This window comes from Thermobia domestica, chromosome 10 (assembly GCF_964235325.1).
Source record: "Thermobia domestica chromosome 10, izTheDome1.hap1.1, whole genome shotgun sequence".
NCBI lineage: Eukaryota > Metazoa > Arthropoda > Insecta > Zygentoma > Lepismatidae > Thermobia > Thermobia domestica.
This window is the reverse complement of record NC_137463.1, coordinates 228,364,021-228,508,095: the sequence shown is the minus strand read 5'-3', so window position 1 is coordinate 228,508,095 and position 144,075 is coordinate 228,364,021. Positions and strand designations below refer to the sequence as shown.

At 35.9% G+C, this 144,075-nt stretch overlaps 1 protein-coding gene across 3 annotated transcripts; it reads left to right on the top strand.

Annotated features, from left to right (window-relative positions):
• Positions 1 to 22,482: 22,482 nt before the first annotated feature.
• Positions 22,483 to 89,662, top strand: LOC145663032 (transmembrane protein 135-like). 3 transcript variants are annotated; one of them, XR_014127140.1, is made up of 10 exons: positions 22,485 to 22,917; positions 25,629 to 25,759; positions 29,802 to 29,928; positions 34,314 to 34,468; positions 39,571 to 39,820; positions 40,293 to 40,460; positions 43,707 to 43,847; positions 58,266 to 58,432; positions 76,207 to 76,358; positions 76,701 to 89,662. XR_014127140.1 is itself a non-coding variant. In XM_081729170.1 (9 exons), the coding sequence occupies exons 1-9, from the start codon at positions 22,771 to 22,773 to the stop codon at positions 76,783 to 76,785; spliced, it is 1,371 nt and encodes a 456-aa protein (XP_081585296.1). In that variant the 5' UTR covers positions 22,483 to 22,770; the 3' UTR covers positions 76,786 to 89,662. The 3 variants fall into 3 exon arrangements, 2 of the variants coding, with proteins under 2 accessions (XP_081585296.1, XP_081585297.1); XM_081729170.1 differs by lacking the exon at positions 76,207 to 76,358 and having other exon boundaries at positions 22,483 to 22,917; XM_081729171.1 differs by having other exon boundaries at positions 22,486 to 22,917; positions 76,207 to 89,662.
• The last annotated feature ends 54,413 nt before the right edge of the window (positions 89,663 to 144,075 follow it).

Sequence of the window (144,075 nt, the reverse complement as noted above, 5' to 3'; positions counted from 1 at the left end):
AAAATACGAAATCCGTATTCCCTTATTTTATGTCTACAATATCTGTATACAATTTCATTCACTTCGGTTCACTTCCTATGGCCTTTCGAGCCTCAAATTTCAAAATTTTGAGTATGAACTTTTGCCCAGTAAAACCGTTTTTCCGCAGAAAATGAAAATTCCGTATAGTTTATTTTTTGCGCATTGTTCATATACAAAGTTTCGTTGCAATTCTTCATGTCCTTTACACACATCTGACATATTGTTAGTAGCACTTTTGATATTTCGTGATCAAAAGTTTGGGGGGGGGGGGTCCGTGCCCAACCTAACCGTTTTTTCCAGGAAAATACGAAACCCGTTTTCTCTCATCTTATGAATATCTGCGCATAATTTCATTCACTTCGGCCCACTTGGTTTTGCCTTTCGGGCGTCAAATTTCAAAATTTTGGAGGAGGACTTTTGCCCCTTAAGACCGTTCTTCCGCAGTTAGTATTCAATGGGACACTGCTGGTATTATTCTATAGACATGTTATTTTTGTCTCCTCCGGGGAGGCACTCTCAGAGCTCTGGGGGGCAGTGTGCCCTAAAAATAACATGTCTGGAAGAAACACTGCTACTCTATCATCTGTAACTTTATATCTGCTTAGCTTACAGAGATGTTGAACAAAGAGAAGGAAAGTTTATTTACAAAATATTTTGCTATAAGTTTCAAGACCATATAATTGACGTTATCAAAGCTTAATGTCAAGCGCATGCTATCTATTTCTATACCATAATTTTGTTTATACTATTTTAATATGTACATTATATATATATATATATATATATATATATATATATATATATATATATATATATATATATAATATATATATACAAACTACAATTTTTTTGCAATTTCTTGTTAGTGCTACCAACATAACTTCTCATTAGACAAATCTTGAATAGGCGAAAGTTGAAGTCACCATTCTCAACAGTGTTTTCAGATATGCCCTGATTACAAGGTGGGTCCAAGGTAGGCAAGATGTATGCCTTGACAAAAAAAAGAAAAAAAAAATGGACACCCAATGCTTCTGAGGGAAGCCGTAAGTTTTAGGAATCGGCAGCTCTACGGTCTTTTGTGTTCGGTTTAACGTGTGATGTGATGTAATTCGTCAGGGTATATTCCACGTTTTTTGCACTTATAAGCGTGTAAGAAAACGTAACAGCACGCGTTTTCCCGAATACTAGAGACCGTGCTGCTGACGGTCCTTAACGCTACCGATATCCTGCCAAAGGATTCCGTGTTCACTGTTGTCAAAGCTTATCGTTTGGCTATTTTGGACCAAGCATAAAGTTCGAGCACATCTGAAAATTCGGTTGGCGGCGTGTCTGGGAATTACATCCTGCAGGGAATATTCTGTACACCCATTAAACATTGATGAAATAAGCATTTTTGGATTGCATATGCGTGACTCCTTTTACTCTGACAACTACCACTATCCATAGTTTCTCGAATTCGAAACAGGGTCTGTTGAATGCGATTTTGGACAGTCCTAGCTCTGAAACAATGCACTTTTCCCCATAGATCCATATGAACTTTTTCTCTTATTTTGATGTAAGGAATCACCTCTTTCAGTTTGTCGGTATAGTTCATTAACACCCTATATATATCTTAAGGCTTTAAGTTTTGTCAAATATTGTCTCTTCAATTTATCTTGTGAAACATGGAATAAACCTCCATACCATTAGAAAGGAACTGAAAATAATTTAAAGTGCTTCCGCTACCCAATCTTCTGAACAAAATATATTTCCCTAAGGTGAAGCCAAGGGCGCCCATGTTGTGGTTTCCAGAGGGGAGCAGGTATAAGCGACATTTCAAATATAGTTTCAAATTTTGCGGTAACTATTCAAAAAATTCTATTGGGTTTTCGATCTTTCGAAGTACAATTTCCTCCTGGAGGGCAAGCTTCCCACCTTGCCTCCCTGATGGGCGCCCTTGGGTGAAGCATAAATGTAATCTGGGCCCTACTTGAAGAAAACGCCACTTAGAATTCCTAAAAGTAATAACATTTTTTATTAACATTTTAAATTCTAAAGTATCCATCTCTAGGGGCTCAACTTCATTTTTTTTTGGAGCTCAAATATTAATGCTTACCCCCCGGGCCGGCCCTAGGCAATTTGCCGCCCCGTGTAATGACATTATTTGGCACCCCCTTTCTCCAGAAGGAACAATCCTTAAAAGCCACGAGTTTAAGTATGCTACCCCATCATGAATAACAAAGATGAAGGAAAGGGCACTCGCATTCAGGAAACTCTAAACACTACAAATACAATCTCGTTGTATCTGTTTTTTCTCTAAATAATATTATATTATGTTAGTGAAAGATAAAGCAAACACACTTACAGAGAACAGATGGTAGTCCTTTTTATAGAATGAAGTATCAAGCTCCAGTCTTAATATATCAGTTTGCAATTTCAGTACAGCTAGCTCTTTTATCTTTATTTCTTGACTTTCCTTCTACACCTGTTAATTTTTTGTAAAAAAAAAAAAAAAAAATCTTATTACGATCTCCACTGATGAGGAACTTATTTGTGACAAAGACAAGACTAGTTTTCAAATTAAAACTGTGCTAACTAACTAAATGGAACAGGTGTCCCCTACTGTTCCAGAATTGAGTTCTTTTATTTGACAGCAATCAAGCAATTCATGCTGAGATATGTTGGACCATTTGCTTCAGCACTGTCCATGTGACCTTAAACTAATACGACCAAAACCTGATTTATGAATGTAGTATTCAAATAAAAGGCGAATTTAGTAAATTTAACATAACATCATGAAGTTCGTTTCCAGCAAGAAATATTTATTTTAAATAATTTATGGTTATGACATATTTTGCCGCTCCTCGAAACTTTCGCCCTGTGCAAATGCATATGTTGCACATATGGTGGAGCCGGCCTGTTACCCCCTCGACTTCCAACGAAAGTTCCAACTTACGGTGCTGATATGCACACCCGCAACAATTACTTTTCATTACCTTAAGGCAGTGATTAACAGCTTGCTTATCTGGCTCCCCCTTCATAAACTCTGCAAACTTCACACGTCGCCCCTTCCTGTCGAACTCGTAGCATCTGTGAAGTTTGCTAAGTTGGAGGTATGTAAAGTTGAAGTAAATCAAACCAGTACCCAGGGAGGTCTAGGGGGACGCCCCACTAAATTTTTCTGGCCCCCTAAAATGTTCACGGTAGGCTTGCAAATGAACTATAATATGGTTGGATCGGGGCCTCCCAACTTCTACCGGGCCCCGCTTTATTTTTGGACTGGCTACCGGTCTGAAGTAAATTATATATGGTCATTGGAAGTCATGCTTTATTCATAATTTCACAGCTGATTTCTGTCAGTAGCTTTCGTTCCGTTGCTCACTGATCAAACCCCCACGTTGAGAACCACTGATTTAAAGTGTGGTAATACAAAAGGGTGTTAACGCTATTGTTGAAAACAGTATTGTATTTTATAATGCGACTATGTGCAGTTTATATGACAACTACTTTATACTTACACAATACTCTCCTTCTCTGACGCACGCACATAATAGAACATAATGTCTTTCTACAGTTTCGGATTGAACTATGATCTTAATTCATTGTTTATTCCACGAAATTCTCAAGGATTTTGTGTAATGATGTAATGACATAACACAATTAGCATTTTTTCCCATCAGCATAGACAGAGATTGTATCATACGATTTGAAAGCAAGGTTTTCACATTTCTACCGTCTACTACAATATATATATATATATATAGGATAAATCTCGTTACGTACGATGCACACGCGTTACCACTTGACACTCTTCACCGATGGCTCAGTGATAGAGCGCTTACCTTTGGTTTGCAGGGTTCGTGGTTCGATCCCTGACCAAGAAAGTTTGTGTCCGTGGGTTTTCTTGGGGGTACTCCCGTTTCCTCCCACTTTCTCATTCCACCATTTTTTCCATCATTATTCAGTTCCGTTATCAGTCTTTCTCCCTTAAAATAACTGGCATAATCGTGGGACTTTAAACTGAAGGAAGGAAGAAGGCTTTCAACTGGTGGGTATAATATACTCTGCACCAATGGAGGACTAAGTTAGGATAAGATAATCCCTTGATTTTTTGATCTTTGTATAAGAATCTTACATCATTTCACCAACAGCTTGTGAGAAAGGATTAACTTATCCACGAAATATCGGAAGTTGCATAAAAGTATGACGTTTACGTCGTGACACAATGTAATATCGTACGTTTGATTGGCTAAAAAACATAAGTGAATATCACTTTGATTCGAGCCGAGCCGACCCTATTCCTGGCCGAACTCGGCTACCAAATATAACGATCTTTATTCCTTATACAATGGGCTACGTGGCCACCAAATTTGATTTAGATCCGGTCAGTAATTACCGAGAAATAAAATGCAACATAAAATACGTCATGAGCTGTGCTTGTCACTGTCCGAGCTGGGCCATCAAGTATAACAATCTTTATACCGTTGACGATGTGTTACTTATCCATTAAATTTGGTTTAGATCTGGCTAGTAGTTATCGAGGAATAAATTACCATATAAACTATAAGCTCACGTGTCTTACACCGGAAACTAAAAAAGAAATAAATAAAAATAAGAAGCTGTAACATCGGGTCCACTTTCAATATTACTTCACTAGGGGGGGGGGGGTATGCCAAGTCAGTCCCCTTGGCTACGCCATTGATTACACACAGCCGCACACAAAAAATGAAAGTTCTATGCACCGGACTCCAGAGTTTGAATTCGATGTATTTTGTTATACAGAATCCAAATTTTGAAACTCTAGGACGATTGACTTTGTCAAATCCTTTTTATGGACGAAGATTTTGTGCGATTTTGTAGAGACTGTATGAAGTTGATAACCATAGGCTTAGCCTACACATGGGGAAAAGAATGCATTATTATTAACTCATGATCTACCGTGTCAATATTTTGTTATGGATGAAAAATTTGAGCGATTTTGGATAGAGAGGATACACGTAACACAGCTAGACCTACACAAAGAAACAAAAGTTCTGTGCAGCGAACCCAACCCATGGGTTGAGTCGATTTTAAGTTTAACGGCCCGTTCAGCGGCGAGGCTATAGGAAACCTGGACCTACTGATTAACGTGGAATCCGAACCACATGAGCTTCCGCAGAGAATCGAACCAGGATCTCCCACGCCAGAGGCGCATACGCTAACCGCTTAACCACGAAGGAGCTCTTCAGTGTATGGATTCGATGTATTTTGTTATACAAAATCCAAATTTAAAAACCCCAGGACGATTGAATTTGTCAAATCCTTTTTATGGACAAAGATTTTGTGCGATTTTGTAGAGACTGTATGAAGTTGATAACCATAGGCTTAGCCTACACATGGGGAAAAGAATGCATCATTATTAACTCACAATGTCAGGTGCACATAGAACCCAAAATACTTCAAAAAGTGAGTGCTAAGCTACCAGTACAGCTGATTAGCAATTCAGTTGCCTTTGGTTTAAGGCTCCAAGACGTCCCGGTCTAACCGGCAGTTCCACCCCCGTCCCCCAATTTGAAAGACGATAATGATTTTTTTTTTTTTTTTTTTACAGTTTCAGAGTTATGTCTTTTAGGCTAAAAGAGACGGATGATTAATGAAAGTAAATAATAGCGAAATTATTTTTTTGTGCTCTCCCTCCGGAAATTGAACCCGAGACCACGTACAAAAAAGGCACACACGCCAGATTTTTTTTTATCAAATGAAAAAATTACATTCCTCAGTAAGTTTATTTCCCTAATTACTATTATCGACTTAATTTTTAATTTCTTCATTAACCTTTAAAGATAGGGACAAGAACACAAAATCACTGGGGGCAGTTACAATTTCAAATATCCTCCCACTCGAGTTCGAATCTGGGACCACGTACAGTGGGCCACATAAATTCTTGAGGTAAGTTAGGCAACCCAACTTACGCCCGTTCCAAGATAAATACGCCTGGTAGAGTAGATAGAACAAGAACATGAAGTTGACTCCACCTGTTAAAAAAACAAATCGTGAAGTATTTTTGTGCAGGAGTGAGGCGACACCAGAGGCATTTTTATATACGGACACCAGAGGATATATATACGGACACCAGAGGCATTTTTAAATATTGATATTTGTAATTGCAATAATAGATATAGGACTTATACTACTACTTGACTTTCAAGACACACAGCCTGAGAGTTTTTAGAGGAGCTAACTACTGGAAAAATACATTTTTGAATCACTGTACTGTAATATATAAATTATTATATACAGGGGTGCCCACAAGGGGGGGCTATGACGCAAACTGCGTCATTGAAATATTTGGGGGGTTAAAATCTATATAAATATGTTTGATGAGGGGGAGTAAAATTAATCGAAAAGAAGATTTTTTCATGGAAGAACACCTACGGATAGACAATTGGGGGGGGGTGCGTCATAGACATAAAGGGGGGTGGGCACCACTGTTATATAAAAATGGATGTAACTATGTGTGCCTGATCATCACGGCCAAATTGCAGTCTAATGAAATGACTTTTGGTATATAGTTAGGCCTTAATCCAAACTGGGAAGTTATCATATTACTTTCACTACATACACAGTGTTTTTGACTCTTCGTTAGCAGAGTAGTCTTAGCGTAGTGGCGTGAACATTCTTTTCTTAATTCAGGGGTCCCAGGTTCGATTCCCTCTTCGGTAAGTTGTTTATATCAACTACAATATTCATACTTCTGATGTGTAATAAAGTGAAAAATACTAAACTTCTTTCGGTCTTATAAGTTAGAGTGGAAACGGCTTTCTTCACAGAGGAAATACTGTACTAACAATACGACGTCCCATGTCTGTCTACAACCTTGATTCGTACTGCATGAGAACGTAACGTGGTTACCAAACAAATCATGAACACATAAGGGTCATGCATAGGGATTAGCATGAGTCATAAATGTGTCGGAAAGGATATTGTTTCCTAGCAATTATTCCGAAGTCTTCCAGTATTTTCCCTACTGCTAGAAATAATAATATTTTCGTTCGCCATTTCGAACAGGTTTCGAACAGGTTGGTATGCTTATTTAAATTGCGGTAGGATATAATATTGAGGTCTTAAATCTTTAGTAATAATAATAATAATAATAATAATAATAATAATAATAATAATAATAATAATAATAATAATAATAATAATAATAATAATAATAATAATAATAATAATAATGGTACTAAGCTTTTTAAAGCTACACTAAAATCATTCAAAACTTTCAGATAAATCGGGTTTCCCTTAGAGTGTTCTGACCTCCAGACACACCTTTGCAACTACCAAAATTTTATACGAAAACTTTCCACTAAAGTTTCATGTAGAAAGTATTCTACTGTACGTTTTAAGGAAAATAAATTGCAATAAAAATAACTGATTAGCACTGAACAGTAAGACATATAATAAACTAACTTTTAGGGTATACAGAAGTAATGATAAAAGCTTTGCTACAAAAATACCAACACAGATCATAATAGGTTCAATGTGCTCCGAAACTGAAAGTAACAAAATAGCGTATAAAATTCAGTCTAAAAAACAATTGTTACTTAAAGAATGGACATACACTATTTCGAGAATCGAGATAAAACGAGAAATGTTTACAATAGTTTTCGTGTCGTCTCGATACTCACCTATAAATCGAGACTAACCTTGTCCCGTCTCGAATGTAAAATGTTAATTATCGTCCCAATTTTGTTTGTTTTGTTTTAGAAACAAGATGATAAATTCTTCTCGTGGGCAACACTACACAAAACCGAAATATTCTTGCCAAATATCACGTTTCTGGTTGTAATGTTATGCCCTGAGCGATAATAAGTTCCTAACTTTTAATCTTCTTTGACATTACTATTATTATTATTAGTTTTATTTTTATTATTACTAAATATTTGATAGTTCAGGTATTGAGAGTATTCAAATATCTGAAGATAATAAAACGTATGTCATCGCCGATCACTCGATACCAAAAATACTAAAGTAAAAAAAAGTAGTGGTGATTCCTGGATCCGATTCGATTACTTTCAGATTACCGGTCGAGCGCCTTGACCACTAAACCACGATTAATACGCAGTAATTGATTCGTCTTTAGTTTGTTTACGAGTATCTATAATATACATGTCGTATTTGATTCAAAATAAAAAGAGTTTTGTATTTTGTTTTTAAAAATCTGAAATGTTAATAATTTAGTGAATACAGTGATATAATGCCCGCCGAGTTCTCAATTACATATTCATGTGTTTTGCCAATCAATTTGACTATTAACAAGCTACTGATTTGAGCGAACAGAAAAGGCTCTTTATATAGGCGAGCCGGAATAAGTAACGCTTTAGATGAGGGATTAGCGTTGTGGTTTTCTAATCTGGTGATCGGGTTTCAATTCTCCCCCTCGCGCTTTACACTTTTAAAGTGTTTCATTTACAAGGTTGAGCTAGAGTTGGATGCTGCTAAATGAAAGATAATCTTCAGTGGAGAAATTGAGTGATGATATTGATGTAATCCTGAAAATAAAGGAAGACGAAGGAATTTAGAAAACGAGTTACAGAGTTAATTCTGTTAATCGGTCTATATTTGATATTAACCGTTAATTTCGTGCATTTTTAATTTGTTGTTTATTGACACTATATTCTCCTCTTTTCTCATTTTGTCTCAATGTATAAATTTTGACAAATATAATACAAATCAGGAACCCTCAGTTATATTTCCTACCTACGGTGAAATACGCTTAGTATGGATAAGTTCTCCAAGTCCTTTGAGGTGATCGAATTTTGCATTTTTAATATTTACAAATAAATTACTGCATACCAATATTTAGCATTTTCAAAAGTCATTTAAGGAATAATGAAATCGGACAAGTTCTTCTTTCGAAGTAACATTATGTATCAATCAGTGACGCCGGAACGTAGGAGCTCATGCCCTGTTAGATCCCCATAATTTTCATTAGGGGCTGGGTTCTTGCCCTGAATGATCCATCCATACTTTAATTGATTTGCAGGTAGACTACTGTTAATACTTTCAAAACTCGGCCCAAGAATTTGTGTTTATTTAAAAAATAACCTTCTACATATGCCGCATAATTTATCAGTAAGTCATTTGAAGTAAGTTAACTTGTTTATATAATCCCTCATTTGAGTTAACTATAAGATTATTTAAGTCCCCCGGCTGTTATCTTCTCATCGGCGCCTCTGGTGCCTCTGGTATATATACCTTGAAACTGTGCTGTGTACTGTGAGTACAAGTATCCAATAACTCCCTTTTGTGATTTCGTCAGCCAGTGTTTCGCCTCACTCCTGCACAAAAATACTTTACGATTTGTTTTTTTTTAACAGGTGGGGTCAACTTCATGCTGCTGTTCTATCTACTCTACCAGGCGTGATTTATCTTGGAACGAGCGTAAGTTGGGTTGCCTAACTCACGGATTTTTTACCTCAAGAATTTATATGGCTCACTTTACACCCAATTGGATCAGCACGGAGCTCCCTTCCCCAAAGTGTTTAAAACGTCAAATGTGGTAATTTTTTTTTCAGAATGTAAGGTAAAGTCATTAATGCGATATTTTTTAAAAATCTCTAATTTATTACTCATCGTCATCGGTTTTCAATTATCAACTATTAAGAACAATCTAGTCTCTGTTACTCACTTTTGGTGAGTGTTGATGTATTATTTACGGGTAATTAATTCTGATATTTCAGCAAAAATTAAGGTTACAACTATCAGTGCACTGTAAATTTCATAGGATGTTCTGATATTTTAGTCAGAAAATCTGGTATCCTTACATTGGTTTAAAGTTGTATCGCCAGGTTTGTATAAGTGGACTCGAAACCAAGGATCGAACTGAAAATCTTTTACCGGAATTTGAATAGTGTGTTTTATTAAATGGGCCTTCAAAGGGGAAGTAAATGAAATAATATTTTGAAAAACTTGAATGGCGTTCTTTAACATCAAGAGAATATATCTGCGTTAGAAAATACTTTAAAATTTTTGCGGGTGATAACAAGAAGCGCGTTGGACTTATTTCATTTCAAGCTTCCATTTACATGCACGCTCTAATTGCGAAATTTAATCAGGGTCCCGCTTTTAAAGACACACCAGTTTGATTCGCTTTATACATTGTAACGATTTTCCTTCAGCAGTCGACTTCTTGCAATTACATTTTTGAAAATACCTCTTCTTGGTGTTTTACGATAAAATCAAATATGTTGACTCCGTAATAAACAACAACAACAAAAAAAAAAACTAATATCAATTAAGTATTTTAGGTAGATTGAGTCTAGACAATATGTGAAGTTTCACTCCTTCAAAGTTGAATTGCTTTGAGAAACACTTGTTAAGATATTTACTGATGTTAATGTTTCATCACATCAAGTGTTGCTTTATTTTACGAGTCCAGCAAATTACCAGGGAAATAATTATAGAAAATTATACACGAAAATGATCAAAAACTGAGTTTTTATCTTAACAATTTCCTGTGGGAAACTCCCGTATCATCCACTCGAATAAGGGGTACTTCAAACCCCCGTAAGATCCACTCCAATAGCAAACAACCCCTAAAATCACCCATGCTCAAAACACGACATTTATATGAATTAAGTAAAAAAAAAAAAAAAAAAACATACATACGAAAGAAACAATTTAATATGGAACATCAAAATATAAACTAGATGAACTTCCTTGAAGACGCCTCAATTTGAAAACAAAAGTTACAAAAAAGATATAAATGTCAGTGTTGTCAACTTAGAAATTATTTCTACATAAGAAATAAAATCTTTTTGCGTGCAAAGCTATTCGTCAATTACTGTGTATAAAAATAGATTTATTAAAGGTATTTCGAATCTACTCTTCCGTGACGGTATGTCTTGGTCACTGAAAATCAGAGGCGGTATGCTTTCATCACTGAAAAACCAGAGATGGTATGGAAAAATGAAATCAAATCTTAGAATTTTACGTCCGGTTAGGTTAAAGGAGACGGTGATGATGAGTAATGAATGAAATAAGGGAATTAAGAAAGTGGGAGGAAATGAGAGAACCCTGAGGAATCACACGCACACGGTGTTTGCCCACCACAAAGTTCACTTGGCGGGGGCTAGGATCGAACCCGAGACCCCAAGCACCAGAGGGGAACACTCTACCACTGAGCCACCGCTGCTCCTAGAGGTTGTATTGCATACCACTGAATACCATCTTACTTCGACCACTGGTTATGGAAAATATTACGTGCGTTATATTGACCAAATGGTTTTCTTGTATCAAGAATTAGATATATTTCGACGATACTTTGTAGCTACCTCGCATCTCAAAAACAAACCACAGTTTTTCAGAAAAAAAAGTTTGAAAAAGTTGGAGATTAGTTGAAAGTCAGCGATTTTACAGAGAAGTTAATTTGTAATCCTAATTGACTTCTCCCTTAAAAAAAAAAAAAAAAAAAAATCGCTGACCTTTAACTAATCTCCAACTTGTCAAACTTTTTTCTTCTGTAAAGCTGTATCTTTTTTGAGATACGAGGTAGCTGCAAAGACCGTCGATTTGTAAACACAGTGAATATCTAAATAATGTTAACACAAACTTCGTTGCTACATAGAAGAAAACAGAACAATCACCCCTTAAGGCGCAATTACATATAGAAATCTTAGTTTGAAGCACAGTACTTAGACCCGTTGAAAGTGACATTAAAGTTCACTGACTTTATCTAGCCATGTTAAGATTTCCTTTTGATTATTTGTATCACAAAAGTGCAGAATTACACAAGTTTAAAAAGAATAACAAAATGTGAATCTACAAAAAGTATTATCGCCGTTGGTATACATGTGAGCACGCTCACGTTTACGACATGCGATTTTAACAATGCTTGATCTTCAACTGACCTGGTTGCGTAGCCACAGTGGCTACATCCTTTGACTACAGAAAGTACAAAAGTCAGCTAGAAATAATTTCACAGTGCCGCTGTTAGTACGTATATGAGAAATGAACGAAGTGAGCTCCGCGCTCATACGTAGCCTATACCAATCCAGGGTTAACCAGAAATTAAAATTTTAGAATTAATGATTATTTTAAGCAATAATATCTCACTACAGTAAAGAGTAAATGTATTTTCCACTATTTATAATAATGGTGCCAAATTTCACAATAGTAAATCCCCACGTTAAGCGGGTTTGCATATCCAGGCTCCTAACTATGAAAACATTTACGATCACTCCAACCCCAATCATTTCACAGATTCAACCTGTTGCATATAAGTTATTAGGACGTAAAATTGAATGTAGTTTATACGAAAAAGACCTTTATGCATTACAAGACATGTAACGCCCAAATATTCAACACAAACTTATAGTGGTATCGACATAAACAAAAAAAGTGTGGAGCAGGAAACTACTTTACACAAAAGTCTAAAGAAGTTCAGTGAAGACGTACGAACTGGACACAGTTCAGCGCTCGCAACGAGGCGAGTAACATCGTCTCTGCCGTCGCTCTAGTTTCGAGTGTTTGTTTACATCGCTATTTTTTTTTTTTTTTTTTTTTTTGTGAGAACTTGAAGTTTCAGTGTGACTTATTTTCAGTTTAACCGTTCTAACTTTATAAGCATTTTCAGTGCATATTTATTTTGTTCATAGTTTGGTGACGTTTATCGTCGAATTACTGCCATGAGTTGCATACGAGCTAATACATTGCGTATCAACTTTGTTACAGTGAGTCAAAAGCCCACGTCTATTGCTGTTCATGAATGGATACGTAAGGTATTTAAGTTAACCATTGATCAGGTGTTGTCCATTGAAATGGACTTTCTACGTAAGAACTTATATCTGAAATTAATTAACAAAGTGTTATGTGAACAAATCCTAGCTAGTACTAATGGAGTAGTGACCTACTCAGATAATAATGGGGAACATGTGTTGCCTATTGATTTGGCGGATAACTCTGTGGTGATAGTCAAGGTGTCCTTATGCCCCATGGAACTTAGTGACATGCAATTAACGCGTGTGCTCTCCCAATATGGCGATGTTACTAGTATTGTCGACGAACAATATTCAAAGGAACATGTTTATGCTACCCGAACGGGTCGTAAGCTTGTTAAAATGACTATTAAACGAAACATTCCTTCGTTTATCACGGTCTGTGGTTTACGTTTGTTTACCAGCTTTCCTGGTCAAATTCAAACTTGCGCCATCTGCAACTCCCCCGACCATTTTGTTCAGGGATGTCCTAAGAAGAGGAATTCACGTCTTACTGTGCCATCTTCATCAACCAGTTCCGTTTCTCCCATTGTGCGAGTACCTCATAATTTACCAGTGGATCCATCAGCTCCTGATACAGGTAGTTACAGTGTTTTTCCCGTGCTTCGTAAGAATGTTCTGGAATCACCTTCTTCAAATCCACCGAACGAATCAGACAACCAGCCTGCAGATCCCCCCATTCACTCCGAATCGGCTCCTGCAGAACCTGTACCATCTAATACCATGGAAGTAGAAGAAACTCAGGATACTAAAATTATTCCAGCACCCATAACACCCAGCACCGCACCAGCTGTTTCAACAGTCGTCACATCAGTTTCTACGGTAAGTGATACTGGTTTAGTCGAAGAGACTTGTTCCGTCTCTCAGACCGTACCTTTAGCTGTTCCACCAGAATTCACTCTCAATTTAACATCACGCTCTCGCGGTAGTGACTCCACAAGTGACTCAGATACAGAAATTACTCATAGTGATAAACGCAAACTCAGTAAAGAAAAAGTACTCAGTAGTGTATGTAGTAAGGACTTGCGTCCTATACACGATCTTTCTGTCATTCATGCACGCCAAACGCGAGCTTCCACAAAAAAGTTGAAATCAGTGGTTAATTCCGAAAAAGGGTGTACCTAAAATTGTAGTGGCATCATAATACTGCATTGTGGTACTTTTCTTTATTCTTTCTGCAGTGATATTACCTACTATTTATCATGTGTTGTAACGCTCGCTTATATTTCTTGTCTCTCCTCGTTTTTATGTTTACGTTCCGTTTAGCGACTGTTAATCTCAATAAGTTCACTTCTTTAGTTAAGCACCATGCCCTAAGTGACTTTATACACCAAGAAGAAATCGATGTTTTGTTCGCTCAGGAAGTCGCAGTCACGGAATTCCATTACCTACCGAATCATTCTCATGTTACCAGTGTTAGTGAAACAGCTTCAGGAACCGCCATTATTTACCGCAGTGATCTCAATTTTTTGGCACCTTTACAACATCCCAGTGAGCGTATTACCACCGGAGATTTACAAAATATTCGTTTGTGCAGTGTCTATGCTAAATCTGGTTCTTCGTATAAAAGAGAACGAAATAATTTCTTTGCTACTGAACTCCCCCCGGCTTTGTATAATGGTCAGTCCCCATGCATTCTTGCCGGGGATTATAACTGCACACTTTCTCCCCTAGATGCTTATCCTCATTTCAGTGATTCGTCTGCTCTCCGTCAACTAATAACAACTTATGACTTAGTGGATGTGTGGCGCCATTTTCATCCTAATGAACCAGGACATACATTCTTCACGTCTGGATCGTCTTCCTCTCGATTGGACAGATTCTATATCAGTAAATCTCTTCTTCATGGGGTTCGAGATGTACAAATTACACCCATCTGCTTTAGTGACCACCTGGCAGTTATAATGACCATTGATCTACCCGTCTCAAAATTTTTAAAACGAAGCGGCTTGTGGTATTTTAATACCTCCATCCTACAGGAGCCTGACCACATCCATCTTATTCACCAAGAATGGGCAGATCTTTTACACCGTCATCAATATTACAAAGGATCCCTTATGCATTTCTGGGAACAGAGAGTCAAACCGAAGTTTCGAGTGATTACTCAACAATATTGTCGGAATCGGAATGCTTCATATTGTACTCAGTATCAATATTACACCACTCTCTTAAGAGACTACATGAAAGAACAACTTCAAGGTAGCAATTTTCGACCTCAAATTCAAGAAATTAAAGCCCACCTATTAGCCATGCACAAACGCCGCATCCAAGGTTTCACAACTCGCAGTAAAATACATCAATATGACGACTTAGAAACTCCTGGAATTATACAAATCAACTAAGAACTCATGCGTGGAAAGCAGAAATTTGTATCTCAGCTTAAAGATGCCACCGGTCACGTGTATGTAGGTGAGCAAGTAATACATTGTGTCACAAATCATTATAAACAGCTGTATGCTAAGCCTACTTCCTTCTGTGACAGTCCCGAACTTCTCAACTATCTTCCTACAGTCTTACAGAAACAGGATCAAGAATATCTATCTAGTCCATTTACAGTAGAAGAGGTTAAATCAGCCATTGCTTCCGGCCGTCGAGGAAAATCTACGGGGATTGATTCCCTACCTCTAGAATTCTATATAACCTTTATCGATATTTTAGCACCCTTTCTTACGAACCTTTTCAATGAATATAGGCAGACTCTAGTTCTAGGTGAATCTCTTCGCACAGGTGTTACAGTTTTAGTACCTAAACATTCTCGCACTTCCAGTGTTAATGATTTAAGACCTATTTCCCTTCTGTGTACGGATTTAAAAATTTTAACACGCTGTCTTACTGCACGAATAAAAGTGTTTAGTGACAAACTGCTAAGTGCACATCAATATGGAATAGGCCAACAGAACCCGATCTATAAGGCTTTATCAAATCTTAGAGATTTCATTTCCTACCACGAATCAACTGCTCCTTCACCCGTTGCTGTTTTAGCCACGGATTATTCTCAAGCTTTTGATAGGATTAACCATGACTACTTATTCAAAGTCCTTGAGAATAATGGTTTTGGGTCCTCCTTTATTTCTCTTGTACGAGGAATTTATACGCATAGATTGTCAAAAATTAAAGTTAATGGTGGCTTAAGTAACCCAATAAACATTAATAATGGTATTTTGCAAGGTGACCCAATGTCAAGTTTATTATTCAGTTTGTCCCTTGCACCACTTATATACGCGACTGAACGTTTACTCCCTGGTGTGTCTGTCTACAATACCAAACTAACTGTACAAAGTTATATAGATGATTCCCACTATTGTTTACAAAATCCGGCCGACATGAATTGCCTACAACGGTTATTAACCTTATATCAACAGGCTTCTGGAGCGCAACTCAATCACAGAAAAACAAAAATATTATGTATTCATCCAGAATACAATGCTTCATATAGCAACTACTATGATACGGTTCAAAGTGTCAAAATACTTGGTGTATGGTGGTACAATAATATCAATCAAACAGTGGAACAGTCATATAATCTTACAGCAAATAAAATCCGAAGTCTTCTTATAACTCATAGACAGCGAAACATGAACATTTTTAGTAGAAACTTATTTCTCAAAACGTCTGTTTTTAGTATTTTCAGCCACATTGCACAGATTTTACCAATGCCAGTTAAAATATCTAACCAGTTAACCAGTCACGCTTTGTTTTTCTTATGGCATTCCAAAATCTTACGCGTGGCTAAGAATCAACTCTACCTCCCCTCACGTGAAGGAGGCATAGGCTTTTTGCACATAGAAGCACAGGCACGTGCCCTTCTTATGCACAGAAGTTGTAAGCTGGTCTGTGAACACGAGACTTCGATTACGGCTGCTGTTATCAATGTCTGCTTCCACTGTTTAGACCTTCAGGCGCCAGTACACGTGTTTCCTTGGAGCTACAAATTTCCTCATTTACGTGATGTCATACTTGATATGATATACGCCTTGCTAGCAAAAGATCCAATTGAAACTGGTTCGGTCAACAACCTTTACTGGCGCTATGTTCGCTTGTGGGTTACTAGTATACCGACTGTTGTCTTAAAGCACCCACATAAAAATTGGAATGCTATATGGAAAACATCAACGCTTCCTTTCTCACCCACCACCAACGTACAACCTGGTATTTCATAGTCAATAATGTATACGAAACATTGGAAAAACTTCACAATATAGGTATTGTCAATAGTAATATATGCCCATACTGCAACAATCTTGATACACTAGCACATAAGTTTCATGCCTGTTCCAACGTACCAATCATTTGGACGTATTTTTGTATTTTAATTAGCAAAATTTGTCGTCTTTCACCTCATAGCTTTACTGTAACAGAACTTATTTTGTGGCCTGCTTTTAATTATTTCCCGACATTTAAAAACAATGCTGTAATCTGGATAACTATACAGACAATTATGTTTCTTGTGCATACTAATCGGCCTTATCATATAGAATTATACAAGCAATATTTGCAATATCAGGCCAGCCTTCTCTCACCTACACGAAAAAGGAAATTTTTTGCTAACTATATAACTGTTATTACAGAGTCTTTGTCCATGTATGTAATGTTATAAAAAAAAAAAAAAAAACAGAAAGATGACAAATCTGTAATACACTTTTATCACATCAGCTCATGATAATGTAGGAATAACTCGTGGTAAATTTACTAATAATAATGTAACCTGCCTGCCCCGTGCAGACACCTATGTATATTTGCATTGTCTTTGTTCATTATGTCAGTTTTTTTCTTTCTTCTTCTTTTCGTTTTTTTTTATTTTACCATAATTTTTTTTACAAATGTATTAATTCACTTTTTTTTAATTTTTAATATGTTCATGTACTTTGTTTGTTCTTCTCAATAAAGAAGGTTTATATATAAAAAAAAACTGGTCGAACGGTTTAGGTCAATAGTCTATCAATCATAACCCATGTGTGTTCAAACCCTGTAGGAAGTAATGGTTTCGGTTTTTTTTCCTTAAAAGTGTGTTCCTATTTTTATCAGAGGACTGAAAACATTTCTTTAAATGAATCTTTGGCAAATACTTTTCACTTAAATTCGATTAGAAGGGAACATTATATGAATTGCAAATCTAAAATCCAAAACTGAAAACAAAATATTAAGTATGCTCAATATTTCATTATTATCCTTTGATTTGTAATGAAAAACTAATTTCAAGCATTGATGATTTCAGAAGATTCTCCCCGGGTAATGGTCAATATATGAATGAGAGGAAATTGATAGAACATTATTAGTCCACTTTGAGCATGATCGAAGATATGGCCACGAATTTATGTCGACAGGGCCTCAAATTCTCCCACATGCCATGTCCTGAAATCAGAAGTGAATGTTTCTGTTTCTACTGTGCATCATTATATCAGAAGTATTCCGCCATTACCAGCGGGTCACTTACCGCGACTGAGAAACTGCCATGCTCCACGATCTTCTATTAACCTTTCCATTTTCACATACGATTTTTCTGTTTTGATATCGCCAATAGCCTAATTCTGTTTCTATATAGTCTAATTAATCCCCTCCCTCTCTTTCCTGCCATCATACCCTCTAGCACATCCCTCATGATACAGTTCCTTCTTAACCAATATCCCAACCAGTTTTTCTCCCTCTTCTTAATAATATTTTTCTCCTTCCATTTCTAACACCCTCTCATTCGTTTTCCTCTCCACCCAACTATTTCTCTCCATTCTTCTCCACGCACATATTTCGAAAGCCTTCAATTGTTTCTCATCATCTTTGCATAATGTCCATGATTCTGCCTTATAAATACAGTAAAATACAGTACACGAAGCATTTTATGAGTCTTTTTTCAACTCTATTGATGGTCCCACAAAATAGTATTTTCTTCATCCTACAGGCTTCTTTCGCCATTTCTATCCTTGCTTTTATTTCACGTTCGCATATCATATCATCACTAATAATACTACTCAGATATCGAAAACGTCATTTTTTCTTTTCTCCCGCTCCTACTTCTATACTTGACCGATCCCTTCGTTTCAATCACCATGGATTTTGTCTTTCTAACATTTATTTTCATCCCATATTCTTCAGAAGCCTTTCTCAAGTTTTCTACATCTTATTAATTTTCTTTTTAGATTCTGCAACAACAACTACATAAACCCCAAACCGTATACACCTCATCATTTCATCTCCTACCGAAATTCCATCTTCATTAGGTAGACTCGTTTTCGCTATCTCTTCTATATAGCTATTAAATAATGTCGGCGAAATACATAATCTCTGCTGAACTCACCTTCCAATTACACTGTCCGTCTACTATGCATGCATCAGCGAATTTCCATGAACGATCATGAATAATTCTGATAATTTATATAGTATTTATGGACGAATCCGTAATAGAACCTATATGAATAACATATATCGTTCCTCAAAGTAACGAATACGGTAAACATAAAAACATCAATAGACATATTACATCAGGGCGAAATAGGCATAAATTTCAGACACTTCAAAATAGATTTCTTTCGTTCTTACCGCTGATCTAGTGGCTACCACGTGTGCTTTTGGTGTACGGGGTCCCCGGTTCGATTCCCAGTGGGAGAATTTTAATTGACCTAAATAAATGTTTTTGCATTCGTGTTTCTGTCGTTCAAGCTTAAAAGAAATGATTGTAAAACGTGTATAACCGAGCAGAAAATAAAGACAACTTACTCAGATACGTTCAGGGAATCAGTTAACTTAAAGGCAAGAAACAAAGTGTCTAAGGCATTTGTAACTTGAAAGGAACTCTTAAAGGTTAGTTCCAGTCCCACCAAAGTAAAATTTTTCTTTTACCTGTTCTCGAAGTTTCTCTTTGTATTTCTATCGGATTCGAATAAATAGAACTTCGAATAGAGACCACGTTGAATTCATTTATTGAGTAAGCCTGAAATTCTTATAAGATATGGCTATGATTTTATTATTATTATTATTATTATTATTATTATTATTATTATTATTATTATTATTATTATTATTATTAGTTAAAATACGAAGTTTCAAATCAGGCGATGGAGTATTTACGTAAACTAAATGATAATTTATTTGATAATATTCACTAGCCCACCATACATTTGCGAGGTTTAGCTTTGGGAAATGAAGTGTATGCGACATTGAATAGTAAAGATATTACAATAAAATATATTATTAAAAATATTGATTAGGTAATTGGAGTTAAACATGCTTTCCAGTAAGAATTATATAGAGAGAGGATTTACTTTAAAGTGCGATGCAAAAGAATATTCTAGTTTTAATCCGATTAGAAACAGATTACTTACACAATACTATTTACTTCATTAGTTCTATAAACCGTTATGCTTATCGTATTATAATTATCTTTAAAATTATGATTTTGTCATTTCAAAACGTAGAACGAGAAATAAATGTAATATTCTACCTAGGTATTTGTTAGGGAAACCTTTGAAAGAGTGATGATTTCAGGGCATGACATGTGGGAGAATTTGAGGCCCTGTCGACATAAATTCGTGGCCATATCTTCGATCATGCTCAAAGAGGACTAATAGTGTCCTATCAATTTCCTCTCATTCATATATTGACCATTACCCGGGGAGAATCTTCTGAAATCATCAATGCTTATAATTAGTTTTTCATTACAAATCAAAGGATAATAATGAAATATTGAGCATACTTAATATTTTGTTTTCAGTTTTGGATTTTAGATTTGCAATTCATATAATGTTCCCTTCTAATCGAATTTGAGTGAAAAGTAGTTGCCAAAGATTTATGTAAAGAAATGTTTTCAGTCCTCTGATAAAAATAGGAACACACTTTTAAGGAAAAAAAAAGAAACCAATACTTCCTACAGGGTTTGAACACACATGGGTTATGATTGATAGACTATTGACCCAAACCGTTCGACCAGTTTTTTTTTTAAGTTAACTGAGCCACCGAACGTGCCTCAGCAACTTACTTGACCTAACTACACTTGACTTGCTTTACGTGGTTTACTGGCTTTTACCTTAGGAATGACAGGGACACGAACACAGAAACATCGAGGACAATTAAAATCACAAAGGTTCTCCCACCGGGAATCGAACCCAGAACCCCGTACACCAAAGGCGCACGTGCTAGCCACTAGACCAGCAGGGAGGGCCAAGTTCGTACGTCTTCACTGAACTTCTTTAGATTTTGTGTAAAGTAGTTTCCTGCTCCACACTTTTTTTTGTTTATGTCGATACCACTATAAGTTTGTGGTGAATATTTGGGCGTTACATGTCTTGCAATGCATAAAGGTCTTTTTCGAATAAACTACATTCAATTTTACGTCCTAATAACTTATATGCAACAGGTTGAATCTGTGAAATGATTGGGGTTGGAGTGATCGTAAATGTTTTCATAGTTAGGAGCCTGGATATGCAAACCCGCTTAACGTGGGGATTTACTATTGTGAAATTTGGTACATAATTATTTAACAAATAACATCAACCACTACGTAAAATTAATTTCCTACTTTCATTAATCAATCAAGTGTGTATATGTATCCATAAGCGAGGAAGTTGACCTACCCAACGTTAAAATCCTAAAGCCGCTCCTGTACTGTCGTCTTGCTAGTATCAAATGAAGAGCTCAAGGAAGTTATACAGTATTTCACGTAAATTGAATGCTTCTCGAAAACTTGAATTTTTAGGTTTACGCAGGGGTAAAAGTACATTTGAAAAGGTAGGGGTACATATGTCGTCACGCCGTTCCTCGTGCAGGGCCGTGACTTTTGAGGGCAGGGGGAAACTGTCCCCCCAGGGAAGCTCCTCGCCGTTCGAGGGGGGCACATTTTCAGACAAAATTTTCTTACTCCATATACGATACGAACATGAAATTATAAATGAAGCATAAAACAGGTTTACTACATTACATGAGTTGTAGACTCATTTTGTAAAAATGTCTATTAGGGACAAAAGAAATAATATTTTTTCGTATAGCTATGAGATTTGTCATGTCCCCTTAATTAATTTGTCATGTATGGAGCGGACCCAGAGGCGTAACTAACGGTCTCACAACAGAACTTGCCGTGCAGGAGGGCCCACAGGCTCCGGGGGGCATAAAGAGTAAGAGAAAGATAGAAAGAGGGGGCCAAGAATTAGAAAAACAACTGTTTCTAGAGGGCCCAAATACGCGTATTAATGCTTGCCTCCCCCCGCCTATTGTAATTTTTTAGGAAATGGAGTGACGAAACAGACATTTTTTGGAAGTGGGGGAACGAAGTCCTGCCGCATTCCCCCTCACCTTTACCCATGGGCTTACAAATTGATTTTTCTCCATTTTATTGAAAACTACGTGTAAACTTTTATACTCATTTTTTTTCCAGCTCAATAACAACTATAGATTGGTCTTTGGACATTTTCTCATTAAATGCTAACAATATTGTAGAAGAAGGAGATAGAAAGGAGAGCGGGATGATAAACTGAATGATAAAAAGCATAAAGAGTTTCGGCTGTATCTGTAGTTTAAAAGTATCAGAAGTACCGTTTCTCATTGCGCGTTTTGTTTTCCTTTCTTTTAAAGCGGTGATACCTAATCTGTTTAATTACACTTGCAGTTGTTACTTCTTTCGCCTCCGAGAACTGCAGTACAACTCAAAGTAGAAATCGCTAGAACTTGGGGCCTTCAAGCAAGACAAACAGGAAGGGACATTTCGATCAACTTTCTCTTTGTGCCGGTTCCGATACTCGTAATATGAGAATGCTCTACTGCGGAGAACAATCTTGCGTGATTTCATAGAACAGAAGCTAATTGAATTGTTATATGTATATGTTCTGAAGTTATTATAAATGTAGTTATTTACATTTATTCTTAGGATTTATGTAATACCGTTGTGTTACATAACGATTACTAACCCATGAGAATAGTTGAGATTCTTATCTCACTTCCTTACTATAGGGTTAATGATTTGCAGAAGTTATAAGTGGTTGCCTCCGAGTTGTAAACAAGTGAATGTGAAAATCCGAAACTAGCAGAAAGGAATATGGCGGCACACAGTAAACTGCAATGTGTGTCGGTTTCGTGTTTCGAATATGCTCATCCTTGGACGAAATCATGTACTGACGCCGCAACTGGAATAGGTGTTAGTGCTTTTCTTGAAAGTTTCAGGATTTATCTTACAGTATATATGGTGAGCTATTGTATTTAAATATTTTTTTGAAAATTGAAAGTACTCCAGTCTTAAGTGTACTATGTAACTATATTACCTAATCATTGCATACGAAGGTCAAAGCCTTTTATGAATTAAAATCATGCGATTGTCCATTTTTGAAAATGGAAAAAAAAAAAATGATATTGGTATTAATGAATTAATCTCTGTACTGGTGCAGAATAGTCTATCATAAAAATTGTAATTTTAAAATGAGAGTTCATATAAAAGAGGATGGTCTAGGATATTAATTTTAATTGTCGGATCATTTCTGCACAATGTAGAAAGCTAGTATTTTATTTGTAAAAGGTAATCTCACAAATGTCAAACCATTACAGGGGCTATACTAGGATTAAAGTGAGTGCATATCAAAGACTACTATATAATATTAGCTGGATAGTCCTCACGATGTAGATGTTTACATGTGTCGAGTTACTAGCGTGAAAGCGTATAAAACTACCACAAGTGCTTTAACCTATGTAATTTTATGAAATGGTGTGTTGTGCACTATCCTCGTTATGTTCATACCCTCCATTACTGACAAGTCTAGTCTCTGCAGACTGCTGCACTCCTGCCCTGACTCAATCAGATAGCATTCTCGCTTGTAGTGGCCACCTAGCGCAAGTTGATGTATAGTTTTGCACAGTCGGTTTTAGGGCTTACGTCATGACGTGTTTTTATACTCGTAAGGGAAAATACATCAGTTTGTACGCATATTATCAATCTGTAATCAGTTATTTTGCAATGTGGCAGGGTAATAACAGTCCACAACGGCTCAGGGATTCATTCGAGGTAAGAAAAGTGAGTTTTTTCTTTCTTCTCAAATACATTATAGATTTTTCTGACCTGCACCATCTCGAGTGAAAGTGTTCAGATGGATTTTTTTTTTTTCTACATGGACGTATGTCTGTCAGATATAACTATCGAGATAACAGAGGTAACAAGTAGGGTTGCTCTATCTACTATGAATTCTGTTTTTCAACGCTAGTGTTTCATCATGTACATTGTGACTTGTTTTTTTGGGACAACTTTACAGTGCCCGGTCCAATTAGTCAGGCACGAGAAGTTACACTCGATTAATTTTAACTAAATGAGTCGAAATTTTCGTAATCTTAAGTTAACCCGACCCTACTCTACTAAACTATACTCGTCTAAAATAGTCCTACTTATCAATACGCAGCTGGAGCATGTATTGTCAAGTTTACCCTTTGTTTTCTCTTTCTTGCTGATATGCACAGTATGTTTTGTCTTATTATTAATATTAAGAAGTTCGAGAGTGTAGCCCTTGAAAAAAAAGATAAAGTGTTATTCCAGTTTACGGAAATAAGAGTTTTAAAATTTACAGAAATAGGACCTATCTAATATCTCAAATGGGGAGAGCATAAGTAATGAAAATATATGGGGATTTTACCGCTGACATCCCTAATCATGTTAAAAATCGTATAAGTAAGGCTAGTTTTAGACGGAAGCAATTTTCGTAGCAAAAATGGTCCCTACCGTGTAAAGTACCAAATGCTATAGCATATCCCATACCATGGCATTTCTTGTCGATAGAACCTACTCTATTTCGTAGCATTTTCCCCAGCATTTCTGGTCCAATTGCAGCTCCGTGGTGTGTTAGAAGGAAGCAAAAGATTTTGTGCCAAATATCCATGCTTTTTGTTTTGTGTGGGAAAATTGAATTGTAGTGAAGAAAAATGAGTTGGAGTAGGGATACTATTATTATCCCACACAAATATGAGGAGCATCCTTGTTTCTACAAAGTTAAAAGTCCTTTGTATCATAATAAGCATATGCGACAAAGGGCTTTAGAAGAAATAGCGACTGAAATCTGTTTTTAGTTTCGGAGCCATAATTGCGCTCTTCTCCAATGATCAAAATCCTACCGTGTAAAGAAACCATATACTCTTTATGCCATAGAATATTTTACGAGATTTTTGGCTGCACATCTGTTACGATAAATGCTTCCATCTAAAACTAGCTCAATAGTCTATAAGAATACCAGAAGAACTGAATTATCATGTTAATGTAGTGTGTTTAGTCATGATCCGAGCGATTAAGCTCTCTGACACGTAAGGCATGTAAAAAGATAAGAAATACAGTGTTTCCACTTTAGTCCATTTCCTAAAGAAAGAAGTCCATAATTTATGAAGTCAAGTATGAATATCTAAAATAGGATAGCAAGTATCCTTGTAGTTAATGTATGATATTTAGTAATAAAAGCGAAGACGCAATAATTTTACAATGGCTGAATGACTGATATATTAATGTAAGGTGTCTAAATTTCAAATGATACAGCTATCTAGCATAACGCTAGAATGTGGAATCTTGCTTTATTGTGAAGTAATATGCTTACTTTCCATGTTCAGCAGAATGACACCCATTTTATTTTTTAGCATTTAATTTCAACGTAAGGCGATATTTGTATAGCAGAATACTCATACTTTTCGTGTTTTATTGTTAATGTGCATTTCATTCCCTTGTTTTGTTTCAGTGTGAAATGAATTCTTAATTTAATTTTGTACTTTTTCCCTCTAAATTTAAATTTACCATTTAAGTGTGTTTATAAAAAAGTCCAATAAAAACTTGTTGGGATAAAATATTCAAAAAGTTTTAGAAATATAAGTTTGCTAAAATAGAACGGTGAATAACACCTTAAATGAAGAGATTGACTTTTTTCTTTTCTTTTTTAGCTTGCATTGCTTATGCGTGGGCGTTATCCTACAAAGAAGCATATCAAGACGACCATATCGGGAATTATTCAATCTACATTGTTTTTAACATGCAATGGATTTAGTTTTATGCTACTTGTATGCTTCATCAGGTAAGTACTTTGATTCTGTTGTTGTATAGTTAGTTTAAGCCGTAATATAGTTAATGGCGTCGGAAAAAAGAAATAGCAGTATGTTGTATGTAAAGAGAGTATTTTAACATAGATGCCTAAGAGAAAAATAGAATGAAATGAAATCTTTCCATCCAAGTTTTACGTCCCATGGTTATGCCGGCTAGACTACAGGGGCGTTGATGATGAGAAATGAATAAGATAATGGAATGAAGAAAGTGGAAGAAACGGGAGAAACCCCACGAACACGGTGTTTGTCCACCACAAAGGTCACTTGGCGTGAGCTGGAATCGAACCAAGGACCCCATGCACCAGAGGTGAACGCTCTACCACTGAGTCTGAGGCCCTTGCCTAAGAGAAATTTGATGGGTCTACAGAAGGGGTCTGACAATATGACAGGTAAAATCATACTAATTACTGTAGATAATTAACGTACATATAATCTTTTTATCCAGTTTCTGACGGGGATCTGAAGATTATCTTAGGAAGTGGATAGAAATGCTCGTAGTTACTTGCAAAAAATAAAAAAATTGCAAAGAGTAAAAACTGTTTGTGTTAAGGGTGTTAAGTGCACTTACACTAAGCTTATTTCTTACAAAAAAAAGGGGGGAGAGGGACGCATTTGTAGAGTAGCCCCCAGATACAAAGAGCTACTAAAATAGGTCACATTTTTTACAATTTGAAAATTTCCACAGAAGTCGAAGCTTTTAAGCATTTGAAAATCTTACGAGGGTCAGTCGAAAAGTTCCCCGAATTCTGTTGTAGCTCTTTATTACCAGAATATAAGGCAATAAAGATATAATAACCACAATATAATTCATGTACATAATCTCCTTCAAAGTTTGCATCTTCGGAACACACACACACACACTTGTACTACATCGACGAAAGTCCTCTTTTGGTATCTTCCCGACGTTCAGGCGTTGTGTTGGTTTTGATGTCTTCTGCGTTGGCGTAACGGAAAAGGACCATTTTTTGCTTTGAGAAAGCCGAACATCCAATGGTGCCAAACTGTTTTTAAGGATGTCAAAGTCTTTGAAACATATTTTCCAAAATTTGCACATGATGAACTTGATGTGTGCGCGTTTTTCAATCTGTGAAATTGCACCAGCTGATTACCACACATTCCTTCGTTCAGGTACGTTACTCATACACTGCCTGTTATGGCATGTTAATACTTGTCAAATTCATAAGCAGGTAACCTAAGGACTGTATTGTACAAGATTCATTGTGACTATATCACAAATGCCAAAACGTGCAAGATTCCGGGAACTTTTTGACTGTTTCTTGTATTGCTGAATATGTTCTACGGTTCTTGATAATGAATACTCGATAAAGTATTCGCAATATTGAACATTATTTCTTTAGGAATACAAAAACATGTTAGTACTAATTTTATTTAGTAATATGTATTCCATTCGCTCTATTAGTCTTTATTCCTTAAATCCGATTACTCGAATATATTTGAAAGAGGATTGAATGGAGATATTTTGTATTTCATCCGTTCATTTCCGAATAACCTTGTAGTGTTCTTCATCAGAGTACCTCGGAAATATAGTTTCGTGTTTTAGGATAAAACTAAGTTAATTGTAATAGAAGAAATTTCTCTTTTACTTAATGTAAGAACATAGCCAAAAGAGCAATTTCTTGTATTTGTATTTACCTTGTTTTATCCCAAAGCACAAACCTTGTTCTTCCTAATTAGTCTAATGGAGATGTTATTAATGGCTAAAAATATAAAAGTAAAGAAAAGAAAATAACATTGTAGAAAAGACAACTAGTTTATTAATATACTTATCTACGAGGGGGAGTCCGAAAATAAGTTTCCTCAGGCGACTGAGGACAGGTAGGGATGCAAGACAAAAAGTAGCATGTAACATTAAAGATCAGACGTACCTTTATTTTTCTACATGAAGTACCGCATACATTGAGACATTTGTCATACCGCTCTATAAGCTTCAAAATCCCTTCCAGGAAAAATTCAGGACTCTTCATTCGGAAGAAGCGTCGAACAGCTTCTGTGACTTTAGCATTGCTTCCAAAGCGCCTGCTGCCGAGAGTATTCTTTAAAGCCGGAAACAAATGGATGTCATTGGTTGCGAGATCAGGACTTTATGGCGGATGGGCAAGCCGCTCCCACCCAAGAGTTGCAATCCGGTTTTGCGTTGCCCTCAGTGAATTGGCGACACCATTTCTGCACCATTTGTTTTGACATCACATCAGGCCTTAGACTTTCACGAAGCGGTTATGGATTTCTGCTCCCGATACAAGACGTGCCCACTCATAGCGGACAACTGCTTGCACTTCCTCCTTTGACCACGACGTCAAAACGCGCCTTCTTTCCATAGGCTGAGAGACTCGTCTCCGCTTTGCGCAGGCGCCCTCTGCAGGATCGTGGGCGAACGGTACCCACATGTATCTGGTTGTGTTGCACGTGCAACCGCTGTCTTGTTTCTCCCATGCTCTTCGCTTTCCTAGGGGAAACTTATTTTCGGACTCCGCCTCAAATACCTCATAGAAAATGTTCAGGACGAATACTAAAGGATGATAAAAAAATTACAGTACTTTACCTTAGCATATTGGACTTTTAGTATTAGCCTACCATCGCGATGTCGTAATTATCTGCTGCAGTGGCTTGGAGTTACTACGGGAACGAGTTGACTGATTTTTATATATTAAGCTTCTAGTTCTTTCATTAAATTAATAAACTTTACTTTTCAAAAAACAGAAAACTTAATAATAGAAAAGACACTGAGAAAAGCACACAACTAATGTGCAAACTTATAAAAGCATACTACTTTCGAAACATAGTTTCATGATAATTTAGAATTGCCAACCACTATATCTGTCGGACTCTTAAAAAATATTTTTTATAACTCCATTATAAATATATATATATATATATATATATATATATATATATATATATATATATATATATACGAGTGCTTCTGGACCCAGATTGATGATTAGTAAATTGTCGTAATATTACTAAACTTCGTTATATAATCCTAATTTTTATCAAGTGAACCACTATCCTAATTAAGTTTAGGCTTTTTAGTTCTCATAAAGTAGAATTCGTAAATATATCATCATCATCTGGGACAGTTGCACCTTTTTATGTCGCGCTTTAGTATGGATAAATGTTTAAATAGGCCTGATACCGCGATATCATAGTGTTTTGAATCCCTCTCGTTATTATTCGTTATTATACAAGCATGAAGACTTTAACATCCTATCAATAGTGAACACTTCTGGAGGTGATAGTATGGACTATTTTGGGTGAAAAGAATCTGTATAAAAATATTCAAAAACTCTTAGTTTGAGCGTAAAACAATTTCGGATGAACTTTGATTTGCCTCTATGAGTAGATACAAGAAAAAGGCTCTACTCACCCATGGGACAATGGGAGAGGTGACGTGATTCCAGAAAAGTATTCAATGATTCCATCACTAGCGTCAAGACATTGTTCCATATACCACAGTAACGACCTAGCAGGGCCGAATTTAGGGGAGTGCAAAGGTGCACGTGCACCCCTCTTCGTTGTAAATGTAAACTACCTAATGTGAGAAGTTAACAATGAGTTTAGCAAAATCAATGGTTTAAATAAATTTTCTGAAGGTTGAAGGAAAAGAATTTATCGAGAGCAGACACGTAGCATTTCCAAAGGAATTCCTCATTCACATCACAGATGCCTAAAGGCATTTAAAAAATTCAAATTTAATTCAAATGTACAAGTAGTTATTGGTGTACCTCCCCTACAGAGAATCCTGGATCCGGCCCTGCGACCAAGTATACCTTTGGAGCTTGTTCCTGTTTTCTTGGATAAGTGCGAATTTTCTTAATCGTCTGAATGATTCCCTAGTAGGCGTTAGACTTCACTCGGGATACCAGATCCTTCATTCAGCCCCAGATACGGTGTTCGAGTTGGGTTAGATGGTGAACGTGGTGGCCGATAATTACGTGTTATATGTCATTTGTTACTTTAACTTGTCTATCACAGTAATGTCCTTTTTTTTCTCAGGAGGTTGTATGGAAAATTCAATTTCCTTAGTGTATCATATTTGCCGGCATTCGTGGCAAGTTACTTCTCCATATTATTAGAAAGGCCGTCACGAAGAGGACTGCTTTCCTTGTATGTTACAAATGTGGTAAGTGTTAAAAGCAATTCATAAAGTTTCCTGTTAAATTCAGATTTTATCATAATCATTTGTTTATTCAATTTCAGTTCTATTCTTACGGATAGTGTTCCTAGGGTTGAAAACATAAAAGTGGGACACACAGAGTTATGTAGTGAGTAATACGAAGTGTGTCTAGAAGAAAACGAACTTTAAAAAAATACGATCAACAAAACTGTTCTTGACTTTCTGCTTGCTAGCACTGCGTAGTGAAATTCTTCTCAGGCATTTTAACGGAAACTGCATCATCCTGCCTTATGACATTGTGAGACTGTGAGTTTTGGAATGAAGTTTTTTTTTTTTTTTTTTTTTTTCGTACTTGGGGCGATTTTGTGATATGGTATTACGAAGATGAAGATTTTGGAAGAGCAGCATGTATTAGTTAAATTTTATTTCAAATTAAACAGGAGATTTACAGAAACTTTGAAAATGTTGCAGGAAGTATACGAGGAAGAGTATATAAGCTGAACCCAGTGTTAAATGGTTTCAGTGATTCAAAGCAAGAAAATCTATCGAAGGTGAGGCAAAACCTACACGTCCATTAACGTCACGTAATGCCGGTAATGTTCAGAAAATGCTCGATATTGTATAGAAAAATCATCAATTGACGAAATAGCTGAGAAAATAGAAGTTAGTAAATCGTCCTGTTATGATCGTAGTTCAACATAGAAATTGAAATAGATCTTGTCGCTGCAAATTTCGTTCTACAGTTGCTAACAAATGAACAAAGAAACACGTGTAGAAATTCGTGAGGAGGAGGAATTATATATATATATATATATATATATATATATATATATATATATATATATATATATATATATAAATAAATAAATAAAACTTAACTCTTGAACCAAACGACCAATCTTGATCAAATTTTCAACATGGATGAGGTTCATGACTGAGATGGTTTTTTCATTTCACTTTAACGGAGCAACGTAGGGAAGCGGGAGGAGGGGAAGATATACAAGCATAAATATATATAAAAATAAAAGTAACCATGTTCGTGAGTTAATAATTCTTGAACCACCTGATCGATTTCACAAGGGGAAAGCAGACTTCGGTAAATGAACTTCGGGGCCAATTTTCGCGTGGTTATAGTGCACATTTAAAGTCTTAATATTGCAAACTAGGAGAGCGCAATAGCCAAAAATAGCGGAGAAAAAGCGTCGTAAAGTTTTCGACTCACCGCATATATCGTACGACGCATAAAACTCGCAGGTGGCGGCCTGACACAGCAAGGAGCATCTGCGGCTAATGAGCAATGGGTCTCGGGTTCGATTCTCGCTTGAGTCAACTTTTTTTGTTTTTTGCTTCAACAAATAAACTAGGCATTTCTTACTACAAGTAAAATATTAATTTACCATATGTTTATAATGAATAAAACAACTTATTCAATAAACAACAAACAGTTTCAAATACTCTCCTTTTAAGTTAGTGCCCCTGTTCCCAATACCAGCTTCCTTGTTCTTACATTGCCTGACATCGGTTTCATATTAGCCGTACTATTGGGACGAAAGAACAGACAGACGTTGAAACCCCGCTAATGTGGTCAAAAGAGGGATGGAGGAAGTAAGGGATGCTGTTGTGAAAATCAGCATGGGAACTTGAGAGAAATTTGTTGAACTGCACTCCTATTGAATGAACAACTTTACTCTGAGATTTGGAACACTAACGCAGCCTCGTGCGCAAAAGGCTCAACAGTTTTTTAAGACTGCCTGATATAATTTAGGGAGTACCGACCAGTACGTACATACAATACGTGTATTATTACACAGTACGTGTATTTATAACAGAGCTCTGCAAACCCAGGCCCGCCCCGAATGAATCTGTATTCTGTGCCCAGCTCGAGTCGGGCAGGGAACGGGCCGGGCACAAACGATCCGGACCCTAAACTGGCCGGGTGTAACCGGCCTGAGAACAACCAAGTTGATAAGTCAAGTCAATCCTTCAGTATGCAATGGAAAATGAGAAATGTGTCGTCATAATATTGCAATGTCTATTTGTTCTCGGATGGGAAAATCGTCTGAAAAGTTACCCAAGGCTTGTTTTCAATATCCCTATTCTGTCTGTCTCTTTGTTATCTGTGCTTGCTCTGTCCGGCCATGTTTATTATACAATAATACAGCTCATGGACGTAAAAGTCTTATACTACACTCATTACGAGTAACAGAGAAGATATGTAAAACTGCTACACCGTACGTGATACTAATACTACAACTACTACTGCTAATACTACTATTACTATTACGATTACGAATGCTAGTGCTAATTCCACTATTGCTGCCACTGCTACTACTATTACTATTACTACTACTGCTACCACTCATTACTATACTAATACGACAGCGAATACCACTACTGCTATAACTAGTAATACGAAAACAAAACAATGCAGATGAAATCTTTGAGTTTTACGTCCCACAGTTATGCCGGCTAGGCTAAAGGAGACTGTGATGATGAAAAATAAATGAAATGGTGGAATGAATAAAGTGGGAGGAAACGGGAGAACGCCGAGAACCCCCACACGGTGTTTGTCCACCACAAAGTTCATTTGGCGAGAGCTGGGATCGAACCAGGGACCCCATCCACCAGAGGTGAACGCTCAATCGCTGAGCCACCGTTCCAGGAACACCTAATGAACCCTGGCGTCTTGGTGATTTATTTCATCATTATATTTTGTTATATTTGTAGTATCATACTATAAACAATACAGGAACATGTAACACGATTTGGTATTTGCCTTGCTAATTGAACATTAGTACAGAGCTCCTTCGTGGCTAAGCGGTTAGCATACGCTCCTTTGGCGTTGGAGACCCGGGTTCGATTCCCGGCGGGAGCTCATGTGGTTCGGATTCCACGTTAATCAGTAGGTCCACGTCTCATATAGCCTCGCTGCTGAAAGGAACGCTAAACTAAAATCAACTGAACTGAACATTACTACAAATTGCACTGATCTTATGAGCACGCCAGTTCACGGTTTTTTCCTCCATGGTCTTATGGTAGCGTACCAAATTCTACTTAGTAGGTCAAGTACTTGACTTTATCATACATTCTTTAGGTATGGATGATGATGGGATGAATTGGTGGAATGAAAACAGTGGGAGGAAGCGGGACCATCCCGGAAACTCCCACGCACACGGTGCTTGTCCACCACAAAGCTCACATAGCACAAACAGGGATTGATCCGACAACTTCTAGCACCAGATGTGAGTGCTTTTCCTACTGAGCCACCGTTGTCCCTCTAGATCAAGCATCGGTTCACATTCAACGCAGACCGGCCATAATAGCTAGCATTTCTCCGTTTTCTTCTTTACTTAGAAGGTAAATTCGGTACCACCAGACATGTCAACTCTGACGCGAAGTCGTAGCAGTTGTAGTAGTATTAGCAGTGGTCGTACTAGTAATAGTAGAAGTAGTAGTAGTACTAGTAGAAGTAGTAATAGTAGTAGTATTACAGTACTTTTCAGTGTTGAATAAAGAGTCAGTTTCCAAACACATTACGATTAACATAGGGTGACAGTAAGACCGTACGAACACGGCAAAGGCAGGGGAAGTGGAGGGGGTAGTGGAGGACATTTAAAGAAAAAAGGATGACAATATTAGTTTCCGATCCGTCTTTCAGTGTGTCCGGGCCGGCCTGGAAATACATTTGCCCGGTTCGGCCCTATAGCATTTGTGTCCGGCCCGGTTAGGGCCTGGTCCAGTTTGATATTACTTGAAACGGGCAGGGCCGGCCGAACCGGGCGCGCCCGCCCGTGCAGGGCTCTGATTTATAAATGAAACACCATGCAGCAGTATTTAACTCAGCTTAAACTATAGAAATATGAGAGAGATGCAATTTTATTAAAATATTATAAGACATAGAGCTATATTATACTTTTTGAGATGTATTACGAAACTGTTAATTGATATAAGTGGGATTATTGTACTGAGAAAAAATAGTGCAGACAGCCGAAAGATTCAAATTTGTTATAATTATTTACTAGTAATAAGACAGTATCTTGTCCCGAATTTGAAAAAAAGAATTTCAAATTTATTTTGCTTTGATTGGTGGAAGTTTAAAGTCATTTTTCACCACAGTGAATGTATGAAATGAACCTGCTACTAAGTGGAATGCGATCCACTACTCAGATTTTTAACCAAGGTAAGTCCCCGCACTAGACATCATCGAACCCGATACCACTTTGAAGTTATTTGACGATCTACAAGCTAACTGTGAAATTTTAATCAAAATAATTAGTCATTATTAATTATACTTGTTTATTTTCTTAGTTGTTTTGCAGCAAAATACTGTTAGTAGCAAGTTACCTTTTAATTAAAAAAAAATCTTACGGAAACTTTACTTCCTTTCCTAGGCTTCCGAAACGTTATTTCGAATGGCAGTGTACCGAGGATGGGTGAAACCAGTTGCGTATGGAGATGTGATAATATTTACGTTGTCAATGACCGTGCTTCTCTTTCTCTACAGAAGCCAGCCGTATAACAAGGATTCAGTATATGCTTTGTTGAGGTAAGGGCAGTATTTTGATTATTGTTTGTGCAGTTTTTTTCTTTATTTTTTTAATTAATTAATTAATTTCTCTATGTTGCTTTCTGGACGAACCCAAATATGTCCTAGTTTAGCCAAAACGTTAGTGTGCGTTTGTTCGGTACGCACTGTTTCGGGTCCAGTTTTCGATGAAAGAAAGGTAATTTTTGGTGTTAACGCAGCTTCAATCAACTTATAGTTGCTTCAAGTAAGAGGTATGTAACTATAGCTTACGGAGTTGCAGATAATGTTGAGATCCAATACACTTATCACATGTAACCTAGTTGAAGGAGATATTATGGGCTACTTGTTCATAATACTTTGTGAGTTGCAGCCCCGGGGAATTTAATAGGAACCCAGAATTTTCAAATGTGGTAGCCTGAATAACACAAAAAGAGTGAAATAGTGAATGACTGGACTGGGACTCGAACCCGGGATCTCGGGCATATCGTGCCAGTGCGTTAACTACTACACCACCCAGTTCGCTTCCAAAACAGTCTCACTTTCACTCACTCCTGAAGTCGGTGCTCTCCAGTCAGACCACATGGCTTGTACCACAGCCTAGTGCTGTACTTGGACAGTCCTGTATCCATATATTGACAACAATTTTTGGTGAACCGGTATTCGAACCCAGGATCTCCGGTATACTGAGCCGATGCGCTAACCAGTACGCCACTCAGTCTGCTTCCCACTCTTTGTGTGTTATTGATTTCGCACCTACAGAGGATCTGGTGTATCAATTGTATCAATTGACTGAGAAAAAAATATTTCGCTAAATAATGGGTAGAAATCGTAATATTTGGCAGGTTTAATAATACGTAATCTTTATCGTGGTTTCCTTTGTTCCACGTATTTTTGCCATAAATGATCGTTTATGGATTCGTAGAGTATCATGGGCATCTACTTGTGTGTTTATTTTTTTCTTGGGCTTCATTAGTTATTTTCTATGGCACACTTACATTTTATGTCGAACGACACTGTATAACAGAATAGAAAGTAAGACATGCAATACGTTAAGGTTTTCATATTAACACTTTTATATGCGATTAATAAAAATGTTATTTTCTTTTGATGCTTTTATTGATTTACGTATTTGTAATCCTCTGCAATATTTCGTTTTCTCCCCTTTTGAGAGCATCATCTGGCAGGTTTTCTTCTCACAAGGGACCATTCCGATTTGGTGAATTCAGTTGTGAAAATGATTGCTAGCACTGGATTCAGCACCAAAAGAAACAGAGAAAAAGAGGGTGTTTAGTGGCAGACAGTGTGCAGGCGGGGGGGGGGAGGGGGGAGATAAATGAGGGCAAAGTGCGAAGATAGAACATAAAAAGTCTAGAAATGCCATGGTAATGTTGAAACGAACAGAGGGATTGAGGTCAAATGTATATGAGGAATGCAAGTCGAGTTCTATTGAGTAGGCGTAATGTGAACAGTGTTTTATCTGCCAATTGTATGTAACTGGTTGTGAGAGAAGTTACCAGTGTTACAACCGGCACGTTTTATTGGGAAGGGTCATTAATATATCAGAACCTTGAATGGGACTGTCTTTGTGCAAGGCCCCACGTCAGCAGTCATCTAGTGAAACTACTACTCATTTCGTTCCACGTTGCGAACAATCTTTTTTGATGTTCCTTTCGTTCTTTTTGATGTTCGATTCTATCTTTTCTACTCCTCGTGCATACAACGTGCTCATGGACGTACTACAGGGTCTCTAGTTCCTCATTCACGTCACCTTTACGACAGTATTGATGCATTGCCATAGCTTGGAACGCCTCCTGTTACAAAGGTCTCAAACTGTATTGGTCTCTGTTGCTTTCAATAGACGGTGTGTGTGTCAAGAGCCATATGTCATATGATCCCTTTCCAACATGGCGGCTTTTAAGATGTTTCTCATGATTCACATTACGCTTATTCAGTGCAGCTGCAGATGCATTCCTCAAATCCAACATTTGACTTCAATCCTTCTACTCGTTTCAAAATTAACATGACATTTCTAGACATTTTCTGCGTTCTATCTTCACACTTTGCCCTCATTTATCTCCCACGGTCTGCCACTAAACACACTCTTTTTCTCTGTTTCTTTTGGTGCTGAATCCAGTGATAGCAATCTTTTAAGCGATTGAATTCACCAAGTCGGAATGGTCCCTTATCAGAATAACAGTGATCCACCACTTTTCACCCTTCTTTGTACTTATTGGTATATAGGAAATCAAATCTAGTAATGAGCACAATTATAAAGATAAAACTGTGAAATGTGGAAAACTTGAAAACTAGAACTTCTAAAACATTGAAAATCAGCCAATGATGATTGCCATTTGCAAGTTTTGGAATTTCAACGTTGGCATATCTAGAACTATTGGTTACTTTTATTGGTAGGACGCATTCGAAACTTTGGTGTCAATTTATATTGGAAAAATTTTGAACGTATACTAATAATTATTAAAAAAAAAAAAAAAAAAAAAATGATGGAAAATAATGAACAGAACGTTATATTAATGGAGAAACTACTCCACATGCCCGCCACCATTCTCACTACATCTACTTCATAAAACGTTAACAATGTTTCTTTGAATTTTCTTAGAGATGTGAGAATCCGGAGCAACCATTGCAATGGTTGTTCTGTTCCTGATGTAACCCAGGTGTAGGATTTTTTTACAGTAGACATCAATATTTCAAAGCTTTTCCAGGTTAACTATGCGGTTAAGGTCATGTGATCATCGTGGCCACTGTGCGACATTCTTTTCTTAAATCAGCTCCTGAGAGACATCCAACTTTCATGTCACCAGTAAACAGTATCATCATTAGTCCCAGACTTATTCAGATATTCCCTATTTATACCCGACCGTAAACACTAGTTTTTATTTAAAATTTCCACTTTTATTCTTAACTTAACCATAAAAATTTCAAGTAATATTGGTGGTGCCATACAGAGTAGGAACAAGGGAATTTACTCTCTTGCTCTTGATCAGTGTCTCCTCGAACAATAGAAGTGTAATTCTTAAACTTCAAATTTTAATGGTAGTTACACTTGTATATTGAAAGTTGGGCTGAATTTGCCGATTCCAACCCCAAGCAACAGCCCGCAGTGGATAGCCTGAAAGGAAACACAAGATATGCTTCATAAAATCAGATTCATCTTACAAAAGAGAGACTGGCAGATACATATACAAATGTAAAATTTCATTTCACTTCATTAACGATGCGGACTTTTTTAAAAATATGTTACAATTCGCAGAAGAACAATGGTGGGTGTATTTAGTCATTCATAGATTTCAGTAATCTATATGTAAAAAATACACTGAATTAGAGATAGACCGCGTATTTCACATGTTGTAATGCTACTAACTCATATTTGTGCACGTACAGAAACTAACATACAACTTCAAAGTAAATCTCTCGAAACAATTGATAAAAGTGACAGAATGGGTAAAACGTGCGATATAGACGCCTTTGATAGAGAACAAATAATAAGCGCTCGTCGCAGAGGACATTCATTATCAGAAATCTGACGAGAAATGGTATTCATTCATTCCACAGTGTCAGGAGTATGGTGAAAGTACACAGTCAGCGTTGAAAAGAAGATTAATCGAATAAATGTCGAGTGCAAAGCGGTGCCACCAAACCGTAGCCAAGGTAATCACTCAACTGAATGAGGGTCCAGTCGGATAGTCAGTAGACGAACTGTGCAACCCTACTCTATGTGCAGTGATCGCTTCATAGTATGGGCTTCAGAAGCTGACAACCCCCATAGTACAACTTCCCACTGTACGCCACCGCGCCCAACGCATTCCATGAGCCACAGAACGTAGTAACTGGACCATGAACAGTTAAAAGAGAGTAGCATGGAGTGATAACCCTCGATTCCAGCAGCATTATGCTATTGGCTATGAATATGGCTCAATTTCTGATCCAGCGTGCCAGATTGAAACTACAAAGCCATGGGGGTTCCGCGATAACTAAGGTGTTACCTTGTAGCAGTGTTTGGAATCTTTGGTGCATGTACCAGGCAACCCACTGCATTGAAGTACCTAGAAATGCTGAGCGATCCTTACATCCCTTCATTCTTTTTTTGACATCCGGGTAAAAGTGAAGTGGTAGTAGGACAGCTTCTCGTGTCACATCCCGGTTGGCTACCATCTGCTTTGAGGAGCATTACACTTCTGAAATGGCCACCTTGAAGCCTGGTCTTTAATCGAATTGAACCACTTTGGGATAGTCTGAAAAAGGGGCGCAGGCATATCCATCACCGGTGGTTTTAACTGATTTATGGTAGGTTATCGAAGACGTTTAGCAGCCTATACCTGCGAACCAGTTATTGAGCCTGTGTCTCGTAGTATGACAGTCGTTAGCAAGTCCAAAAATGCAACCATACTTTACTACTAAGGAATCCTTAATTCAGTGGCACTTCGTGTATAATGTACATTATACGTAGATTACGTAGGTAATAAATATAAAATTATTGGTTAAGGGATATCACTGAATCTCTCTGAGAGAGCCTGTTGATAATACTGATAAAGTAAAAAAAAAAAAAATTCGAAATATATACGTCAGAACTCTCTTAAATTGTCTTCTTCACATTTTGTTTGTTTGTTTATATCAATCCTTCAATAACAAGTTATTTCGTCTCATGTACTAGGCTTCTTTAAGTAAAACGTAAGAGGCCGCAGTAGCTCAGCGGTAGAGCGTTCACCTTTCGTGCATGGGGTCCTTGGTTCGATTCCAGCTCGTGCCAAGTGAGCTTTGTGGTGGACAAAGACCGTTTGCGTGGGTTTTCCTGTTTCTTCCCACTTTCTTCATTCCACCATTTTCATTTATTTCTCATGATCACAGTCTCCTTTAGCCTAGCCGGCATAACCACGGGACGTAAAACTTAAAGATTCCATTTCATTTCATTTCATTAAAACGTTGCATTGAACTAACTTGTTCGAAACTGAACCTTGGAAGAAGAATCTGGTTTTATGAAATTACATAGGTATTAAATTCAAGCTTCAAATATTCCAGTATGAAGGTGTTTCTGGTGCCATTTATCTTTAAAGAGAATTGTCGTAAGGCAATTTCAGTATCTTCCGTTTTGTTATAATCAGATTCATCGTTGGGCCATTTGAAGAAAAGGAGTATGCTGAGAATCGAGAGGATCTTCCATCCCAGAATGTTCAACAATCTAGTAGTGAACGTAGAGAAAGAGAGCGGCGAGTAAGACAGTCAACTGGAAGTATGTTTGGGATTCTTTCAGTAGCATTGAGAAAGTATCAGAAAATTATAATGGCTGTTAAAAGTCAAGGACGACATATTACTTGCCCACATCCATTTAGCTGTCTATATTATGTATCACAGGTAAGGAATATTTCACATTTGATTAATACGTATACGTAAGCGTTACAGAAAGGAAATAAGTCATATTGCATTGTTATTAGTAAATTAATAATTTCCGTAAAATATCTAGAATTTTTTGTATTTGTTAGTGTAACCTAAAAAGTTAGTCTCTTTTTTAAAGATGTAGCTAGAGGATTTTAATTCGTTTTGTACACAATCAAGGGGAATTTTGCAAAGAAATTAGAATTATTTCAGGCTGCTGCAAGTCATACTTACCTCTGAATCATCCAAGTTCGATCTCAGGTTGTGTCATAAGGACTTAATTATTTATATTACCTTGCTTTGGGTGTCTTCCTTTTCGCCACACGTAGCATGAAAGTCTAAAATGTACAACAATTTTGAGGTGAATAAATCGGGAAAATCATTTTTGCCAGAATATTACTTTGAGAATGTGGTTACAGAGAATGATAAATGCAATGTCTTGATTTTACAGGGTACGTTAAAACTCTTCTCCATTGGTTATGGGCTTCAGGTGTGCCTTAAGCTCCTTCTAGGAATGAAGAAGTTTGTCAGAAATCCAAGACTAATACCAAAGACATTATTGCATCGGGATGCGTTTCGGCTTGGTGCATTTTTAGGGGGATTCTCAGGGTCATTTCGGGTAAGTCTACAGATTACTTACTGTCTCTTTATTATGTTCTTTGGTATTATGTTATTTAATTGAAGTATTCAGCTGTTATTGGGGAAACTACTATTCATATATAAATTAACAATTAATGATCTTAAATACATTTTATTTTATTAACTGAAATCACCATAACGTATCCATATATCGAATTTCAGACACTATTAATGGTATTATTATTTAAGAAGAAATCTTAGAGAACTTACGAAAAATGTTGGTTATTTTATGTATATATTTTTCCCTTCGATGGGAACGTCGTTAGCAGCAGTTTTATTACTGCGTCAACGGATCCATACTTTACATTTCGTATTCTAATTTTATTTTTCTTACAAAGAACACTAAAACAAATTAAAAGATATATTGTGGAATTTCACACAAGTTATTAATTAGAACATTAGTTTTTTCATAAAAACGGCCAGTGGATTGTTAAATACAGGACAGTAATCAGGTATTTACAAGCCGAAATTAAGCTCACGGATAACTCGATGCAAATTGTTGTTTAAAGAAAGCTAAAACTACAATAAGAGGTATAAAAGTAAGGATCTGGTGGTGCAGCAATAAAACTGGTGCTGAGGATGTTCCCTGCGAGGAAAGAAATATATAAATAAGGTAACAAACATGGATGCACAAAGTAAGTCACTTTTTCTATGAATATGTGCACTATAGTTTTCATTAGTAGATACTTGAACTTAGTTAACATTTTAACAAATTAACAAAACATCTATTGTATTGTTTTCAACTGAACAAGGTGTTGAAATTTAATAGTTACGAATGGTTTTCGTCATTATTTTATGCTATATTAATTCATATTTTATCTATTTTTTATTGCGTATTGTTTTCCTGTGTATGCTAATCATTTCATTATTTCGAATTTTTAGTACAACAAATGAAAATTTCGTCTTTTAGCGTATATGTGATATTCAAAATATGCCAATGTGGGCTCTGATGTAGTAATGGTAAAAGAAATCGCTGAAGATGAAATTATGATAAACATATGAGTGATATAAATCCTTGTGATGATAAGGTGGAAGAGACCTGGAGCCTCAAAGTGATCGGTAGAGTTTGACTCTTGAGTAAGCAACAAACATGATATGTTGTCTTCAGGATTTTCTTCTTTCACGAAGTGATGTGCCTAAATCTGTCTGAAGTTTATGTTCGGTGGTTGAAGACTATCTTGAATGTGTGTATTATTGGTACTCAAAGATTGCTTTTGGACTTCATTATTCCACCAAATGTTTCAAAATAATTTAGTTTATCTGGCTGAAAGACACATTTAGGAGGCATGATTCTTCAAAAGATATTATTGTGTCGTTCATCTGGCTGGACTAAGAAGAACCCTATAATACATCAATTAAACTATGCTGTATTACTCTAACGACACGCAACATAACAACCATAGTAATGCATCCGATAATGAGCAGATACTAAGTACCTCACTAACAGAAAATAATCCTTTAAAGTTGTAGGTTTTTGTATAATCATCTCATATGGTCTATGGAGCTGTCATTTTCTTTAGCGAGTCGAGTCTAGGCCCTATGACTTGGTCGGAAGAAATTAAAATGTTGTAAAATACTAAAATATATAAGCATACTTAAAAATAACAAAGATATCTTACCTTCACATCCTTGTATTAATCATAACACAAACAATTTTAAAACATCAAAAATTCCTTCGTATGTGTGTAGCTGCTAAGCTTATGACATGATGAAGGGATTTTTCAATCTGGAAAGCCCGTAACTCGGATTTATATTACTCCATACTTCTAAATAATGTAGGACGAGGAAGTTCAAATGTTCCTTGAAAAACCGTTACTAGACCGAAGAATGTTTAATTACAGTTTACGAGGGGGGATCCAAAAGAAACCGGATTGAAAGAGCGCTGCCATTCCTAGGCGTAGTAGAGAGTTCTGCTAGGTGGGTCTAGTAGAGACTTTCCCAGATCAGTTGGCCAAGCGGCGTCTGCGTAGGAGGTTAACGTTTGATCGTATTATTGTTTTTCTCAACTGTTCTCGTTTGCCGCCTTCGAAATCGTTATGGCAGATTCAAAGGAACAAGGAGTGTGTTTGGTTCCTACTTGGAAAATCGGAAACGAAAACTTACCAAGTGCTTCAACAGGCTTTCAAGAAGGATACTATGAACCGCACACAATTTTTTGAGTTGTTTGGGCGCTTTAAGTGTGGTGAGATGAGTGTTGAAGATCATGCTCGTTCTGGGTGCTCTTCATCATTTCGAAATGACGAAAACATCGAACAAATCTGCCTCAAAATCAGCGAGGATCATCGTTTCATGATCGATGATATTTCAAAACAGGCAAGAGTGAGTTAGAGCTCGTGCCAGCGTGAGGTTTTGCAAATAAGACATGTTGCCACTAAGTTTGTTTCTTGCCTGCTCACACAGGATCAAATCATTCGTCTGAATTTGAGCCAGGACTTGAAAAGTCAGATTGAAAGTGATCCAAACTTATTGACCAACATGATGACATTTTCCGAGAATTAAACAAAATCTAAAAGGAAAATGTTTTGATGGTGTAGAGGCTGTAAAAAGAACTTCGCAGAGCGCATTGGACGATATAAATGTTCCAGAGGTGCTTCAAACAGTGGGAAAGAAGATGGGAGAAATGAATCGCATTTAATGGGGAGTACTTTGAAGGAGACTGAAAGAATTTTGTAAAAAATGTAATAAATTATTTTTTAAGAACGAAAGTCCGGTTTCTTTTGGGTCCTCCTTCGTAGTATTCTGGAAATATGCTCCAGTTTTACTTGTGATTACTAAATATGTAAAATGTAAAATATTCAGACATCTTGAATATTTAACTGATATAGATATGAAAATCTTAACCCTAACACTAACAATCAGTAGTTTTAAGCGCCATAGTACAGACTGAAGAAGAGGGCAATGATGCCACGAAAATATTTGCATTATAATTAACACAAGAATATCTTTGTCTTTTCAAATATTAAAAATGCATCTTGTAGCATCCATCAATAAATATAAGAATGAGCTTACACACTCGATCTTTTAAAAGGAATATTCTTCACTTCCTTCATACATTCTGTTTTCCTTCTTTTCTTCTTTTAGTTAATTAATTTGTTAGGTGCATGGTTTTAAGTTCTCACCCACATTAACAATTCACGATGCTTCAACATGAGTGAGCGGAGCCTAGCCGACTGGATGTAAATCCCCAATTATTTTGGGGAATTAACTATTGTTTTTCTCATTGTAGTTGGTATGCTGTATGCTAAGAAGAGCATTTGGTATTGATTCCCAATACTACGCGATTCCTGCTGGTCTTCTAGCGGGTGTTACTTTTGCCTTTCATCCAAACACAACCATTGCCTTATACATGATGTGGAAAACGCTACAGGTAAGTTAGTTTCAGATTCATAAAAGGAAAATGGTTACACTTGTACACAATATATTTAATTTGTTAATTAATTTCGATATTATAAATGCATAATTGAGGCGGTATATGGAAAAAGGGCATATACGCAAAAATACCATTTCGAGAAAATCGCTACCAAAGTTTTCATTGTTGAATACGTAAATGCATGGTGCTTATTTCACTGGGTACCTATGATAAAAATAAACTTTGGAATTTAATGTATGGAATTATAGACATTTATACTTGCTGTGTTGAAAAAATATTTCAGAATGATGTAATCAAAAAATACCTTATATGCCCTTTTTCCATAGATACAAATGTAATAACCAAATTACTTACATTATACAATGTTTATTATCAAATTTGCATACAATAAACATGGCATCAAATTGCAAATGCTTCCAGAAGGTGAAGTCTAACGATCAAATAATTTTTCCAGCCACTCTTTGTCTTCGTGCTTCAGAAATCTGTATAGAGCTCTTACATCTTCGGTTTTTATCCGGTTGAGCTCTGGATACGGTATGCTTTCAAGCTCAAGATGTATACGGTCTCGCAGTGTCCTCTGATTCCAAAAAATGGATGGCTTATACACAGGGAGGTAATTTTCGGAACAAAGCAGAGAGCCAGATTGGTTCACCTTTATCATGACATATTTCATAATCGTAAATGTGTGGCGGTTGGAGACAGGTTTGGATAGGAACAAATGGTTTAATCCGTTCTCCCATTCTTTCAATAGATCTCTATCCATTAGAACTTGAAACGGACTGGGGTTGCGTCTGCAGCAGACCATCGCAGTAAGATATGGTTTTGCTGTTCCTATGACTTCCTTTTTGCTGATGTGCTTCCTAACAAGTCCAAAATTGCGATCGCATTGTGAAAATGAGTGTCCACGTACTGGAAATACTTGTACTATTTCAAGATCATAGGTCTTGGCAAACCACGCTAAGAATTTGAGAATGGTGAGGTTCCGATTTTGGCCTCCAGCTGCATCACAAAACAATACAATCGTCTTGACATTGGAGTATTCTTGAAGTTTCTTCACTAAACAATCATACAAAAAAGAAGCCACTGAATTAGCATTCTTCTTACCATCAGTTTCCATGAAAACAATAACAGTACGATGTATCATCATTGAAAACATGCACATTGAAACAATAGAGCCACAGTAGTCGTTTGTAAAACTGTGTGTTTACGTTTAGGCGTGGAACAGGAAAATTTTGAGCATAATCAAATTCCATCACTAAATAAGACATATCCTGTTTTGCCTTCTGCACATAATGATTCCTTATTTCTTTTCGTCTTGCTGCCTTGCGTTTATGAAGTGCATATCATAATGCACATTCAGCACGGGGATTGTCTTTCAACGTCAGTTCACATGCAGCACTGTAATCACAAGTGTCGGTTTTGGGTCTAACAAAGGCATATGAAAATTCAGTGGAAAAGTAGCGGAAATATGTTTTGTAATTCATACGCAGATTAGTGCCAGTTTTCTCTTTGTAATACTCGCGGAAAAGCTCATGAAGTTTCTTTATCGATAGATTAGGATTCTCAAAGTATTTTAGATTAGTCTTATGCGAGCAATAATGACTGCAGTCACTGGGTATAGTATTTAAATGTTCTGCCATTAGCTCCAACACATTGTTTTGAAGTTTGTGAGGCCTATTCGCGTGAGACCCCTTTACTTCCCTGAAGTCTGCATTTGCCAGTAGTTTACTTTGAATAACACGCAGCCGCTTCACGGACATTAGTAACAACTTTAGTATGAACTGCTGACATACCGGCATTTTTCTTCCGTTAACACACAACGAATACGACCAAGTGTGCAAACGTTCCTTCTTGGGATTCACAATTCTCTTTCCAGGCGACGTTTTGTTTCATTCCATACAGATAGCTAAAAGTGAATCGTGGCATAATTTCTCCTGTTGATTGTAAAATCCTGCAAATATTTCGCTTTGTGTATCCACAGAAAACTGTTCCCAACATGATTTAAGACAACAGTTAGAACAGTACCTGAAATTTTTGCTGCTGATACGTTTCCCTCCGCCATTGACATACTCTTTGCCTCGAAGATGCTTACGCTTAATATCTTCTTTCTTCTTGTTTCTTCGCTAAATATATATTTTCTTATCCTTCTTTTTGCTTTCCGCAATACTAGAATCATTGCTGTTACTGGCGTTCATGTTTAGGTTTAAGATATATCCACCACGAAACACAATGGGCTGAAGTACGAATCTACTACCGCCAAAATACAGCTCTGCACACAACACAAAAACAGGAGTACCAACCTCAATTTTTTAAATATCTTGATGAAAATTTCACCACATATTCTTGAAAGACTGGAGAATTCGATAAAATGATCTCCGGAAAAAGGGCATATAGCAATATATGCCCTTTTTCCATATACCGCCTCAATTGTACTCAAAAAACAGACCTGTCAGTTGTTTTTAATAGTTGTGTATTTACTTACATTATGAAGCTTTATGTGAAATTTTTAAAAGTGATATATAAAATCCTCTGTTAATAAAAATAATTCCACATATTGACACAGAGCTCCCTCGTGGCTATATGATGAGTGAATGCTCCTTCTTAGACCCGGGTTCGATTTCCTGTGGGAATTCATGTGAGCTGGATTGTATGTTGAGTTGTAAGTTCACGACTTATTCAGTCATGGATTTGAAAATGGGCAAACTCTAAACCTACCAACCATACAATGAAATACTTAACTATTTGCTTTGTATAGAATAATATCCTATTTGAACAACTTTGTACACAAGGATTAGAATTCGGTCGTACTTCATGCTATCTTAAGGTAACCAGATTCCAATTTTAGCCGGGACAGCCTTTTTTCCAACCGTTATTCCGTTTTTTTTTTTTTCTTTTTTCTGATTCTCAAACGGGATCCATAAATAGTCATTTTTCAGCAATATGAACAAAGTGTCTCATAATTGTTATTCAAAATATAAGTCATAAGAGCAAATTCTACACTCGTTAAAATGACTGTATATAAAGCTAATTTTGCTAGCAACGCTTATTGGTAACGTCTTGGGCCGTGCCTGAAACCGGCAATTGTTGGGTATTACTTAAGCAATGCTATGTTATCATATTTACTTGTGTATTTTGTAAATTGAAAACACTACTGGTGCTCAAAATGCAATTCACTCCCCAGTCAAGATTCATATACATCCCGTTTTTGCAGGTTAAAATTCTGTGTCACCTTATGCTATCTTGATCAAACTTTATTTATTAAACTACCAAACATTTATCAAATGCTAGGGTAATATTATCTCACGTTACCTAGAACATAATTGAGAGAGAAAGGTTTTATGTATTGTAAATTATATAAGTTTACGAAAACTCTGTTGCAAATAATAGTCTGCAAACCTGTATATCGTAATCACTTTGTGTGTAGGGGGTAAACGAATACATAACGAAGACATAGTTTCTAGAACAGAAGTCCTGAAAATTATTTGTAGGTGTGCACTTTATGCACAGCCTAAGATCTAATAAAGAAATACTGTGTTGAAAATTGAAAATTTGTGATACGTCGCAAAATATAAGATAGGTACAGGTAAATGAGAAACAGAAAAATTATATTACTAATATGGTCTGAAAGGATACTGGAAGCATTGTATATCGTCGAAAGATCAAAAGAGATCATGACTAAACATAAGGAACACGCTTCCTATATTATACTACATTTTGCTTCCACTTCGTTTTATAATTTTGTTTTTATTTCTTTATTTCATCATCCGTCAAGTACTAGTGTTTGAGATCTTATGTACGATATAAACCTCACGTTCCAAATACTATAATAATACATACAAACATTTTTATATATCTGATAACTTTCTGATTTACATACCTCTTAACACTAGAAGGACCAAGCCGTCATTTTGACGGCATCACGTGAAACAATTTTCTATATCTTATATATTTCTTTTAGTTATGCAACCATACTTTAGGACTTTTATTATTTTAAAGAGAGGTTTGATGTAACATATAAACATTGTGTGTCTATTTTAAATAAATGCGTATTTTTGTTGTATAACCCTAGAAGGACCAAACCGTCAATTTGACGGCCTCATTTAAAAATCTAAATTTTGTTGTTGATGTGGACTGTTTTATAGGTTGCACGCTATATGGTAATAATAAATGTAATATTTCTGTTAGAATCAATAAATTTTGAAATATTTTACCTTATTTTTCCAACGAGTTTGCTATTTGATATATGTTTTATTTCTGCTTTTCATTGCTGAAAAGGTAAAATATTTGGTTTTTCTTTGATTGATTTCTTCTTGAATTATGTTCGTATCTTGTTGGTAACATTGTTCTCTGTAGAAATAAAGGTTTTCTTGAAGGTACATATGAATAATTACAAAAGCAACATGATAAGTGCTTTCTAAGATTTGAGTGAAAATGAATTTCGCTTTGAAGAACAACAGGGAGACTGCTTCGATGAAGACAACAGTATTAGCGAGAATGCAGTGTCTGAAGCTACTTTTTCGAATAAGAGGAAGGAAACAGATACAGAAGTTTCCAAAAGTAATCAATCAAATGTCTTTATAGCAGGCCATGGGACACGTTGGAGTAAAATGGACAGACAGAACAATGCTGGGTGTACTGCCTTACACGACGTCCTTCGCGAGAAACCTGTTCGTTATATTATGCGTTCCATCATATTGAAGATGGTGATTTTAGTAGTGCTTTTCGTTTGTTCATAGACGAGACAATGTTGAGAAACATTCTGAAATGCACCGTTATTGAAGCTCAGACAGCGTCAAGATTCTCTTTGGCCACTGTCAATTGCAGAACACTTTCATTTTTAGCAATATTGATATTTCGTGTAGCTTCAGATATACCTGTAAAGGAACTATAGAACGTAAGCTGTGGACCAGTGTTTTACAGAAAGATATTTCTTGAAATAATGAAGTATCTTCGATTTGATAAAAAGTGCCCTAGCTCTTCATGGCTGAAAGCAAACAAGCTTGCCTTCTATCATCTGTGTAGAACTTATTCATTGAGAATTGTATCAGGCACTATAAAACCCACGACAATGTTCGTGTGGATGAACAGTTATTCTCTAGTAAGATGACATGCAAATACATATAATATATGACAAACAAGCCTGACAAATTTGGATTCAAATGTGGCTGCTTGCAGTTGTAAAGTCACGGTATCAACTAAAAGGTATTCTCTACCTGGGAAACGACTAAGAACGACGTCTGGACTTACAGTTAGGCGAATATATTGTTCTGAAGACGATGGATTCCTTTCTCAACAGAGGACTGAATGTTACATGCAATAAATTTCTTACAAGTTAAAAATTAGCCGAATCTTTGAAAAAGAAACAGTTGACCTTGATTGGTGCGTCCAAATAGAAAAGAACTTCCCAAAATGTGCTTGAATCAGAAAGAAAAGAATATGTTTACTACGAACGTTTATGGATATCAATCAGAAAATCCACTCACAGTACACAAGTGTAAACGCGAGAAAAGTGTTTCCGTCTTGAGTTCAGTGCATACAAGTTGAAACAAAAATGTATTGAAAATGTAAATTTTCCTTCATGTAATAAAAAGTTTGAAATAAATATAATGATTTTGGTATATTATACACTGGGTCTCTGCTAAAGAAAAATAGCCCAGCCAATGTCTACAGGGCAGGTAATGTGATCACGTGATTAGTAAAAAAAAGATTTCATACGTAGGAATGTACGTATTATTCCTTTATTTTAATTTTTCATGTCACTGTCCTGTGAAAAAACTTCCGATATTAATATTATATTTAATGTATTGACGGGATTTAGTGGATCACCCTGTATGATATCATGAGAAAAACTTACATAAAACACAAGCTAGTCGATTAAACTTATGAAATTAAAGCCAAAATAAGAGAAATTTAAAGAAAAATGATATATATCTCGTGCAATTAAATAGCCGTCAAAATGACGGCTCGGTACTTCTAGGGAGGTAAAAATTTTGGTCCTTCTAGTGTTAAATACCCCTAACTCCTCACTAATAAACACAACTCCAGCAATATATTGTAGTCATGCTTAAGGTTTATACTATAAATTTTAATTGAGGTGCATTGTAAGAGGTTTTTAATGACGTAAATATTGTTTTTTATAAATAACGCAAGTAAAAGGCTAATAGTCACTAGTCACTGCAAGAAATAAACCACATCACTAGGAAGTACTTTCGAAGAACATCGTCTTCATCTTCAGCCTAGGCACACTTCGAAAAGGATTTAAACCATAGGAAAGAAATTATAGATAGTTGAAAATGCTTAAAAAGAATTTTAAAAATATGCGAAGCAAAAATCTTCTTGTCACTAGAAATAAACATATGTTAATAGTAATTCACTTGTTACTCTTCACTGTTGTTTACTGTTTTTCTTTTTTCATTACTTTCCAGATGGCGCAAATGAATAGTAAAATTACTGCTCCAAATGGTATTTATGTCACCTTTATCTGAATTGAGTGCTGGTTTCTCCTTATGAATGTAATAAGCTTATTTAGTTTTCCGTTCAGTTGCTTTTTTTGCCTTTTTCGATCAAACATAAATTAGCAATGTTGTGGTTATTTTCTTTGAGATGTGATGCCAATCCAGATAACTGTTGTAAGCTACTAGATTTGGATATGCGAATGTGCTCAACGATTCTGGTACAAATATTTCTTTTTGTTTGGCCTATTTATATTTGGCCACATTAAAATTAAATTGATACTTTGTTGGGAATCAGTAAAAAATGATTTAAAATTTGTAATACATTTTTCTATAGATTTAGGAAGAACTTCGGAGTCCTTGATGTTATATTTATGCATTACCTTCTTAATTTTTGCTGAAATCATGGGACCAGAGGAACACCAATCCATTTGTCCTCTTCGGCGTTTGTTGTTGGCCGATGGTGGGTGCCGTCGATCTTCCGTTGTACCTGTTTGCACCACTTCAGTAATATCGGGTTAAGTGCCAATGTAACCAAGGCCAAACAAAAAGAAATATTTGTACAAGAATGGCTAAGCACATTCGCACATCCAAATCTCGTAGCTTACAACAGTTATCTGGATTGGCATCACATCTCAAAGAAAATAACCACAACATTGCTAATTTATGTTTGATAAAAAAAAAAAAAAAAAAAAAAAAAACACTGAATGGAAAATTAAAGAAGCTTATTACATTCATAAGGAGAAACCGGCACTTGATTCAGATAAAGGTGACATAAATACCATACAATTTGGAGCAGTGTTTTTACTACTCATTTCCGCCGTTTGGAAAGAAATGAAAAAAAGAAAAGCAGTAAACAACAGTGAACATGACAAGTGAATTACTATTAACATATGTCTATTTCTAGTGACAAGAAGATTTTTGCTTCGCATATTTTTAAAATTATTTTAAAGCATTTTTACCTATTCATAATTTCTTTACTATGGTTTAAATCCTTTCCAAAGTGTGCCTAGGCTGAAGATGAAGACGATGTTCTTCGAAAGTACTTCCTAGTGATGTGGTTCGTCTTTTGCGGTGACTATTAGCCTTTTACTTACGTTATTTCTAATATTATCACCGCTCGCAATACAGTGATAATTGTTTTCTATACTTTCGATAGAAGAGTTACATGATATTAATTAGATTTTTTTTAAGCACATACGTATGTTTTTTTTTTTTTTTTTTTTTGTTTTTTTTTTTCAAGTTATTGTCCTACAACACAGTTACGTGGAGCGCAATTTTAGTACAAGTATTTAATTTTGTGAAGATTTATAGAGAGGTTTGTTGTTTGATGAAATGGTTACTTTTTTGAACTTTAATAGATATTGATTATGATGTTTGGAGTTCGAAGACAAGATGTGATTTTAGTTTTAGAATTACATTGAGACAGTTAACGATATAATATTTGGTAACACACCATTTTATTTTGGAAGTAATTGAGGTTTTATATTATTACTTTTGTTGAGGTTGTTCCCGTACTTATGATATAGAACTACACCATTGAAAGAGTGACTTAGAAAATTGAGTTTATGTACACGATGGAATTTGGTTTAGATGATGAAATCTGTCAACGTAAGATTTACATAATGAGGAAGTTCATTGTGTAAGTCAAACTGTCTTCAGCACATAAAACGAATTCGCAGACAAAATTACATAATTTTTTTTTTAACATTTTATAGTAGATTTTTGACCTGAAATTATGTAAAGGAATTTTTTCTTGTTTTGTTTATCTTCTTTGACAATTAATATTAAATTTAAAATTAAAGTACAACAAAAATAAAAAGTTTATAATTTGTCAATTACTATATGATTTGAATTTATAGTTCATTTCTGTAAAAATAATAAGTTAGGTAATTATGAGTGTTCCGCTTTGCATTACAGTGTTTTGGGCAGATCCGTGAGAACTTGTTTGTTTCTTGCTCGCACAATTACTGATACCTTTCAGAAACCAAAACGAACTTGTGAATGCATTTTTGTACCTACATAAGCAGCAACACAACAATAAACCAAGATCTAAATTGAACTACTTTCGGCAGATAACAGGGCGCAAAATTTCAGTAAGGCGCACTCGCCAATCCGAAAATGATGGTTGCCAGTATCTCTCAAGGACAAATTATGAGAGCCCCCCCCCCCTCCCCGCCACGGCCTTTGGTTTGACAAAGAAAGAAATTAAATTATTGACATCGTGACGTGATTGGTTGATATATTCTAAGCACTGGGCTGTCTCCCCAGCTGTTCTAGCTTTAAACAGCGGGGGAAACGATCACTTGCGTTGATGCACCAGAAGGCAAACCATTTCGATTAAGGGTGGGAAATAGTTCAGTGCAATTAGACGAAAAAAGGGCAAAACCCGGACATACAAAAAAACAAGCCGAAACTTTTTCTAAAATGATCATGATACTCTATTCAGTAACTCAGAGAAAGTCCCAAAAAATCCCGCGTCGGGTTTGATCACTATGGCCGCCATATTGGATAGCCTATTTCAATGCCAAAAGTTTTTGTGGAGACCTAGCATTCACCTTAACCGACTATAATACAGGTTATAAACACAGCAGAGATATAAACCATACCTCGTTGAAAAGATATTTAATTAGTTGTTCTTATTGTGTAAAAATTGAAGAAATTTACATTTTCCTCAAAGAGAAATTCTACAAAATTTCTCAGAACAGAAGTAAAAAAATAATTTTTTTAAAATTTTTTATTACAACTTTAAAGGGAGAAGAAACAAAAATACAATCCGAAACCTTTTCTAAAACGATCATGGTACTCTATTCAGTAACTCAGAGAAAATCCAAAAAATCCCGCGTCAGGTTTAGTCACTACGGCCGCCATGTCGGGTAACCTATTTCCAATGCAAAAAGTTTTCATGGAAATCATAGCAATCACTTTAACTGACTATAATACAGGTTGTAGATATAACAGAGAACCATACCTCGTTGAAAAGATATTTAATTAGTTATTCTTATTGTGTGAAAATTGAAAAAAATCTACATTTTCCCGAAAGGTAAAAAAGGGAAATTCTACAAAATTTCTCAGAACAGAAGTGAAAAATTGAGTTTTAAAGTTTTATTACAACATTAGAGGGAGAAGAAACAAAAATACAATCCGAAACCTTTTCTAAAATTATCATGGTACTCTATTCAGTAACACAAAGAAAATCCCAAAAAATCCTGCGTCGGGTTTAGTCACTATGTCCGCCATATTGGGTAGCCTATTTCCAATGCCAAATATTTTCGTGGAAACCATAGCATTCACTTTAACTGACTATACTACAGGTTGTAAACGCAACAAAGACATAAACCATACCTCGTTAAAAAGACAATTAATTAGATTTTCTTATTGTGTGGAAATTGAGGAAATTTACATTTTCCCGAAAGGAAAAAAGGGAAATTCTACTTGGATCTTTATTACAACATTGTAGGGAGAAGAAACAAAAACACAAGCCGAAACCTTTTCTAAGATGATCATGATACTCTATCCAGTATCTCAGAGAAAGTTCAAAAAATCCCGCGTCAGGTTTAGTCACTACGGCCGCCATATTGAGTAGCCTATTTCCAATGCAAAAAGTTTTTGTGGAAACCATAGCAATCACTTTAACTGACAATAATACAGGTTGCAGACTTAGCAGAGAACCATACCTCGTTGAAAAGATAATTAGTTGTTCTTATTGTGTATAAATTGAAGAAATTTACATTTTCCCGAAATGTAAAAAGGGAAATTCTACAAAATTTCTCAGAATAGAAGTGCAAAATTGAGTTTTTGGATTTTTATTACAATATTGTAGGGAGAAGAAACATAAAATATGTGCAAAATTATTTGCTACACCCTTCTTAGTAAAACATTAAAAATACATAATATTAATATCTTCTAAAAGCTGAGATTTTGAAGATTGATATAATGCATTAAATTCCCCCTTGATCCATATTGTAAGATTTTCACTTTTGCATCCACAAGTATTGAGTGAAGTTATCAGTGGGTAGGTATTTGCTAAGGCTTCAATAACCTCTGCAAACCTGATTATTGGCTTCTTTGCAGAAAGGAAGAACGGAAAATTTCCGATAAACTGAGGGAAATTTTAATATATGTTCATCCACTTAGTCATTATCATCCTATGGAAGGCAGTGGCAAACCACGATGGGTTTACTTTGCCGTAAGACCTTCGGGTCAAAGACCTGCATTCAAGCAGAACACTACATTATCATCATCATCAATTCAGCTAATTATCCTCTAAAACTAGAATCTATTTTACTAAAACAAGAATTCCCGAAGTTTATAAAACAAAGCTACTTCACAATTAGACAAAGTGAGAAGTTTTGGTGCGGAATTTGGAGTGACCTGACAATTGAACAGGCTTTGATGAGAGCTGTGAAAAGCAGTGGTAGCCTCACTCGGGGACCAGGAATTTTGCTTCGACTATTGCTACATGGATTCATTCGAAGCCTGCATATTCAAGAATAGTGGAAGTTGTGGAGAAATCCACGGATGTTATCTCCGCCTCTTCCGAACAACACATTGACTTGCGCGAGTCTCGTCAAACTCGTGACGCCGGAGATATCTCTGTTTCATCAACTGGCTCCGAGAACATAAACCATTCAAGAGATCATCCCAACTTACATTAAAATTTACTGATTTGCTAGCTGATGAAAATGTAAATTGTGATTAAGCATTAGAAATTAGACTTGCTGTGATGAAGGTTGAGGGAAGGCAATTCAGTGAAATTCATCTGAAACGCAAGTCAAGTGTGAAGTCTTTGGGCAGCTTAACAAGATCAGTAACTGTGCGTAATGAAGCAATCTGTGTAAACCCAAACTAGCTTTAGCACTGCATGATATGCACAGTTAACTCTGAAAAAGTAGTCTGAGATATTCAAATATGAACTAACTGCGATCCTCCCTCCTTACTTGATGAAGGAGGTCTAATGAGGAGATACCTAAAATAATCGACAATATCCGTTTTGTCCTTAACTTCGACCCAGAAAACAACAAATAGTGCCTTAAAACAGGTTGTAGCCTACATAGTTGATGGTGGGCATCTCTTGCATCGTGTTGTATGGCACTGTCCAGCCACTTTCAAAGAAATATGTCAGCAATATACTTCATACGTTGTTACACATTACGGAAAAACTCGTCGTTTTTGATGGAAATAACGAAGGTATAAGGACAAAAGATGAGGAGCATCTGCGACGTGCAGGAAAGACTTGCCACGTAGACATAGAATTAGGAGATAATATTACTGTTATTGTAGGGCAGACTGAATTTCTCGTAAATCACAGCAACAAAATGAGATTCAGTCATCTTTTGAGTAAGCATCTCCAGGAAGAATAAAAGGTACTCCAGGCTAAGGCAGATGTTGATATGCTGATTGAAACCACAGAGGCCAAGATAGACAAGATTCAACATATTGAAACTATTCAAGATGATATAGGTAATATGAAGGACTTTCTTCTAATTGTATACGGCTTCACAGGATGCGATTCAGTTTCGTCAATTTATCGAAAAGGCAAAATCTCTGCTTACAAAAAGTTAGAGTAAGAAGGAATCGAGAGAGAAATTAAGTATTTTCAGTAATTCTTGAGTGTTAGCTGAAGCTGTGGCTTAAGCTGGTGAATCTTTCTTTCGTCAGTGTATGCGTCAAAAGATATTGGGAACTTGGACATTTTATGTTACCAACTATATAAGACAATTGCCAAACAGCCTATAAATTTGCAGTTTAACTTAGCTGTATTTCCTCCTGCAAATGGAGTCACTCGTGAGCATTCACTCCGAGTCTTTTATCAAGTGCAGCAATGGCGTGGTGTTAACATGGATACTTTACGCTAGGGTTTGAAGATAGTCAGTAGCTATCTACGTGCTATACCAGCTTCGAAGTCGGCTGCTCCTGAAGACCTACTACATCTTATCTTTTGTTCCTGCACCGACGACTGTGAAGGAAGTTCTGTGTGTCGGAGAGGCATGTTAAAATGCTCAACCATGTGTATGTACTGCGTGTGGCATGGATGTACCAACATGAACATAGAAGATGAATGGAAGTGGATGAAGATTTGCTAGTTCCCGAAAAGGATATCGAAGAAGAGACATTCCAAGATGCCAAACATTCTCGTCTGGAATAGATTCAAGTAAAAGTAAGTTACTTTCAAATCAAAATTTGAAATCTTTACATAATAAAGAAATTAGTTTTATCGCTTTTTCCTAGCTCAAACATTACGAATTTTTATACGTTACTAAACATGATTTTTTTAAACAATTTTGTATACATGTCAAATTCCTCCGACTAATCTGGATTGCTAAGAATAGAGCATTTTTTTTTTTAATCCCTCAAATTTTGGTATTTTCCCCTTTTTTCCTTCCCAAAAAACAGTCAACATCGGGGTTTGTAAGAGATATTGAAGCCTTTTCAAATGCCTATTCAGTGATAAATTAACTCAAAACTTGTGGATGCACAGGTAAGTTTTACAATATTTGGACGAGATAGAATTTAACGCATTACTTAATCTAAGTTTAAAATCCCAGCTTTAGAAGGTGTTAATATTGCGTATTTTTAACGTTTTACTGAGAATGGTTTAGCCAACAATTTGCACATATTTTATATTTCTTTTCCTTACAATATTGTAATAAGGATCAGAAAACAAAATTTTTAACTTCTGTTCTGTGTAAGTTTGTAGAATTTCCCTTTTTCCCTCTCGGGAAAGTATAAATTTCCTCACTTTTCACACAATAACAACAACTAGTTTAATTTCTCTTCATTGAGGTATAGTTTATATCTCTGCTGTGTGTACAACCTGTACTTTAGTCAGTTAAAGTGAATGCTATGGTTTCCACGAAAACTTTTGGCGTTGGAAATGGGCTACCCAACATGGCGGACATAATGACTAAACCCGACGCGGGATTTTTCGGGACTTTCTCTGAGTTACTGAGTAGAGAATCATGATCATTTTAGAAAAGTTTTCGGCTTGTGTTTTTTGTTTCTTCTCAATACAATGTTGTAATAAAAATTCAAAAACTCAATTTTTCACTTCTGTTCTGAGAAATTTTGTAGAATTTCCCTTTTTTAATTTAGGGAAAAAATGTAAATTTTCTTAATTTTCACACAATAAGAACAACTAATTAAATATCTTTTTAGTGAGGTATGGTTCATATCTGTGCTGTGTTTACAACCTGTATTATAATCAGTTAAAGTGAATGCTATGGTTTCCACGAAAACTTTTGGCGTTGGAAATAGACTATCCAATATAGCGGCCGTAGTGACCAAACCCGACGCGGGATTTTTGGGACTTTCTCTGAGTTATTGAATAGAGTATCGTGATCATTTTAGACAAGGTTTCGATGGAATGTCCGGGTTCAATCCTAATTGCACTGCACTAAAAGGATGGGCAAAGTACAACGTTGTGGAGGCTTCGCTTTTCATGTCCGTTGTGAAAACTTCATATTCCGTGTTTTCTCTCACTCAGTGACAATTATTTTCGAGCGAAACAAAAGCTGGGCAGCTCTGTGAGTTTAGACAGAAACCATTTCTACTGAACACTGGCCGCCAGCTCTAAATTTCTAGTCGCCAATGGCGACAGGAAATTTTGCGCCCTGAGATACTATACAAAACTTGTCAGATTAGATAAGATTGTCGGTTAACGCATAATTTTAAAAGTGAGAACTTTCCGGAGAGACTTGTACGTTTTTCGTATTCTGATACTTATTTTCTTTTTGTACGATAAAATGAAAAACGGGGGGGAAAATTCTCCCATTAGCAACGGCAGTTACAGCTCCCATTTCCTTAGTTCGGCATCCCGTGTATGGATAGCCCTCGCACCATCCCACATTTTGACCTGAGTTTTTGTTATTTGCTGTTAGAGATATGTATGATTATACAAGTTAAAACTGCTTTCTAAATAATTCTGTTCATTTTTTTTTTTTTTTTTTTTTAATTCTTCTAGCTTCTGTACAATAAAGGTGTAGAAAAAGGATATTTACCCAAAGTGCCTGGTACAACAATTCTTTTATATTGCACATCTACAGCTCTCTTGTTTCATGCAGCTGTTTTAGAGCCTCAAAATCTTCGCCCATCCTATTGGACTTTCTTATTAAGACTATCCGGAGGACGGTAAGTAAATCTGACATAATGACTTTGATGTCATTTATTTCTAATGCAGACTTTATTTCTTTTTCTAAGCAGTTTTACTTGCAGTTCAAGACAAAATAATAATAATAATAATTATTATTATTAATAATAATAATAATAATAATAATAATAATAATAATTATTATTATTATTATTATTATTATTATTATTATTATTATTATTATTATTATTATTATTATTATTATTATAAAAAGACATAATGAGGCCGGTCGTCAGAATGTGAAGTCAATGAGATTATCAGGTGTGAGTTTAAAGGAAATTTCTTTAAACTCATACCTTTAAAAAAAGTCCTTTGCAACTAGAAGTTCTTTCTCTTGGCAGTTATAATAATAATGATAAAAAAATATGTGGTAGGAAACTTCAGTGAAATAGAATTTTTAGGATGAAATATCACGTATTTGTGATGAGAAATATGATTATGCTCATAATCTCAAAAGTAGTACATAATTGTGGATTTGGCCTTCCCACGTTTTTGCGTGTGACGAATGAAAGGTCGAGTAAATTCGATAGCCAAATTAGACCGTTGTCCAGCCCGCGTCTCGACAACCGACATTTGCTGGCTGCGATACTCTGAAATGAATCATTTCGGAGTACAGAAATGGACAGTGAGACACTGAACTGCATACTGCAGTTAAACAGTTATTTAATTGAATTAAAATTATTATCCACGACTACATGCATTTTATGTAAATGTTACAGTATCCTAAAGGAAAAGTCAGATGGAGAAATGTGGCCCGCAGACCTTTTCGCATACCTTAAGGCAACTGCTAACAACAAAAATGTTGACTACCTCTGCACTAAGCAAGTACCGAATTACCGCCCATTCGGGCAAATGGATCCTTCACCACGAAAACGGGCCGTACCACCGTACGACACCTTGCTTTTGATCCGCGAGTTTTGGCCGGAAAAAATATTCCTGTCTGTCCACATTCGCTTTACAAATAGAACACCATGTGACTTACGCCCCTTCCCCCCCCAAAAAATAAAAAATAAATAAATAAAAATAAAACCATGCTTAAAGGAAAACGTTTTGACATCATTCCTGACATTGAAAGGGCCACGACAGAGCAGCTGAACGCCCTTCCAAAAGAAGTTTTCCAGAAATGCTTCCAGTCATGGATTCAACGTTGGAATAAGTGCATTGCTAGCCAAGAACAGTATTTTGAAGGAGATTAAATCAAATTCCATGTAAACTTATTACTTTGTTTCTAATAAAATTATTCGCCGTATTTTTTGGTCACACCTTGTATGCGCTCTATCTAAATATCCATGTCCTACAATCCTCCAGTACAGGAGAAAAGAATGCTCAATCAGTACATAAAAATGAATCCCTGTAGCCCTTCCTTCATGCATTCGTTTCGCCGGTACAAGAGGATTGTAAAACATGGATGTTTAGAGAGAGCGCATACTAGTTGCTATGTAATTCCTTGAACCCCTTGCAATAGGTGTCATAGTTTTAAAGCTAGGGCGTTTTAAAAGTGATACTTCTCATTTTCGTCGGTTCGTAACTCTGGAAGTGGCGTTTCTCAACCTATGTTTAATAGAACTTCTTTCTTTCATTTGATATAAAGAATCACCTGCTGGAGTTCGGTCATCAAGTTTCTAAACGTAGTGTGTGTGTGTGCGTATTTATATGGAAAGAAAAAACACACTGGCATGTGTATTATTTATTTATATTTATCGTTTTTGCTTGGATAGAATAACAAAGAAATACTTTGCTTAATGTCTCTTATGTTTCATTAGAATGTATTAGTTCTTTTTAGTAGTTCTAGTGTAATTAAAAAGTTGACATCTTGCGTAAACATCCTCATGTTATTTATTTTATTTTATTTTTAACACGAACGGTTTCAGGACTTCTCTGCCACTTCCTCAGTGTGTAGTATACCACTGCGCTGCTAAACTAATGACATGATGAAAGGATTTTTTACTCTTCAGAATCCTGTAACTCGAATAAAATAATAGTAATAAAAATAGAAACTATACCATTGCATTCGCACTTCTAACTTGTAGGATAAGGATAAAATAGATCAAATGATCCTCTAGAAAAGTGTTTAACTAATGTTTGATGTTCTGGAAAGATACAGTAAGTATAACTATGATTACTGTTTGTAATTTTATTCGAGTTAGGGATTTTCAAGTGTGAGAAATCCCTTCATCATAACTTATTTCAGCAACCAGAGAAACAAAAGAGCCTGACAAGCCTTGAAACTGTTTGTGTTAAAATTAACACGAGGATGTTTAGGTGAGATACATTTTATCTGTCTAAATATTGAACATGCATCCTATAGCATTGATCAGCTAAAAGTTTTAAAGTATTTCAAAATACATAAATATTAAAATGAAATATAGGAACCGACTGGCACATTTTTCTTAATGATACGATTAACTTTATAATGTCGATGTGTTTATCCCATTCGAGATCATTTTAAGAACCGCTGCTGCTCTTATCCTTAGTTGCAACAAGTGTGAAGATCATGAATAAGTTGTTTTCATGTTTTTTAGTTCTTAACTAACATTTAATGAAATTTGAATGATGATATCACTCTAAAAACTCTATCCTTGGGACTTACATCTTAAAACAGACTTACAGATGGAGATTGACCATTTAATGAAACTAGATAGTTTGAATGGGTAACCAGTCCCATTATTAATTAATTGATTTTACCAGGTAAAAAGAGATTTACGATTCAATAGACCTGAAACCGACACAAAAGACAAAAAATGGGTAGGATTGCCTATTTTTTCTAGATTGACAACTACATTGAATAAGATCTATACGCAATATGGTTTCCGTACAACATTAACCCCCTTCCCCCCCCAAAAAAAAAACTTAGAACATGGCCCAATTTAAGAGTTATTACATGGATCCCAATGAAAACTCGGGTATTTATGAAATAAAATGCAGTTGCTATGAGAGTTACCTAGGCAAAACCAAAAGAAATCGAAAGGTTCGTATCAAGGAGCATATTAGGGATTCAGAAGCGGAAAGCCCGGTATCAGGTATGTTGAAACATCTAAGAGAAACATAACACAAGGTAGAAGATTCAAAAATGTTATTGTGAGCTAAAAATGAAGTAGGAGACTCGTATTTGAAAATTTATTTATTCATTTAAAAAAGAAAGAAATAAATTCGGACAAGGAGTAGTTATATTATGAATGGGAAGCGGTAACTACAAAATTCTTACAACATTGGCATAACAACGAGAATAATAACATGAACGTGCAACGTTTCACCAAAGAACAAAGAAGCGTACAAATCGATTCCGCCATATTGCAGCTTACATCATCACCATTTTATGTTTACCGGTGTACTTGACAACATGTTTTCCAGCACAGCTCGTCTCTTGGTAAGTCCATTCTATGTTATTCCTTGATGTTTTTAATTTTCTTCTTCCTGTTTTTATTCTCCGTGACCAAGACTTCAGGAGAGAGTCGAAAACTCGGAGGTACAAGTAACATTCAGGAATAACAGAAGTCTGTAGCTAGAATGATAGAATTCCTAAACTTGGTTTTACTTTGCCAATAAAATCCATCTTACTCAGAAAGACAAAAAGAAGAGTCTCGAAGTGATCTCACTGGGATAAACACATTGGTGCTTGATAAATTGATGAAATAACTTATTTTGTATTCCACCAATTCCTCTACAAATGCTAATGTAATCATATACGAAGAGTAAAAGAATGCAGACTAAATCGATATTCGATCCTGGGTCTCTGACTTATTGCGTCAATGCGTTAACCACTACGCTTCCCAATCCGCTTCCTGAACAGCCATACATTTTTCCGTTCTTGATGTCGATGTTCACCACTCAAAATGTAGACACTGGGTTTGTCCAAGTACAAAAGGAATTGTGATTCAGTCCATGTAGTAGGAGTGGCTGAGCACCGACATCAAGACTGAAAGAATGTAGTGGCGTAGTTGTTAACGCATTGGCATGGTAAGCCGGAGATCTGGATTCGAATCTCAGTCTAGTTGTACCTTTTTCGCTCTTTATATATATAACTTCTAGTTGCTTACATGCAATGAAAGCAATATGTGAAATACACATGATTTTACTGAGTACAATTAGATTTAATCGTAATTTATAAATGTCGATGAGCATGTCTTTTCTAAATCACTATTTGTTGTGGTTTAATGCATGGTGCCCAGTCTCTCCTTTTCACAGCAGTTAATCACTTATGCTGATTTTAAAGGGAAACTTTGCGTGTACAGTGTGGCCAAATCGTGTCCTCAGTGTGAGTAATGGCTTTAATTGAAAAATGGGGGAAATAATGCTTTAATTTTGCTTGAGTGGCTTTAGTTTTTTCACCTGTGTGTGATATATAAAACTTTATATTTATTACTGTTATTTATTTATTACTGAATGTGTTCGTTTTATTAACAGCTGAAGAAACATTTGAAATTTTCTTTTTATTATTGTATTTCTTCCTGTTTTTTGTTTTTTTCTCTTAATAGCGGCATTAGTTTTCAGAATAACCTGGAGGTAAACTATTTTAGTAAAGACGGAATTAATGAAATAGGAAACAGCCGATTTTTTTTTAACACACACCAAATCCTCTATAGATATGAATTCTATAAAACACAAAGAGTGAAAAAATGACTGACTCGACCGAGAGGGACCGAGACTCGAAACCGGAACTTTCGGCATATCGTGCCGATGCGTTAACCACCCAGAACAGCCGCTCACTCACTCACTGTCTCGACGTCTGTGCTCTCCACTCGGGCCACGTGGGTTGTACCACAGACCACTGCTGTGCGTGGACAATCCTGTGTCCATATATCGAAGTACCTTATGACGGTTTATGCAGTGGTCTTTGGTACAACCCACGTGGTCCGAGTGGAGAGTGAGAGGGTGAGTGGCTGTTCTGGGAAGCGTACTGGGTGGTTAACGCATCGGCACGGTATGCGGGAGGTCCCGGGTTCGAGTCCTGGTCCAGTCAGTCACTTTTTCACTCTTTGCATGTTATTTTCATCACGTTACAAACGATCAGATATTTGGAAACATTCTATTTACTTCCCTGCAGCAGTATGTGTAAAAATGAATTATGTTAAATGGGTATATGGTATAGAGTCATTATTATACTTTTATTTTCAATTACTTGTTTCAATCTTACATTTTGGTTTTATAATTCATTATCTTCCCATTTTACACATTGATTTCTCTTGTATAAAACGGAATTTATTTATATTTTAAACTACATAAAAACAATAAATAGCTTGTGTATCAACGTATATCGAAGATGTACCATTTTGTATGTGATTTTTTTCCCACTAGACTGTAGACTGATAAGTTTTCTAAGTCCTCAGTATAAGGATGACACGCGTACAGTATTGTATGTATAACACTATTTGGCCTCTTGTAGTGTGTATGTATAAACGATTTTAGTTATACTGCCGATGTGGTCCGTTAAACTTGTAAAGAAATAACTAGAACACGGGTAAGGTTTGGCACATTTTGTTAAGATGAATTAACACTTACCTATTCTTGGAACGAGCAAATAAAAGATGAAGTTAGAAGAAGATGAGATCTTGAGATATAAGAATTCAAACTAGAGTTTTTCCCGATACATACGTTATACAGTCGTACTTAAAAAATACCATTAGTATTTCGTTCTTCAAAACTTCTGCTATCGTTTGTAGAGAGGGCTGAACAAAACTGGCTTTTTTTTTTTTTAAGCGAGCATTTTAATTCCCTTGAAAAGCATACAGAAACTTGTATGAGTTATTGTTTTAAATAATAGGTATTTAAAAAAAGAAAAGAAAAAAAAAGATTGGCTCGCCATCCTCAGGAAATACAATTTCTTTTCCTTAGCTACCTCATAAGTCAAACTTGTTTCAGAAATATACAAAAGTGGGTCTATTTGTAACGGAAATAATCATTACTAAAAATAAATAAAGATTTCATTTTCATGCTGTTCATATGCCATTCATTTATTGCTTATTTAAATATGTATTGGCTTTCATTAAAATAAACGTAACTCTTATAAATGTGATGCATAACAAGTACTTCGTTCATATATTGTGACAGCTGACTTCAGTGTTGTTGCTTGTGTCTTTTCCTCACTCTGTTCTTCTAGAATTACAATTCTAGCAGTGGCTTTGAGCACTATGAATTGTAAATGTTAATAGGTATTAACATTACCATGTTTTTGTGTATTTTTGCAAACTGAAGTTTAGGCACTCGTTTATTAAAAAAAAAAGTCACGGTGGCTCAGTGGTAGAGCGTTCACCTCTGGTGCATGGGGACCTGAGTTCAATCCAATCTCGCGCCAAGTGAACTTGGTGGACAAACACCGTGTGCGTGAGTTTTCTCGGGATTTTCCCGTTTCCTCCCAACTTTCTTCATTCCACCATTTCATTCATTTCTTATCATCACCATCTTCTTTAGCCCAGCCGGCATAACCGTGGGACGTAGAACTTAGATTTCATTAAAAAAAAAAAAAAAAAAGTGAACATTAAATACTGGTTATATGTACTTTGCAGATCGCTTACTGTTCCTCATTGAAAGTTGTAACAAAATTATTTTAAGGGATGTTTTAACAGGAATGATCTGAGATTTTCTGATAATTAAAACCAATAACATAACTAGACTTGCTAAATTCATTTTATACTCATGCATATAATTACCATTGAATTACAGAATATGATAGGACAAATCAAAATTCCATTTTTTTTTTCTTGTAGCAAGCATCATTTCTGGAAGTTTTTTTTCTCCTTTAGTAAAAGAAAGTAAGGTTAAAGTAATGATTTTTTTTAAAAAAAACTATTTATGGAAATATATGTATTTTACTTACATTATAAATGAGTATTTTCTGTACACTTACTGTGCTTTTCATTATGCCTATCAACTTCTATATCTTTCGCCAATGCGAAACAGATGCATGATGTATAAGCTTTCATTAATATTAATGTAACGCTTATAAATGTTTCTACATTGTCTGTATTAGATCATGTCCTGTTCATAAATGCTATGCTGTCATTCCGTTAGAGAAGAATGTAAAGGCTTTCAGTTGAATATCTCCAGCGATTCAGAATACGTTATTTTTTAATGTATTGTGGGTCAGTTGTTGACTTTGAGCAACTCATTTTTACATGAACCTTCGCAAAACTGAGAATTTCGATAATTACATCGCATTTTCTGTATTGTTTGTTAGTAGTTATTCAGTCGGTTCACACCAATTTGACCGAACCGGTTACTAAAATTTCTCAGATTCCCAGAACGATTGTACAGTCTGTCTTTTCTTAGAAATCAAATTAATTCTCTAGAACTATAATTGAGAATCTAGTAAGACATTTTCTTTGCAAGTTGAGCTCCTTCGTGGCTAAGCGGTTAGCATACGCGCCTTTGGCGCGGAAGACCCGGGTTCGATTCCCGGCGGGAGCTCAAGTGGTTCGGAGTCCACGTTAATTAGTAGGTCCACGTCTCATATAGCCTCCGTGCTGAACGGGACGAAAATCAACTCAATTTTCTTGCAAGTTTTTAAAATGATATTTGTATGTCTCGATTCTATGGTGTACGGTTTTTCAAATGTACTTTAAGAAAAAACGAATTAGACTGTGTAAATGTAGCATCACTGTAAAAGGGAAGAAAACACTTCTTTGATACATATTTAAATGCGCACATAAACGTGGTAAGCTTCAAATTTGTTACATGCAAGTCAAGTTTGTTAAGTAAAGTAAAACTGCAAGAGTTTAAAGAAAAATCGATGAATAGATAGTCAATACAATTAAATTTTATATTCCTTATGTAAGCAGTCTTTCCAATCTTCTGCGCAAGTGACATATTTCCATAAATAATTTAAGGGGAGAATAACGTACACCTATGTTCTTGCAAAGCTTCTCGGGATAAGATGTAAAGTTGCTGTAAAGTAGTACCTTTTTTAAATCATGACCGTGAATATTCTCCCTATAGACACGTAGATGGTTTAAACCGTAGCATTTCCTTCGTGGAGAGATATATCCCTTTCAGATACAAAGATACTTCAATTCATAAGGATTACCATATATTTCTGAATCGAAGACGAAACCCTCTTCCCAATATTTCCCATATTTTTTTAACAAAGGATTACAATATACATCACATACTGGGTATATTTTCAGAACTTATTATAAAATTACACTAAAATCAAATCAAATACATATCTCCCGTAGCCTTCTTCACTTGAAGAATTCACTGATTTGCGAACGTTCAAGGTTAAAGTGGTAGGCGAAAATGAGGATGAAGTTATGGGTTAATGGAAGCTCGTGATTCTGTTCATCAAAGAAATATTCCATATTATATATCGTGAAAGCAAAACGACCCGAGGGGCAGCGGTGGCTCAGTGGTAGAGCTTTCACCTATGGTGTATGGGGTCCTTAGTTCGATCCCAGATTGCGCCAAGTGAGTTTTGTGGTGGACGAACACCGTGAGCATGAGTTTTCTCGGGTTTCTTTCGTTTCCTCTCACTTTCTTCATTCCACCATTTCATTCATTTCTTATCATCACCGTCTCCTTTAGCTAACCGGCATAACCGTGGGACGTAAAACTTAAAGATTTTATTTTGCTTCATTTCAAGACAACCTTATATTTTTGGGCACGAAATTGCGGTAGATCATCTCGTGTTGGATTCATAAATACACGGTGTATGTGTTTTTTTTTTTTTTCTTCTTTTGGAACTTCATAATTGACAGATAACAACGTTTGCATATTTATAGAAGACAAGAGATTGCATGTTGAGTAGGTGAACGTATTAGACAGATCTGTAGGAAATGCCTATTTGGTATAGATAAATATGGAAAAGTTAAGGAAAACAGATATGCACGAATCATGAAAAATACAGCTTGATAAAATTGTACCTTGTCTTTTTTAAATGACATTTTTTTATTTCTTTTCCATATTTTATATTTATGATAGCAAATTATAAAGCCGTTAATTGACTTCTCTAGCATTTTTTAGATGTAGAGAGAATTGAAATAATTCGTTGTCGTGTTATCCTAGAATAATATGGTTTCATGTAGATCAAAAATAGAGTAAATTGCGTTCAGTTTGTAAAGTTTCAATGTATTTCCTTTTCTGTTTTTACTTCTTGATACCCGTTTTAGATGTTTTTTTTTTTTTTCAGTCTCTCAATGTATTGTGGATGTATTATGGAAAAGAATAAGATTTTAAAAGTAAAAGTAGAAAGAAATTTCGCACGGCTACGACAGTGTATTAGAATGTCTGTCTAACTTGTTTTATGTACGAGGAATGATCAAAAAGTAAGGTTACAAAGCCCGCAGTGAAACGTGTATATATTATTTCATACAGCCAACTTATACATATACATTAGGTTATTTTTCAGCGTAGTCCCCATATCGGTTTATCCACTTGGTGCATTGTGGGATGAGTTTGAAAATTCCCACCTGGTAAATATCCTGTCTTTGTATGTTCAGCCAGGTTGTCACGAAGTGTTTCACCTCCTCGTCTGAAGCGAAGCAACAGGCTTCTAGGCGCTCCTTTAAGTGCGGGAACAGGCGAAAGACGCTTGGAGCGAGGTCCGGACTGTAATGAGAGTGGTTCATGATGCTCCAGCAAAACTGCTTCAGTAGCGTGGTGGTCGTCTGGGCTGTATGAGGGCGCGGGTTGTCGTGACGTTTTCTCTACTAGCTACAAACTTTCGACACCATTCTGCGACGTGCTGATGAGACTTTACAGTCTCTCCGTAAACTTCTACCAGCTGTCGGCGACATGTTTTGCCCACAGAAATCGAATAACTGAGCGTACTTTTTCGCGAGACAAATTTCCAAAAGAGTCACCATTTGTGTTTACCTACAACTAGCACCGTAGATGGCGGGTGGCTGAAACTCTGCACAGTTGCCAGCTCCTCGTATTAAAATTACCGCACACTGCTCATTTCCCTATAACAGACGAAACTCCAGAAATATCGGCGTTGTAACCGTAGTTCTCATTCTCCTTCGTACGATTAGAACAGTATCGTAATTTAATGTAGAATTTGTATTGTTTAGCATAAATTGGGCTTAGCATTGGCTAGCGGGTTTACCGACTTCCAGCTCTGTGTATCGCACGTGTAAGGTAATGTAGGTAGTTCGAATACTTGATCTAGTTTCCTTATAATATTTATGCACTCGTTTTTATAAGCAAGATTCTCTCTAAAGATTCACAGTTTTCCATTATCATGATGCATTGTTAGGAGTTCAAGTTGACACGAAAAATTTGTATTTCTTGTATCATCTTAACAAAATATTTATAAATTTTCTAGGCTTGCTATTAGTTCTTCAGTGGTGACAAGTAGTGGTAAGTCACTCTACAAATTGTTCAAAAAAACATTCGCCAGTTACTGCTACTAGAATTTGGCTGAAATCGCACTGCATTAAAAAGGATCGATGATCTTGCCTACGAATAAAGAAACATTACACCTGCCATTAATGTTGATAGTTGATTTTTGTTAGTGCTAAACAGAATGATATTTTCGTTCTTTTCATTCATTATAAATTATATATATGTGACTTAATAATTTTCAGAATTCAGACGTTAAGAACGATATCTTTAATGTTCATCTTTTTTACTTGAGGATTTTATTTTCATTGGAGAGAATAACTTTAAGAGCCCGACTTAAAAAAAAAAAAAAAAGAAAACAATTTTTCTTTTCCTTGTTTTTCTTAAGTGAAAGGAGATACTGAAATGCAACTTACCACAATCATAGATAATGTTATTCTACAACAGAAAAAATGAACCTAAAGAATTTTCATTGTTGTCATCCATAGAAATTACAGCATTGTCAGAATAACATTCCCTCCAAAATCTAAGTTATAAGGCAGTGACTAGAAAAACGAATTTAACTGCATTTAATTACGTGTCATGTTGTCTTGGAATCCTGTGAACTATTTTTTAAAAATAATAGTTGTATTTAGTTTGTAATAAACAAAATAATTTTAACATACAGTTATTAAAATTAAATAATAATGTTATTTAAAAACTAGTTCATAGGATACCAAAACAACATGATACGTAATCAAATGCAGTTGAGTTCGTTCCTCTAGTCACTGCCGTAACTTAGATTTTTGGGGAAATGTTATTCTGGAAACACTGTAATTTCTATGGATGGCGACACTGAATATTCTTCAGGTTTCTTTTTTTCTGTTGTAGAATAACGCTGTCTAGGATTGTGGTAAGTTGCATTTCATTATCTCCTTTCACTTAAGAGAAACAAGCAAAAGAAAAATAGTAAATTTTGTATTATTTTTAGCATGTCAGGCTCTCAAGCTTTATGGTGAGAATTAAGTGTTTGCTTGTTAAAATAACACGCAAGTGTAAGCAGCATTGAAAATTGACACTTACTTTTACAAAATATCAGCCAGTTTAGGGACCAACAATGCAATGGCAATTAAGCATGTAGCTTCTAACAATGCATAAAAGTAGAACATTAAGCTGATTCTTTTATTAAGTAAAATTATTTTTGTCTGGATTACATGATTTATTTATTTCAAGCATGTAACAAATGGGAAATTTATTATTTTTGTATTGTTATTTTGTAAATTGGTTTATAAAACTAGTTTTTTGTTGTATTTTGTTTTTTGCATGAACTAAGCATTGTTTGGATGAAAATTGGCATAATTTAAGTGCAGATTAGTGTAACGTGTATATAAAGAAAATGTAGAATAAAATTGTGTTGGCATAAACATGGAAAAAAGAAGACAAATAGTAACCTTGTATTATAACTGTGTTTGCGAGCTATTAATTAGTAATACTTTCATCCAAACATTTGAATATAATTCATATTCTTTTGTAGATAAAAAATTATCGATATTATTATTATTTTCATCCCTTACTTTAAGCGATTAGTCTTTGTAGTGGGGTGCCGCGGTGGCTCAGTGGTAGATCGTTCACCTCTGGTGCTTGGGGTCCTTGATTCGATTTCAGCTCGCACGAAGTGAGCTGTGTGGTAGACAAATACCGTGTGCGTGGGTTTTCTTGGCATTGTCCTGTTTCCTCCACTTTCTTCATTCCACTATTGCATACATTTCCCATCACCACCGTCTTCTTTAGCTTATCCGGCATAATCATTGGACGTAAAACTTAAAGATTTAATTTCATTTCTTTGTAGTGGGAAAATTTCATACATTATCAGGGTTTACTTTTAGATCAACGTTTACACTTTTACGAATCAGATTGCGCTAAGCGCTATAAATGATAAGAAGTAGTTTGGGTTCATGTTATATATTAGTTTACGTGGGTATGTTTTTGCTACTTGGATAAGAAGGAAAATGATCGCGTGCTTTTCGACTTGATCCCCGTGGAGGGTTATTAAGCCCCGAATAAACCGGAATACTGGTTTTGGTGGCTCAGTGGTAGAGCGTTCACCTCTGGTGCATGAAGGTCCCTAGTTCGATCCCAGATTGCGCCATGTGAGCTTTGTAGTGGACAAACATCGTGTGCGGGTTTTTTTCTCGGGGTTCTCCCGTTTCCTTGCACTTTCTTCATTCTACCATTTCATTCATTTCTCATCATCACCGTCTTCTTATTCTCGGTGCATAAACGTGGGACATTAAACTAAACATTTCATTTTTCATTTCAATTCCAAATAGTGGTTCGGACTCACTTCAAACAGTAGATAGTGTTACTACAATCAGCCAACCAGGTAAGAAAGTAAAAAATGTTCAGTTTGTAGTGAATATTTAGTTTACAATTGTTTAGTTTACAATGTCAACTATTTAGTCCAGTGTGCACTGAATTCCTTGATAAAACATAGCAAAAAAAAAAAAAAGATTTTTTTATCGTGAATACACCTAGGAATCTAGTACGAAATAAAGCAAAATAAAAAATACACAAAAATTAGTTTTGGTTGGTGGTTGGTTGAACTGGAGTTCAACATCATTTTTAAGCACCGAGGTTATATGAGATGTGGACTTTCAGTTTAAGGTTGAATCTGACCCATCGTAATGCGTTCAAATTTCAATAATGTCTCATTGGAAATCGAACCCTGGACCCCGTAAACTAAAGACACGTTAGTGTGGCACTAGACCAGCGTGAAGAGCTAAGTTTTAATTTTGTGACAAGGAAAATAATAATAATAAGTTCGCAGATGTTAACTAACAAAGGGTTGTTGCGAGTCACATGGCTCTTGATTAGATAATATATGATGAGCATATAGGTTCCTATCGTCAGCTTGTTATACCTGAGTTTGCTAATTCTTTATTGAAATAGTTTACCAGTTGCTTTATGATGTTAGGTCAACATCAAAATATTTGTACTTGCTTCGAGACTTCAACCCAGACCACACATGCAAATTATTCGGCTAAGTACATCAATAATAATAATAATAATAATAATAATAATAATAATAATAATAATAATAATAATAATAATAATATCAAGAAGATCTCACCTTTGAAGCTTATATTTTCTTTATGTCCTGTGTGTACTGTGTCAGCATATATCCTTCTAGAAATTAGGAAGAAAACTCAAGAGGAACAAGTACAAAGTATACAGTTTCAGTTGTATAATATGATGGAAGTTATACAGAGTGGTTTGCGACTTATCCAGCGAACTTTCTACAGCCTTTATTCGCGCTATAAGAAAATGTTAATTTAAGAGTTAGTTAGGTTGGGAACCTATGAACTGAGAATTCAGTAAATGTGGCTTTATTGTTCCATTTTTGATACAGAGAAATTTATAAAAAACGTGGTAAATAGAGAGGAAGCACCGTAGTCTAGTGATTAGAGCGTTGGACTCATGTCCGTGTGGTCCTAGGTTCGATTCCCGGTTGATGCTTCCCAATTTTTTTGCCTCCAGCCAGCGTCGTGAGGCGGATTGGGGAGTCATATGAATAAAAGACGACGGCCACTAGGTCTGGTGGGTTAGGTTAGAGACCATGCGTTCGTTGCTAGGCTGGGCGTAGTTCGGCCAGTCGCTAACAGATAGCGTTGGAGTGGCTCAGACCCACAAAGCGACTGTTGCATCAAGTTGTTTGGTGATATAAATATAGTCAAACTCGAGTAGAATCTAAAAGAAAAAAGAAAAAATCTGAGATAGTTGAGTGACTCGGGGAAATACAATGTTGTTATATTTTCTACCTTTCGATTCAACTGGAAAAGAAAATTCAACTTTCCCATGCAATACAATGCAATGACATGATATAAAATATCTTCTGCTATCTGCAGGTACATACCCGGAATCAGACTACCTGCATACTGTACTGTGGTTCGATCCCAGCCCATTCCACCTAAGAACTCCGTTTCACCGGAAGTGGTGCCTACCACTGTCTTCCTTCGAGCTGCGCAGTTGAAGGGTAAACAATTACTAGAACAGGCTAGTAGAATAAAAAAAAAAATATTATAAATCCATAATTCCACCTAATCCTGACTTATAGAAGATTTACGTTGTGAAGATGTGCCATGTGTCTGTCTTATAAAAAAAACATAGGTAATGTATTTTTCATTTTATATAGTGAAGTAGATGATGCCATTTAAATGTAACTTGCCGGAGCTTCTTACTTGTTGTGTAATATACTTATCGTGGAGGCGAGTTGGTATGCTTGGGAAGAGTCTGCTCTGTGCGATAAAATCTGGCATGGTTGTGATTACATCCGCCAACTGCACTGATTCTGGCCGTGGTATTGACTCTACGTAAAGAGTAGATTCCACGCTTCCGTTATCTTAAAAAAGTAAAGTGTATTTAAATGTTATTTTGAAGTGGAAAAAATGCCTGGGGGCACGGTGGCTCGGTATTAGAGCGCTTACCTCTGGTGCGCGGAGTTCCTTGGCCAGATAAGCTTGTGATGGACAACATCTAATACTTTTAAGATTGTAATATTTACATCCGTCCGTCCATTGTAATATTTACATTCGTCCGTCCATTGTAATATTTACATTCGTCCGTCCATTGTAATATTTACATTCTCCGTCCATTGTAATATTTACATTCTCCGTCCATTGTAATATTTACATTCGTCCGTCCATTGTAATGTTTACATTCGTCCGTCCATTGTAATATTTACATTTGTCCGTCCATTGTAATATTTACATTTGTCCGTCCATTGTAATATTTACATCCGTCCGTCCATTGTAATATTTACATTCGTCCATCCATTGTAATATTTACATTCGTCCGTCCACTGGAATATTTACATTCGTCCGTCCATTGTAATATTTACATTCGTCCGTCCATTGTAATATTTACATTCTCCGTCCATTGTAATATGTACATTCGTCCTTCCATTGCAATATTTACATTCGTCCGTCCATTGTAATATTTACATTTGTCCGTCCATTGTAATATTTACATCCGTCCGTCCATTGTAATATTTACATTCGTCCGTCCATTGTAATATTTACATTCGTCCGTCCACTGTAATATTTACATTCGTCCGTCCATTGTAATATTTACATTCGTCCGTCCATTGTAATATTTACATTCGTCCGTCCGTTACTCCACATAACTCCGAATTCTGTTTTTCGCAATAGATAGCTTGTGTGATTATCTCAGCCAATTTGTTAGTGGGGTCGATCCGCTAAAATCTTCACGGATGACGATAACTTTAACGGTGGTTATCCATATCTGTTTCTATTGAAACAAAGGTGTTTAGTTCTAGAATGCTAGAAGTTACACATGGCATCGTTAGATGGCAGCAACATCCTCCGACGGTTGACATCTACCGGGAGAAATTGAAACTTCTAGAAAGAGAAATAAATGTATGTTTCGCGTGATCCTCTTTACATTTTTTTTAGCAGAATTTATTTTTAGCTTAATTTGAAGTGAGAGGTACTAATTAAATATGATGAATTGAGTGGAATACTTCGTTTAAATATATCGGTATCGTATCTTATTGTATGTGGTGAGTTTCCCGAATTTTCCGTGAAAATTTTAGTAACAACCTTTCTACCTTATTAAACTCAGTGCTCTTCTAATGTTCATTCAGTAAAGAACGATAGATCGATCTAAAGTGACGTATTGACGTGAAAATAATAGGAACCCCCTATTTTTAATGGAAAAATAAAAATACCCATCATAATATACACTGGAAAACTTACCACTTAAAGTTTCGTTTGAGATTTAAATCGTAGGCTGCATTGCACTTTGTTCTCCTGGTATACTCAGATCGAATTGAATATATCCTGTAGAAATGTAGTGTTAATACATTAATAGTCAGTTGTAGGTTTGAGTCAAATCGAACGATAACATCAAGTGGACTTTGTGGTGAACAAACACCGTGTGCGTGGGTTTTCTCGGGGTTCTCCCATTTCCTCCCTCTTTCTTCATTCCACCATTTCATTCATTACTCATCATCACCGTCTCCTTTAGCCTAACCGGCACAACCGTGGGACGTAAAACTCAAAGACTTCATTTCATTTCATTTTTTTTCGAACGATAACATGACGCATTACCATTACCTATTTTCTATGGATTATCCGGAGAAAAAGAAGACGTTTTGCTTTGGAATACAAATAATAAACGGTGTGTTCGAAAGATTTGCAGTACAGAAACTATATACCTTCCTCTACTTTTTAGTATATTCACCATGCATATTCGACTACTTATCTTAGCGTGACAACAGTTGGTCTATACCGTTCTTGTACTCTGTTGAAGCCAATGTATTCAGCTACATATGACAATGTCTTTGAATTTATCCAACAGTGGGAAACTGTTTTCTGGGCAGAGATTCTTTCAACTTCCGGATAAAATCGAAAATCTTTCAGACTCCGCAGCTCACAGTTGGCAGGATTCTTAATTTTATCGCACATGTCCCGGGCTTACAACTCAGTAGCGTTCATATTCATGTCTGCACCGTATCGCTCCTTCTCTCAAACTAAGGGGTCGTAGGTGGAATATACTACATGCTACAGTTTTGAGATATCACATTCTCATTGTTAATGAATTCGAAGATGCATCATACATAGCTGAATACATTGGCTTCGACAGAGTACAGTGACGGTATGCAACAACTGATATCACGCTATGATAGGTGTTTGAATATGTATTGGGAATATATTAGACAGTAGAGTACGTGATTTATTGTTTGTATTCCATAGCAAAACGTTCTCTTCTTTCTGGATGACCCTCGTATGTCTGACCTTGATAAATCACTCAATGGCAAGGTGTCATCGGGAAAAGGTGGAAAAGTGATACATACGGTATAGTCCGGCGTGCTGTGAAATAATCTTTTTTTTTTTTTTTTTTTTTTTTTTTAGTGTAAATATCTTGGCTGTGATTTGGTTTTTACGAAACTGTTTATATACTAAGAATATCGTGCTGTATTCGAAAGAGTACGATAATACGGTATCAAACTAGCTTTAAATGGTTTGGATGATTCTGAAAAAACTTATACAGATTTTGTGGAAGGAAAGGAATGAAACTAGCTTCTAAAATACCTAATTCAAAGGGTATTCTCATTTCATTTTCCTATGAAAGCAATGAACCACTGATACATGTCAACGAACGAATGAAATCAAATGCGAATGGAGCTTAAATTGGAATGAGAAAAATGAAATATAGAAATTATCTCAATAAGATGTTTATTTTATCATTTAGAGTCAGTGTGACATCATTATAACGAAAGGGCAAACTAATACCAAAATTATATCTGCAACTAAAATATACAACTGCTTATGTGACATTCAGCGATTAACATCATCATCATCATCATCATTATAATTTTCATCCAAAACAGTGCTTGGTTTATAACTTTTTTTTAAATCTTTGTGTTTAGTTGCATGAGTATATATGTGAACTGTTCTTTTTTTCTTGCATGATATTCCAGATTTCTGGATATAAATCGTGAAGTCATCAAGATATATCAGACACAAAGTACAAATCTTTTGAGGAAAATACCAGCTTTATAGACTTCCTGTTCTGCATTTCCTGTCACAACTTTTCGACTTCACTGCACTGGGCTTTTGAGCAAACTTTCTGGTATTGGCCTTTTATCTTTAGAAATTATTCTTTTACAATGTGCAATTTATAGTTTCTTTAAATGAATTAGGTAGTTAGGTAAGTAAGCCTTCGGGCAGAGCACTCAGCCAAGAAATGGAATTAAAGAGCATTTATTATTTTATACATAAGAGAAGTTTAATATATAATATAATATATATATATTTGGTACCAAATTAGCAAAGGATATATGTATGTAAATATATATTTTTGTATGTTTTTAAGTTTAAAAAATTTTATAGATATTAATAGTTTATGGGAAAAGAGAATATTTCATTACTTTGTTATAATCTATAAAAGTAATTTAATGTGTGTATATTTTAGGGTGGCTCTCATGAATCGCATACCCTTAGATGTGTACGGATTGAGAAGTTCAATACAGGTATCAAGAATGCATAATATGTCTTAAAAATGGGTAAAATGCAGCAGAAAACACTGAATGTACTTTTTAAATAAATAATTTCCTTGTTTCAAATAAATTTTTGTGCACTGTAGAGCTCTGAGCATCGGGGCGGGCCATATTTGCATGCAGGTTCTGGTGTTTGGGTTTACAGGGTGATGTTGTAGTGCCAAATTAATTTTGAGTATGTATATGCAGTTTTGCCACTTTTAATTTGTAACCAGAGCTTGCTTAAGCTACAGTGATTAATTCTGATGTTAATTCTTCTCAGAATAAGAAATTTAAGTTATGGGATTAAGAGTAAGAAACGTCTAGTAAGTTTGTATTAGTCGATTTTCTTTTCTTTATATATATATATATATATATATATATATACACCAGAATATTATGAGTGCTCATGAACTTCAGTACACACTATCAACCTCTTGAAATGTCACTTACGTTTAATGTGTAATGTGAACTAGATCATTTCACAGTGACATTGAGCCGGGAACCACTTGTACGAAGTGTACGTTAAGTAATTTTTATGCTCCTTTGTTTTGTCCGCCATGTCCAATTAATTTGGCAGTCATGCAACTTCCGTAATATAATTTAACCCGTTACTTGATACACGATGATTCAGACTCTAGTGATGAAAGAGTAACAGTGTTGTCTGGATGACTGTAAGAGTATGTATCTTGTGAGAGCATAATCAGAATAAATTGGAAATAATGACATACTCAGCATTAAACAAGGATACAAACTTACAGGAGTGCTCTAGCATTTGACATTTCTCGTTTGTTCTTCCATTTTTTCTTAAGAGTGGAATATATATTATATTTACTGTGTTAACTGCTAAAGAAATCAGTTGTTAAGATCTCTTTCAGATTGAAATTTATTCGGGTTCTTAAACATTGTGTAAGTACTACAGCTGTAATGAGTGCTGATCATGCTTTAATGGTATTATACTACTAATGTGTACTCGCCATGTTTTTTTTTTTTTTTTTTTAATTATTTTTATCTGTAGGTGATGCAAAAACACATGCATGTATTATTATTTTTCAATGTCACAGAAGTCCATATCTTCCTTGTTTTTTGTAAATATTAATATTTGAATGTTTACAAGAGTTCCTATTTGTTGACTTGTAACAGTGCTAATAGAAAATTTACGTTTGTACAAGGTAAAGTTATAGAGAAAAGGAATAAAGACAATACTTTTATATGTTATTTCTTGAAATGAAGATGCACATATTTGTATTATGTGTGTATTTGTGTTGTTAACCAGAAAAAAAAGAGAGAGAAATAGTAATAAAAAACACTTTTGCTGACGCTACTTCAGATAGGGAAGGAAACAGGAAAAAGAAAGAACTGAAAATGAGAAACGTCACCTTCACTGTCATATTGGCTTCTGGAACTACATAATGGTATTCTAAGATATGGAGATTGTTTAACGGAGGAACTTTTCTCAAGGGACGGGTTGGTTGATAAAAATATGAGGGTAAAAAGGAACGATTAATAAATGTAAAATAATAGAAGTGTATAAAATGAAAAAGGCCTATCCGGTTATAATAATATGATCAGACTTTGATGGAGATGGCTGAAATTCAACTCAAATAAGGAGAGACGATGGAGATTCTATATTCCAAAAGCAAATTGTCCTAAACTGGACGGAACATAGTCAGAAAAGTACGAAAATTTAATGGCAATGCCAATGGAAAATCAATGAAAAACAAATAATTTCTCCACTTACATCAAAAACCAAGAGAGGGAGATGATAGATATTCAGCTCCAATGTAGAAGAGATTATGTAAATTCTAAATTCCAAATGTAAATTGCCCAAAAATGGATGGAACATAGCCAAAGAGCACGAAATATGAACATTAAAGTCAATGGAAAATCAATAAATAAATAAATAAATAAATAAATAAAGAAGTCCACATATGTGAGAAACTATAATGAGATGGCTAGCTGAAAGCTTATTCCAAAGACATAATTAAGAGATTAAAAACTATGTATAGTAAGTAAGGTAAATATGGATAGAACATTGTCAAAAGTCAAGTTGTTTCAGTAAAATCAATAACAATGATAAAGTATATGCATCTTCTGCGAATTACCCAGGGCGAAGGTTACGTGCTTGAAATATGTCACATTTGGATTTGGAATCTCCAGACTCAATTCACCACGCTACGTGACTTTTGACCAGATCACGTAACACAGTTTGGTCCTTATGGCAAACCGGATAGGCCCTTAAATTATATTAATAATTGAGTTGTCCAGGTGATGATTCAATTGTAACACTCATATAGTTGTTCATTGTTAGTAGATTGCTCGGGTACTGAAATATAAATCATTGTTCCGAAAATTACGAATTTGAACTTATGAAAAATACGAAATTCAGCCAACCCGCTAATGATTCCTTCACTTTCGAATTGGTTCTCTACGTAGTCAATACATAGCTGCAAGCGTTTCTGCAAATCCTGGAAGCAGCTGGAAAATATATGTTTTGAATGGTAATGAAGTTTGTATATCATTGATTTTCACAATAATATACTATTGTATATTATTGAGTAAGACAATTATGGTTGAAACAGAAAAGTATCAGCATAAAATGTTATGTGCGTACAAATTAAATGAATGGATGTCACGTAACTTTACATTTCCAGTGCCATCGAAAGAATATTTCCGACCGTTGTATCTATAGTTGCATATAGCTTGGTTACTAGATAAAGATAGTATGCATCGGCATATGTTTACTATTTATTTTTCTGCAGAGAACTACCGCATTTTCCAGATTAGTTTATTCGTCAAGAATTTCCTATAGGCATTTCATTCAATTTAATCGTTCAATGAACCGATTCATAAAGAACCGGTTCCTGTCCTTGAACAATGAAATGTTGTAATGATTCTACTATTATTTCCAACATTTTATAGTTCAAGGGCAGGAACCGGTTCTTTATGAATCGGTTCAATTGAATGAAATGCCTATAGGAAACTCTTAACGTTTATTCTTTATTTGGAACACTATTCCGATAATACGGAAGCTTGTAATTAATTCATTAAAATATTAACGATTAATCATTTGGGTTTTTAATTTAATTAATTAAATTTTGCAGAAGTAAATTGTTAATTGATAATCGTTGAAAAGTAATAGTTACGTTTTTCGAAAACCGTATGAAATGGCTATTCTGTAAGAACTTTTTGGCTTGTTTCAAAAGCTTTACGGGTGGTTCCACTACAGAAGTGTATTGATTCAGATCCCAGCTTCCCTTCAGGTTTGTGTCGTGGGCTTCCTAACGATGAAATCACCATTATTGTAGATGTACTTAGAATAACTTGACATGATATGCACTTATTATATTATACTTTAATATACAGGGTGTTACAGAAATTTGTTACGATATTTTGAGAATAGATTCCTCACAGCAAAATAAGAGAAAAGAGTTCATATGAACCTGTGGTCGGAAGTGCATAGTTTGGTAGTTATAGGGTGCCGAAAACGTGAAAAAAATGAACTTTAAAGGCAGATAGTTCCACTACTATAGGACCGATCGTGGTCGCGTCAAGACATCACTGAGGAACCAGCATGTGAACTATCCAAATATCCATCTTTCAGAACTTCGAGTACTTGCACAATCATTTTTAGAGAGGCTGTTTGGGAGTACTTGATCACTCTCCACCTTCTCTAAAAACTGGTGTGCAAGTACAGGATCATTCTTAAACATGGATATTTGGATAGGTCACATACCAGTTCCTTAGTGATGTCTTAATCCAACTACGATAAATCCCATAGTAGTGCTTTTTTTTTTTTTTTTTTTTAATTCACGTTTTTGGCACCCTATAACTCTGAAACTATCCACTTTTGAGCTCAGGTCCATATGAACTTTTTTTCTTATTTTGATGTGAGGAATCTGTTTCCAAATTATTATGACACTTTTTTTTGTAACACCCTGTATATAATATAAAAATTTGTCTCATAGAACTAACAGATACAAACACAAATATATATAAAATACAACATACATACTTTACATTGATAATTTGTTCTTAATTGTATGAACTTCTATTTTATCTTTATTATTAGTTACCAATTTTGTTTGAAAACAATAAATTTTCTTGGTAATTATCCATTAAATTTTTATTTCATGTTTCACAACTCAAGACAGTTCTCATTGCATAATAGTGAAATTTGCCATATTTTAAGTTTCATTGTAATCAATTAATTTTTGAAGTTAATTTTAACCGTGACATTTTTCCGACATTGGGGCCGCGGTGGCTGTGATAGAGCGTTCACCTCTGGTGCATGGGGTCCTTGGTTCGATTCCAGCTTGCGCCAAGTGAACCTTGTAATAGATAAACACTGTGTGCGTGAGTTTTCTCGGAGTTCTCCACTTTCTTCATTCCACCATTCATTCATTTCTCATCATCACTGTCTCGTTTAGGCTAGCCGGCATAATCGTGGGACGTAAAAGTTTGATTTTATTTCACTTTTCCGACATTAATTTTTAATTTAAATTTTCCTTATCTTAATTTATAATTTTAAACCTTAATGTTTCATTAAGTTTTCCAACTATGCTAATTTGTCAGCGCAAACAATTAGTGTAACTTTCAGTTGTAAATTTGTTGAGAGTTCATCAGAAGCAAACGGTAGGTATCTACCGGAATATTTTAAAAAATGCTATTTCACAAAAGTTCACTCTGAGGATAAACGACGAAAGTCACTTGCGATTTTTTTTTTTTCTCTCTCTAAACAAAGGCATACAAGTCTATGATGATACCACATCCAACGACTATTTCCTATCGAGCTTACATCGTAAAAGAGACTATTTCCTTTGTACTCTATAGATACGAACTGGAAGCAGATCTAAGGAAAGAATATTAAGGTATTAACTAATAATTATTTTTGAAAATGTTCAAAAGGTATACATGTGTATAAAAGTGTAAACAAGCTATTGACAGTCTGGTAGTTCACTTGATCAATTAAAGATAGAGTATTTCAGCTAGTTATGCATAACAGAAATTTCCAAAGTAGCAAAGCCTGAAAAAAAAAGTCATAATCTGGTCAGAGAAGATCACAATATCAGCGCATAACATTAAAGCCTTGAAATGTAGCAACATTGTAGAATGACATTTCGGAATTGCGTTGCTGTGTCTTCTTCAAGGTTGTTTAAATAAGTAGATCGTTTTAGAGAAACGGAACATTTGATTTATTGTTATGTAGAAAGAAAGGATCATAAAATTAATGTTGAGATGTCATTTATTTCTCATGTCTTACTGTATAGTTGTGTACCATCGTGACGCAAGTTATTACGTGCAATAGAATATTATTAATTCTGAAGAGTACAAAACTAAGGTACAAGAACAGTATAATCTTCCATGTGTATTTTTATTCTTAATCTTGGTGAACTTTAAGACGAAAATAACTATATGATCAGAGTTTTTTCTATTAGGAAAAAAATTCAAGTAGATACATAGTAATATAATTGCCTTAATAGAAAATCTCTGTGTAAAAGTGAGTAACTTCTGTATACGTAGTAAAGTTTCCAAAATGTTGATTTTCCTTATGTAATGAAGATTTTCCTGCCCAGAACAAGTTAAATGTATATATATATCTGTATATACAAGTTAAATATACATATGTACAATCAACGACAAAAGTTCTTTCCGTTTGGTAAAATTTATTTTGAGAATAACAGTGGTATGGTTTGTATTATGGTAATAACGGCGGTGGTAACGTAAGGTCTATAGCCTCTGACCTCCAGGTGAACAGGAGCCTCCACTCTGATCGAAATCTCAACTGGCTATCTAAAAAGAATCATGAAGATACAATCATTATAAAATAAAATATGACCAAAAATATTAAACATATCCCCTACTGTACTTTCACAGAAATGTACTAGGTAAAGTCAGCAGGGAACCACATATTTTTTTCTAGCCCTGGGCCTCCAGATGGGTTAATCCAGCCCTGGAGGCAGTTGAATTTTTTTCATTGCATAAAATTGGTTAACTTCTTTACATTTGATTTCTGAAAATTCACTTCACTTCGCAGCTTTTGGCTCTCCCTTGAAGCCTTGTTCGCGGAGAATAAAATGAAGAATAACAGTTATAAAAACATGAAGAAAATATAAATGAATGGACTCAACGGAGAAGAACGGTTAAGATACATCTTGATGCTTCCGGTTAAGATACATCTTAAGATACATACAGTTGCTGCTTGTTTCACCTCAAATGATGTAACGTGTTAGTGGTAACGGTGTATTGCTCATTATTAGATCATTTGACGTGAAACAAGGTGTATCTTTACTGCCTTTCCCCGATGAGTCCATTTCTTTATATTTCCCTAATGTTTTGAGTATTTCTATCTCTATCCTTTGGTAAGACTCCAGACTCCAGGAGAAAGCCGAAAGCTTGGAAGTACAAGAAATTTTCAGGAATCCGAATTTAAAGTAAGTAAAATAATTGTTAAAATTCCTGAGCGTGTTAGCATATTGTATAAATGCATTTTCTTTGAAATTTGCTCTCGATGTGTTATATAGAGTGTAGCATATTGTTACTTTAATCAATGTCTTCCAGTACCTTTTTTTTCTTCTTCTTTCTTCGAAACATTATTACAGTTTAGCCCATCGATTTTATTTTTGTGTCTAGGAGTTGGAGTTATTGTCTTTGAAATTGCGTGCATTGCGAAATAAAACAATCAACTAGCATCTTGTACGACAATTTAATATTACCTTTAGTACTGTTTTCTGCACACCACGTAATGCATAATAAGAAAACTTTTAATGCAAAGGTTAGCTAATAATACATATATTACTGTATATAGTATAATAATAATCAAATTAGCATATAGCAGTATAATATGTTTTCCATCAGTCTGTTATAATAGCAGTGAACGAAAAATCTATTTTACACAAGTTAGATAACAGGACGTGTCAAATCGGCTTCCAAATACATAACAGCTTTGGTAATTGAATTTAACTAATTTTCTTCATCCTCAGTTTTTAGCTTTTGATGGTATATAATCCCACAAAACATTGTATTTTATTCATGATATACCGTTTTAGTACAGGTATTTCAAACTTCGGCATTTTATCCTAATGGAGTTAATTGTCGTACAGAAGAACAAGAATTTTCCCCCTTAAATAAGTTAAATACATGTGGTTTCACAAAATTAAACACGGGTAATTTCGTGGAAAATTCCAAAATACAGGGAAAAGCGTCTTAGTAGTGCCATTTTTATATTTAGTACTGTTTCGGTTGGTGTTAGAAATCATAAATTTTGAGACCTGAAGAATACTTATCAATTTGCGGCAAGAGTCGTCCATGGAAGTTAATCGATTACTGCTTTGTTTTGGCGACGTGACATTTCATGGCATTTTCATTTCTCCTCTCCTCAACGTAACGTAATAGTAATTATTTAATGATAAAAGTACCTGTTTAGGATGTCAATATCCTTTATCCATTTTCCATATTTTTTTCTTTATTCCTATTATAGCATCGTGTAAGGTATTGGAGCATAATATAAGAAAACAACATAATATAATGAATATTTTGTTGATTTATTTAAATGTGTAAGTTCTTCAAGATCTCTGAAGTAATACGGGTGAAAATATCTGTGGGTCAACACATGAAAATATCACGGTGACAAAATGTTCTTACATTTGAGGCTTATTAGGTTGCCTTATGTTGTATTGATTGTCTTTGTGTGATATACAAAAATAAATATTGATACATAAATTTTCTAATTAACATCTTTACTTTCATAATTCCAAAAAGTTGTGAAAATAAATGCCCATTTATATCGGAAATGGATATGCAAGACTCACAATAGGTGGGCTGTGTTGCTTCATCCGAGAGTAAGAAAAGTTTACAATATAGAGGGATTTAGTGTAATATTAAGTAATCAGTAGCAGGTTACAATGCAAAGCTTTAGCTAGTTTTATTATTGAGAATCAAATGTGAACTATCCTTACCTTTACTAAAAGTATTTTAGAATAAAATCCTGAGATGAATATTCCGATCCGAAAGGAACGGTAATGGAGGTAATAGCGGAAACTCCATAACCAAGAACTGCATAATTTATATGGTTTACCGAACATTGTTAGGGTCATCAAGTCTAGGAGGGTCAGGTGGGCAGGTCATATGGCCAGAATGGAAGAAAGTAGGAACGCTTTTAAAATTTTGACTGGAAATGCAATCGGAAAACGTCCATTAGGAAGACCTAGGCGCAGATGGGAGGATAATATTAAGATGGATTCCGCAAAAATAGGACTACAAAGTAGAAACTGGATCCAGTTGGCTAAGGACAGAAGTTAGTTGAGAGGTTTTGTGAACGCGGCATTGAACCTCCGGGTTCCATAAGCCATAGAGTGAGTTAGTTACCTTCCACAAATGATGGTCATGCTTCTGTTCTTCCGTGCTTTCATTTAACACTATATCTACTGGATATTGACTTAAAGACCTCAGTTCCCCCACTTTCGTGAGCTTTCTGATGTGTTCGATACGAGGTTCCATACTTGTAAAAGTTGAAGTAGTGTAATTGGGGATTGAAGACATGAGTTAAATCAACAACCAAAATTTATTATGTATTCAAGAACCCATTCTTTCATCTCTAGTACAATAGTAATACTGTGTTACTTAGCTTACTTGTTCGAAGTCAGGTGAACTCAGAGTAGCTTCTTTTCTCTAAGTTGTTTTGAACCTAGCTGTGACTTGCCCATTAGTTTTGTAAGTCACTTCGAGTGTAAAATATCGTCTTCAAATTCAATAATTTATGATGTTCGTTATACTTGTCATTTGTTAGAAATATTACACTAGTATAAAATTTGTTCTTGTTTCTCGAATTAGTTATTTAGTTTTTTCACATTTTGTTTCACTACTCTGTTTGTACAAACAACAGTTTATACAAACAAGTTTCTGCTAGTATAATTTTATAAAGTAGATTGGGTATTATTGGGAAAAAGACGTTTCAGAAAATGTTATGCACTTCGTACTTTTTTTTAAATAAGAGTTTTTATTTTTTCAAGTAAAATGTACTAACAGGTAGCACGTGTGGTCTCAGGTATGCCGGTGGAGGCAAATAATTTTTGATGCTCGCACAGTAGCGTGAGGCAACGCAGTTAAGAGGTAGCAAATTCCTGTCAAAAAACTAGAAATAATCTTGATAGAAGACTATATTCTGACCATGCATCGCCCACTTAATCGTGCGCTGTGTGGCCTTCCGGAGCACATGTTGTACTATAGCGACAGAGAGTTTATTTTAGGTTAGATTAAGTGTAATTTTGGCATGAATTATCATAATATGAATTATGAAATATAAATAATACGAGAAATGAGCTTTAAAAAAAGTTCGTATACCGGATGGCTTATTATGTGGTTTTTGTATGGTGTATTGTTATGTAATTTCCAAATATATATAATTTTCTGTTAGATTCTGTTCTGTTTATTGTATGTTATGTATGTAAGTTTTTTAAGTTGGCAGTGTAAACCATCATTGCTTACAATATCGTTTGCAGAAATCATTTAGCAATTCAAATGACATATTTGTAGTCAGATTGAAATTGTCAATTTGAGATGATACGTTTGATGAAAGTAGTTTGTTTGTTTAAGTTAAATGTGTTACTCGCTACCAGTGTTGCAAGCGAACTTGTTATTATTCGAGTCGGAAGGTAAGGACGTTATTAATTATGAAGGAAGAAAAATGATAGGTTGCTTTGTAATATTGTATATGAAACGTAAACTCTGATAAATAATGTTTGTACAGTTCGTTTAAAGTAAATTGATACTTAATAACTGATCTTTGTAGAACTGCTTTCAAGAGTATGATATTATCTTAAGATATACGAGTTGAGATGAACAATAAGATGTAGAGTCGCATTTAAAATCTTTGCTTAAGTGAAACGTATTAAGTTCAAAAGTCTTGTCCGATGTTTTGTCTTGTAAACTAAACAAGATTTTGAACTTACGTTGTCTGATTATGCTTTCTAAAAACATTTAGATCTATTTGTGATATTGTTAGCACCATTTCAAAAGTGTTAGGTAATACTCATTTGCTATCATTATACAGGGAATACACAAAAATAATGCGGTTTCAAAAGAGAGAAATTTCTAACGTATACGAGAGCAACATACCCCTCAGTCGTAGCAACTTTCCAGATTTCTCATGCTTTAATCTTCCTATGTATGCACCTGGCGTGTCAGGACAGATATGTACACGGTAACCAAATTAATCTCAAACCATTGTAATGGTCTGATTCATGCGTTATTCGATTACGAAGTTCCTGGATAGAGGTGGGCAATGATGGTGCTTAAACGCAGTCTTTGACGAATACACAAGAAAAGAAGGCGCATTATGTAAGATTCGTCGGACGAAACGGCTAAGGGAGAAGATTGTTGTCTTCATTTGGAGCATGTCCGGAATGTCTCTGTGAAAGAACACAATTCAAAACACTCGTACACTCCTGTGAAAATCTGAGAGGATAGAGAAAGAAGATAATTTTGTCTAGTTGTTGAACGTAATCATCATAATTACTATTCAGTTGAGGTAACAATTAGTTTCCCAGTTAGTTGTCAGTCATAAGTGCTTTAGTGAATAAAAATGTACCGTGCTATTTCGTGCGGAATATCGCAAAGAAAACGTCTTTTGAAGAGTTACACTGGTGCTATATCCGTGAATGTGGTTTTTCGGTTCTTCAGATACATATATACGTCTGTTCACCGTGCCACTGATGTGAAATGCAGCTTCACCGTAGAGCTCTCTGCGAAATCATTTTCCTCCATTGTTAACTACATCTCCTAGCAAAAGTTACACATTTTCATGTTGTCAACTGGGTAGAGGCTTGCATCAATCGCATCTTGTTCAGTTTAAAACGTATCTGCTTACGCAACACCTATCATCGTTATTTTTGGCATGTCCAATTTCCTGCTTGCTGTAGACACTGACTTATGGAGACCGCAGAAACACCTCACTGACTCTTTTAATGTTGTCATCAGATACACGAGGTCGATGAAACTCTTGTCTCTACACAAGCATCCAGTTTCTACAAACTGTCTGTGTCACCTGTTATTTATATGGTGCATTTTTTTCTTAAACCATACACGAAACTCATTCGGTATTGAAATCAGATCTGGGCACCTCAAAGCAAAGCACACAAAGCCTTCTGTTACTGCAATCGATCTTGACAGTTAGCCCCACAGTAAACATAAGAAGCAGACTTCTGGTAGTGCATGAGAATCTTCTGAAGTTGCCGCTGGTAATGATTGGGTCGTGGCTGTGTGAGATGAAAATTAATACCTTTTGAAATCACATTCTTTTCTGTATCCCTTTTATATTTAATGGAACTGCTTGTCCTGCACACACAATATAAATAAGTAATTTATTTCCTGCCCTGACGTTTAATCTTTATAAAATTCATTTTTACATTTCACTGTAACCTAATAATTATGTCTTTAAATATTAACAAGGATGGTCACTTGATTGTCGCTAATTCTGGCCATATTTTGAGTATGTAGTATTCATAAATTATTAGATCCGTCTTCCGCATTGTCGTCTAATGCGCCATAGATACCAAATATTGAACATTTTAACTTAATTTTATTTTCAGGTGTCGAGTTGATAAGATTCTCACGCCAATGTCAGCGTGAGCTGAAGTAGTGCAAATAATAGCGATTGTTCTTTCTCATTTGGAGATCACCGGTTAAATCTGTTGAAATTTAAGTTCAGTTTAAGTTTCCTTTCTTGCCTATTGTTTATATGTAAGTAAATTTTTATTTTTTTATTTATGTATTTATTAATATTGTGCAGCCAAATCACACCATCCATTCGAGAACTGTAATACAGGGCGTAAGCTAATACTATCTTCCCATAAGCGGATGAAGAGACAACCAGTGTATATGTTTTATGGTAATTATATTGCTTCAAATATTTAAATATTTTCGCTATTATTGCAGCGATCGTTCAGTCAAAATGCAGAAATAATAAAAGAAATATATTCTTAATTGCATTTAAAATAGAAACTAACAGAAAATCTGTAAATTACAGAATGTTGTTAATTTTATGCTCGATTATAGATTTTGAAAAGTGACATGTAGAGAAATAAATAAAACCGAACCAACTTCGAAAGATTCGAAGCGACGACTCTAGATTAGAAAGAACTATCACGTGGCACTACTTTAACACACGCCGAGATGTTTGTCAAGGCAGCTCCGGGATAAAATATTGATACTCCCTCTCCAGTAAAAGCAGGTCTAATAAATTATTACTAAAATTATATGTTCTACCTTCGTACGGAATAATTGATAATCATTACATACACTATTCGTGTAAGTTGTAACTACAGTGTGTTTTAACTAAAGCCTATTTTAAAAAAAAATAAAGTTCGGATGTTTGTCAGTTTGATGTTAACAGTATGAATTACCGTAATTCCCTGAAGCTGGAATTAAAGTAATCTTGCTAGTGAGGAACATTTCTGCTTTGAATTTGTTTGTGTTTTGATATTTCTAGAAAATTATGTCTAATACATATCTTTATACTCAGATTTCTTAAAAGGAGATAGTATAAGATGCTTCAAAAAGATTTTTAATTTTAATGATATATTAGTCAAAATTCTAGACTATTTATAACCTCTTTGAGAGCTTTAGTAACACTGAAATGGTTAAAATCAAAGCTAATTAAAATTTTCTGCAAGTTTCACTATGTCAAGACATAAAGAAAGAATAAAAACGTGGAAATCATGAAACTTTTCGAGATCAGAAGATGCCTTCTGTATGCTGTCCACAGAATGGGGACAAGAGAAAATGTAAAAATTTATATTTTATAGCTACCAAAAGTATGGAACGATGAAGAGTATTTTGCGAATAATTGCTTATTACTAGTAAAGTTTTCAACATCTGTGATGTCATAATAAGCAATAAAGTCAATAATGAGGAACGTCTTTCAAAGCATGTATGGGTATATGATTCATAAGATCACAATGACGTACAGAAAGAGCCAGAAGTCCGATTACTCCCGAGTACAGATAACGAAACCTTCTGAAGAATAGGAATAAAAAATTTAATCAAAAGGAAAATGCTTCTGTCAAAATATTGCGCTTATTATATTGTCTTAAAATACATGTTTTAATCGATTTATCTTTTATATTCCGTTAAGACTATATTGACGTTCTTAAATCCTAAAAAATCGCTTAACCATGCCGGATTAAAGAGCACCTACTGTACGTCTTTTTATCCCGTAGACGCGACAAATTTTCTTTTTATATTTGAAAGGGAAATCCTACCAGGATGATATACGATACATTATTTTATTTGTAAGTGGTCTCACTTTCAAATGCCGATACTTCTTTATCGATCTACGTGTCTAGCGGAATAACAAAGAAAAATCCACTGAATATCATACCCGTAGTGGAAACTAAATGGTATCTTCTGTTCCGGATATAAATACAGTAATTGTGGAAAATTCAGTATAATATTAGCAGAAGTGCTCCTTCTTCACACACGAAGAATAGGGTTAATGTAAAATAATATATCTGAAAGATATGCAACCTGGAACACCGTAGAAAGTGTTAAGTTGCCTAACTCAAGTCACCAGTTCACTGTAAATATTAAGTGTAATTTTTCCGTATATTTTTATCCTTCAATCCCTCTCTCAAGCAGAAAATTGAAAAAAAAAATCATTTGATACGTGATTAAATCTGGTCAAAATCTATCTGTGTACAAAATTTAGTGACAGTAGGTCGTTTTTTCTGAAAAATGTAGTGGCTGTAAGTGGTTCATTTATATATATAAAAAAAAAGCTCTATTTGATTCCTTTCTTTAAAAAATAGTAGCTCGTGGTAGTCCATTTCTTAAAAAAAAAGAAAAAAGTAGCTCTTGGTGGTTCTTTTCTAAAAATTCAGTTTCTCGACGTGATTCCTTTCTTAAAAAAAGCTAGATGGTTTCCTTCTAAAAATTTAGTGATTCTAGATGGTTCCTTTCAAAAAATTTAGTAGCTCTTAGTGATTCCTGTCTAAAAAAATTTAGTAGCTAGGTAGTTCCCATCTAAAAATTTAGTTGGTGTAGGTGGTTCCTTTCTTTAAAAAAATTAGTAGCTAGGTGGTTCCCTTCTAAGAATTTAGTGGCTCTAGGTGGTTCCTTTCTTAAAAAATAGTAGCTAGGTGATTCCTTTCTTAAAAAAAATAGTAGCTAGGTGGTTCCCTTCTAAAAATTTAGTGGCTCTAGGTGGTTCCTTTCTAAAAAAATTAGTAGCTAGGCAGTTCCCTTCTAAAGATTTTGTGGTTCTAGGTGGTTCCATTTTTTGTGAAAATCTAATAAAAGCTTCATTTCGAAAAATGCTTAGATCAATATCATACCTAATCTCGTAGATGGTTTTCAGTGACGAGAGATGTGATATCTCGAACAGTTTCGGAGATATGAAAAACATGAGTAGAATGTACTATGCTACTTAAGATAACCTTTATTTGTCAATAGATGCATGAAATGCTTGAGGCTGACGGGTTTGTTCCATACGACACATAAAATACAATTACAGCTTGTTTCATTCGTAATGAAACATATTTTCAAATGATCTTTGATTTCGAGTTAGTATTCAGCGGAATAACTATAATGAAAAAAAAAAAAAAATAACACATTTAACAAGATGACCGGAAAATTTGATTTTATTGTTTGTTTCACAGGTGTGATAAAACCTTTCATACATAAAATATTGGCATTTTTCCCTCTCGTGATTTTAATTAATATTACAGAGCCAAAGGACTTCTAATACAATACCAGAGCAGTAAGAATACTGATTAGAGTTGTTAGTAGCTAAAGAGAAAATGAAGAATTTTGTTCAGTTTGACAGAATCAGAAAAACGTAGAAACCCACGGCTTGGAAGATACTAACATAAATTAAAAGACATTGAGAAATGTTCAATTGCTCAACAGACAGTTAAAATTTTTAGAAAAGAAATTTCTGAGCAGGGCCTAAATGCAAACTTTATATATGAAAAAAGGCTTTAGATAATGTTATGATTCATTTACAGAATATTCAGTGTATAATTTTAAAGTATTCATTATATTGAAAAATAATAGGATTTACCTGTAGTTGTACTGGGAATCTTGGTATATATTGTAAAGATAAATGTATAAGCGTCTTTAATAGATGCCATGAAATGATAACATGCCTTGTAAAGAAGAAACTCTTTATTTGTAGATTGATGAAATGGGCCAGTGTTGTAGCAGTGGGCAGGGTATTCTTGTGATATAAACATTTGTATATTTTGTAAAAAAAAATATATATGTTACTATGTATGAGATTAAACAGAAACAATATTATGGATGTTAATAATTACAAGTTGATTCTATTAATTGTAGTATATGGATTTCAGTGTAGTTGTAAATAAATTTGGTTTGAGTTTTGTAAACTTGAGTTCATCTCATTCAGTTTGTCGGATCACCAGTGACGTATCCGTAGGATCTTCCAGTTATTTCTACAGGGGCTGATCCGTTTCCATCCGAACAACTTGCAGACAGCCACACCTGTCAAACCAGGTTTCACAGTGCGGCGAAACTACGCACACGTGTATTGGTCTCTCAGCTGCTGTATAACAGAGTGAAAGTATTTTAGTGGGCAAAGTGTCGCCAAAAAAAGTCGTATATGAACTTTAGCATACTCGCGTAATGGAACCGTGGCTTTGTGGTAGAATGAGTCATGGTTAGTGTTATCATTGAACTAATGCACATCAACCTCCTTCATAACTCACATCACCAATGAAATCGCATCTAAAGAGGGTTTCAGTGAAATTTACTAGACCTACACTAAAGAAAGTCCGGGATATAGAGGTCTGTGAGAATTCATTACCACAGGGTGTTATAGCTAAAGAATTGCATGTGACCTATCAACAATGAATCGTCCAATGCATCACAAATTGAGGCTGCAAACTGTCCGCAAGATCAGTGTTCATGTGTTATCACCACGGTATATCGCGAAGCGAAAGATCAAGGGCAGGCAGCTGCATGAGCGCCACGTAGCTGGTGACTTAGAAATTTGTTGAAACAGTGGATGAAGCATGACTTCACCTAAGTGACTGTAAAGAAAGTTCAAGCCATCACCTACATAGTTTTTAATAAAAAAAAATAAAAAAAAAACTGATGTAGCTTTGTGCGTCAAAGTGAAGGAAGTTTCTCGAAAGGTATTATGGTTGGTACTGATTTTTGTTACGGAGGGAAGATCAAGATTCGTAAGGTCGAAAGAATGTCAGAATCAATGCGCTTATTACAAAGATGATGTCCTATCCCCAGTTTACCCAGAGAAAATACCAGTATTATATGGCGATGACACCGATCGTTTCAACTGCAGCTGGTAACCTTGCTATTCTGTTCGAGGATATGCCCATCAAGAGTCCAGATGCTAGTCTCTTGGTTTACTGTGTTTTTGGACTCCTCAAGCGCGCCTTTCATCATGTCAGGTTCGTACGGTAAATGACCTTTGGAAAACCTCCAAGCAGTAGTGTGACAAGATGCCTTCAACGAATGCATATCGGTGGCCATTTTATCGAGCATGATCAGTGTTGGCAGGGTGGAATATTCTAGATAAGCAATAACATCAGTTTGTTCGGATGGAAATGGATTTGCGTCTGTACATTTCCACAGAAACCTACCTGTCTGCAATGGGATCAAAAACCTCCAAAATTTGAATTTTTTGCAGTTTTTTTTACCCACGAAATGGAACGAGATGGACCACCAAAACTTACAAAGGTACATACCCCGATCCTATACTACTACACTGAATTTTTAGTTCTGGCAATTTCCATAATTTAAGGGGATGGTCCTATGTACCACTCTCAAAATTTAGGGGGTGGGCCAAGGTAGCCCTCCCATAATTTAGAGGGGTGATCCTATGCACCCTTGGGCAGGACCAGGGACCCAGGGGCAGAAAAGTGCGACTGCCGCTATTACTACTGTCGTCCATTAGCTAATAGTGGTAAATAATGGTGGCAAGTCACCCATCTTGTGTCCAATTCAGCTTTGATGGCTATCACAGCTTTAGTCCCTTATTCACAAGAAACTTGATGACCACACGAACTTTCTTTGTTCCATATTGTCTTACCACTAGCACTTTTTCTCCTTGTTCCTCTGTGAACCAGACTATTAGACGAATGGCATTGTTTGTTTGCACATTCAGAACAGACGTGGGCTTGTAATGCTATTGCAACGATAGTAAGCTCTAGTCTAGTGAGGTTAATGAGTACGAAATCGAGGATCTAACTGTGAATAGCAAGCCCAAGATCAAACTACTGCGAGTTCTAGTGTGATTTCACTGAGATCAGCGAACGCGAGCTCCATTGTGGATAGCGAATCTGAGCCCGATAAGCCTAGGTTGCAAAATGACTATCTTTGCTTCCTTCTTTCTTTTTTCCCTACTCGAGCGCACAAGGCTTATAAACAGCAGAAGTGCTAGAAAGACCTTAATCAGCACGTTCTCGAATTATCCACAAGAATTGTTTGATCGAACCTGCGTCCGCGTCTTAATAATATAAGTTGAATCAGAACCTGCCTTCATACTGAGCAATTAATTCTTTGTAAACAAATACAACTATACAGTATCTGAAGCGGTTTGAGTTGAATGAAATGAAAAGGTGAACAGGTATTCGACCTGCGCAATGTGTCCTTTAATTTTATTAACTGGAAACACGGTTTTATTTTTATCCTTGCACCTACAAATCGAACAAATCATGGCTACTCGAAAGGGGATGTGAAAGCTTGTACTGCCAACCTTCTCGCCAATCCTGGCATTGAGCAAGAAATCTAAGAACATTAAATTTACAATTTGGTTGTTCAGAAAACTCTTGTTCTCACGTCTGGCTTACACAACACATGTTCACTTACAGCAGGCATGTATACATTAAATTAATCGAGAACTAGAGAAATGAGGGCGCGACTGATGATCACCAAAGCATCAAAATTTCACAAGTCGTAACATATTTGTTGATGTCAAAGTCGAACAACTCAAAAGCCAGAAAAATATTGCCTCATCAATTATCTGTTGTCTTGTCTAAAGTGTCAGTTGCTTCGTATCATAACTTGTGATATTTACTGCAAGTTATTCAAAATGCTGCAAACTTCCTACATTTTATTTTTTATTATATATTTTACCTCGTATATTACCACGTTTCGACTTACAATTCGAGACGTCGAGATACGAGTCGAAACATTTTCTCGAGACAGTCTTAAATCTCGACTCGACTCATCTCGTGCGCATCCCTAGTTTTGAGTGTACATTAATGACTGAAAAGAGGGAAGTCATCAGGCTTAACAATACTCGCTTGTTTTTCGTCGGCCACCATCGTTTCCATTGAAAAGCGGCCCAATTTGTAGAAAATACGTGTAATTAGTGTATGGCACGACAGCTACTTTTAAATAATGTATATATAGAGTAATCATAAAAATATACAGTACTAGAAAAAATAATACAATGTGTTTAATATATGTACCAAATTTCACAAAATTAAATCCCCACGTTAAGCGGGTTTGCATATCCAGGCTCCTAACTATGAAAACATTTACGCTCACTCCAACCTCAATCATTTCACGAATTCAACCTGTTTTACGTATGTTATTAGGACATAATATCGATTGTGATTTATTCTAAAAACACTTTTATACATTGCAAGGGCTGTAACGTCCAAATATTTACTGAGGACTCATAGTCGTATCGGAATAAACAAAAGCGAGTATGGAACAGTAAACTGCTTTCACAAGAGGCAAAAGAAGATGTGCAAAGGCATACAAAACGGTCGAGTGGTTTGGGTTGATACACTACCAATCACATGTTTGTGAGTTCAAACCCAGTAGTAAGTTGTTTCTTTCTTAAGTGTCTTCCTATTTTCATCCGGAGGCTGAAAATATTTCTTTGAGTAACTCATTGAAAACTTCTTTTGTTTCAAATTCAATTAGAACGGAACATTATATGAATTGCGAATCTTAAATCCATAGCTACAAAAAAAAAAAAAAATAAAAATAAGTATACTCACTACTCCATTATCCTATGATTTGTAACGAAAAACTATTTATAAACAGTGGTGACTTCAGAAAATTATCCTCGGGGGGAATTTCAATATGCGGGTGGAGGGCAAACATTGGTAGTCCACATTGAGCACGATCGAATATATGGTCCTGAAGGCGGAAATTTCTTAGCTCGAAAGGGGTCTCAAATTCTCCGTCAAATCACGTCCTGAAAGTATCATTGCTTAAAAGCTTTTCGTAGTAAATATAATATTACACTTGTTTCTCGTTCTACATTTAGAATTGGTAAAATCATAACTTACAGAGGATTATAATAAAAGCATAAAAATTACAATACCAATCATGTATAAATTATCCTGCAAGTTACCAACTTTGGGTCAGATTAAAACTCAAATATTTGTTTTCGGATTGCACTTAGAAGTAAGTCCTCTCTATATAATCCTGATCGGAAAGCCATGTATAACTCTAATTAATTAATCAATATTTATACAAATATTTTTTTTTATTTTACTATTTTTACTATTCAATATTATATACACTTCATTTCCAAAATCAAAATCTCGAAAATGTATATTGTACGAGTGCAGATTCGGAAATAAATGATTATTTATCATATATATTGGTCTCTATTCGAAATTCTATTTAATCGAATCCGACAAGAACACAGACAGAAACATTGAGAACAGGTGAAAAAAAAGAGAGAAAAAAGGTGCTGTACCCGGCGAAGACTCGAACTTAGTTCGATTGTTGCTTTAAAAGCCGAACGCCTTAGACCACTCGGCTACGGTAACAACTAGTGATTGTAGCAAAGGCTTCGAGTAGTAGTTCTTATTACAGAATAACGTTTTCTATTGCCTAAAATTTAAACCTAATTTACTTTGATATATCTATTAATTTGTTTCATGAACACGTTTTCGTTACTTTGATGAATGATGTATGTTGTTGATATAGATTCTATTACACGTTCTTTCGTAAATATTATAGAAAGTATCAGGGTTATTTATGATCTTTCATGGAAATTGACTGGCGCATGCGCAGTACACAGACAGTTCAATTGGAAGGCGAGGAATGAAACGCTAACACACTGTTAGAATGTTTCATCGCTGTGAAGTATAAAGAACAGCTAAAATGTATTTTACGCTTGTCATTGCGTAAAGAATCAGCAGGTTAATATTTGTCCAAGTTTTTACTGATCAACTGGACTCATGAAAAATAATTAATATTGTCATTACTGCACAATATGAAGAATAAAGAACATAAATTACACCACATTGTTCTCGAATTCGAACCTAGCTAAGGAAGGGACAATAAACAAAATGTGATTTATTCATTCGAATTGAGATAATTCAATGAAACTAGAAATTACACAATCAAAAGGAAAAACATCGTTAAAAAGGCAATAATACTTTTATCCGAGATGTAAAATAAAGTTATTAATTAACTGAAATGAAAGTAATATTGGGCATGATATAGAGTAAGAAAAAAAGTAAATGTATTCTTAGAAACGTTCAAAGTAAATTCACAAATACTTTTTGAAGATATGCTACTCTTCCTTAACGTTTTAACAAACTAATAAGTGAACAAGCAAAGGAAAAGAATGAAGAACGAAAGTATTGCTCTTGAAAAAATATAATAAATAAATGAAACTTAAATAAATGTTTACACAAAAAATAACACACTAGTACTTCGTGTAATCACCTCCAGAGTCAATAACTTCTTGAAGTCTGGAGGGGATACTAGATACAAGTCTCGAGCAATACGACGGTGTGTCACGAAAATGTTGCCACAGTTCCATAACATGATTTTGAAGAAGCGTTTGGTCTCTGTCTTCACGTCTCTCTTCCCATTCTTGCACCATGTAGGCCCAGAGATGTTCAATTGGGTTCAAATCTGGGGACAGAGGGGGCCACTCAATACAAATTAACTCTGGATGTTCACTTAGTCACTCTCGTGTTTGCCGGGAAGTGTGAAGAGCACTGTTGTCATGCATAAATATATATTCTTCCTGTTCGGGGAAGTTTCTTTCTAAGGACGGTAACAACGTATTTTCGAGGATATTAATGTAAACACTGCTGTTCATTCTCTCAGGCACCGCAACCAAATCTCCAGGACCAGCAGCCGTCATGTATCCCCAAAAGTGTGCTGATATTCGTCCTGAACAAGAAGTTCTGATAATATTTTGTTCAGCATACCTGGTTCCGCGCGGTCTATACAACATAACTCTGCCTTGTTGGTTAGACTTGAAAACCTTCTCGTCGGTCCAGATGACTAAGTCCCAATATGACTGAGGTTGGGTTATGTTATTCTGTGCCCATTCCATTCGTCTGGCCTTGTGACTTTCAGTCAGGAGAGTCTTCCTAGCGGGTCTTGAACAGTGTAGACCAGCCCCCAATAATCTTCTTCTTATTGTTTCGTGAGAACAATTATATTCTCTGGCTTTGTCCAAGAGGATTGACGTGTGGCGTAGAGGTCTGTTCATTACTTCTGTAACTAAAGCTTGATCTTGAGCTGAAGTTGTCAGTTTTGGCCTTCCACTTCTTGACCGAGATCTGAACCATTCACCACCTTCTCCATGTCGCTGAACCCATTTCTTGACCGTTTTCTTGTCACATCCCAGATCTCTAGCAATCTGAGGCACAGTTTGTCCCATTTTTGCTCGGCCTATGATTTCTCCTCTCAGAGCAACAGACAGTTCTCCACAACCTTTAGAGCGAGGCATTTTCAGAACCTGTTAGAAATTTGCGTTCTGGCGTGTATGACAAATGTCGGTAAAGTGCATCTTTCTGTTTCTACTGCGCATGCACCAGTCAGTTTTCATGAAAGATCATAAATAATCCTGACAATTGTTGTAATATTTATGAACGAATACGTAATAGAACCTATATTAACAACATCATTCGTCAAAGCAAAGAATACCGTAAACATAAAACAATTTCAACAGACTATTACATCAGGCCAAAATAGGCTTAAACTTCAGAGAATACAAAATAAATTTCATACTGTAACAAAAGATTGAACACGAAACACGCTTACTATATTTTCAACTTGTGACATTAGCCGAGTGTACTAAGGCATTCGGCTAGATATTCTGAGGCACCATTCAAGAGTAATTCGAATCCCACCACAGTACAATTTGGTTTTACCTCTTCTTGACGTTTCTGTTTGTGATCCTGCCGGATTCTATTAATTATAATTTCGTAATACGCTAAAATATACGTAATATTTGAAATTCTTAATCTCCCATTTTTACATTTTTCAAGCTCAGTTGAGAAGAAAGAGGGAAAATGAAAGTACAAACATTTACAATAATTACTTAGCATTTACTGTCATTGTAATTGTGGATATTTTATTTATGAAAATGTATAATGAACTAAAAACATGGGCGTCTCTGGCGGGGGGGGGGGGGGACGGGGGGACGCGTCCCCCCAATATTTTGAAATACGAAATATTCAATATTTTATTTTAATTTAATTTATTTACTAACAACAGAATAACATCTTTGATGTCCCCCCCAAATTTTACATGCCAGAGACGCCAATGACTAAAAATATATTTAGTAGGTCACATATTTCCATTTTTCGATTCTAACTTGAAAGTTACAGTTTAGGCGGTGACATATCAAAGACCCAGGGGGTTGTAACCCCTCCCATGGAAACTTTTATATTCTATTGAAATAAAAAGTGTTCCAGTTTATAATCTTGGAAAAGCAACAATCACTGTGTGTGGAGGACGATTTATTTATACTGCGATTTATCACTTCCAAATGTATCGAAGATGTGACTGTATATTGTGCATAATCATTCAAAAAATATAACACAACGAAGGGACTTCGTAAACCCTTCACGCCACCCCAGGAGGAGGAAGTGCGTCCCGCCGTCCCTCGGTTCGGAACTACTGCTTGTGAGGGAAACATTCTAACAGTGTGTTAGCGTTTCCTTCCTCGCCTTCCAATTGAACTGTCTGTGTACTGCGCATGCGCCAGTCAATTTCCATGAAAGATCATAAATAACCCTGATACTTTCTATAATATTTACGAAAGAACGTGTAATAGAATCTATATCAACAACATACATCATTCATCAAAGTAATGAAAACGTGTTCATGAAACAAATTAATAGACATATTATATCAAAGTAAATTAGGTTTAAATTTTAGGCAATAGAAAACGTTATTCTGTAATAAGAACTACTACTCGAAGCCTTTGCTACAATCACTAGTTGTTACCATAGCCGCGTGGTCTAAGGCGTTCGGCTTATAAAGCACTATTCGAACTAAGTTCGAGTCTCCGCCGGGTACAGCACCTTTTTCTCTCTTTTTTTTCACCTGTTCTCAATGTTTCTGTCTGTGTTCTTGTCGGATTCGATTAAATAGAATTTCGAATAGAGACCAATATATATGATAAATAATCATTTATTTCCGAATCTGCACTCGTACAATATACATTTTCGAGATTTTGATTTTGGAAATGAAGTGTATATAATATTGAATAGTAAAAATAGTAAAATAAAAAAAAATATTTGTATAAATATTGATTAATTAATTAGAGTTATACATGGCTTTCCGATCAGGATTATATAGAGAGGACTTACTTCTAAGTGCAATCCGAAAACAAATATTTGAGTTTTAATCTGACCCAAAGTTGGTAACTTACAGGATAATTTATACATGATTGGTATTGTAATTTTTATGCTTTTATTATAATCCTCTGTTAGTTATGATTTTACCAATTCTAAATGTAGAACGAGAAACAAGTGTAATATTATATTTACTACGAAAAGCTTTTAAGCAATGATACTTTCAGGACGTGATTTGACGGAGAATTTGAGACCCCTTTCGAGCTAAGAAATTTCCGCCTTCAGGACCGTATATTCGATCGTGCTCAATGTGGACTACCAATGTTTGCCCTTCACCCGCATATTGAAATTCCTCCCGAGGATAATTTTCTGAAGTCACCACTGTTTATAAATAGTTTTTCGTTACAAATCAGAGGATAATGGAGTACTTCATTTTTTTATATTTTTTTTAGCTATGGATTTAAGATTCGCAATTCATGTAATGTTCCGTTCTAATCGAATTTGAAACAAAAGAAGTTTTCAATGAGTTACTCAAAGAAATATTTTCAGCCTCCGGATGAAAATAGGAAGACACTTAAGAAAGAAACAACTTACTACTGGGTTTGAACTCACAAACATGTGATTGGTAGTGTATCAACCCAAACCACTCGACCGTTTTATATGCCTTTGCACATCTTCTTTTGCCTCTTGTGAAAGTAGTTTACTGTTCCATACTCGCTTTTGTTTATTCCGATACGACTATGAGTTCTCAGTAAATATTTGGACGTTACAGCCCTTGCAATGTATAAAAGTGTTTTTAGAATAAATCACAATCGATATTATGTTCTAATAACATACGTAAAACAGGTTGAATTCGTGAAATGATTGAGGTTGGAGTGAGCGTAAATGTTTTCATAGTTAGGAGCCTGGATATGCAAACCCGCTTAACGTGTGGATTTAATTTTGTGAAATTTGGTACATACAGTAGTTAACCACCTCTTGTTAATAAGCTACAAGTGTTTCCCTCGGAGCAAAAGATTTTTGAGAAAATTTTAAGGGAATCCATATCTTAAAACCTCCGCTACCTTTCGACGAGCCATCAGGTGCCAATAGTTTACAATTGAGATGGTAACTATATCCTTGAGAATTTTCTAGAATTACTAAAGCTCCGCATTGATGAAAGGAGCCGATGTAGCTAATGGTTTTATCAAAACAAACACAGCAAACAAATACGTACAATCATTTCCTAAATTTCTGTACGTGCTTTTTCTTATCCACATCTCCCTTCACCACTCTTTTATCAGGGTAGTATTTTTGCCATCGACCTCCAAAAACAAGTCATAGGAACCCCTGCTTCTTTATCTTCAGTCACAAATACAGAACATGTGCCTCTCATATGGAAATACGAGTTAAGAAAAATAAGAAAACTGTATTTTGCGTGGCCAAGATACGGAAGTAAATTTATCATTATCGTCATAGGGTAAACATTGCGTCAATGCGGCCAACTTCCAAGAAAGACAGGTGGCCAACTTACAGAGTAATATGTAACGAATGTCTTACGGGAAAATGGAGATTCAAGACGAATCAGGCCAAGATGAGCAGGTGGACAAGTTGATAGGTTTTACTGTATATGCAAAATCCTCTATATTACAATATGCTTGGCGTAACCTGTCCACAACGAATGTATTTACCGCATACTGCATACATTTACCTCTTTGAGCTGTGAGTCTTCTCAATTTGTGTAACCTTTCTGTAATAGACACCTTTCAATGACGGGCAAATAATTAGTATGTCCCATCGCTGTCCGTTATTCAGAAGTTTTACTGTATTTGATTAAATAATATTCACTTATTTACTTGATATTGTAAGCCTGTAAGTTCTCAACAAAGGGAATCAAACTAAGAACTTACTACCTGACAATATGAATGTAAATATGATATCGTATTCCATCTAAATTAAATGGCACAGAGAAATACTACTGAAAATCATGCCCTGTCTTAATTTATATAATATCGTTCAAGGAGAAAATATTAACCATGATGGCCGGTATTGCGATAGAAGTAGTTTTTTATAATAGTGATGAATACAGATTAATCATTGTTCTATTACGTTGTGAATATTCTGGATATATATACTGTATATTTGATTCTGTATTAAAACAGCCACTTCTTTAGATCTGTGAGGAGTTCACAAAAGACTTTTTAACCGTTTGTGATTCCTCTTCATGAATGTTGAGTTTCCATTTGATTAATCCAGAACATGAATAGCTTTCATTTTTTTATTCTGTATTCTTTTTCTCGTATCTTTTTAATGAAATTCGTATTTCAATTTGTTTTTTATTTGCATAAAAATTTTAGAGAACATTCATGAATGGTTTCAGAAAATGATCGTGCATTTCTAATTCATTTTAACTTATGTTCGCATATGCTCTTTTAAAATAAAACGTTACTTTTTGAACAGCAAAGAAGTTCTTTCACTTTTGTGTGTAAAAGTGTTCAAAACTCATTAGAGTAAGTATGTGACCATGTGTTCCTTTCAAATTCATGTATACTTAATTTAATAACAGCCAAGATCTATTGAAATAATAAAAAAAAGTAGTCCAACCAGAGGAAATACAGGTTTGAAACACAGAGGAAACTATATGTATTCGTGAAAATATGGTTTCCTTGACATTCTTATTTCAACAAACACTAGCTGAAATGCTCGTTCTTCGCACGGGGAAAATAGTTTTATGAAAAGTATGTGATTGTCTTCTCTCCGTAGGATGGAAATGGGGGATGAATTTGGATTTAAACAGTATCGGGAGTGACAATATTCATCTCAACAACTCCAAAACTATGCAGGGACACTAATTTTCAATTATCTTTATATGTCACAACACATACTAATGCAGGTTGGACTTGGATATCAGTACCATTTGGAGTGTCACTATTCATCTTAACGATCCCGAAAACTATAGGTTGAACACTAATATAGGCTGCTTTCGATTATTTTTTGGCGTCCTTTCTCACCCCATGTCGACGGGGGATGAATTTGGACTAAAACGACATCTGGAGTTTCCCTATTTATCTTTATAATCTCGAAAACTATGGATTAGACTCTAATATCGATCGTTTTCGATTTCTTTGCCACCCCATCTCTATTTGGATTTAAACGACATCTAGAGTACGGTATCACTATTCATTTCAGTGACCTCGAAAGCTATGAATTGAACACTAAAGCTGTCGTTTTCTCTCAAAGTGTAATGATTTCCCCTATTCTTCGGGTTACGTCCAGAACTTACTAATCTAGATAATTGAAGTTTCACTTTATATACAAGATCTATTAATTCATTAGGTTTGTATATGAAAAAAAAGGTACATAACGTAGTTAATTACAATACATAGAGATCACTTTTGAAATACATAAGAAAATATTTATTTAATTAAAAGATTAGCGTGCCGTAGAGGGTTACACCTTCTCAGTAGCTAATGATATGGTAGTTATTAAGATATTTGGTGATATGGTTAGCTGGGCAGAGTGGGCTCAACTTCCGTAAATGATGGAAACATGTTTCCTCTTTTATATTCGATGAAAGTTTTGTTGGTTTTTATTAATACCGACTAGTTGCATCCAAGCCTTCGGGCCTCTATACAGTGCACTCAATTAAAAGCCTTCGGGCCACTAAAATCGCACTCAATTAAAAGCTCTAATTATTATTTTCTTTTTTAGTTTTACCATCAAACAACCTGTGGTTGCATAAATGCACACTTGCTATTAAAAATGTTACAGGGTGATATCAATAAAACGGAGAAGTTATTCATTACGCCCAATTTTGAAGTACTTACTCGCATTGGTATCAATAAAAAGAGAACTGAGCACTAGTCGTCTCGGCTGACCTCGGAGAAGCCCCGCCCTTTTGAAGTAACCACACCTCTGTTCTCGAGCCGAGTAACTACTACGCGTTTGATATCAATAAAAATCAAAGACTCCTCTGTGATGCTAGTAACTTCTCCAAATTTGTGGAGCAAGCTAAATAGGTGACTCCGTGCGAAATATGACAGAGTATATGATTGTTTTACTACGTAGAAAAACCTATAAACTGCATAGAAATGTTGGAAATGGAGATTACAAAAAGCATTATAAGTTTATGAAAGAAAATGTAGTGATTAGCACAACATTTTTAAAGGAGAATCAACCGAAATTCGGGGTGGTGGACTACGTAATGATGAAAAGATGCGGGTTTTCTTCAAGGGCGCCGATCCTGTGGGGGCCAGGGAATCCGGGCCCCCCAAAGCTCATGTGGGCCCCCTATTGTATTTATGAATATACAATATTTGGCATAATTAGAGTGCAATTTGTCTTAAAATCCTGATATATATATACCTTCTACATCTGAATGCCCTCCCCCACAATTTACAGAGAAATCGGTGCCCTTGGTTTTCTTGCGTTACGTGAGTGATCCGGGATTCAAGGTCGAATGTCAGGGGATTCTGGTGTGGCTCAAAGTACTGTCTATGACTCCTGAAAATGGATTGTTTCCGGAAGTGTGCGTAATATACAAACAGCAAAGACAGAGTGGCAAGAACAATATACATTTCCGGGTGCTATCGGAGCACTTGACTATACACAAGTGGCATTAAAGAAACCTAGTATTTTGGAGAGTAATACGTTAATAGGAAGAGCTATTTCGTGGCTAAGCGGTTAGCGTACATGCCTTTGGCATAGGAGACCCGCGTTCGATTCCCGGCAGGAGCTCATGAGGTTTGGATTCCACGTTAATCAGTGGGTTCTGTCTCATATAGGCACGTTACTGAAAAGGACGTTAAACTAATAATCAACTCAACTCAACGTTGATAGGAAGGGTGTATACATGAGAATGTATTTTGTTTATGTCAAGGCGAAAGGGGACACGTATGGTGTTTGAAAACGCAATCAGATGGACGTGATTTATGACGTGGGTGGCTGGACTTTATTAAAAAGAAAGCATAGGAGCCAAGTGTCTGATTTCGTTCTTAAAGCCAAACAATCTACAAAGACCTTGGACAACACGTAATATGCGCTTGTCGTGTTAATCTTGATATTGCTGGATTCTAATCAACATCCGTCAGCTCAAATAGGTTCATTCCCATGGTTTTCTTCTTTCCCGTTTTTTTTTTTATTTTTTCTTCTTTTTTATTTTTGTTTTATTCTCGCTCGAATATTAAAGATTCTCTTTTGAATTTGTGTCTCAGTCGTAGATGTATTTGATATTTCGTTGCATTTCACTGTAATTACCTTCAAAGTTTCTGCTTTCCTTCCTTTACTTTCTGGTAGCTGTGACTTTGAAAGTACCACTGGAAACTCTTTTACAATATCCACAAATGCACTTTGATTGAAGCTATCGTTGCTACTTGCCCGTTTCATGGCTTTTAAGATACACGCCATAGGTTAAAAACAACGAAATGACTGCGCGATGAATGGGAGAAATTAGTAATCACTTCTTTTATTGATACGACTCAGTGCTACGTGCAGAGGAAGCGCGAGTAAACGTTCATAAATCTGGAGCAGACTAGACCTGAGTAGTGGCTTGTTTTATTGATAAGAAATTGAGGGAGGAGATTACTCCAGGTGTAGTTACTCCGATTGTCGAGCAGGACTTCTCAGGAGTAGTTACTTATTTTTATTGATATCACCCAAGGTAGAAGTACCAAAGGTAACAGGCAGAGACATACATGATATAATTAGCAAATGATTGAAGTCACCACACTATGCGATGCGTGACAAGGTGGCGACAGCGGAGCAGAACTGTCAACAGTCAGTAGGCTGCGCCTGTGGGCCCACCATGCGCCGTCAGAACGCCTGTAACAAGGCGAGGCATTGCGAGGATGAGCACGTGAATGTCCTGGGGTTTGACAAGTTTTGCGTCTTCAACACGATCCACAGCTTATCAATTATAGCTGGCGGAGTTCGCAGGTGTGAGAGCGCTGTGACAGACCAGACGTGTTCAATCGACAAGAGATCGGGCCGGCCAAGGAAACAGAACATTCTGTCCACCCAGAAATTGCGTGCAACATGAGGGTGCACGCTATCCTACTTGAATATTGTCCCCGGCAGAATATGCACTAAAATAACTACATTTGAATCAAACAACTCGTCAATGTACGGTTGGCTAGTCAAATGTCTGTCAACATATAGTAGATTCGAAATGCGCGGACTTCAATGCCACTGTACGCCATAACATTCGTTGCTGACCGACGTGGTGTTGCAAAGTGCAGGTGTCACCCAGCCTAATGCCACGGTAGCACCAGATACGGATATAGCCGCCATGATGCTGTAGATAGGACCGGATTCATCAGAAAAGAGGATGCCCTGCCATTCGTCTCTCCATGCGCGACGTTCACGACACCATTGTAGACTTTCATACCTATGCTGTGCAATCAGCAGAAGCCTCAGCCAGTGTTTCTTCCAGACATTATTTTGGGGGGCCTCTGCTCCTCCCCCCGGAGCTCTAAGAGTGCCCCCGGAGGAGACCAAAATAATGCATCTATAATATAATAATAATTAGAATAGTACGAACAGTGCTCCCGGAACAGTGTTTCTGAAAGAAACACTGGCCACAGCAATGGGCACCATGCGAATATGCCGCCCTGTGCTAGATGACAGAACTGTTCGTAGGGACACTGGACGCTGTATAACAACGTTTAGTGCATGCGCCAGTGAGATGGAATGTGGCTGTCCTATCTGCCAGACCCATATCCATAAACCGTTTGTCTTTTCGACCCGTGGTTGGACGAGGACATTGCGATTACGCCACTGTTCATCTGCGCTCAAAAGCAGAAAACTGATGAAAGAAAATGCAACCCATACTCATCCATTAAACCATATAAGGTAATAAGCCTCACAAAAAAGTCAATAACAGACCACGTGACCGTACTAGTATTTGGCAATTATTTACCCACAAAAGGAAATAAGCTGACCCACCCAAATTTACAGTAGGACTTACCGAACATCAACCAAACTTTTGATTTTTGATAATTCTCAAATTTAAGGGGTGGGCCAATATACTACTCCCAAAATTTATGAAAGATCCACCAAAGTATCCATGTCTTATGAAAGCTAATGAATCCCTGTACTCCTTTATATGATCATATAATACGTGGCCCTACTAATATTTGATAATTTTATACCCATGGAAAGGAACAAGCTGGACCACCCAAATTTATAATAGTATACTAGCTGAACCTGCGCTCTCTACACAGCGCATCATTCATATATGAGCATGAATCTCTTTGTCATTCCTCACATCTGTACATGTCCCTTTGCAGACACAAGTGAAAGACGTCTTGATAAAAATCGGCAAGGGGAACAATAAAGGTGAGAGTTTTCGATTATTTTTTTAATATCTTGCACCATTTGTAAGATTGATACTACTTCCGGTTGAAGTTTCTAATTCATGTATGACCAGGTTTTTCTTTCTTCTTGCATGAAGAATGTAATAAGGAAATACATTACACACATAATTAATTATATCAGTGATATATGGTGTTCATTGGGCAAAACACTCCAAATAAAGATTCATCTTGGACTGAAGAAATGGTTATTCTTCGTTTTTCATTATAAATTGGCCATGAAACTAACGCCTGAGAGATATACAACCCATATATATAACGATGTGGTGTTGAAATGTATAACTCATAGGATATGATGCTTTACTTTGTAAAAATTTCAACTCTTTCATTGTACAGTACCCCTAAAAAATGCAATATAGAAATAACAGTCATCGTTTTTCAAATATTCAATTAGAGCTGAACAAAATATACAAAATTTGGAATCGACCAGCGAAAACGGCACGTCTCTAGCACTTGTAATTTTCGAGATCTCATTGTCAAAATGACTGGGGAGACAAGCATGTAAACTTTTCTTTGGAGACATTTGATCTTACACTTCATTTGTACTTTTTCTTTCATAAAAACATTCTGGTTCCATCATTTTTGCTTTCTGAAAATATAGGTGGAAGTATTTTTCAATTACTTCTCGTGTTTTCGGATAGACAATATTACCCGTTCAATACTACATAGATGTAGTAGCGTGTAGTATTGGACCCCCCAACAAAAATATCTGGGTGCGCACCTGACCCTGTTTCTTCCCTTCTAGTCAAATTAAAAACGGTGAAACACATATCTTATTATTTTAAACGGGAAGTCCAAATACCGAAATTAATATCTCTAAATTTAAGGGATTCCGTCGTATAGATTATTATTATTATTATTATTATTATTATTATTATTATTATTATTATTATCATCATCATCTCTTCCCCTGTTCTTCTCATCCCGTTTTTCCTTCTAGGTCAAGTATTAAAAAAATACTGAAATACGTGTCTTATTATTTTAAATTAAAAGTCCATACTCCAAATTTCATGTCTCTAGTATTCAAGAATTCGAAGATATGAACATTTTAATGTATTATTTACCACATCCATTTTCCCCTTTCCCCGTCGAATTTCCAAAAAATCCTTCCTTAGTAGTACTTTACGTTAGAAATTCTATGCCCTGTCCAAATTTTAAGTTTCTAGCTTAGGCGGTTTGGGTTGGGTGTTGATCGTGCAGTCACTCACTCACTCCAAGACTTCTTTTATATAGAGAGGTTGGTTCCTATATAGTAGTAATTGTAATAGAAAGCGAACGGATTTAGCGGCCGAAGAACAGCGAAGGGATCCCTGACCTTATCATTTGGTGCGTAGGATCTCTGGTTCGATCCAGGCCTGTAGCCAGCCCAAAAATGTAGAGGGGCCCGATCCAACCCTACTATAGTTCATCACCATATTATAGTTATTTTGCCAGCCTACCGTGAAAATTTTAGAAGGGGACAACCAAAATTTAGGGGGGGGGCGGCCCTGTAGACCCCACTGGATACGGGCCTGGTTCGAGCCCAGGCCAAGTAAGCTTGTGGTTGAGAACACCGTGTCGATGTGTTTCCTCCGGGTACGCCCGTTTCCTCCCACATTCTCTTTCCACTTAATTTTCCCTTATCATGCACTTTCCTTAATCCTCGCTCTTCTTTAGCCTGCAGGGCATATTCATGAAACGTTAAATTGAAAGATTTAATTTTTTCTGACCTTATCCCCTTGTTAGAACCAGAAGTTATAGATCCGCTAATTCCAGTTTTAATATTGCATTTACATAGTTCGGAAATCCACCGTAAGTTTCACACAGTGAGAAATAAAACCACTTCGGTTTATGAAACGAAGATTTAGATCCGCTGTCTACTAGGTATTTGAAATGAAATGAAATGAAATCTTTGAGTTTAACTTCCCATGTTATGCCCTGTAGACTAAGGGAGACAATGATTAAGGCAAGTGAATAATGATGGAAAAAATTGGCGGAATGAAAATGTTGGAGGAAACGGAAGTACCCCGAGAAAACTCACTGCAACAATGTTGTTTACCACAAAGTTACTTGGCCGGGGATCGCACCAGGAACCCTATAGGCAGAGGTAAGCACTCTACCACTGAGCTACCATGCCCCCTGCTAGGTATTTGTTTTAATAATATCACATTTTCAATCCCTATTTTGAAGAGGAAAAACTGTTTTGTCTGATATGAACTCCATCATTGAGCTCTCTCGTGGCTAATAGGTTAGCATACGCGCCTCTCGTGTGGGAGACCCGGGTTCGATTCCTGACGGGAGCTCATGAGGATCGGAGCCCACGTTAAGCCGTAGGTCCACGTCTCATATAGCCTCGCTACTGAAAGGGATGCTAAATCAAATCAAAATCAAATGAGATTAGTATTAGGAATTAGATTTCTGGGCTTTCGGTATCTATGGCCATATTAGCCTGTCACACATATGAGGGATAACATCCGTCGGCGATCACACTGCCCGTAAAATTGGAAAGGAAGAAAGTAATCGGGTAGGGAGAAAGCGGTGTGGGTCTATTATGTTAGGTACCATCCCGGCATTTGCCTGGGGTGAATAAGAGACCCAGGGAAAAACCTCACACAGGATGTCTGGCCTGAAAAAGTTGTTATACTTTTTCTCCTGTCCCCACTGGGAATCGAACCCGGGACTGCTCAATTCAAATAAACTATAATTATAATAAAAATACTCTACATGAGGGTCTAATTTTCATGGCCTTCTGTAATCCAGGCCCGCACTCAGAAATGTTTGTTCGATGGGGTCCAAGCTTTTGGGTGGGGGGTCCAACACTACAAGCCACTTGAATGGATAATACTGTGCATCCGAAAAAGTAATAAGTAATTGTAAAATACTTCCACTTATATTTTCAGAAAGAAAAAAAAAATGAGAACTAGAATTGTGAGGGTCCGGGACCGGTGGACCCTCGTGTGTGCGCCCCTGCTGTAACCCTACTTTTGCGTTTGGCCTAAAGTTAACTTTATGCACGCACAATATTGCAAGTTTGCTGCAGAATAGATTAACGGACGGAAACAAGACTAGATTTTAAAATATACTTGTGATCACTGAGTTCATACTTTCCTCGTCTGGCTTTACGCTGAAGTACTTATATACAAATAGATTCAAAGTATTCTCAGAGGCGGAACAATTAAAAATGTTTTCCCATTGTATGGAAATAAAAAAAAAAAAATAGTTCCGTTCTTAATTTACGTGAATACATTTCCCTGGTTTTGCTAACACACAGATGGCGTTACTAGAAGGGTCGAACAAGAAACAAGTTCGTCGCTTGTGAAAGCAGGTAGATGTGAGTGACTTCGAAGCTTCGCATCTTCCTATTTGCCACCATGACTGGATTCAGCAAGCTAGCACCAATGGATTGCACATTATTTGCGCATCCATTTACTACGAATTGCACAGAGGCGTATAAAGTAATATTTTTCACGACTGCTGTTCATAGCACTCCGATATTCGCTACATATTATTTGGTAAGTGATTTTTCTTTTACGTTTATTTAAAAATCAAGAAAAGTGTCATTTAAGCATTTTTTTTTTTTTTTAAATTTAAATAAGGTTTGTCTTATGAACGAAATGTTTTATTTTCCGGGTTTGTGCAAAGAATGAAATACGAAAACAAAATTTTGTCTATAGGAATCCAATGTTCAGACATTAATTGGAAGATGAAATGAAATGAAATCTTTACAAGTCCCACGGTTATACCGGTTAGGCTAAATGAAAGGATGATGAGAAATGAATGAAATGGTGGAATGAAGAAAGTAAGAGAAAACGAGATAACCTCGAGAAAACCCATGACACGGTGTTTGTCCACCAAAAAATTCACTTGGCGCGAGCTGAGGTCGAACCGGGGACCCCATGTACCAGAGGTGAAAGACATTGATTGGAGTTTAATATGTTCCTTTTCACCTCTAAGGGTATGCGAGGCGGGACCTAGTGGTCACAGTCGGATTCAAACCAATATAATGGTTTGTATGTAGAACTTTTATCGCAGATCTATGCCAAAATCATGCGCGCAGAAAACATGTAAGTAAGCAAGCTGACAATCAGTGGCGGATGTAGCCAGGGGCAGGGGAGCTAGCCCCTAGTTTTTGAAAGACAAAAATAATTTAAGTTATTGTTTATATAGTTTCGAAAGTTTATACTCGTAGTTACTCATGATATAACTATCATATTTTGGGGTCTAACTGCCCCCAAGTTTTTACTTTCTAGATTTGCCACTTCTGACCGTCAGTATTTAGAGATAACACGTTCTTTGAAATTGGTTGATTTCACAGGAATGAAGTGTTTTTGTGGCATATTTAGCCTAGTTCCTACGACTTGAACAAATTTCAAAGACTGTGTTATGCTTATGAAACGAAATAAGATTTTGTTTCATTTTTCACAGACCACTGGCTGAAATGCCCGTTCTTCGCACGGGAAAAATCAGTGGCGGATCAAGAAGGTAAAAACTGGGCATGTGCCAGAACCCAGACTACGATAGCTATATCATGAGTTTATTATAAACTTTCAAAAACATAAATAATAGCTTCAATTATTTTTGTAACTCAAAAAACAGTGGGGCCTAGGCCCACCTGGCCCCGGGCTAGATCCACCACTGGAGAGAATAGATTTATGGAAAGTATTTGAACTTGAACCCCTTTCCTCCTGAGCATATTACGCTTGGCGAATGAATTTATTCTTGTGCGGCATCGGTAGTTTCAGTATTATTCTGAGCGACTCCAAAAATTATGGGTTGGACACTAACTTCGGTCATTTATAAAAATACTTTTATACTGTACACGAGGTCCTTCCCACCTTTACCCCCCCCCCCATGCCAATAAGGAACGAATTTGAACTTAAACGGCATCGATAGTGTTATTATTCATTTCAGTCACCCCCAAAACTAATTATAGATTGGACATTTTCTGATTATTTGTATATGTCAGCCCCTTCCCACCCGCAGCCATTACCTCCACCCCGATGTCGCCTGCGGATGAATTTGGACTTAGACGGCATCGGTAGTGTGATTATTCATTTCTGTAACCCCGAAAACTATAAACTGGACACTAATATAGACCATTTTTGATTATTTTTATGCCACCCCCTATCACCCATACCCCTAATCCTCATTCTCATGCCGATGGGTGATAAATTTGAATTTAAACGGTATCGGTGGTGTTACTATTCTTCTCAGCGACTCCAAAAACTATAAATTGAACACTAATGTCGGTCGTTTTGTATTATTTTTACATGTTATTTTCTCCTTGATTGTCATGCTGATGGACAATGAATTCCGACTTAACCCTTTATTGCACGAATACATTTTGGTCGTGTTGAAATTATTTTTTCTTTCTTTCTTTATGAATTGCGTAAAAAATGAATTGAATTTTTTATGTTTTTACTTCTGGGGTATCAAGTTACAGAATAGATGTCATGGTTGTATTACACTAGTGAAAGCTAGTGTCGATATCAGCAGAAACCATGTGGTATGGAAGATTGTGAAACAATTGTTTTTTTAATGTTTATAGAACAATAAAAAAAAGTTTTGTGAAGTAATTTACAGGTAACAAATGTGCACGTTTTGTGCTTTCTATATGCTTTTTGACGTTCCCTGACATTCTCTGTCCGACCTATGCCACTAGACGAAAACTGTGTGGTGGAAAACTTAACTCCATTGGTGCCACATGGCATCGGCGTGCGCTTTTCGCTAATGTATACATTTTAAGAATATCATTATTATTGTTATTGTTTCACTATGATGCCAATTGGCATCAAAATGCATTTTAGGGTTAAACGTCATCAAGAGTGTCAATATTCATCTCAGCAACCAGAAAACTATGGATTGGATATCAGTCTTTTTGATTATTTTTACGTTACTTCTTTAACCCCCTACCTCTCATCCCTATGTCGATAGATATATTTGGAGTTAAACGGCATCGGGGCTCTCAATATTAGGGATAGCGAATTCCGGAATGTTTACTTTCCGGAATCCGGAAAATAAATCTAAAAAATTCCAGATTTCGGAAAAAATCCGGGATTCGGAAATTCTGGAATTTAAAAAATTCCAGGTTTTGGAAAAATCCGGAATTTAGAAAACTCTGGAATTCAGAAAATTTCTGATTTTTTCCAAATTCCGGAAAGTGAAATATCCGATTCCGGAAAATAAATTTTATGGATTCCGGAGAATTTTGGCAATCTCTACTCAATATTCATCTCCCGGAACACGAAAACTGTGTTGGACACTACTATTCGTCATTTTGAACTATTTTCACATGTCACCCATCTCCCCATCTCGTGCTGAAAATGTGCAAAAAAAAAAAAAAAAAAAAGAGAGTAAAGTTAGGCCATGGTCCACTAATGTGTCAAATACACCAAATCGATGCAGCGGTCTAGGGGGAGTTATCGAGTAAACATCGTTACGTTATAGATGAACATATTTTATATTCTTTTTAAAATGAAATCTTTTGAGTTTTACGTGCCACGCTTAGCCGGCTAGGCTAAAGGAGACGGTGATGATGAGAAATGAATGAAATGGTGAAATGAAGAAAGTGGAAGGAAACGGGAGAACCCCAAGAAAACCCACGCATACGGTGTTTGTCCACCACAAACTTCAGTTGGCGCCAGCTGGCATCCAACCAGGGACCCTAATCACCAGAGGTGAACGCTCTACCACTGAGCCACCACGGCCCCGCTTATATTCTTTTTGTGTGAAGGCGTATCTCTCAGCTCAAACATATATAAGTGCACAATTTTTAGATTTCCAAACTATGCTATGGATGAGTATGAAAAGTCTTACAGAACATCCATGACCCATCCGTTTGCTTAGTCTGTGTGTCGACATGGATAGCAAAAAATATTCCGTTCGTTCTTTTGGTGTAGATTTTGTGTTTCAAGAATAGATAACATCTCCTTTGTTAACAATCTATTCAAACTGGAAGATGTAGACAGAAACAATGTTCGGTTTCAGTGTTTGTCGCAATAGAATAAAAGCGGTAATAGATAGCAAGAAGAGGTTTCTTGAAATTAATTTAGGCATCCATAGGATAGTTTCCATTTACATACTTTTTCCTCTACTAAAATTTAAAGTGTAAAAGTTATTTCTTCTTTTGCTTTCAATATTGGTGTCCATAGATCATAAGGGTAACGCAGTGGCTCAGTGGTAGAGCGATTACTTCTGGTGCGTAGGGTTGCTGTTTCGATCCCCGCAAGTAAGTTTGTGGTGGACAACGTCGTGACCGTGGGTTTTATCGGGTACTCGCGTTTCCTCCCACATTTTCATTCCACTAACTCATCCATACTCATTCACTTGCTTGAATCATCGTCTCCCTTAGCCTTGCGAACATAATCGTGGGACGTTAAACTGAAATATTTCCTTTTTTCATAGATGAAAAAGTGTAGGGCCTACATAGAATAGAAGCGAGATGCCCTGGGCCGCCGTGGCTCAGTGGTAGAGCGCTCAGTGTGGAGTCTTCGGTTTAATCCGAGCTCTCGTCAAGTGGGCTTTGTGATCGACAAACACTTTATGTATGGCTTTTCTCCGGTTCTCCAGTTACGTCCGTGTTCCGTCATTTTACCATTATTACCCATCTCGCTATCACTGCTTTTCTTAACCTCGGTGCTTAAGCGTGGGACGTTAAGCTAAAACATCAGATTTGAATGTATAAATAGCTATAAAATATTTACGGTTTCACCGTTGGTCTCAATAGAGAAAACGGTAATAGATAGCGAGGTTTTTTGTAATGAATTCAGCATCTGGTGGATATACCATCTCCACATTGATCCCACTACTAGAACCTCAAGTTATAGAATTGTACTACCGCTTCCAGTTTTAGTGTTGATCTCTATAGAACAAGACTGGTAAGATATGACGAGAAATGATTCAGCATCCGAAGAATAATCCTCATCCCTATCAGAACTCTTTGAAATATGGCAGTGGCGTCGGAAGTATTTTTCAGCTGGGGGGGCAAACTGCTGTCTAGAAAATAGACACGGGAATGTAACATAGGTAAGATAATACGAATATATGTTTGTAATATAACAATAATTTGATTTGATTGGTTAATAATAATAATAATAATAATAATAATAATAATAATAATAATAATAATAATAATAATAATAATAATAATACAATGAAGCTGTAAACAGTTTCGTGAGAGTGAAATTTCCATCTATTAGAGGCATCTTAGTTTACATCTTTAGATTAATTAATCCCGTGTCAGTTTTGTGCTGGATTTTGGTCTGGTGCAGAAATTTTCAACCGCTGAAATCAAAATTAAAAACATATAAAATTGTAAAATTTGTATTGCTCACAATGACTGTTTGTAAGTACAAATTTTACTATTTTATATACTGGTACATATTTTTAACTGTATTGGACATGGTCACACGGACACTATTAAAGAATCTTAAAGCTACTTAAATCACTTGGAAACGAGGAAATTAAAATTATATTTTTAAAAATCCAGTTCTGGTGTTGCAGTACACTGTAATATTAGAAATTGCTATTTAGAACTACAAACTTTGTAGCACCTTGTAGTAGAAAGTAACTTGTACATTATAAAACAGGCTACATAATTAAGTAAAAAAATAAGAAAAAAATATTTTTTCTACCTACTTGACTTCGTACCAGAAATGGAAAAATGGAATTTTCACTAAAGACTTCATAAAATGTATATACAAAATTCAATTACACTAATTATTCAGAGTTATTTGTATTTGTTACTACACTTACTTCAGTATATCCAGTTTGTTATTACATTCATCTCTCTTCCTAATCTCATTATATTCACTTCACTTCACACTAATAAAGTACGACACAATTAATAAGAAATAATTCAAGTTTATATTGAATTTTAAGTGCTATTTTGTAATTTAAATAATTGGTTATAATACGCATAATATTTTCACTTACATAATTCTACATTTATTTCTTTTCAAAATTGACCAATAGTATCTTTTCTTTCGCTTGTCTTTGATATGAATTCTCTTGCAATGGTGTTTAAATCTGGTCGCTACACATATGCAACAACAGCAGATGAGCCAATCTTTCCTGCGTCATGGACGTCCTCAAATACAGTATGTCTTTAGAATACGCAAACTAACATCATTACAGATTTGGCTTCGGGGGGCAAGACCCCTTGATATATGTAAAATTTTGCGTTTTTCACTGACTTACTACTATTCTATTGATAAAATCTATATAAATCTCACTCAGGGGGGCAAATGCCCTCCCTGACTCCCCTAAATGACGCCCCTGTACGCAAATAGCTGAATGATCTTTCGCAAATGCTCAAGAAGCTGGCATAGTGAGAACGAAAGTCCCTAGACGAACAACTTGGTCGAGAAGACTGCGAACAGTTAGGGTTTCAGCACTAATAGTTTTTAATATTCTGATCGTCATCAGCGACTCAGTCGTCATCAAAGTGTGTGGAAGCAGCCTGAGCTGAGCTCATAATCTATCCAGGTTAAAATCCGACAAGTGAACTCCCAATTCCTACTTCAAATATTCTCTTGAGAGAGGCCCAACAGCACATATAGCTCCTCCAGAAAGCCTTCTAGAGTTTTATGAGTTGTTTGAGGCCTGGCTGAATTAAATGACACTGCACTTCGTTCAACAAAGAGTCAATGATTTTGAAGTACATTTTTCGAAGATCTGATACAGGTTCTAGTGTAGCTGCTATAGAAGGATTATCAGTCTCCTCCAACCTAATTGGTGTTCTCTTTGATCTTGATGAAGTGGGCAGTTTTAAGTGTAGTATGTCTGCATTTTCCTTTGCTTCCTTATAGATGTTTTCAAATGCACTGTCCGTTCGTTGCTCAGAGTGTTGCTGCTCTTTTAGCTCCAGATGCAGAAGCTTCAGAATTTTGAAGCACTTTCGCCAGTACTGACTATTAGAAAAAATATCATTCCGAATTTGTTCATTCTTTTCAAATGTCCTTTTAGAATTACTTTTTGATAATCGTTTGGACAACTGGTATTACTGATGATTCTTTTCGAACGTGATTTGAATTCGTTTGTAGTAGATTGAAATCTGATTAGAGATTTTCGCCTAACACACCAGCGAGTAGGACAAACAGGTAATAAATGTTTAGGATTACTTTTGTTGATAGTTGTACAGGGTTCAAGAACAATGTCGGCGTGGGTATATTATCTATCGTTTTGCAGAATCCAGGTTGATGTTTCAAACGTCTTTCACTATGGCCCGCACGTCTCACAAAGGTTCGCATTTTCGTGCTACTTCTTGCAATGGAAGATCTAATGCATGATTACTGCAATGAATGTATACAGCTTTCGGATGTTGAGTCGAAGTTATCTTCTGCACACCACTCACTCGTCCTGACATGATAGCTACACCATCATGACACTGTTCGCGTATATTTTCTGCATTCAGTTTAGGTTTCGTTAGAATATCTTGGATCGTGAATTCTGTTTCCGATTTTGTGCCATGTGGGGTGATCATTTGTTGGGTTTCATGAATCAGAGTCAATACAGCGCACACAGATACAACTGTTCTTTCTTTGAAATATCAGTCGTGGAGTCGGCTATGATTGCATAAAATGGAGACTCTAACTTCTGCTACCAAGTCTCTCTATATTGCATGTCACATAATCTTAAATTATTTCAATCAGCACTAAGCCAGTTATCCTGTCGATTAATCCATTGGTTGAGAACAGGCACATCCATTTTTCTTTCATCCAGGAGTGACATCAAATTACCCGTACTATGCAAATGTCCACTGATTGCTTGACCACTGCAGCTAAATATCTAACTCTACTAGTTATTATAAGCAGTGACTGTCTTTCTTATTCTTGTTTACAAACTTGGTCTGAAAGGAGAGCTGAAATAGAGATTCTGTTTCTGCACTCATATCTGAACCCTTTCACTACCACTGGGATATATGTGTCCCACGATACATTCTCAGAGAACCCCTGTAATTTACCACATTTTATTGCTATGAATCGATGTTCCACTGGTAAAGAGAAGCCCGCTAATGGTTCACAGAATTCTTATTAATATTATCCAATAGACAGTAGTGGAAGTGAACGTGAACAATGAAAGTGATAATGGAACAGATGAAAGTAAGGAACAATATACTAATGATAAAGCAGTGGTTGCATGTACTGTAATTTGGAAAAGGATTCCGAAATGTAAAATATTTGTAATCATAAATACGACCCAATTGTTTTTCTGACAATATACATTTTATAATTGAAAATACAAGATGATCATTCATGTCAATACCACTGGGACATAAAGCTCCCACGTAAAAATATCAGAGGGATACATAATGTCCCACCCTTCCCACATCGAAAAACGAAACGGTGGAAAATGTTATATATATATATATATATATATATATATATATATATATATATATATATATAATCTGTAACTATATAATCTGTATAACGATATACTATGTAACACTGTAATTAGGCCTGTGCCTGTTGTGTTATATGTCAATAAATTAAATTAAATTAAAAAATTAAATTAAAAAAGTCTGCAATATGAAACGAGTCGTCGAGCGAGATTTTAAAGTTTGAAAAATATAACACTTTAAATGAGTAACAGGACATTTAGGAACTAAATACATTTTCCATAAAGTTAAATTAATGTTCTTACAAACAATATGCAGAGTGCAGTAAGATTTATAGTGAGGAGGGAAAATGTATAAGGTAGGATTAATAATTCAGAGCATATGAAAAATGCGAACTCTATTGCGGTTCCGTTCGTTTAATCCTTTCACTACCATTGTTTTTCGGAGTGAAAAACATTAATATATGACTATTATAAGATGTTCTCAAACGTATAAATAAATAAATAATAATATATTTATAATATATTTATTTATTTATACGTTTGAGAACATCTTATAATAGTCATATATTAATGTTTTTCACTCCGAAAAACAATGGTAGTGAAAGGATTAAACGAACGGAACCGCAATAGAGTTCGCATTTTTCATATGCTCTGAATTATTAATCCTACCTTATACATTTTCCCTCCTCACTATAAATCTTACTGCACTCTGCATATTGTTTGTAAGAACATTAATTTAACTTTATGGAAAATGTATTTAGTTCCTAAATGTCCTGTTACTCATTTAAAGTGTTATATTTTTCAAACTTTAAAATCTCGCTCGACGACTCGTTTCATATTGCAGACTTTTTTAATTTAATTTTTTAATTTAATTTAATTTATTGACATATAACACAACAGGCACAGGCCTAATTACAGTGTTACATAGTATATCGTTATACAGATTATATAGTTTAATAAAGCTATTGGTAATAATTACATTTGTCTTACAAAATTAATAGACTTCTTAAAACTACCTACATCCATTGCCAGTACATCCAGGTTGAAATTTTCATTAACTAACCTGTTGTAGGTTGCACTAACTCTCCATATAGGAGATCTGCTTAAAACGTTTGTTTTCGCTGTCATACAAAAAAATGTATTTTTCGAAGCCGTGCGCAATTTAATGGATGGTTCTTGGATACATATTTTTTCGTTAAGATCAGGACAGTCTATTTTGCCATGAAAGAGTTTGTGTAAAAACAATAAATCAATATTTCTTCTCCTGATTTCTAATGTTTCAAAATTAAAATTTTCAACAAGGTTAATGTAGCTTTCAAATTTTGGAAAGAATTTTGTTTTCTTAAGGGTAAGAAGCCTTAAAAACTTATTTTGAGTACGCTCAATCAAGAATTAGTATTTCTGTATGTTAGGGTTCCATATATTACTACAATATTCTAATTTTGACCTGACGTATGCATAATACAGCACAATTAAAGTTTGATCATTTTGAAAATCTTTACTGACTCGATAAATATATCCAAGATTTTTGTAGGCTTCTTTGCAAATAGTTTCAATATGTTGAATAAAGGTTAATTTTGAGTCAAAAATAACTCTCAATTCCCTTATAAAATCAAGCCTTACGATTACTTAAAAAAAAAATTAAAAGAATTTGCAGTGTTTTGAGAATGTACACCAATGGAAATAAAGAGAATTTTCAATTCTTTTTCCTAACTCTTTCTGTCTAACATGGGGGCAGAAAAAGCGCCCGGTCTCTTGTTTCAAAGAGAAAGATGAATCTGGAATAGATAGGTATAGTCCAGGAACTTTAGCATTGTTCTTCGGAAAAATTAAAAGCCAAGGTTTTTCTTCACAAACACGTTCATTAGGTCATTCTAAATGACATATCAAAAGTCCCCGACTTTCTGATGTACGCTTCCCCTTTTTTCAGGGGGTGGAAGTGGGGGAGGAAAACGCAATTTAAAATACATTCAAATTCAGCTTATTTGCATGTTAACCTAAATATTCCGAATAAAAAAACAAAATTTACCGGGAACGCTTAGCACATTCGCTCGTAAATGTTTCACAGGAAGTCCCAAAGAATATCGGGTCGGGTTTCGGAAATATGACGTCATCAAAATGGCCGACACCAGAATTTGTAGTCTTTTGTGGGAATGGTTATAACTTTCCGCAGAATAGTGGTAAAACCGTCGTTTTTGTTTCAGATTGAAGATAATTAATTACCAAATGTACGGAATGAAACGTGCTGTCTGCATTGTTAATTTCTTTCGAGATACAATAACAAAAATAACTAGTTTTTGAGTACCTGGTTTTAAGTGTAAATGCAAATAACTCAGTAATCATAAAATATTTCAAAATATATCTTCAAACAATGGTTGTAGGGCATTATAAAGCCTTTCCAACGGTACCTGTACCTGCATTTTTTTGTATTTTGAAATATAAGGAAGGTATATTGTTTTATTTAATAGACCGACTCTTGTAAAGACAATATAAGCCTACTTTTTTTAAAAAGAATTTGAAAAAAATGGATATAAGATTCAATATCGCATTAGAATCCGTAAGTCACACACTTCCCAGACACAGATACAAAAATGAGGATTTACAACGTTCGGCGATAGATTCTTATCGTTTGTAGAATGAGAAATGTAAAAGTCAGAGTAATAATGAACAAGAAATGTAAACTATTCAACTCACCTGAAATGGTTTACTTATTGAGTTCCTTTGCTGATTGATAAATAATAATTGTAATTATAGCATGTCCACCTGGTTTGGGACATGCTATAATTACAATTATTATTTATCAATCAGCAAAGGAAGTCAATAAGTGTTCGGCCTCTATTTCTTCGGCGTCCATGAATATTTCACGTTCAGAGATTCCTTCCGTTGGAGTGACATTCAAACAGGATTATCTGTGACAATTTGCACAAGCAAGAGAGCAGAACAGAACCAGCTTTCGACATCCACACACATTGCCTTATCTTTTAAATCATGAACCGAAAATCATTTTAAAGGGACGGTGGAGCAGGTGGCTGCGTTGATCGAATTGGTACTAACAAATTGTCTTTCATAACCCAACCCCACTCCTCAGGATTTAGTTGGTTTCCGAGCCATGTTTGTACGTGGTAATAAACCCGAAACAAATGTTGTGCTGCAGCTGAAGTCGGTGGTATGGCTTTTAAATCGACAGACTTATTTCTCTTTACGGATTTGGTGAAATAATGATAACGGTAATCATTAAGTGAAATGTCATTTGCAGATGCACCGTATAAACCCCCCGAAAAAACTGTATGCCATTTTCAGTTATTTCTGGATGGGAAACATTACTTCGGTTAAAAATTTCTACGACATGTTTTAAATCTTGACGTTTTTGTAATAATTTCAAACAAGCTGATTTCCCCTTCTGAAAAATGGCAGATGTTCCATCACAGCCTTAAAAAGCATGTAGAAATAAAATGTGATTTTTGAATACACCTTCTAAACTCATTGATGAGTAAATCTTCTGCTGTCTTTCCTTTTCCTGGCTTCAAGAAAAAAATTTCTAAATTCGGCAGAGATCGAGCTGTCATGATTACTAACAAATGAATATCCTCACCAACAATAACTGTAGAATTAGAATTAATTTTTGATATCGTGAGTGCGGTTTCTACAATGAGGACATCAGCATCATTCTCCGCTTGTTTGACATCAATGTTGTCAGCCTTGAATTTATCAGTGAGCAAATCAATCTACCTACTTTTGTTGTTTGCATTGGTGAAAAAGTTTTCTTGGCTCGTAGTCGCAAATATAATTGTTTCTGTCAAATATAATTGCTTTGATGCTGCTTTCGAGCACCGTCGAAGTTGCTCCATGCCTTTTACATTTTTCTGAGGATTACTATATCCATCAAATACGACGACAGTGTTTTCACCGAAGTGTTTTTCCGTATATGCCACATATTTATCACAAATATACATGAAAGAATCGTTTTGACGCCACACCATTCGATGAAGAAGGAACCCTCCATCAACGACGTAGTTTGCGTTTCCGGGGACAGGATGAACATTGTTTGGGTTGAAGATGTTGAATAAGGATGATTTCTTCGTTTTTCTCATTCCAGTTGCATCAAAAAGAGCCATTGGGTAAGGATCCAGTTCGAAATTTAAACATGCTCGAAGGTCATCATTTGATCTTTTTATTACGCTGAATCGTTGAAATAACAGCAGTGGATCGACAGGCACAGTAACATCATGTACCGTAAAGTGACTGTTCACTGTTTGAAGAGAAAGAACCCTATCAGTACGAGAATATTTTACGTCATGAAAATTGTCACCAACTTTTCTTTCCATCATGGTTGCTCCAATGTTCAGTGCATCGTAGCAGTTTATCTTCTCTACATTACTTGTAACCCCTGTTGCTATACACATGATCATTTGTACATTTGGGAAAGGGTTGTGGGCACTGAACCACTCTGATACTTTCCTAACATCTTCTTGGTCCCGTTTGATTCGAGATTCTCGTGCATCTACGTGCTGTTCTCCACTTGCAAACGAAATCCCACAAAAGTTTTCTAGTCCTTCAGAAGTGTTGCTCGCACTTAACAAACCAACAACAAACTTAGTTAAAACATTCTTTTTTGTACTTCTTCCATGCACAAAGCCTCCTCGTATCTTTGAAGACTTCATGAGTGACTGTTCTATTACCATATCTCTTGGAGTTTCACTAAAAATTTGTCTGATCGCTTAACAGTGAAAAAGTCTGCAGTAAATTTTCTATAGATGTCTCCATCCATTATGTTCTCCAACTTTACCATGTCTTGTACAAACAAGTTGGCACTTTTAGCGTACAAAAAATGTCCTGCGGCGTGGAAATACGGAATCATCCTCTTCACTGCAGACAAATATGCTTTCCAGTCACCCATTTTCTCTGCCCTAATAAACTCTTTGAGGATTAACACCATGTCTAAATACTGGTCCCATAATTGTGCAGTTGGACCTCTCTTTTAGTTGGTTTAGTTACAAAAAATGCAAGTGCAGATACTGTTGGAAAGGCTTTATAATGCCCTACAACCATTGTTTGAAGATATATTTTGAAATATTTTATGATTACTGAGTTATTTGCATTTACACTTAAAACCAGGTACTCAAAAACTACTTTTTTTGTTATTTTATCTCGAAAGAAATTAATAATGCAGACAGTACGTTTCATTCCGTACATTTGGTAATTAATTATCTTCAATCTGAAACAAAAACGACTGTTTTACCACTATTCTGCGGAAAGTTATAACCATTCCCACAAAAGACTACAAATTCTGGTGTCGGGCATTTTGATGACGTCATATTTCCGAAACCCGACCCGATATTCTTTGGGACTTCCTGTGAAACATTTACGAGCAAATGTGCTAAGCGTTCCCGGTAAATTTTGTTTTTTTATTTGGAATATTTAGGTTGACATGCATATAAGCTGAATTTGAATGTATTTTAAATTGTGTTTTCCTCCCCCACTTCCACCCCCCGAAAAAAGGGAAAGCGTACATCAGAAAGTCGGGGACTTTTGATATGTCATTTAGAATGACCTAATGAACGTGTTTGTGAAGAAAAATCTTGGCTTCTAATTTTTCCGAAGAAACACCAATTTTTTGACTAAAGTTCCTGGACTAGTATTTTCACATTAGCCTACTATAAAAAGCAAAATTTAGTTCATACAATCAGTGTTGTGTGATGTTTCTACAGTCTGAAAGTGAGGGGGCAAAAAGGGTATCTTGCCCCCTTTGAAAATTTCAGGAGGGGCAACTGCCCCCCTTGCCCCCCCGGTTCCGGCGCCCCTGAAATATGGGATTTTCGGTTTCAACACCATTCGCCATGAAGAAAAAAAATGTATTAGTTAAAAAGTAACATAAGTCCAGCTCAAGCCACCACAGTAGTAAAGGCTTCATAAGTCGTCACAGGGTATTAAAGTTTTGGATTGCCTTGGTAGTGTAGTTTCTAAATTTGAGTGAAAGCTTCATATTGTGAGATTGGTATAAGAAGGTCACTTTCTTTTTTCTGGTGACCTGTCATAGAACTTTTTGAGACGTATTTGTACACGTTGATCGGTTGATGATTATTTTAATCAGTACATACATGTCATGTGTACTCTACGTCAGAATGACATCGTTGTAAACGAAAAAAAATGTTTGCGTTAAAATTTTAAGTTACAAATCGTTCAGTTTAACGTCCCACGAATATGCCTTTTAGGCCAGAGGCCATGATTAAAGCAAGTGAACGATGATAAAAAATTGGTTGAATGGTAATATGGGAGGAAACGGGAGTACTCCAAGAAAACCAACATTGTGCATCATTGATTATGTTAGTGTAGGTAAGTATTGTTTAAAGACAGTGACTATTAAATATAACTTGAAATCAAATGGTGAATTTGTTCAAGTAATTGATTACAATTTTTTTTTTTTTTTTTTTTTTTTTAGCAAGGAGCTTTTTTAAACGTGTTTATAAGATAATCAAGAAAGTTCAGTCGCTTTTCCTGAAGGTCTGTGTACCATTGACCCTCACACCGTGAGTTGAATGCGAATGGAGATAAAACGAAGATCAGTTGTTGCTGTGGATATATCCAACATACTATCTGGTTGTGGCTCTACAGTTACACCATGAACTTGCATAAGGATAGAGTGAACATGGGATCTCCACAGAGCGTCATAAGGGCGAGTATGCTGTACGAGTTCAAACTGGGGTCAAACGCCGCTGCAGCCGGGCGGAAGATATGCCAGGCATTTGGTGAAGGTGTCGTGACTACGCGAACAATGCAGCAATGGTTTAACAAGTTTAAGGATGTGACGAAAAGACGCAGCACGTGCCGGAAGACCAACACATGTACAAAATTCAGATCTTCAGGCAGCAATTGAGACGAACAGTGACCAGACATGTGAGAAACTAGGACTACAATCCAATATGAATGGAGAAACCATTCAGCAGCACCTCCATCAACTTGGGAAGCACTACAAGTTGGGTCGATGGGTCCCCTCTCACATGATTTGACTCCTGGCCAGAAGGCAACGCAAGCAGACACTTGTGTTTGTTTGCTGTCTTCTCTGAGGAAGGAGCCATTTCAGGTCAGGATGTTGACATGCAATAAGAAGTAGGTCCTATAGGAAGCTCCACGGCGTCATCATCATTGGTTAGCACCCCATGAACCGCTCCCAAAACAGTCGAAACGAGCACCGACCAGAAGTTCCTGGTGTATTTGGTTGACTACTCGTGGCATGATGCATCGGGAACTGCTACCAGTTGGTCAGAGCATCAATGCAACTGTGAATTGTCAGTAGTTAAGCTGTGCTGAAGAATACTCAAAACTCTGGAACCAGCACTTTTGAATCGCAAAGTGGTCCTTCTGTTACAGGACAACACTAAGCTCCACGTGACTAAGATGACCCAGGACACTATTCTACGCCTTGGATGGAAACACTATTGCATCCTCCATACTCCTCGGACATTGCACCGTCCGATTATCACCTGTTCCATTCCTTGGACAATCACCTTGGAGGACACCAGTTCAACTTGCTAGTAGAAGTGACAATGCACTTGATACTTTTTCCCTTCTCGGCCCACCAAGTTCTACCGCGATGGAATCCATGACCTTTCTGAACGTTGGTAGAAGGTCGTCGATGCTGATGGCGGCTATGTTTGAGCTTCCAGGTACATCTTAGGTGACGTATCGGTTTTCGAAGATGGCGGGTGAAAAACGACAGAACTTTCTTAGTTACCTTTATACAAACAGACAATGAAGGGGTGACGTGTAAAAGAAACAGTCAGAAATAACCGATATTAGTTTTCGAGATCGCTGAGACAAATTGTGATACTCTGATGCCGGTTAAATCCATAGTCATGGCAGTGTCAAGAAGTGGGGTGTCATTAGGGGTGATGCGAAATACATTTGATGTCTAACTGATCGCTGTACCGGTTTTGATGCTTACTGGTTCCTGTTCCAACTGAGGTTTGTAGCACATTTTCGACAGAATAGGAGGAGTGAGAGTAAACTGTAAAAATAATCTAAAATTTCTGATTATTTTTAACATTACACTTTTATTGAAATACGTACCTTCCATAAACATATTCTCTCGTGGGAGAACAGGGATTTCAGCTAGTATTTAGTTAATTTTTAGTAAAACAATAAACTACAACTAAATTTATGTGTGAATATTATGTTGTAACCGGCCTCACATATTTGTATAAAATTTCAGTGCTCTAATTAGTTTGAAAGTACGTAAAATTACAGTTGCAAGATGTGCTGCTAACATAAAATCTATTCATCGGATACTGAATAAATATTCCAACATTTTGCTCGGTAGAGTCTAGTAAAAGGTCTGGGAACCCTTCGCCATTTTATTGTAAAAATAGTGTCTTATAAAATTTACAGAATTCTTGTAAATAATACAAAGTTTTAAAGCTGTTTTCCAATGTGAAGACAAAACTTCAGCACACAAAAGATGGCTTCAAATTCAAAAGGTAAAATGTCCTAGCCCACAGCGGCGTTGATAATTCAAAGGATCTCTTTACTTGCACTTTCAGGAGATAGTATACTTAAGGATTACCCCTTTGCCCATTATAGCCTTCGAAATAGGTAATTATAGGAATACCCCTTTTCTCATTGCAGCCTTCAGTGTAGGTAGTTATAAGAATACCCCTTTGCCACTGGCGGCTTCAGGAGTTGAGATTTAAGGAAATCTCCATAGTTTAGGAAGGTTAGCGGTCACCACTGGAACCGATGCTTCTGTCCACTTGAGGTCCTCTTTTGTGCATGTTCTCTGAAGGGGAGGTCCGTGAGGAGAGGATCGGCCATCTTCGGTTTCCTTCCGAACCAACTTCGTGTCTTCCTGGTATCCTCCTTCCATCATGAGCTGGCGATTATGTTTTGAACACAATAACTCGTGTTCGTGATTTGAAGCATGTGTTTATAGTAGTTGTTTACATGTGATGGTATGGAATTTTACAATATTGTTGGCCTTGCTTACTTGAATTCAATTTGTGTACGGTGATTGTAGCGTTTGAGTAATATCCAGACTAAATAAAAGAAATATCTTGGATTTCTCTTTGAAATACGCTCCTAAAATTTGAGCTAGATTGGACAACATGTAAGCTAAATTCAATTAGAGTAATGATTATCGGACATAGTAAAAACTTTGTTTCCATGTTAATCCAATTTATTAGAAATAGGTTTTCTTTCACCATCACCAATATGGTTTAATGAGATAGATAGATTGGCTATATTTAGTTATCTGGAATTTGTGGGGATAACAGTAAAGGAATTAGGCCAATAAAATGTCATACCTGTGTCATGCTGGCTCCTTGCAGTCCAGAAGATCCAAAATCCACACCTCTGCTGTCGGTTAACATATAAATGTCCTCCAAAATTTACAGTGTTCGATGACAAATGCACATAATAATAAAAGTCCTTCTTAAATCCCTTAAGCACTGTTCATGTTCGGCAATTATCGTAATGATAATTGTAAGTCGTGGATTGTGATATGTATTCCTCCTTAGTTTTTACTGATTCGACAATCAATCTTTACTCTGAAGTTACTCTGAGGTTTTTACTCCAACGACTCCACTTACGTCTCATGCCACGTCTCTCTTCTCCTCATGATTTTCAAAGGAACTATTTTATATGATCGCGGGTTTCAAAGAAGTTTCTGGACAACGACGTCGTCAGCAGGCACGTAGGACCTTAATTGAGAAAAACATTCTGCTGACCAAAATTCCGTAAAAATTCCAGATATTTTAAATTCTGCCAATCTAAGAAATACTGGAAAGAATGAGTACAATGATTTGACAATATTTCAAACATTTGCTGTGATACACTTTTGAAATTAAAACGCTGATTAAGTGACAGTTATTTAACAGAGTATTATTAGGCAGTGGCGGCTAATGTTAGTGTTGCAGCGTTGCGCAACGACCAAAGTATTTCAAGAAAAAAAATATTATTATCAATAGTAGTAAAGAACAGAAAAAATACTTTTTAATGCTTGCATATATACACTTTAAATAACATATTTTTTACTTCTGTAACTGTCCGTTCCGTTAATCCGTTTTAAAAAGCGAAAAATAATCCGTCACAGAGTCTCTGATTTACAATGTGTTGCAGCAAGCATGCAACGACCAGATTCCTTCAGCGCGGCAATTGGAGCAAATGTTAAGTCTCCTTTCCCCTATCTTAGAAGTTAAAGGGACTGGTCTTTGCAGTGCTTCTGCAACACAGCACGGTTTCCAGTGAACGAGAAGATTTTTCACGCTAAATAAGATTTCTGAATTTTCTTTCACTAGCAATTAACGAATGGAATTTGTTTTTATGCATTCATATTTTTAAATTACGAGACCATACTGAAGCAAATCAATATAATGACAATTAAAAAAAGTGATTGCAAAATTACAAAATAAGAAAGAAAATATCTAGTAGAGGAGAAAACAAATGAAAGTAGATCCGCATTTACAAGTTAATTCTTAGCTTATATTGATAATGAAGGCTTCTTCTACAGTAATTTGTGAATCAAATATTAATAAGTCTATATGTAGAATCGCTCCCCTCCCCCCTCTGTGGATAGTATTTTAGTATAAACATATTTCTTTTACAAAATAAGTATATTTTATACTCTTGATAATTTCCACATAAAACTGTATGATGGGGAACGCCACATTGAATTTGGGACTAGTTAGCAATGCTCAAGGGCGTAGCCACGAGGGGGTCCGCCGGGTCCGGACCTCCCAAAAATTTCGAAACTTGACTAGCATTTGTAGACTTTCTTAATAAACTATACTTTTTTAACACAGAAACGATTGATGTATGCTAAATATTTTATTTTACGCCTCATCATGTACTCTTCTTTTCTTATAAAAATAATCGTTCTATCATTTTTTCTAAAAATATAGGTGACAGTAAGTAAGAATTACTTATCGTCTTTTCGGGTGCAGTATAAGACAGGTTCCATATTATGTAGACATATTGGACCTCCCTCAAATACTTTGGACCTCTCCCAGTTAACATTTCTGGGTCTAGAACTGGCAGTGCTGTTTGTTTTGATGTTCTTTGATTTTTTTGGCTTCTGTTGCATGCTGATCCTTCATCTGGCGGGTTTCGAGGTTTCCTTTCCAGAACACATCATATTGGTTAGCATTGTTTCACCTCATGTGGAAGTATATTGTGTTCATCGCGCATTGCGTAACAAGCAAGACGGATGATTTGGAAAGTAGTTTTTCTTTTATGCACATGTGTGTGTGTTGATGTATGAATATGTGACATTCGGAATTCCTATACCAGTACCTATTTTGTATCAGCTGGTTTGGTTTTTACGAGGGTTGCTCTATATATTTCTGGCCTAATAATGAAAATACGAATATTTATCAACGAAAATGGTTTTATTGTTTTTCAAAATATTCTCCATCAAGATTTATACACTTTTGCATGCGCTCAAACCAATTTTCGAAGCACTTTTTCCACTCCGATTGAGACACCTCCAAAACATGGTTTTTGAATGCTTCAACAGCATTTTCTGGCGACGAAAATCGTTGACCACGCATTTTTTTCTTGATGTGTGGGAATAAAAAGAAGTCATTGGGTGCCAAGTCAGGGCTGTACGGCGGATGACCCATCACTTCGACGTTTTGGCCGGTCAAAAATGCGCTGGTTTGAGCCGATGTGTGAGAGCTCGCATTGTCATGGTGCACAATGATTCGTCTTCTCTTGTTCATTTTTCGAATTTCTCCGAAGACTTCAGGCAAACAAATGGTGGTGTACCACTCAGAATTGACCGTCCTACGTTGCTCAAGCGGAACAGTCGCCACATGACCAGTTATGCCGAAGAAACAGGCGACCATTTGCTTCGAAGTGCTTCTTCCACGAACAACTTTCGTTGGATTTGGCTCGTCTTGGAAGACCCACACGGTCGATTGCTGTTTTGTTTCGGGCTCATACGCATAGATCCATGATTCGTCACCTGTGACGATCTTATAAACGTCTTTTGAAGCACCGCGATCGTATTTTTTCAGCATTTCTTTACACCAATCCACACGAGCTTTCTTTTGAGCGATTGTCAAATTGTGCGGGATCCAACGAGAACAAACCTTTTTTACGGCCAGGTGTTCATGCAATATCGAATGTATGCTGGTGGAAGAAATGCCTAGGCATGCCTCTATCTCACGGTAAGTCACATGACGGTCTTGCATTATCAGTTCACGTACGGCATCGATGTTTTCTGGCACAACGGCTGTTTTTGGACGACCTTCACGGAATTCGTCTTTGAGCGAGCGTCGGCCACGATTGAATTCGTTGTACCAGTTTTTCACAGTGCTATAGGATGGTGCTTCGTCGCCATACAAAGATTTAAGTTCATCGATGCACTCTTGTCGTGATAATCCACGTCGAAAGTTGTGAAAAATGATCGCACGAAAATGTTCACGAGTTAATTCCATTTTTTTGCCAAGTTGATTTCTTCAAGTACCTGTAAAAGAAAAAAAAATTGTCGTAAGTCAAAAAGTTCTGAGTACATTTATGCTACAAAATGTCAAACTTTCCAATGGAAATGTCAGATTGCACCTGGCAACACTTAGTGTTGCCTAGGCCAGAAATATATATAGCAGCCCTCGTAATTATTAGGTTTAATTGTATTGTGTGTGCTTTAATTCTATAAATAACCTACAAATTCTGAATGAAGTCATGACTTCTGTAAATAACATACAAAAACATTGACCAGTTTTCAACTGAGGAAAAATTTGCAATTAAGGCTTAGACAAAACAAGCAAAGGGCAATTGAGGAGAGTGTTAAAAAAAATCCAGTTTAAATTTACATGATATCTTATGGCAGTAGTGTTGTTTGCACCAGATACATTTCCTCAATTTATTTTAAATTTTCCTGGATAAACTGTGAATAAAGTGGGTTCAATGTACATTTTTTTTATAACACTAATCTCTGCTACGAACTCTCTTCAGTCAACGCTGAAGAGGAATTCGGATCACTGTCAAGGACTGAGTTTACTAGAATGAATCGTTCCCAATAATCTAGAAAAAATATTTAGTAAATCTACCAAGCTTTGAAATTAACATTAACAGTACCTATGGCGTCAGCAAAAGACGAAAAGTTTTTTTCCACATGAGAAAGAATTGACACTTTCAAGGAATTGAATGTGCCAAGAAAGGTTATCACCATTGGTTATGCTTTCCATCGAAAAAGACCTGACAATAAGAATACCAGAGTTCAACCAGCATGTATTAGACAGATTTGCTCCAATCAAAGAGAGAAGAATGAACTTACTAATTAATTAAGGTGATTAATCGGATAAAATGTTCTGCATTTTTTATTTTTTAAAAACCTAATTTTATTTAATCTAACATGTCACATAGCATTTGCATCTAAAGTTATGCTGATTAGTCAATGAGTCAACTTCATATCTTCTGTCTCTTATCGTTCGTACTGCAACACCCGAAACCACAATTCACTGTCCGCCACTGTTATTAGGTAAATTCTTTTGATGTATTAGCTTGCAATAGTTTGTTTCGTAACATTAAACAGGTATCATAATTAATGTGAATAAACTTTGTGACATTATTTCTTTTTAAACCTTTGCAAGATAATTAAATTTAATAAACACAAAAGATGATGTAAACAAAATTAAATTCAATTACTTTTATAATATAATAAATATATCGTAACATTTCTTCGTTTCGAACCCAAGTACCATAACAATATAAAAAATCATGTGTCGCCTGGTATTTCTATTTTCGCTCCATTGGAAACAATATTAAAACCGGAGGTAACACTAGATTTCTACTACTTCCACCTGCAATAGAGATGGAAACTATTCTTTCAGTATTAAATCCCATATTAAAAATTTGATTCTTGCTATCTTTTTAACGAACTTTTACTATGGTGATCATAAATTTCCAACACTTCCAGTTTCAACAGAATAAGAAAGTGGAGACAAAATTTATTTCTGAAACGCTGAATACGCAAGAGAAAACCATTATTCACTATATTTTACAATTTTTGCTCTATGGTGTTCAATATTAAAACATAAATTAATAGTGTATTTTTACTACTTCAGGTTGCAATAGTGAAATAAAGTCAAAGATAGAGCCAATCCTTAGTACTAACTCCACATTAAAAAGTTCCTTCTATCTATCTACGAGGCGTATTTTAAAAGAAAGGGTAGTGATGGGTAAATTCCCAGGAAGATATTTTTCGGGAATATTCCCTGGGAATATTCCCGGGAAGATTCCCAAAATGGGAATTTATCCGGGAATTTATGTAAAAATGAAATGAAATGAAATCTTTGAGTTTAACGTCCCACGGTTATGCCGGTTAGGCTAAAGGAGACGGTGATAATGAGAAATGAGTGAAATGGTGGAATGAAGAAAGTGGGAGGAAACGGGAGAACCCCGAGAAAACCCACGAGCACGGTGTTTGTCCACCACAAAGCTCACACGGCGCGAGCTGGGATCGAACCAGGGACCCCAAGCACCGGAGGTGAACGCTCTACCACTGAGCCCCCGCGCCCCCGGGGGGGGGGGGAAATTTATGTACAAATAGAAAGAAAATTCCATTCTATTACTATATTATGATTTCAAAGTGGAATTAATTTTTATATCAAAGCATATTATTACTGTTGTCCACAGAGGATTCTTTAAAATGTATATTCTGAACGGTACTATGTTACTTTCAGGGTTTATTAATAGCACTTCATCTCTATTTCTACATAATTCTAAATTACTTTACAAAATGGTTCCTTTTCATCACTTGTAAATTAGTACATTGCTAATTTTGGCTGTTCTTTAGCATTGGGGGCCAGCTTTTGCACCTACTTTTTAGCGATATTCAATTTCGATTCGGTTGTTTTATTTTTTCATACGTTAAATTACGTTACCAACATTAAATTCAGTTAGCATTGCAGAGCGAGCGTTAGCGAATGAAGGCGGGTTAGATCCCCCCATGGCACGTTGTTTTCTATCCAAATTCTTTAAAACCTAGAAGTAAATCATAATATATTAAAATAAATTAATTAGTCATATGGTTCTTATAATTTGGAAGATAAAGTAAAGAAATGGAAATAAATTCCTTCCCGGGAATTTATAGGCCAGGGAAAAAACCCGGGAATATTCCCATTTTTAAATTCCTTCCCACCGGGAATATTCCCACTGCCCATCACTAAGAAAGGGCCGATATTTTATTATAACCGACTGGCAATTGTGATCGGATCACGCTTGCGCAGTAACATCACTTGGCCCATTGGCTATCAAACAACAATAGTTTCACCAGTCATCTGTTTGTTTTCGTGTGCGCTGGAGCGTGTTAAAATCGCTGCGCGCATACACAATCCCGCCAGGTGCGAGGTCCACTTTGTGATTAGATTTCTTTATGCCAAAGGACAAAGTGCTGCTGAAATTCATAGAGAATTGTGTGCAGTGTACGGCGACAGTGTAATGAGTGAAGGAAAGGTACGGCAATGGTGTCGTGCATTCAAAGAAGGCCGTGCAAATATCCACGACGAAGAGAAGAGTGGAAGACCAAGCATTCTGGCTGACGACTTGGTGCAGCGAGTGGATGAAAAAGTTAAAGAAAAACGTCGCTTCACCATTACCAAGTGACTATCACCTCTTTCTGTACCTAAAAAAGTGGCTTTCATCTCAACGATTTGAAGAACCTGATGAATTGAAAACGGCAGTGTTGAAGTGGCTGAACTCCCAGGAGGCGAACTTCTATGCAGAGGGTATAAAAAAACTTGTGCCACGGTACACAAAGTGCTTGGAAAATAATGGTGACTTTATGTACTTGTTTTTACTCAATAAAACAATGTTGCTAAACTTACTTACCTCTTTCCAATTAAATATAGGCCCTATCTTTTGAAATGCGCCTCGTATTACCGTTTCGCACTATTGTGATGAGTATTGGAACTCGAAGTCGTAGATTTGCAGTACTTCTGGTTGTCATATCCCAGTAAGCAAAAACATCTACGTTAAATCTATGTTTGTCATTAATTTTTCTTGATAGACTTAGCCTTGCAGATTCTCTCTGTGTATGGCTTTGCCAAGTATACATTTTAACTCATGCTTGACAACTGTGTCAATATAAAATAGAAACATTTTAAAATGTCCGGATCTGACAAGATTTGAACCCCCGCACTTTGTTTACAAATCCAATGCGTTAACCACTCACCTACGCTAATAAGCTCTTTAAGTCTACACAAGAAACAGCTAGTTAAAAATTTTTCATGTTAAGTCTAGACGAAATGCTAAGGCCCTATAAGATTATCTTACTTGAGTTAATTAATTTTCCTCATCAAATTTTATTATTTATTGTAGTTCTATTATTGCTTTATTATTATTGACGATAATTGCCCAATCTATCGTTCCACATATTCAACCTATTTAATATCAACTATTGTGATGTAAAAGCAAATGTAACTCTTGTGAAAAATACGTTTAATACGTTGCAAGACATGTAATCTCCTATTATTCGCCGCAATAAATAATAAATGTATGAACAACTCCAAAAGTGCATTCTCACCTGCAATTCTTCCTTTCCTGTAATAGTAGGCAACCCAGAAAACAGGGTCGTTGGGATAGTTGAGAATTAGAAAGGCGTTGGACCTAACCTCAATTTTGTTACAAATATATCAGTGTGGCAAACTGCAAATAAGAGAATAAAATAAATTGTGATTTTATTATCGTCAGGGCAATGGATGACATAAAATGTTAGAAAATGACCCTACTTAAGCAGTTCGAACAAGATGAATGGTAAGAAATAGATATCAGAGGAAAACAGTTTCTCTCATTTTCCAAAAAGAAACAACTCGTAGATAAAAGTTACATAATGTAAAGATTTAATATAAAAGCATAACAACACAGAAACAAACATCCACGCGAAACGGAGAAACAAACACAGAATAAGAGACACCAGTGGCGTAGAAGACTTGCGGGCATATTATTAATAATAATAATAATAATAATAATAGGCCCATTTCCTTTTCAAAATCTCTGACTCTGCCTAGAGCATGTCTGTATATAGTGGTCATGTGTGCACTTCTTTGTCAGTGAACGGCCTCAAAGGCCAAGAGAGATGGAAATCTCCGAGAGAGAGATAGAGAGGGACAAAATCTTATGATAAAATGTAGGTCAAAGTTCGAATGATTTGCTTCTGACAGGTGTTTTTTATTTTCGAGAACAGAAAAATTCTGACGGCTAAGAAAGTACAATATATAATATTGCAAATTTGCAAGTAGATTTATTTACATTGTAATTTGTGGTCATAAAGAAATTGTCATTAGAAGACATTATTGTAAAAAGTAAGTTTTATTTCTTCATCTATCGCAAGCCTTAGGGGCCTCTTATACCTCACGCCTACGAATATCGATATCGAAAATTTAGGATGTTGATATATCGATGTCGAAATATTTACGATATCGAATGTTGATATACGTCAATATCGATATCGATATATCGGCATATAGCACAGGCCTAGATCCGAGAAGTGATGCTCAAAATATACTGGAATCAACAACCTGAAATCCAAATATGTTTTTCCATTTTCGTACCCGAGGCTGAGGGAATGGGAGTGAACCTGAACAAAAATTTTAAGCCAAAAAATTTGTTAAAATAAAAGTATATACTTCCCCTTAATAGAAAAGTATTAATAAAAAACTGTTGCTGTAATTTAACTTTTACTTCTGTTTCTGATTGTCATCACAAATCAGCGACAGTACACATATTTTACATATACTATAGTATTGAAATATAGTCTATAATTGTCTATATTTTTCACAACTAAGCAAATCGGAAAATGAAATTTCTGTTACGTTAATGTGGAATATACTACAAAATATTCATAACTCAGTGTCCTTATATCAGTCAGTACTTTTGCCACAGCCTCAGACCTACAATACTAATAGAACTAGAAATTAGATATTTCATACCTTTTTTCTTTCAGACTAAAAGACTTCTGTATTTTGCTGAGGTTGTAATTGTTTTAAATATAAGTCCCTTAGCCCGTGTAAATTCTGGCTACCTGGGTTTCGAGGTAATCGGTACCCGAAAGTGCAAAGTTTGTCTACTGTCAAATCTTGTCCGTTTCTGAATAGAAATTCACATTTCGTGTTGTTATTTCTTCGTTAAAAACATTTCTGGTTGACTCTATTCATGGTGAATTACTGAACTTATACATTTATAGTTATTGAAAATTTATAATTATTTTTAAATATGAAAAGTCACTACAGTTCAGTAGAATGCAGTAATAGATGCATAAAATAGGAAGGGAATGAAAATATTGTTTATTTCTTGAGACGTGCAAACAATGTGAATAATAAGTGTTTATTCACCCATACTCTTGTACAGCAGAGTTTGAAGACATGCGGCTCGTGTGATTACTGATCCTGCTTTGAAGGGATGGACATAGGAAAGTTGGAGCGAGTTTTATTTGAAACTTGACTCGACTCGGAAACTTTTTCCGACTGAAGTCGAGTCAATTCAAAACGAAGCAAATTCTGCGTAGTTTTAACTACTCTGGAAAGAAGACATGAGGATGTGAGGCACAGGAATACGAAGAATCACACAAGACTTTAATGTCCACTTAACTGCAAGTATACCATATTATTATTATTATTATTATTATTATTATTATTATTATTATTATTATTATTATTATTATTATTAAGAAAAAGAAGAAGAAAATTGAAAGGATTTTCTCTTCTTTCAGTTGTTATGTTCGTTTCTGTCTCTTTCATATATCCTCTTCTTTTCTATTATAACACCGCTATAAACATGAAAGATGGACTGTTTCTCTGCAAATACTAAAAAGTAAAATATTTGTTTACTAATCGACTGATGAAATCGGTGGTCGAGAAGTCTAGGAGGCAAAGATGTTATTCACGAGGTTCACGGTTTGAATTCCGAAGAAGCATATATTTCGGATTGTGCAAATAATGGTTTAAAAGTATCGTTCGGTGGTCAAACACGTTCAAAACTGTTCGGCCCGGGTACTTTTCGTATTTCAAACAATTTGCTTTACTGATGTAGATTCACAAATGCCGAGAAATGTTAGATGACAAACATTGTAGAAAGTATGTGTAATGCCGTCAAGCTGGAAGGAACGAGTAATTGTTATCTTCTTTTCAATTGTAGATCTTATATCAACAGGAACTTTGAATTCGTTGTGGCTCGTATTTCATGTTAGCTTCGTAGTACAGTACGTATTGTTTGGGTTTACGAGTAAGATTGTCGCGAGCTCGAATCACTTCTACTCCAATTCCATTTTTTAAAAATAAAATTTAATATTTTTCTAAATGTTGCCAGTAGACGTTCATCTGGAATTATGCATTACTTCAAACACAGAGACAATTGAAAATAGAGATAATGGAGACAGGAAATAGAATTTTTCCTTTCTCCAAAGTTTCTTAGACTCGCCTTAATATAAACAAATCATCCATATACGCAATGCAACATATTTTGGTGGAATAATTTTGGTTGATTCGCATCTCGTCGCGTCTCTGCCGCTGGTGAGCCACTGATACAATTTTCAAAACGGAAGTGGGACCACCCCTGACCGTCGCTGCGGGGCCGCTAATCTTTGGCGAGGTGTCGCAAGTTGCACATCGGTGGTCCACCAACGCTTACGGCATGGGATTGCCTCTGAAATTTAATTACGAATATACTAATGTGCCCAAAATAAATGGCGAATATGCTTTAACTTACATTTTTCCGCATTAACTTTGTTTTTGTTATTTATTATTTTTCTTTGAGTGTTTATGAGAGAAAGAAGTTAGTAATTAATATTTTTTAAAAAATTATGCTAATATAATGGGAAATAAATATGATATAGCGAAAAATAGAAATCAATAGCAACTTTCGGCTCCTAACAACATTGAGGCAACAAAGAAATGACAGCACAGGTATTTCGAATGAAGGTAGATGAGGTTTGAAACTGTGATTTCACTATATTTCTGTTATCATTTTAATGCACATAGTACTGCAAAGTCCTTAAATGCTAATTAAGTCAGGATTTTACATCCAAATTAAGTCGCAACAATAATTCTTGTTAGAAAACCTGAATCGGCAATGTGAATTTAAGATTAGCCTATATTTTAAATAAGATGAAAAATGGTGAACAAATGTGTGGCCGAGTGGGCGCCCTCCTCGCTGGTCTAGTGACTATCACGTGCGCCTTTGGTGAACGGGGTCCCGAGTTCGATTCCCGGTGAGACCCTTTGAAATTTTAACTGTCTTCGATGTTTCTGTGTTCGTGTCCGTGTCGCCTTATGTTACTGAAAAACGAGTAAAATTAAGTAGAAACCTAGTAATAAGTAGTTAAGTTAGTGAGGCACGTTCAGGCGAATCAGTTAGGGGTCTAACTTTTTAAAAACAAATAAAAAGTGGGTTCCGAGGCGAAATAATAAATTGCATGTCTTCTACGAGGCACTTCGAGTTCACCACAATCGTTTCATTTTGTTTTAAAACAAAACATTTTTAATCACGAATTACATTAGCACACACTACTTGGGTGAGAATGATAAAATGATACTATTAGCTTTAATAGAAAAGGTGCAGTAAGCAAGTTTTAGTTAGTTACTAACTCGTTAGTAAGTTTCCAAGAGATTCAGTGCTTGATCATGCCGTCTGTGAATGTTATGAAAAATGAATTAGTTTCAATGTTATGATGATCAACGATGCTAATATATGTGGTCAGAACTTGCTCTTCCAGATGCCTCAAGTTCACACGCGATAAAATAGTATTTCTGCGTTACGCACTGTTTTCAACTACTTTCAATAGATGTATTTATCTTAAGACAAACCCTCCTCGAAAGCTTTGCTCTATTGAATACCGTATTTCTGATGATCCATGATCCAATATGTAGTTACGCCAAAATAGTTGATAACTTTCTCAACACTCATTTAACTTTACCTGAGTTTACGTGAGTTGATTTTGAGTTTAACGTCCCTTTCAGCAGCGAGGCTATATGAGACTGGATCTACTAATTACCGCGGAATCCGAACTAATGATCTCCCACCGGTTTGAACTCGAACGCTCCCAAGTGGATTTAAAAGGGTGCAGTAATTATATCAATATTACTTTTGAAAAGGTGTAACCACTACGTTCTTTTTATTTAAAATTTCCTTGGTTTATATGTAGTCAGTGTTGAATACAGTTTTCATTTTTATAAGTGGCAATAATAATTTTCAAGTTCCCCTCTCTTCTACCTCTAGGCCCAGCCATATTGCTTTTAATATATGCCAAATTAGATTTTTATCTGTTCTACTCCTGCTGAGTATTAATTGCTGTAAGGAATAACAAAAGTGTCATGTAATAATAATAATAATAATAATAATAATAATAATAATAATAATAATAATAATAATAATAATAATAAAGGATCTGAATGATAGATATTTTTCAACCTTCTATTAAAATTTCTGTAGACTTTCCTGCTGAATCTGGATATATTGTTTTTATAATGAATAAAGTGGCTTCAAGCAGGAATTTGGCTCATATAGTTTGTATAAAAGACAGAAACGACTTATCAGTTGGTTTACAAAAAAAGTAAGCAACTCACCTTGTATCTATTTGTCTCTTAAACAAAATGTTACAAGGCACAGAAACAGGTAGAAAGCGACGTGATTTTTCGCCTGAGGGCAACTTCAGTGCTAAAACGAAGACTTTCATTCTGCCAATATATTGTGTAGCTATCCGTCATTCCTACAGGTTATTTCCAACGGACAAATGTTATTTGGTTATAACATAGGTTAATCAAACCACGTTGTTGTAACAATGGCGGTGGAAGATCAAAGCCTTTGCCAGGGCTGAATTTTATAAAAACAGTTTAGTTCATCGGATAGGAAGCAAAGTCCATCGTACGTTATAATCCTCCCCCTCTTCAATACAAGCTGTGTGAGATTTAACTTGTAGAGTCTAGTGAGTTACACCAACCAGAATTTTATTTTTAAAATGTAACATTATCAAATAAGAATTCACCAGTATCACAATACATTCAAGATGAAAAATATTCATTCACCAGTCGTCGTACTTAGTTGTATGCACTGAAATTCCTATAATATGCTTTCTTCTTTATTAATATGAGCTCCTCGGGAATGGTACAGAGTTATTTCATAACTTCCTGGAGAAGATCTTTCTCGGAATGAAGAATCATCAAGTAGTTTAGTCTATGTTGGGTCATAGAGCCGAAAATTATCTTTCTGCTGTCACTGATGTCATAGGAACAGTAAGTTAAAGCATTATTAGCTTATTAACTTCCGAAAACAAATCATGAGTTACCTCTTTTGGTTCATATTTCAATAAGATAACCAAATCTTGAACACATTCAATGATTTTTAAAGAATCATTTTTGCTTCGGTGTAGGGAGGAAAGCACCTTTAACTTTGCTTTTATGTTATCAAAATTTATGCTCTTTAAATACATTTGGATTAGAACTAGGAGTATGCGAACAGATTTTCCATTTTCCATTAGTATTACTACAGCAACTGTTAAATATCCTACAGCACAGAGAAAATATTGTCCTCAAATTTTTTGATCATGGTGTTTAAAACCAAGTCGTAGGCTTCAAACTATTTTTCACGGTAATATTCTTTCGATGGTGAACATGACCACTGTCATATTTTGCCATATCAAGTTTTTTTTTTTTTTTTTTTTTTTAGATATTCTTCTCTGTAGCGGTAATGTAGGACTCAAATTTTCCGCGTTCTCCAAAACTTTATCATAAACTTCAACTAAGTCGTTAAGTTTCAACTGAAAGGAATACTTCGTTTCTTCTGCTCGTCTATTCATCACTTCAGCTTCAGCACTGATATTACTTTTCTGTAATTGTTTGGAAGAATGTTCTGTCAAGGAAAATGCGAAAATATGTACTATTACACACGTACTTGTTATTGCCTTGGTTCATTCCCTTTTTCTCGTACTCGTTCGTTCGTGGAATATGCACCACGAATGAGTTAGAAATAATAAGAAGGATTTCACCAGCAAAGGGCTCAATAATTTTCAAGTGCTTTCCATTTTTTCAAAGCAGGAGGTTCTCTAATCGACCTAAACAAAGTGCAGGAGAGAAGAGCAGGAGTTTGTGGAGCAAGCAAGAGATCTGTTAGACTGTACTTGATTCTAGTGTGTCGAAAAATCAAGTTTCTTTTACTCTTGTTCATTTATGTATCTGTTCGTTGTTACTCATTCGATGGGTACTGAGTTCAACAGAGTTGGTCGAGGAGCAGAGAAGCGAAAACGAAACTATACTGTCCATGTTCCTGTTATTTTACTCTAGTTTATTTGGCAGAATATTATCTCCACAGTGATTGCGTGGTAGTTGAAAGCAGAAGAAAGAAGGAGAAAGAAAACTATTGGGAGGTAGGAATGATGGATGAAAAACAAAAGCAGCAAACACAGTCTTTGGAAGTAGAACATTATTTTAATTATTACATCGTTGTCAATAATTGACTCCACGGAAAAACTGAGAGTGGTTATTCATTACTTGATTTGTATTATCATTTTTAATACGTCGTGAATTTTTTAATTGATACTTCCCTAAGTATTGACCAGACTATAGCTCGGGCAGCCCGGTCGTTTGCACCGTCTCTGGTTGTAAATAATGGATTAGAATACAAAGACAGCATTTTAGCCAGCGTAAATGTCGACTTCGGCGTGGCATAAGCAGCAATAAGTGTTAGTGTTCCCAGAAGGACTGATTAACGATGGTTAAAGCAATATCGGGAAACTGGAGAATTTGCTAGAGGTCCAGGTAGCGGGAGAAAACGTGTAACAACACAAGAGCAAGATAATCGGCTCATTGGTGTTGCACAGCAGAGACTACACAGGACCTCCCGGCTACTGAGACAGATAGTGAATTTCTCTGCTTCCCAATCTCGTGCTGGAAGGCGGCTTAAGATAGCGGACCTTCGCGCTTGTCGTGCTGCAAGAAAGGAAGTCCTCTCGCAGGATCATATTCGACTGCATCTTGAAATTGCAGAGACGCAAGAGTCATCGGAATTGGAACGATGTAATCTTCACAGATGAATGTGTGTTTGTCTCTGAAGGTTAAGGACCAGTCGCCGTGTATAGACAAAAAGGAACCAGTCATGCCAACGATATGTCTACCACAGACGGCACTGTGGGCGTGTTTCGGTGTCAGCCTTAGGTTTCTTGACGTCAAAGGACTTAGGAATACTTCATCAGATAGAAGGACGTCAAACAGGTAAATCATATGTGCACATTTTTCAGAATATCATGCTGCCAATCACTCGTGCACATGTACAGAATTGGCTGACGCAGCAGGCTGATCTGGAAGTTTTAGATTGGGCCCTGCGTGCTGCCGACATGAACCCGGTGGGCGCAAGTTAGGATGTGTGTCACGTGGTCTCATCAATACTGTAAGGGTTAAATTGCTTCATGTATAACAACAGGTACTAACTTCATTTTTTAAAGTTTTTTGTAGAAATTTAGACATTTTCTTTCCCCTTATGATGTGTGCAACACTTAGGTAGTATATTTAGTTGTTGTATGGAAAAAATATAGAGGGTGATGCAAAATTCAAAGCTGTAGTATAAGAAGTATTATTTGTTTTCAAAAAATGAAGAAAGCGCACCAATTAGCGAATGCGCTGTATGTAGTTCTGAACGGTACATGTACTTATTCCTCGGTTGTCATTCGTCAGCCATACTGTTATGAGGCAATGAGACAAATCATGGAACAAAATCTGTTATATTCTGTAAAAAGAATTAAACAGTACCAAATATGATATACACTCACAAGATAACTTTCCGTCTACGGTAGGGGACTCTGCTTGCATTCAGATCATAAAAGGACACTGCTCTTTAATTTGAGCTTTATTTCGTTAAAATATATTCAGAAGTTTCGGAGATATAGTTGTAAGTATATAGCAGTTAGGAACAGTGCTCAACAATATAATATATATGAAAAATGACATATGTTATATTGTTGAGAAGTTGCCTAACAACATATTTATTCCAAATAGTAGTTTTGAACAAAATTGAAGAAATTAGTGGTTAAAGACATACTTTTTCTACTTAAAGTAATTATGAAGGAACACTAGCCTAATCCTTCAACCATCACGAAAACAGAA

Bases quoted from the DNA above. Each gene is read 5' to 3' on its own strand.
- LOC145663032 (XM_081729170.1), top strand. From the start codon at position 22,771: ATGGCGGCACACAGTAAACTGCAATGTGTGTCGGTTTCGTGTTTCGAA. The intron at 34,469-39,570 runs GTAAGGGCAGTA...TGTTATAATCAG, and splicing joins TCAGTATATGCTTTGTTGAG to ATTCATCGTTGGGCCATTTG. The intron at 58,433-76,700 runs GTAAGTAAATCT...TGTATATTTTAG, and splicing joins TTAAGACTATCCGGAGGACG to GGTGGCTCTCATGAATCGCA.